Here is a 124,237-nt window from a genome sequence, read left to right on the forward strand (position 1 = left end):
CTGAAGAGAATTTATAGAAAAGATGGGGCAAGACTGTTTACAAGAGCACATAGCAACAAGGGGAAATGGTTTCAAATTCAAGGAGTGTAGGCTTAGATTACATACTGGGGGAAAAGTTCTTTACCATGAGGGTGGTGAGGCACTAGAATACGTTTCCCACGGAAGCTGTGGATGCCCCATCCCTGACGTGGTACGGACAGGTTGGATAGAGCTCTAAGCAATCTGACCTAGATGATCTTTAAGGTCCTTTCCAACCCAAACCATTCCACGATTCTGTGATTCACGCCGTGAGCACTGCTGCTCTATCTGAAACGCTGCTCGCCCACCTTCTCAAATATTTTTGGCTTCTTTTCCTGTGCGCTTTACGCCACGCGGGCAGGGTGAGGTCTCATGGGCCAGAACGCACACAGCTCGGTCTCTGAGGGGCTGCCCTGCCCAGGCCCGGCCCGGCCCCGCCGAGCCCAGCGCTGTAGCCGGGCACTGAGCGAGCGCCGCGCACAGCGCCGCTCGCAGCGGGGCCTTGTGGGTAGGGGAGGCGGCCCGCGCGCGGTCGGGGAGCGGGAGGCCGGGCCGGGCCGGGGGTGGGCGGAACGCGGAGAGAGCGGCGGGGCCGAGCCTGAGCGGCGAGGGAAAGCGAGGCCGGCATCGCCAGCGGGATCGCGGCTCCCGCCCCAGCAGCCGGCGAGCGCTGCAGAGAGAGCCGCACTCTGAGCCCGACCCCGCGGCAGCCGCTTCCCCTTAGCTCCCCGCCTCCACCCGCCCTCGGAGCGATGTCCCGGCGGAGCGGGCAGTGAGGCGGCGGCCGCCGAGGGACGCCCTGAGCAGGGAGAGGCGGGGGCACGGCGGGAAGCGCTCCGTCCCTCCCTTCCAGCTCTCTCCCCTCCCTCTCCCCGCGCCCGGGCGCAACAGCGGCCGTTTTCCCTCGCCCTTCATGCCCGGGCGGCGGCCACCGGCGGCGCTGCCCTCCGCTCCCGCCTCGCCGCCCCCGCCCTTCCCGGGCTCGCCGCCGCGCTAGGCCCGCCGGGCGGCCCCGCGCAGTGCCCTCCGCGGGCCCGGCACTAGGCGGGCCGGAGGATGAGCCAGCAGCCGGCGGGGAAGATGTCGGCGGCTCCCCTGGCGGCCGAGGCGCTGGAGCCGGCGGCGGGGATGCTCGAGGGCCGCCAGAGGAAGCTGGAGTCCATGATTCGCGACCCGCGCTCCCCGGTCAACGTGGAGAGCCTACTGGTGAGGGGCGACCGCGCCCGGGGGAAGCGCTGGGCGGGGGAACAAAGGGAGCGCTGCCCTCGCCTCAGGCGGGCGGGAGGGAACGGAAAGGAAGGAAAGGGCTCCCGCGTCCTGAAAGAGCTTTCCTGGGGGAGGACGAAGGATCCTCTCCACGCCCCCGGCCGGGCCACCGGTAGCGGGGAGGTGGCGGGAGCGGCCCTCGCCCCCAGGGCTGTGTTGAGCGAGGGGACGGGCACGGCACTGTGAGAGGAGAGCGAACGCTCCCCGATTAGGTACATCTTACTTGGGGGAAAGTGAGAAACGTCCCTGGCAAGATCTGATCCGGGGAGAGGAAAGCGCCTTGTTTTCCCTCCCAGCATCGTTCGCACCGTTGGCTTTCGCGCCTCGTAATCACAGCGTGTCCGTCCTCTCCAAAGTACCTGCCTTTGTGTGCGCTGCCGGGCACCCATCGCTCACCCCCTGTGGAACGTCCTCTGGTGAAGCTGAGGTTGCTGTGTGATGTGGAAATAATTCAGGAAAAGGGGACACGCCTAAGGGAGAAATGTAACTGGGGGGTCCAGTAGGGTCACGTTTATTTTTCATTGGGGCAAATTGATTCGTCTGTCTCCTGTTTCAGATTTTTTTTTTTTCCGTGTGAGTGTATGAAATACAATTTACTTTAGTGAGAAATCTATGCCCTCGGGAAGAAGTGTGAAAGGAGTTAGATTTCCCCATTTAAAACATCTGAACTCTACAAAGGCAGCAAAAGACAGTTTATTATCATTATTGTTATTACTATTTGTTATCATTGTCGTTATTTTCACTATTAGTATTACAACTATTAGTATTTTAACTAGTATTTTAACTGAACTTTAGCGTCTTCAAATCTTGTATTTCCAGTCTGCCCCAAGATTTCCAATGTGCCCCAGTTATGAGGAGCTGAAAAAGGGGGAATAAATCGCAGTCCTTCCAAGAGCTGCTCAAGGCACTTACACTGTGTCCTTTTTTGTGCTTTCAAATGACTCAGTTCTGTTTGGCCAAAAATACAGGAACTGACTGAACAGAATGTATGTCTGTGCTGTGTGGAGAATATAGGAATTTCCTATAACGTCTGAAAAATGTTCTTCCCGAGGCTGTAGTGCTGTGTTACTCTTCTCATAGATGTTCAGAGGCATAATGACAGCCACAGTCAGTGGAGGGGAGTGGGAACCAGTGCTACATATCTGACTGCATTCAGATAAGTTTTTGCCTAGGCCAAAGCAAAGAGAGCTGCCTCTGGGCTTCGCTCCCAACATTTTCACTTTGGTATTTTGCTAGGAAAACTTTGACCTGTGGCCAAAAAAGAACAGTTAAAAATAGTACAGTCGTTCTGAAAAATGCATCAGGTTAATACTTAACCCCAGTAGACTTTTTCACACTCTGCTTTTATACTCAACAGCGTGATTCTTTTATTCTCTCACCTCCCATGCCTTGGACATAGATTGAATACACTAAAATATATTTCTGAAGAGTAATCCTAGCTACAAAATTTAGATTGGCCTGCTTAGAACTTGATTTTTTTTGTTTGTTTGTTTTATATGCTACCAGTGTAGACTGCTTCATGTAATATATTGAGAAAGCAAACCATGGGAGAGTGTTAGCTGGATTATAAATGGATTTTTTTTATGGTAAAGGTCATCACTGTTCTCTGCACTCTGTCTGTAAGTATTGTTTAAAAAACTAGCAGCAAGTAAAATATAATGCTAATCAACCAAATTTCCTAGCTTGTGCATTCTACATATCTGTGTATGAAATAATAAACTATTTATTATTCTTATTTAGGAAATTTGCAACAGATTTCCTGTAAAAGCTTTTTCTTTTGGTCTCTGGTATTGTTGCTTTATGCAATTTGACATTAATTTTGCATTGGTGTGCTGCTAAGTAGTCTGAGTATGAAAACATCGTATTCATATTGAAAAATTTACTTGTGTACTTAACAGCTTACAATTCAGTGTAAATTATCAAAAGTGGAAATGTGTTTTCAGTTAAAAGTAGAAATACAGCAACACAAACTAAGAGTCAGGGAAAGCATCTTAAAAAGGCTAGCTGGAATGCCACTGTTTCGTCCTCCAAAAATAACATAACCAAAACTAAAAATGTGGAATGGAATTCAAAATGGAATTCATTTCCTTACAGTGTAAAAAGTCATAAACAGCTGCTATTCTGTATTTTGTGTGCATGCTTTATTTTTGGGAAGCCGTAAAAAGCAAAAAAGTAGCTGTTAATCTATAACACATGGCGTAATTTGAAAGATGTGAGAAGCTGAGGTAATAAACTGTCCTTCTCTAGATAGCAATTCCACTGTCATCAAGAGATGTTTTATTCAGTGGCTCTAAATGAAGAGACTTTCTTTGCGTACCTTCCTGACCACAGGATGGCTGACCACATCCATCTGTTAATTCAGCAGGAGAATCTATGAAGCCAAATACATTGATTGATTATGCTCCTCCCACCCCCTTTGGGGCTCAAGAAAAACTGTTAGATTTTCTAATGTGATTTTTGCTGTCTTGTGTGCCTTAACACTTGTTATGAATGCCTGTGTTGAGCATAATTATTTGTTTGATTAAAGCATATCTTCAAAAAGGACATGATGCATTCTCAATTCAGAGGCATTAAGAGATGGAGAACTTTGCATTTAGTTTGTTCTCACAGGCAGTTATGAAGGCAAAATAAAAAAATGCAAAAAACAAGCAACCAGCTGAAATATCTGGCATGGTTATTGCCATCCTTTTTCTGCTAAATAAAAAAAAATCATGGAGGACTTTCTACCCATTAGCACAGGTGAGATGCGCAGCCAGCACTTGCTGGGGTTCTTCCGGTTTTGGTCTGATACCTGTCAGCAAAGACGTGCACAAAGGGAACTGGTTATTGCAACCTCTTTGATCCGTTGGCTGAGCGCTCCTTCTCTCACTGTGTCTTGTTGAAAGCCTGTTGTTAGGTTGCCTATGCTAAAATAAATAATTTTGTCATTGTCACAGCTTTCTGTGGTATACTCTTACTCTTTTTGGGCATGTAACAGTGCATTAGTGGTTATGAAAACCTGTTTTCTGTATTATATTTAGATCATGCAGATTACTTTGTAAAGCTACCATATTCTTATTATTTGTTTTTCTGCTAGTTGTGTCATCCACTAATTTAATGAAGTGACATTTTTATGCGTACTGCATGAACACATGGATGATAGCACTTAATGGTATTTGGCCTTGAGTGATCCATAAGAAACCCTTCTATAAATACGTTCCTACCAAATAGTTCCGAGTTGACAACTAAATTTAAGGAGAGCTTAATGGTACTCAAATACATTTGGGCATTTATGATTTCACTTATGACCTCTAACTACAGTTTGAACTGAGTTATTTTTGTTAGTATTTAATACACATTATCTAGGGGTGTGTTGGCAAGTGTTACTTGCTCTGGTTCTAGAGCAGATAGGTCACTGTAGGCTGTGTAAAACTAATCCAGACCTCCGCTTCCTTGCCGTGTGTAATTGTATCACTTCAGCACATGCTGAACTGAACTTTTGAGTTGTGTGGTGGTGACGAACAGCTCTGGTAAATCTTACCATCCTCCTCCCTGCAGTGCTCTGCCTGGGCTGGAGCTGCTTGAGTGCACTTGTCCAGAGAAAGGCTCTGGTGTCTGCCCTTGGACTCACTCGTTCAGTGCAAGCCTCAGGATTTTAGCATAAAGCTTGAAGTTTGACGTTGCACTGGAGGTGTAAAACGTTGGGTATATTCTGCCTGCTCTGCTATGGTTGTGTCAGCCTTTGAAAGAAGGAGCTCTTAAAACTGTTAATTAGGCAATGCAGCACTGAAATTGTGAGCACTGTGCTGGGCTATGCTGGAATGCAAGCATGGTGGACTGAGAAATGGACAGATAATTGGCAGGAGAGTGCTCAAGTGTCTCAGAATACACATGCCTTAGAACCTGAAAAACCCAAACCCACAAACCAAAACTGAACTAATTTGCCATTTATTTCTTTGTTAAATAAAGCTGACAGGTAAACTGTGTATTTACACTAGTTTGAACATGAATAGATGTTCATCTGTGTGGATCGTTGCCATCAAGACCCTGGAATTTTACTCTTCTTGAAAAGTGGGTTGCAGATAGGCTGTGACTCTCATGCTTTCAATAAGTGCATCTGTCCATAGCGATCTCATCAATTGAGTAGATGCCAGCCTTATACCAAGAGTGCTAATTGAAGCAGATCACTAGGCTGAGCTCTGTTAATTCAGGGTCTCCAGGTCATCATGGCTGATACAATGTATCCCTTTGCAGGATTTTAGCCTTAGGAACTTTCTAAGTATTTAATATTTAATATGAAACTTGTTTCACTTTCCTGAATTTATTGCCACACATAATTTTGAATCAGCAAGAACAATCTGTTGTGTTAATTTGAGCCAGCAAGTACAGGGAAGAGATGCAAGTGTAGCAGTTAGCAAGATCTGATCTAAAATTCATTGCCCACTAAGAAAGGCCGGATGATTCTCTATTCTTGAAGAAATAATCTTTTCTTGTTTGTTACATTTCCTGTGCTGTTATTTCTCTCGTAGTTTCTAACTCTTTCTATAAATGTTCTATTTTTGAGCTGTAATTTTAGAGCATCTACTGTAGAGCTGAAAAAGATGATCTTTAAGGAAACAGAATTGTCTTTTGTTCATTGTTCCCCTTTGATGGATTTGTGGATAGCAGTATAGTTAGCTGGAAAAAGATAGTTCTATTTTTCTGAGAGTTTTACCTTTACCAGTTTTTATAGTTCTGGTTTTTTGACAGTTTTTTTTTATATTCTGTCGTATTCCACACTAGGGTTAAAGTGTTTCACTTCTGGTTTAAGAAAGCAAAAAGAACATTTTGCTCAGCTTCACTCCTTTTACTGCCACACTAAATGCATGCAGATTTCATGTGTGTGTATTCACAATACGAATTTCACTCCCAGTATTTAATCTATGTTGGTCAGATTGCAGAGTGTGTCATTAGTATCCTTTAATTTTTCCATCTTTGTAACAAGAGAAACAAAATTACACCTACACTATAAAATTAGCAGAGTTTTTTTCTGCTTTATATGTGCAGGAATAAAAATTCAGGAACTGTTCACTTTTCCAAATATTACTAGTCTCAGTTTTGCTTGGAATGTGTGCAAATGCTCATCAGAACCTGTTTTTTAAAGTACATTTTCAATTCTAACAAATGACAGAGCAGTGTCAAAGCATTTGGCTCCTTGTCTAGTAATGCAATCCATAACAAAAGCTGCCTAATTTAAAAAGAAAGAAAAGTGCTCCCTCAGTAGCCAATCTCCACAGCTATCAGTTGATGATTTCTTGCCAGTGTTTGATCTACAAAATATGACTTGAATTTTATCAGTGTTACAGAGGAGCTGATTTTGGATTTTAAAGATGAAAGTGATTGAAATTTGGTAGTAGAGTTTTACATAATGAAAGATATAAAAAAATTTGTGTATTTTTATAACCCATAAGCATGGGGAGTTTGGGGGGAAGAATGCTATATTGTGTCCAAGGATTCTTCTAAACTGTTACACTGAACAGCAGCGAATGTTTCTGGTAGCAAATTTATTTAAAATACTTTTTTCTTGGTACATCGCATTGGTTAAGAACAAGAATACTATGTTTATATTGGCAGACTCAGCTAGTAATAAACTTATTTTAATGAGCTGTTGGCAATGTAAACACAAGGTTGAATGTAGTGCTCAGTTCCCAAGCCATACCTGCCTTGTGTGAAGCTCCTGCTGCTGCAGCAGTGCAGTGTCCGAACAGCCCCGCGTGTCCAGGAGAGCGCCCGTGTGCCCGGGCATGCGCCAGCTGCCTTAGTGCAGGTGAAGCGTCACGTGCATCCTTCATTGGCAGCGTTGTATTCATTACCTGCTAATTTTAAGACTGTACGCTTAAACCGGTGACTGGGCCCCTAATGTGCAGAGGGGTTGGAATATTTGGAAGAATGTGATTCTGTACACTTTGTCCAGGTTTCACTAGGTTGGATAGTTTCAGTCTGTAACGGGTGCTTTATGTGGTATGGACTTAGCTTTTTCTCTGTGTTCATCTGCTACAGTTACAGCTATTGAGAGAGGGGCCTTTTTTCGTCTGTGAAGTATCATGAAGTTTAATTGTTGGATGGACACAGATTTCTTCATTGTCATGTGAAACATGCCTCCTGTGCAGTCTCTGCTTCATTTGTTGTAGGGTGCAGAAGGTGATAGACATGAGAAGAAAAACAATCTGGGTGCCACATACAGTGGGATTTTGATTATGCTTGTCTTCCATTAATTTTATTTCATGTAGAATGACTTACCTAAGTCAAATCTTTTGCAAAAAGTAACCAATCACATACTTTGTGTTTTCTGTGTGCCCAGATAGAGACGAATGAGTTATGATGTTAGTGTGCAGCATTGTTACTTTAATTCCATAGTCATTTCATCATTCATTTTTGTTAGGATAGTGTTGTTCAGATGGTACAGGCAGAGAATAGAAAGAATGGTGTGCAGGAGGGTCTGAACCCTAATCTGCTGTCACTTTATGGCTTCAGACAAATCTTTCTTTATTTCCAACAATATTAAATGGAGATGATGAAGTTTTATTTTTAACACGTACTGGAGAATAATTTAATATTTAGAATGGATTTACGTGATTAAAAAAGATGATCACAAGTAAGCTATGCCAAAGTGTTTAATTCTGAATATTGAGGACTCAGGTAACCAAGTGATTGCTTTATTACCTTTTGACTTTTCTAGATCATGGGTACTGATTTTATTAGTCTGTATTTAAAGTACAGAATTACAGTATCCTACATAAAGCAAGATAAAGTTTGGGTGACTCATCCAGACACAAGAATTTTCTTGTACTTTTCTTCAGGAGGAAATGAAGAGGTCACATACAAGCATGAAAGTAGGTTTGAACAACTATGAAAGAAGAAAAGTTAAGCTTTAGCAAATACTCTAACTTTTTTTAATCTCAAAACACATAATGTTGACTGTTACTGTTGCCAAATAAATAAATAACTAGAAGAAAGAATGCTGGAATTCCACACTTTCTTCCAAATGCTATTTAAAGTTTAACTAAAATCTTGATTACTATTTAAAGGCTGTAACACTTCATTGTTCTTTGTCTGTGTCACTGCTGTTATAGGTACTTGTCCAAAGTCTGTACCTTAATTGTTGATTAAATATCAAACACTGCTATCTAAACAGCATAGGTTTACTCTAGTATGGAATATATAGAGAGAAGGATCTTTGGGTGTTCCTTGGAAATTACTTTTTATTGAATGAGCTGTGAATTTGGAAATCTGCTTGTGTTTGTTGCTACTGTACAACTTGATTGACCCTCTTTATTTTTCCTTTGTTTGAAATGAAAAGTGCTGCAGTGATAAACTCACGGTAGTGTGCATGTGCATACTTTCAAAGAGATTATGCTCTAAAAACAATAGCACAGGTTTTGATTGAGGAGTATATGAACGTTTGGCTTGTCTGTGCTATGAAAATGTTCTATTTCGTACAGAAAATAATTTTAAACTGGTTTTCCTTGTGGTTTCTGAAACTCGTTTATTCTAGTATCTGTTTTCAGTTTAGTGCTGATTATGTTAAGTGCAAGATTAGGGAAACAAACCTTGTCATTTGTTGCATGTTTAGGACATAGATTTTTGTAGGTTACTTTTAGCACCATCTGCTATATACGGAAGACTATATTATGATAGACTTCTAGAATGTGCAGCTAAAGCCATTGGAAGCAAGCTGCAGTAAATAGATAAAAGATCTTATGGGGTTACTTAATATTGGTTCCACCCCTTCTTACACAATCATATAATTATGCTTGACTTCTGAATCATGAGTTTTTATGTGGAGTTTTAAACTTCTATGATAGAATAACCATGAAGTCTCTCAATTTAGGAATAGAATCATTCCTTCTAATAGTTCAGGAAAATGGAGAAGAGCAGGAAATAATACCATATTGGAAGCTGTTGGTTTAGTGAGTGATGAAAACCTTTCTAATGCCAGGGGTATGCATGCACAATCTGTTTCCTTTAGTGAACATCTCAGGACTTCCTACTCCAACAGGAAAAGTTAGCCCACTTAGGCATTAAGGCATAGTTTTTATTTCTTGGCCTGTTCAATTTAATGACCTCAATTTAATGATTAAAAACCTGGATTATAAAATACCCTCCCTCTTTTTTTTTTATATGCTTTTATATGAAAAGTGACTGAGAAGAACTACTTCAATTACTCATCTGGCAAGGAGGTAGTGACAGTTTATTATTGTATTGCAGCTGCTGCTATTAATTTAAGCCTTATTCTATGTTAAATTTTTTTCTCTGTGAGCACAAAATAGTAATTCCGTTAAACTTAAGACTTGCATCCATGCTGGTATTACAGGCTCCTGAACCGAGCTATAGATCTGATAGGGAAAGCTAAAAATAGCTGCATTTTCAAAAAAAAAAAAAAAATCCTGCTACTAAATTATGTTTGGTAAAGTCATTGTTTTTTAATCACTTTCAAGTTCATTTTTCAGTATTGGTTTAGTTACATGGAATGAGCTTCTTTTTAATTGTATTTTGAAGTTATTTTCCTTATTCCCCACTCGTCATCTTCCCAGAACTGAAGGATTTTTCTTGAATCTGCAAATGTGGCATTATTGCCAGCGAGGGTGGGAAGCAGCAGAACTCCGTTGTCAGAATTCTGCTGGTAAAACCTGAATGTAACAGCAAATGAAGCAGCATGAACCCTGTTTTGTATGCATGTAGTGTTCTGTGTCAGGAATATTTTAAGCTTAAATTAGAAGATAAATAATAAATACACCTAATATAAGCTACATCTCCTGAAAAAAATACTATGTTGGCAATTCCTTTTAATCATAGACATCCAGCTAGTTCTCTGTTTTAGAAATGATTTCTGTTAGTGTTATGAAGAAAACCTCTAAATATGGATGCCATGATGAAGAATGGTTCATCTGCGTAGAAGCCTGAAACAGTAGCACCATGAGGTGTGAATCACTTCATCTATTTTAACGGTTGGCTGCCTCTGAAGAAAGGCAATTTAAGTGTCAAAATAAACTATTTCAGTGCTCTCATTTTTTTAGAAGAAATACCAGTATTTGTTCCCACATGTGCCTTGCAGTGTTTCTTAAGTGCCAGAAGTCCCCAGTGTCCCCTCTCTACCTGGGAAAACATCTTAGGCAAATTTTGATAGATATAAAATGGAAAATGTAACTTTAAAAATTTTGTAAGGTATGACATTGTTCATTATAAAAAAGCTCCTGGATTTATTTTATATGACTCTACTGCAGGACTTGACTGAATCAGAAAATCAGAGACAGCACTGAGCCCAGCTGTAGAGTTTATTTTATGTTTTCTACATTGAATGGACTGTTTTGCTTATGCCATATTGCTGAAAGTGTGTTTGGTATAGCCTGGATAACAGTAAATATGGTAATATGGTATTCATGTTTTGAAATCACAATGTCTAAATTTATGAGGGAAGATGTGCAGTATGTCTTACAGACAGATGGGAATTAATAAAATTGCAGTATACTTGCAATCCAAATACTTTTTTATTAAATCAAAACCAAGTAAATATACACTGCAGTTATTTCTATTTATCAATGTGCTTCATCAAATGGATGCTGAATGTTACAGGGGAGAAGAATGGCTGTTTTGCCTTTTTGGAGTATGCAGGAAGCATGACTGAAGAAAATTCTTTGACATACTCTATTCCAAGGCAGAACTTTTGAGTTCCATTTTGGTTTCAAGCTTAATTTTTAGAGCATAACTATCAAAAGAGGCTGCCGTGTAATTGGACTCCTTTCTTGGCACACAGGAATTGTTCTTGGGTTTATACACAGACTAAATTTCTGAATTGTGGAACTTGTATTGTTTTTACTGCCATCATGCGTTGCTTTTTTTCTCATGTGTGAAATCTTAGCACTGTTGGGTCAGTTGTCCTCTAAAATGGAAGTGGGGGAGCAACAAATGTGCTTGAAGCTGTAATATCATAGGGTCACTGATGCTGAAAGCACATGGATCAGGAGAGAAGCATAACATTTTTTTTTTTCTTTGTGTTTGAGTGCATGTAAAAAAGTAATGAAAAAGTCATTATTGTGGTAAAATATCACTGTAGTCTATAAGTTTGTATCTAATAACAGTAACTCATACTGTGTCAGGGTTCTGCTCTGTAGCTGGTGTGGTATTGCCCTGTCTCTAGAGGGAAGTTCCTGGCCCAAGGCTGTCCAAAAGCATCGCTGTGGTCACCGCGAGGGGACTGGAGGTCTCACACAGAGGTTCAGGTGCTGCCGTTGTTTCACAGGATTCACAGGATACCCTTTGAACTCAGAATATTCTGTGAATCCTTCTGTGAATCTCTGATTGAAGTCAAAACCAGCAGAATAATCAGCAGTTTAGGCTTAATATGAATCTTGCCAGTGCTTGGGGTGAATGATGGTTTCCAAGGCCACATCTATAGCAGCAAGTGAAACAACAGCAGCACCAATTATCTCATATTGTTCCTGAGTTATTTCTGAAAATGCTGATCTTTAATGAATGTATCCCTATTTAATAACCAATTTTTTTGTATGTCTGAACTCCCTTTGACAGTGAGGTATGTGTAGCTAGTTGTATGCACATTTTCCATGTAATCAGGAATGACAAGAAACTCAAGTCAGTTAGGGACACAATTTTGTCTAGAATGGCCTGAAACGCCAGGGTCATGCTCTTAACCTACTCAATATTCAGTAAAGCTGTTAAACTGTTTTTTGTTGATGCAAGGACTTTGTATCTCCAGATTTAAATTCTCCTTTAGAAGAGGTCTAGTCGTGATCTCTGCTTGCTGTTGGGTAGTGCCATGCTGTTGTGGCTGTCCTGTTTCTGGTTAGGTCATGGTTGTGTGCTGTCCACCTGTGTATATTCATGTAGGATGTGTGCAAAAATACTCTTACAAGAGACCTATGTAAATTTTTTTCTTCCCCACAACCTTTAGCCAAGTGCACAAACTTCTTCTGACCTTAATGGTCTTGATGCACCAAGTTTTTCCTTCAAATGTAAAAAATGTGATCCCTTGAGGAAGCAGCTGGCTTCCACAAGATGGCTCTTGTGGGGATTAATCTGCTCAGGTCTTAGGCAAGTATTTTCTTGCCTTTCCATATAAGAATCACCTGGTGCCAAAGCTGAAGGAAAATTTAGGAAACATTGGGTTACTGTCTGTGGGAAAACCATTTTCCACTTATAAAACCATGAGGAATTTGAAATCTATTTTCTGTTTCGCTTTGTTTTCCCAGGTAATTTAGGATATTCACCTAGCCCTGAATTTCTTGACATATTTTTATTTAACAGTTGTGGGTTTTTTAATTCTTTGTATTCCAAAGTTATATTTGCTCAAAAAAAGGAAAGTGATCAGGGTGGAATAAACACAAGCTAAATAAACTGAAAAAAGTTCTTCTATTTTAAAATTTCTTTTTTGCTACCATTTATTCTCAGCTGATGTTTTTAGTATCAGTTTGTAAACAAATTCTGATAGAATTTTAATTTAGCTGTCTCAATGAAGGCAGTCCTGGAGGTCTTCTGTTAAATTACAAGGTGAAAAGGCAGGATTTCATTGCCTGGATATATGAAGATAATACCACTACCGTGCACAGCTATTATCAATTTGAAAGAATATTTTTTATCTGGTTCAAGTTTTACAGTGCCCAGGAGCCTTTGCTGGTAATAACTTTACCTTGAAAACGCTGTGAACTAGTCCTACCATTCTGAAGATACAAGATGCTTCATCGTCAGATGGAGACCAAACTTCCTGAGGATGTCGGTTCCTTTGTGAAGACCTTTATCAGCCATAGACAAAGATGTTAGAATGTCCATGGGGGATGAGGGAGGCCTAAAAATGCTGTAGGATGCTGTACCTGTTTCTGAATTACTTATAGAAGTAGAAAGAAATGAGATTTTGCAGGCATGAACTTAGTAAATAGGCAAGTGCCATGCTTGGGTCAGACAACTCTGGTCTGCAATGTGGATGTAAATGCAGCAGTAATTAAGACAAGCTTAAGTATTTTCAGGTAGTCTGTAGTGCTCTGAAGGACGATACAACAGAGAGGGTAACCCTTTTATTTTGGAGAAGGTGGGCACAGTAGAGGACACGTGTTTTCAGATATATGTGCAATAATCATTATCAATGGCAGCTACTTAACTTCTCTGCCTTGGGACTAGCACACTAAGAAGAGGAATGGACATGGTCTGTTCTTCTGGTGATCTTGATAATTGGAATAAGGCTTTCTGGATTATTCTTTAATAGTCTAGATTTTGATTGGTTTTTTTATAAGGTATGTATATTTGTGTATTTAAGGGCTTCAGTCATTAAGGGTAGTACCAATCAAATTTTTATGTATTTAACAAAAATACATCTGTCTCAGAGGAATTTGTAAATGAACCAATAAAATTGTAGTGTTGGATGAAGATACCAAGCAGCTTTTAATATTAGAACAAGAAATGTTCAGAAATCTGAAGAACAGAGAAGTTTTTCAATATGAGAAACAGCCTCTGTGATCTCAGAAACTTTTTAACCCATGTCTTTCTCCCTCAGTAGTTATATTAATCCATTTAAAAACAAATAGCTAACAGAAATAGTTTCACTATCAGTTAAAGCAGTAACTCCACCTGCTTCCCTGGGGCACCACCTTGGTGGTGACACAGTATTTGTGCTGGTGTGTTGTGAATTGCCTTGAGTACCTAACCTGGATTAAAACTAGCCTGGATCATTTTCTCCGTTAATCTTCGCAGATTTGCAGAACAATCACCAACTGTATTAAGTTTAACAAGGACGAGTGCTGGATTCTGTACCTGGGATGGGGCAATCCCAGTTGTGTGTATAGACTGGGGAATGAGAGGCTGGAGAGCAGTGCTGGTGAAAGGGACTTGGTGGTCCTGGTCGATGGCAAGTTGAACATCGGTCAGCAGTGCCCTGGCAGCCAGGAGGGCCAACCCTGTCCTGGGGGCATCAGGCACAGCATCGCCAGCTGGGGGGAGGGGATTGTCCCGCTCTGCTCTGCCCTGGGGCGGCCTCATGTCGAGTGCTGGGGGCAGTTTTGGGTGCCACAATATAAGAAGGATATTAAACAATAAGTGTGTCCAAAGGAAGGCCACGAGGATGGTGAAGGGTGTTGAGGGGAGGCCATATGAGGAGCTGCTGAGGTCACTTGGTCTGTTCAACCTGGAGAACAGGAGACTGAGGGGAGACCTCATTGCAGTTACAACTTCCTCATGAGGGAAAGAGGAAGGACAGACACTGCTCTTTTCACTCTCATGGCCACTGAAAGGACTTTAGGAAACAGCATGAAACTGAGTCAGGGGAGGTTTAAGTTGGTATCAGGAAGTTTTTCATCCAGAGGGTGGTTGGGCACTGGAATGGGCTCCGCAGGGAAGTGGTGGCAGCACTGGCCTGACAGCGCTCAAGAAGCATTTGAACAATGCTCTCAGGCACATGGTGGGTTTCTTAGGGTGCCCTGTGCAGGGCCCACAGTTGAACTCAGTGTCTTTCTGGATCCCTTCCAACTCAGCATATTCTCTGAGCATATGAACTATCACAATAACATAAAAAAAACTCCAAACAGGCCACAATCCTGAACCTGTCCAAAGCAAACTAAAAAACCCACAGCATATCTCCTTCCTTCAAAGAACTAGGTTCCAAGTGGATGGTGTGTTTATTGATTAAAATATGCAGCTTACTTTTTCTGAATGCAGGCCATCATCTACATGTCCTACCACAGTGTCGGTGATGAAACTTTGAAGAGAGCATGAGGCCAAGAAAACAATTTTGTGTACTGCTCTGGTAATACTGTAGCTACTTTCAGATTGCAAAGAACTTCAGTTCAGATGGAATATGCTAATATAAGCTTAGGAGAAAATAGAATTCAGATAAAAGAATGAAATAAATTCTGCTATCACATTCACGGGTAATATCACACTGTTTTACTAGTCTCTGTACAGAGAAAATTGCAGACACTGAAAAGGTTTTCTTTTCCAAAAAAACTAGTAAAAAATCAATTCCCATTAGTACTTGCCTGTGTTTGCATTTAGGTAACTTAAACGGGTTTTTTTGTGTTTTAGTCTATTGCTTCAATCTGTTCTTTTAGGGAAAAGCAGGATTCTGTGAGTAAACATATTTGTTTTAAAGATAAATACTGGCTCATATTTTCTTCTGGAAGTAGTGTAATCCATCAACATAAGAAATGCCAAAATGACTAATTTCAGTTGTTAGCTCCCAGTGATTAGCTAAAAGTTGTTCTTAGTGCCATGTTATTATTGCTCCATCTCCAATGTGTAGGTCCTGTTACACCAGCGCAAAGCACAGTGATACCACTGCAGCCTGCTTTGATACCTGACTGAACTAAATTATATAAATAGTAATTTGACCTTACATTTATGTAATGTTTTCTGATTTCATACTCTTACATCAGGGCAACATCATCAACTACATCAGTAGTGTTAGCATTGAGAAAAGGTTGTTAAAAGAAAAAGGGTTTAACTTCTAGGTTTTTGATGGAGAGATGGGTATATGTATAATAGATAAAATTATTCTGAAGGTTCCAAAGAAAATAAATGTTTAATTTTACAGTTGGTAAAAGAAAAAAAGTATTTTTAATGATAGGTACCATTTACAAATTAAGAAAATAGCTGATTATTGATGTATCATTTTCAGTACTGATTACAAAATCTTTCAGAATTACAGGACGGTTTGACTTGTAAAGGGCTTTTAAAATCATATGGTTCCAAGCCCCCTGCCAGGGGTGGGGATGTTGTCCACTAAACCAGATTGATCAAAGCCCATCCAAATTGACCTTTAACTTTTCTAGAGATGGGGCATTCGCAACCTCTCTGGACAACCAGTGTCTCAACACCCTCACTGGAAAGAATTTCTCCTTATGTCCATTATAAATCTACCATCTTTGAGTTTTAAAATGTTACCCATTGTCCTGTCACTACAGGCATTGCTAAAAGTTCTCTTAGTTTTTCAGTTATCTCCCTTTAAGTAAGTTTTTCAGTTATTCCCTTTAAGTATTAAAAGGTCGCACAGTAAGGTCTCCCTGAAGTCTCTTCTTCAGGCTGAACAAAACCAATTCTCAGTCTTTCCTCATGGGAGAAGTGCTCCATCCCTCTGACCATCTTGGTGCCCTTCCTCTGGACTTACTCCAACAGGTCCATGTCCTTCCTCTGCTGGGGACCCCAGAGCTGATGCAGCACTGCACGTGGGGTCTCACCAGAGCGGAGCAGAGGGGCAGAATTGCTTCCCTCACCTGCTGCCCTCACTGCTTTGGATGCAGCCCAGGACACATTTGGCCTTCTGGGCTGCAAAGGAACATGGCCGGGTCACGTCCAGCCTCTCATCCACCAGCGCCCCAAAGTTCTTCCGCTCTCAATTCCTTCATTCCCCAGCCTGTCTTGATAGTGGGGATTGCTCCAGCCCACATCCGTGACTTGGCACTTGGCCTTGTTGAACTTTATAAGGTTCACATGAAGCACCAGGCCAATAGTTTACTGCAGTAACTGGAATCAGTATTCTTGATTTTTTTGCCTGAAAATGTTAGAAAACTATGTCAAATACAATTTATGGAGAGAATAGCCACTTGTGGTGTCACCACAGTCAGTTTTACATTCGTTTCCTATTTGTAGCCCGATACTAAGCAATTCAGAGCTCTATTTTGGTAATGAAACAGATTGAGGGTGGTACAAAATAATATTTTTTCACCATTAGAGTGCAGGAACCATGACAGGATGAATTTCTGTAGATACTGGATCTCCTGGTTAGACATGCCAAAGGAAATTTTCTTTCAGAGAAGTGAGGGTCCCAGGGAATAGCCAGTTATTTTCATACAATTTCTTTTTTTTGACAACACTAATATGAAAAATCAAATACAGCTAATGAAAAATCTATATTGTTACACTTGTTCAGATGTTGTCAAAATGTGAATATATCATCTGTTCACAAAAAAAAAAAAATTACAAATTTCTCTGTCATAGCGGGAAGCTTCTTCAGCTGTTTGAGTTCTTTTCCCCTTGATAAACAGATTCAATAGCCTGACATGGATTTTTAAAATTATTACTTAATAAATCATGAAAGTGAAATGGATCCTAGAGGGATGGATTCCTGAAAGTCTTTTGAATGATTCTTGGGGGCAGGGGGACTGTTTTTCAGAAATATTGTTAGACTGCAGTTTTGCAAGCCCTTACATGCATGTTTAGCTTAAAACATTTTTGTAAATACAATTAAGTGGGTAGGACTACTTAGAGGCGCAGAATTAGACATAAGGTTGTTTCAGTCCACAGGGCCATGGATTGGGTGGTTGTTGCCAGGACTGTGTAATTTTTCCTTGTCATCTCCTTGATATGTAAGATACTTGTTGCACCCACTTCGTTCTAATCTCTCTACTCATCTTAGAGCAACATGGAGCCATTTCAGTTGAGGCTAACAAATGAAATCTGTTTCCTAATAAAAATATGCTCTATGTAAATGGATTCCTGACATCTGAGAGCTAATGTTGGAATGTGTGTTCTGTTAGCGTGTAGTTCTGTGAGCTTAGTCATTACTGCTTTGAAGCCAAACAGTTTACTTTATGTGAAATTTAGTAATGCATTCAGTTATTCAGTAATACATTCAACATATTTCCGTGGAATTCTGCCCCTTCTTTCTCAGGTATTTCATTGTGTTTTTGGAGTGAGTTTTGTATGCTTTATGGAGGAATAATTGGAGGAAGAGGAAAGGGCAGATGTCCCGGCTCCAGTGATGATTTTATTTTATTTTTCTCAGACTCCAGATGTTTTTTTCTGCTACTAGAATATCCAGGTGAAATTAGGAGCATAACTGGAATATTTGCAACTGTGCCACTGTGATAAAAACACAGAATTAAAATTACTGATTTATCACATCTTTAAATATGAATGGATTGAAAGAACCTTTTTATTATTTTTCTAAAAGACAACATCTGTAAAACATCAAATGTTTTCCATGGTGCTGTCAGCTTTTCTTTGAGATCAGTGATTGGAGTCTACAATATTTCTTGTTGCATATATATATATATATATATATATGAAATATATGTAATATATATATGTGTGTGTACTTGGAAGACAGTATTTCTTTACATTACTGAAAGTGAGTTTTGGCCAGGGATTTGTTTCATGTGCCTTACTTGAGTAGTTACAAAAGTGTGTTACTCTTCATTTCTGCTATGATTATCTAAGTGTTTATTTTCTGAGTTTTCAACCTTTTTGACAAACATGAATATGTTACACTGGAAATAATAATAAGTATTTTTCAATATTTTTAGTAAGGAAATATATATAGTACCTGTCTTTTCTTTCCCCTGAGTGTTTCAGTAAGTTTAATCAGGTGATATTGGGTGACAGATGTTTTCTCATGTTCAGCTTATTTTGACAAGTGTTTAGTGAAATTTACATCGATTTTATACACACTTTGCTCATCTTGGTCCAAGCTGCACTACCTTTACTAGGCTAGTCTTTGAAAAGCAGTTTTGACCCAAACTGTCAAAAAATAACCAGCTGTCATCTTTTTCTCTCCTTTTTCTCCAAATGCAGATAGATCATCTTAAAAAGAATAAATATATTTCAAAATTTTGGGATAAACGGTAGTATTTCTTAACCACTAATTTTGTAAGTGATTGTGGTAACTGCTAACCTCTTTACTATTTGTACGAGAAATTTTCTGCAGCAAACTTGAAATGTTGTTGAAAGAACACACTTCAGTGTTATGAAATGCATTTAAAAAATGAGTTTGATAGAAGTGAAGAAAATTGCAGTCTGTCTCAGACCTGTGGCACTGGCTTCCCCCAGAGCTGCTCTTTGTGTTTAGAGTTCGGGGAATTATATTCGCTTTTCCCTAAGTTGTTATGCCAGCTTCCTCAACTGTGGTAGTTGGAGACAAATCCTAGGAAAAATGTGACACCTGACTAGGAAAGGCAGCTTGTGCTGGAAAAGATAGTGAGCTTTTCTGTGGTCCTTAGATCTGTGGAATTTCATGGCTTAATTTTGGACCAGTCTCTCAAAATCTTAGGCTTCCAAACAGAGATGTTAAAACTCACCTCTGTTTTGCAAAGCTTCTTTGCTCAAGAGGAACATAATTATACACCTCAGTCTTCAGGTGAGAGATTTCAGTGGTGTGGGGACACTGTAAGGGCCAGTCAATGAACTCTGTGTTCCTCAAGGAATGCTGAGATCGATTTGCAAAGTCTAAATCTACGCCAGGAGCCAAAGGCAAATGTTTTGAGACAGCTGCTCTGGCTGTGGAGTAACACTGCAGTGTTTGGTACAGCAGGACTAGGCTCCAGAAATCTTCATGTCCATAAAATTGTATGGCAGCACTCCAGCAAGATTTAAGATAAGTGAATAAGTAAGGCTTATCTGCAGTATGGGATAGGAAGTCGAGGAGGAAAAACGTTCCAGATTTTTGCAGGGTGGTTTGTTGTTTTGGTTTTTTTTTAAGGGTAGGGAGGGAAGAGATTTTCAAGTTGACAGTACGGATACATGAAACTTGGGATAAACATTCTTTCAAACTACTTGATATAAATCCAAACAACACTTTTATGAGCGAGGTCATGACCATTGTCTTAAATAGAATGAGAAAGGAAAATTACTTGAAGAGGTGAAGTGATGTTACTGTTTCTCTGTAGAGGACAATAGTTTGTATTAATCTTTTCCCAAAATACATCCTTACTGATATATCTCTGTGTGTTTGCAGCTGAAGGGGACCCTTGCGCAGTATGTCATTGTGATTTTCTAAAAAATGACCTTCCACTTTTTCATTCTCTCTAAATTTATGGCTCTGTTTCCTAAGCAAAAAAAAGTCCTATTTGCATGTGTGAAGAGTTTTTTTAATATAATTACATAAATATTCACTGTTTTGACATTTTGACTTTTTTTTTATGTTTGGCAGAAAGTGAAAAATGAACTTACTGGATTACTCTAAAATATGTAGGGAGTGTTTTGTTCTTGAGACATCTATCTGTCCATTTGGATGTGAACCATAACTTAGTGAAATAGAAAACATTTTCTGTGGATAAACTAATTGCTGTTGATAGTATGCTTAGCATATTTTTCTTACAGAATTATGGAAGTATTATCTAGTCTTAAAGTAGACTGATTAGTATGCCAAGAAACAGTCAGTTGTAAAGATTTGATACAGCTTCTTTTCAAGTGAAGTTATATTGGTAGACTAAAAGAAGCAAGTTATTCACAGTTTTTTGTTGTTTTGTTTGTGTTTTTCCCTCTCTCTGTTTTTCAGGTTTGAATGAAATGATATTTTCTCAGGAATAATTCCCCATGCATGGGACTGATCTGCCTTGGTTTTTATATTCTTTCCGCTGCCTTTTCACTGATAATTTTACTTCTCTGACCCTGCAGTGAGCAGGTTTAAGGAGCTAAATGGCCAAAAATGAAAACAGCAGAAGACCTGTCCAGTTTAGCTCCTTAAACTGGCTTGCTCAGGGTGAGAAAGACATCACTGCTGAGGCAAAGGAGGGGTGGGGATTTTTTGTTTAGGGGATAGGGAGACTGGTTTAGACTGTCCTGGAACTTCATCCTCAGACCTTGAATAGATCATTTCTGTATGCGAACATATGCTGCTTGACTGGTTAATCTGCAGCTCTGAAAATTACTGTGGCTTGCTGTAATTTATTTACTCATTGTTAGGTGCCTGCAGCACACACAGCTTTGGAAGCAAATGTTAGTGTTAACCTGCTTTCAAAGTTTGTTTTGAGAAGAGTTGGGTGGAGTAAGTTCTTGAGACATCCATCCTGACTGCTGTGGATATCACCAAGAGCATAGGCTTGAGCTTCCAATTTCTCTGTGGTTTTTATTCAACTGTTTCTTAATAGGGTCAACAATGTAATGACTGTCTTTTGCAGTCTGGGGCAAATGAAAAGAAACAAGCTTCAAAAGGTTCTTTTACACTTGTCCTTGATACAGCATCGATATTAGAATGCCATATAATGATAATTATTTTATATAAAAATTATCAGTATTGGTCACTCTTAATGAAAAGTACAAGCTATTCAGTAATTCTGTCTCGGAACCCCTCCCAAAGAGCTATTTTTGATTGCTTTTCTTCAGTGAATTGAAACAGAGCAATTACCGACATGTCCTACAATTTCAACATTTCAACACTTGTTATTTGTGGAAGTCCTTCAGGCTTTGTTAGCAAATGTAGCAAAAGATGTAGCAAATAACTACTTCATCCTGTATTCCAAGGGTCATTCACTACCGCTAGGCTTTTTCTCATTTTACCTTTAAGACAATCCTGTTTAAATTATTTTAATTGACTATAGTATGTTTAGGCATGAGTTTCAGACTTATTAACTTTACTTTTTAAAACTGTCATTATGAAATACTTTTATACATTCTGTATAGTTAATGTTTGCAATACCTGGGACAATTTGTTTTGTGTAAGCCAGATATTTTGAGATGTTGAGACATGGAGATAGGCAATGTAGGAGGCATAGAGTGCATAGAGTTTATTTATAAATCTAGTAGGTGCATTATTGTTAATGTCATGGAAGGAATGTATTAATGCTCTCATTTACATAACCTTTCTAATGAAGGGCTTAATTGTCTGAAAATTATCTTGTTAAAGAGAAGAAATGACATCACAGAGCTAAAACTAAAAGATTGGGCAGATTTCTGTGTTAAACTATAAACTGCATTCCAAGAAATTACGTAAAATAAATACTATGAATGTAAAGCTCCAACTTCATATGGCCACCCAGGTGCTCTGTTGATGAAACCCCAGTCCTTTATGCAGTGGTGTGTGCCTCCTTAGGAGGTAGTGCCAGGCTAGATCCTCTTCTGCTCCCCAGCCAAGTTTTTGAAGTGCTGTTAAATATTATTAATTATTAATATATAAACATTTGATAATTTACTGACAGCATTTGTCAGTACATTGGGTACTTCTGTCAAATTCCACTATGCAGTTGTGCTCACTCAAAAATTCTCTTTGAAGCATATGGAAGTTAATTGTTTATAACAGAGCTACAACTTGACTGAAATTGTGTGGTAAATGTAATACTTTCACAGAAAATGCTGAGATATTATCATTTCATGTGACAGATCTACGGAAGTTCTTTCTAAATGGTTATTGATAGTAGTTATTTGAATTTCTCTGGTTTTGTGAAGTTGTTGGAGTGCCATTGTTTAGCTGTGAAGTAGAACCGGAGTATTGCTTTTTGCCATTGAGTAGACTGAAAACCAACAAACCTTCAGAGAGCAATGTAAAGAAGGCACTAAGTTCAAGGAAAAACTCCTGGTGTCCTCCCAAGGCCTGTAGGTGCATCTAGAGGAAAAATTGAACAGCTGAACTGTTGTAATCTAAAGGATTCTGAGAAGTATTATTTAAAAGCTTGACTTTGCTGGGAAAACGTCCATAATATTGAAAAGTTTGTGTTGTTTTCAATCTGAAGGTTTGAAAAGGTTTTTCACTGCGTGATCTGATGAAAAAAGCAGCAAGCATTGTTGCAGATCTCTTCACATGTAAGGAAGAAAAATATATTAATTGTATGAAAAAATGACATGGCAACCTGGACTGTATAGGTAAGATGAGTTTAAAGAGCTGCAAATGTGCTGGCTGAGTAAGACACTGCAGCTCTGAAGAAGAGATATGACTGTGGTCAAACTCTTATATTGAGAGCAGTTAATGACAAATCATGGAAATAATGCAAGATCAGTTTTTAGACCATGAAATTCTCTCTGGGAATCCAGCTGATATGGAGCTATAGCAAGGAAAGAAACCCAAAGAAGAAAAAATCAGGAGATGAGAAGAACAGAGGAGCATGGCTTTGTTAAAAATCTACTTCTGACTTTGTATTACTGGCTCAGCTAAAGCACCACTTTTTAAAAAGCCTTAAGACAGTTCTGCTGACTTCTGTAGAAACAAAATGATTCTTGACTGAAGTGCTGTATTGCAGCAGAAAGTAGTAAGGAGCTTTAGCTTTCCTCCTTATTTCTGTAGCATAAAGAGTTGGTGCAGCTTGGTTTGCAAGTGGAAGTTGTGAAATCACTTACCTCCTGCCTGCTGCTACGAATGACTTACCTCTGCCTTTACAGAGGCAGGACTTCATGTTCCTCTGAGCTGCCCAAAAAATCACAGCATAAATTTCCATTGATCTTGGTTCCTCTGTCATGCTTTAAAATGTTCATTCAGTCCATTTCTGTCCAGGCAAGGACCTAGATCTTTTAGTGGAACGTGACGTGTCAGTGGGAAGGTTGAGCAGCTGGAAGGCAGCTGTGTCATAGGACTTTTGGAGGGGTTGGTGAAGGTCTCTGAATGCTTCCTCCTTTTTGACTTGATGAGAAAACTTAAAAGGAGGGAGTTGGCTTACTAAGATCATGACTGGCTGGAAGAAAGTGCATAATTACAGCATGCCTTAGTTATGCAGTCAGTCAGAACGTGGGTTTTCATAGAGTGTCATGATTTACATTGTCACAGCTGCACTGAGTGTTGCTTTAGTTTTTTCTATTGCAAATGTCAGTTTAGCGAAGTATGGTAGCACACGTGGAGTTTTGAGTTTGCCATACGTGTTGTTTGGATAAATTTCAAATCTTAATATTGTTAAAAATTAATGCTTTTCACAGAAACATTTACATGGTAGCTCATGCAGATGGTTCTGTGTTATGTAGCACCTTAAATTTGAGGCTGATCAGGAAATTAAATAACTTCCCATCTAATCACGTACTTACTAGAGGATAGTATTTGAGCAGCTGTTCCTAGGGGTGGGCAGGTGCCCTGTCCTGCTTTCATTCAGCTACTTCCTGTGGTGAGTGAAGATTTTTAAAATGAAGCAAAGTATGATGATAATTTCTTAAACATTTTTGAAGATGAAAATGTCATACTGTAAACTTTGCACATCCAATCTTAATTGAGGTAACTGAGGGGGTTGGAATCAATATATAGCAAACGTGGTTGCAAGTGGCTTCAGAACTTGGGAGACTTTTGGAAATGTCAGCTCAGAATGATTTCTGATTACTTATTGCTAATTTTCCCACAGTAGATTTTTTCCTAGCACTTTTTTTAAATACAGAAAATCTAAAATTGTGCTAGTAAGAGGTTTCATATTTAAAATATTCCTGCTTGACAAAGGGAGTGAGTTAATATTTTCATTAGCATTCTTGTAAAATGAATATTACAACTGTAAATGTAAAATTGATCTCCAAAACAGTACATCCTGGCAAACAACCCTGATTTCTGGTAAACTTCATTTTGGTTAAGAAGGGTAATGTTTGTACAGCTAGAATAGAATTCCATGTCTGAAATAAGGATAAGGCTGTTGCTCTGAGGGCAGCATTGGCTTTCATATGTAGCTGAAGGACAGTCTCCTAGTTTTGAGAATGTGGTATTGTCTTGGGGATGTAGTTTTTTTTTCTTCCCCTTTATATTTTTGAGACAAAGAGAGGTTGCTGTGATGTAGCAGGGAAGAGCCAGCAAATACTGGTGGGGAAGCAACTCTGAAGGCTTCTTGGTGCAGGGGGGGAATTCTGGTTCTTATTCCTGAATGTGTAAAGGGACGTAAAGCTCCTGCTCTCGACCATAGCTGTAAGTGTGGAGGACAGGACCAGAGTGGCTGTGTCCTGCCCTGGCCACCATTACTGCTCTGCTCTCAGCAGTGCACTGTGGGCTGCATGGCCCTGGCTGCAGGGGACAGGGTGCCTAGTAGAGGGATGGTAAGGCAGCATTTTTGTTAAACTGATCCTATTTCCCAACAAAGCATGTTAGTTGCTTAGCTGAGTGTTGTGTTTGCAGAGTGGATGAGATACGAGCTCTGATGTTGGTATAGAGTGAAAATTCATAAGCAGGAGGAGCAAGGAATTGCATCACTAATCTGGTGTGGTTGTGCACCAGAAGTCTCTGCCTAGAAATGTGTCTGTGTTTCAAGTTACAATGGGAAGTGCAAGTAACAGTTGTTGAGATCATCCACCTTTTGATTTGCAGTACAGGGGTAAGGCTGAGCTGGACTCTGGGCATGGTCTTCACTGGCTGTTCAGAAACAGCCACAGCTATAAAATACAGCTCTGTAGTCTGCATGGGGCTCAGCCACTGCTTTGGGTATCTGCACAGGGAAGACTTCGTTGGTTTGTTGTAGAATACCTTTCTCTGGGAACTCAGGGCACTTGTGATTTTGAAATCAGGGCTGTCCTCTTGGCAGAAGACTGTACTCTTAGAGTTGGGGATTTTTCTTTCACCTGTACCCATTTTTTTTGTTGTTATTGTTTGACCTGTACCCCACTCAGCCTGTGCTGTCTGAAAGACTCCCCATTTGTCTGTGCTGTCGCATTGGAGGTGCTGGCATCCCCCACTCTTGCTTTGTAAGCCTACTGGATTGCTTTTCATAGAATCAATAAGGCTGGAAAAGACCCTTAAGATCATCAAGTCCAACCACTAACCTAACATTAAAAAAAAAATAAACTTCCATTTTCAGGTTATTTTCCCCCACGTTATTCCCATGGACATAATGTGGGGAATTCTGGAAACAATTTACAAATCATGAATCGTATTCTGTGTTGATGTACATGTACTGGTGAATGACCTGAAATTCATCTATCTTGCTGGCTCAACAAGCAACTTCAAGGCACATAGTTTTTTCACTGGTTGATATTGGGAAGGACTCAGATAAGAGGTCATCAAATCTGATTAGATTTATGATGCTTTCGGGACTTTTTTTTTTACGTGTGCATGTAGGAGTACCTGCGAAAAACCTGCTTGGTCCTTTTACCAAAGAAATTTATGAACAAAGATTGTAAAAGTCTAGAACTAGTTCTAGAATTTTAATGCCAGTTCTAGAATTCTAGCATTAGTTTGTGTTAGTAGGATTTTAGAATTTTACAGGAAAAATATTTTTTGAAATAAGTGGCTTCAGTTTCTCCAATATTATCAATCAGTGGTGTAGCTAGGGACTTAAATTGCCATTTAATGAATTTGTTTTCTTTTTAAAGGAGTTTAATACCTAATTTATCATATAGTTTAGTATTAATGGAAGTTAAAGTCAATGCAGAAACATTGGTTTATAATTGGAATTAAGCCATTCAGATTGAAAAAGCCATAATAATTTTAGCTGCTCCTTTCTTCCTTTTGCCCAAGTCCAAGTGATAATATTTAGAATTCCTTTCAAAATGTGTTTGGAATGATCTTTGGCATTTCCCTCTGTAATCCTTTTCTGTCCTTTCATCTTTTTAACTGTTGACCACCTTTCTTGTTTGCATTATGTCTGCTAAAACTCTGGTCTGTTTTTTCTGGTCATTTTACTGCTAACTTGGATTTTCAGTATCATGATTTACTGTAGAAACCTGTCTGTGGATTTTCATTCTTCCAAATCCTTCGCATGAGCAAATGTGACCTTGTTTTCGTGCCAAACTTTCATCAATATTTCATGATTAAAGTTCAGGTCTTAAATACCTTCGAATTTGATGACCGCAGTACTTAGCCTAACACTTCTTTGCTGATCCTTTGTAGAAGAAGCTTTATGTTGCTGTTATTAGGCAAATACAATCATATGTACTTTTCAAACAGGTTTCCATGACAGGTTTGCTATTCAGATGTAATAAAGTCACGTGGGATCAGACAAAATAGTAGGGATTAGCTGCACGTTAATGAATTTTCAGAAATAATTGTTGTTGTGGTAACTGTAATTCACTGTTTCTGAAAAGTACACATAAACATGGGTGATTTGAGCACATAATGAAGTTAGGTATATGCTTTCGAAGAACTGAAATTGTATTTTCAGATTAATGAGTCAGCATAAAGTATTACTGCTTCTAGGAGTTCTATTTTGGTATGTGACTGAAGTATTTCCACTAAGAGTGATGGCATTCTGAGTGAAGAGATGGATTAAATATAGAATTGCATAGTGTGTAGTATAGGGTGATATCAAATTTAGAAATAAGTATTAGAAGGTAAGCTGCATGGTGGGTCATTACACCTGTACGTGATGAAAATTAAAATGGGGATCTTCTTATCTCTCACCTGTGTACCTTCATCTTCCTGATTTGTGTACAGGAAGTTAGGAACCAGGAACTCTCTTGAAGAGTAAAAGACAGTGAAGGTGGATATTGACTTCAAAATGTGGTGGGTTTGGATGAGATTTTTTTCTTGAGAGCTTGGAAACTTGTATGTCCATCTGCAAATCACATTACTCATGGGTAAAAGGACAAGTGTGCATATGTAGAGCAAAACCTTTGATTTTACTTCATGCATAATGAACAGAAGAGTGAGTTTACAATAGCTCAGGAATATCATCTTTACTGTGAAAAGAAGTATATTTGCTCTAATTTCAGAATTTAAAAATAGTGCTTGTGTTAGTAGAGATAAGTCTTTTTTTGAATTGGATTTGAAAATTATGATTTCCTAGGTTGGAAAAATTGTGCAAGTAACACTAAATTCAGATACCAAGAATTGAGGTATCTGGGAAAAAAAAGACACTAGAGTTCTCTTAAAGATAAGTATATATAAAGTATGGCTATAACTTGAAATTATTTTCACTCTTAGCAGTAAAAGTCTAAGGAACTTCATTATGATTTTGAGTCTCTTCTAAAAGGACTACAGTTTCCTATGCCAATTTGATGTGATTCCTTTTCAGAAATGCAAACAAAAAGATCTTGTATACATAAGCACACCCAGTTGTTTGACTTGCACCTACAGCTGGAACATTGGGTAGAGGAATGTTCTGGGAGCTCGTTATGCAAGTGCCAGACCAAGTGTCCCACTTTATTTCAGAGTTACCATCTAGAGTATTACCACAACAAATGGCCTTTTTTAACTAGAATGAGGTTTAACCAGCTGTAAAATTGATAATCAGTCATGGTATTTCAGAAACTGCAGTGTGAGTGGTTTTTACATTGTCTGTGCAGTAATGAAAATCAAGTTACTAGAACATTGAATGTACCTGAAAGTAGTTTTTAAACTACCAAGAGAAATTTTATACACTGAATTATGTTTGTTTTGTTTTCACTGAGCAAGAGGTGAAGTTGCATCCAGGAAAGAGTACATAATGTAGTATTGCACAGCCACCCATTCCATGCTGGATTATCATGTCAAAGAGGAAGTGAAATAAGGTTGGGCAGTCAACCTTCGTTCTGTTTTATCTTCTAAGTTTTGAATTTTTTTTTCCTTCTAATATGTCTGTATGTGTATGCAGTTGTACTGCCACTCCCAAGATGTAAAAGTTACCTTAAAATAGATGCACTATGACTTTAAAATGTCACTAAATGGTAAATAGTTTTCTTGTTGTATCTTGCAAAGATTAGAAAAATTGTTTTATTGCACAGGGCTGATGCTAAGTCCTTTCAAATGTTTTCTGCAAGCTCATAGCCTGCTTTGTAACAGTAGCACTTGATTTGGCTGTCGCAGAGCTGGCATTTGAATCCAGCCTCTGTTTTCTCACGTTTCACAGAATTATTTAGATTGGAAAGGACCTCCAAGATCATCGGAGTCCAACCTTTGACCAATAAGCACCTCATGAACAAATTACTCCTCCAGCCCCAAATTTCAAGACTCCTCTTTCAGGTTGGGAGGATGACAGGCAAGATACAATGTACTGCTGATTTCAGAATGGTTTATCTTAGTCTCTGCTGTTGAAGCTCTTTTCTTTTTCTAGGTATACTTTTCAGTTTGGCACTTAATGTTCTCTTTTGTCCAGAGCATGTAATACTGAGGCTGAAAGAAACTTGTCTTATTTCCATGTAATTATTTGTTGGGATTAAAGCATCTTGTGTGAGCATGAAAAGACAGTTTTCCAAAGTAATAACATGAAAGTGGATCACTAGATAGAATTAGGAGTTTTTCTAGCCTACCTATGCTGTTCCCAGCAATAGTCAATAGCTCAGAAGTGCTTGGGACAGAGTGCAGAAGAACGACTCTGCCTATTCAATTCCACTCTCCCAGCCTGGGGAAGAGAGGGCAGCTCAGGGAGTCTCCGAGGTAGATGTGGTGGTTTTCAGTCTCACAGCCCTTGACAGCTTTATCTCCCTTGAATCGAATAGCCTTCAGCCCAATGTAAACTCCTTGGCAGCAGAAACATCCCGTGGCAATAAGTTCTATGATGTGAATAAAGCCTTCCTTTCTGTTTTAAGCGTCTTGCATGCTGCCTTCATTTGCCTTCCATCTTCCTATTAATGGGGATACAGCTAGCCAGGAAGTCTGAGTCACCACATATGTAGGAGGCCAGGTTCCAGTTGAATGCCTGTGATACTGTCTGATGTTGTCTCGGCTTATTTCAATTTGTGCTTATCCATCAGGCGTCTCTTATCTTAGATTTGACTGCAATGCAAAACAAAACAGAGTCATGATCTTCCACAGACAGGCCCCGGTCCATGATCGATGACACTGTGATAATACAATTCACGATGAAATATTGTTTCACAAAATATCCTGTCAGCTCTTCTAACAGCAATGTCTAGCCAAATAATCTGTGGTATTTCTGGAGATGTACATGGCACCCTGTCAGTAATTGAGCTCTGGTTGAAGCTATTTTCAGAATTGAATACAAATACCCATCATAGAATAATTTAGGATGCAAGGGACCTGTGGAGGTCTTCTGGTCCAAACTGCTGATGTACTCATAATCAGCTTCAATTAGATGACATTTTAGAATTTAATTTGGAAAATGTCTAAATGTGGAGATGCCACATTTTGGCATCCTATTCCACCCGTTTGTTTGACAGTGGTGGAGAAAATGTTTCCATATAGCCAATTTCAGTTTCCCAAATGGCAACCTGTTTCTCTTGCCTCTCGTCGTACTCATCTGCCACAGGGCTTACTGCTGATCCGTGACCAGCTTTTTGTTCACTAGGACCCTTGGATCCTTTTCCTCAAAAGCACTGTGTAGCCAGCAAGTGCCAGCTTCTCCTGGTGTGTGGTGGTATTCCATCCCACATGTGGGAGTCTGTGTGTGTCACTGAACTGCATGAGGCTTCTCTCAGCCCATTTTCCCCAGCCCTTCCAGATCCCTCTGAATAGCTGCTCTGCCCTCCAGTGTATCAGCCTCTGCCCTGGTTGTGTTATCCGTGAGGTTGCTGAAGGTACACTGTGTCCTAGCTTTTGGGTCATTAGTAAAAACAAGCAGTGTTGGTCCTAGTATCGGTCCCATTACTAGTCCCTGGGGAATGCCAGTGGTCACCAGCTGCCAAGTTGGACTTGATTCTGCTGATCACAATGATTCTTTGAGTCAGATAGTCCAGCCAGGTTTTCACCCAGCCTATTATTTGCCTACGCAACTGGCCCATACAATTACTGTAGGAAACTGTGTTGAATACCTTGCTGAAGTCTAGATAAAAACACTGCTCACTCCTTGGTCACTGAAACAGTCATCTCGTTAGAGAAGACAGGTTATGTACAATTTACTTCTGATCACTTTATTCAGTTATCTTATTCTCCATTTATTTGATAATGGTATCCAGGGGCCTGAACTTAACTGGAATTTTGGCCTGTTTTTCTGCAGGTTCTCCTTGTTGATCATGGGCAGAACACTTGCCTTTTTCCATTTAACAGGAGACTCCCCCAGTTGCTGTGACCTCTCAGAGGAGGTAGAGAGCAGCCTGGTAATGGTTTTGACTGGCCCCTTCACGCCCCTCAGATGGATGCCAGGAGGATGCCTGGGGTGGAGCTCTGTCCCAGCCCCAGTCCCAGGGGACAACAGCAAAAAAGGCATGAAGTGCCTGTCTTCTGTCCTCAGGTCTCCCGCTCCACCAAGACAGTGTGCCCCCATTTACTTTCTTTTGCTGCTGATTTATTCATAGAAGCCTTTGTTCTTGTCCTTCATACCCTTTCAGTGCTGGGACCTGAGCCTGTCATTGTGTGTGAGGGTGCACATGTATGTGTCTATATTCTGGTTTTCTAGGGACAGAAATATTAAGTACTTCCCAGTTTAAGAGAAAGATTTAATCGCAGTCATTCTGTGTCATGCTCTAAGTCATGCTCTTTTATGCATGGCATAGGATGTAGGATGTCTTACACTATCCGAAGTGACATAATATGTCTATTTTATTATGGTCTTACATGACATTTGAATATGTCACAGACACTGATAAGGTGATGTTTTTCCTGACTGAGGCAAACTGAAGTGCTTGTGTACAGACACAAGTATTTATTGCTTATGTTTGTCTCTTCAAGCTGCAATAGTGTGGAGTTTTTTCTGAGGTGTCTTAATATTATGTAATGTTTATTTTTAAATATAGTTCCTTCTGATATAACTTGCAATTGGCATTAAAAGCTTCTGCAAACTGATTCATAAAGCAGAGGATATAACAACACCCACTGAGTGGAATTTATGGTTAGATAAACAGATCAGAAATCAAGAGCTGTTATTTTCCCTGGTTTGTGGTCAACTGTGATAGGAATTTTAAATTTTGTAATGAATTCACATGCTAGCAGCTTCTAAAACAAGGTTCTGCAGTTGCCTTGATGTCTTTTAAACTTTGCATTAACTGGATTTTAGTGACTAAAGAAATAGAAGTTCTTCCATGACTAAACTAATTTATTGATGAAGTAGTTGAAAAAATCCTTCAGAAGACATTTTCTGCTCTCTTCTGTGGCTCTTTGCAACACCTCCTCTTCAATGAAAGAAGGCCAAAGATCTTGTTAAAGGCTACCCACAGCTTCGGGTGGCAGTTGTTTGCAATGTGAAGGTCCTAACTAATCCTGTAGGAGAAATAGCTAATTCGTATAGATTTGTGCCCAGAACAAACTTCTTGCTCAGAGACTTGGAAAAGCAGTAGTTACAGCAGCAGTTTGCAATAGGCATTCACTTCACCAGAGTTGCTGAAGTAGGTCTTGCAAAATCTGCAGATAGCAAGTTCCTGTAAACACTTATTTTCTACTGCTTTGCTTCATACTTTTTTACAGTAAAGAAATTCCTTATTGAAGGACTGTCTTTATCTTCACAAGAACAGAAGTTTTTGGACTCGTTGATACAAAACCTGATTTTAATGTTGCTGACCTGCCATATGCTCAGGTCAGAAGTAATTGTAGCATCGCAGAATAACTCAGCTTTGAAGATCTCCAGAGGTCATCTAGGTTCAACCCCTACTAAAAGTGGCTGCTTAATGTCTGTCCCGAGTGTGACTCTGGTCTCTTTTACACTGGACAAAAGTATTTTAGCCGGTTATGTGGCGGGACAGGGTTAGTTTTTCTCCCTATTTTGGGGGCGAGTTTTCAAACACTTTTAGTTGGGCTTGTCAGGAGAGACAAGCTCTGTTCCAGTCCTAGAGGCCAAGGCTATTGACCTCTTAAATATCTGTTTGTTACTGAAGTTGATGAGAAAACTTCAGGTTTTGATATTACGTCATCATCATGGATTTCACAAGTGATGGAACTATTACTTTAGTCAGTCCCTAGTGGAACATAATATTGAGCTCCAGAGAAAACATCCAGAAAAATTCCTGTAATGCTTAAAATCTAGAATGTTCCATTAGGAGTCCTGACAGGAATTGGAACTGAAGTCTTATTTCTGTTATTTTATATGTTTAAACATTTTAAATGTTTATGTATTTTAATATATTTATATGTAGATTTTTCCATAGTGCATCCAAATTTTGTACTGCATAGTTAGATGTGATTTTGATTACTGCAGTTTTATTCATCACTTTAACTGGAAATCTGGACTCATGGAACTATGGTGGAGTACAGCACTTGAATTTCAAGAAATATGTGGTGCAGCTGATCAGAATATGCTGCTGACATCAGATTTGAAGTTAGGCAGGAGATAACATGATCAGCAGGCCATTATTTATTTGACTAGAAGTGTTTTAAAGAGTGATTTTAAACAATTGCTGGTATTTTTAGTACAGGGAAATTTTATAATCATTTGTTCTGAATCAGTGACTACAAAAAAAAATAAGTTCTTTTATAACCTCTAATTAATCATGCTTTTAGGGGAGGAGGGTGCTAGGTTTTTGCTTGATTTTCTTTTCAAGTCATGTTATTTGCAGCTCCAGTTACTGTATTAGAGATAGTTAAAATTTTTGTTATTTACCCTAATAAACATCCTTTTTTAGTTATTAGATTGTGTACTTGCATCTTATTTTTCCATAACTATTAAATAGATTAGTAAAAATAAATAATATAATACAACCATTTGCATTACATGAAGGAATATATGGGAAATACATTTATCCAAAAACAAGTTTGCAGTGGTATTGAAGGGTGAGTGACTCTGATGGTGTAACATGCAATGGATAGTTGCTGACAGTAGCTTCACGGACTGAACTATCTGAGGTTACAAAAAAATAAATAGAGTAATTTTCATGATGGAGAAGTAGGATTCGTAGTTAATATGGAACAAGGATGACCTTGTGGTCAAAACACAATTTTAAGAATAGGCTGTACATCTCTCTCCTTCCTGAAGCACAGATGAGCCCCCTGACCTTTTATCTGTGTTCCTGATGTTACTTCTTAGTCCGGCAGCTGTAGCCTTTGGAAACCCTGTGTGGGAAAAGAGGAATGTATAAAAGGCATTTGTATGTATATGTATGTATACATATACAATGTATAAATGTTGCATTTGGATTTTCTTGAAACAGTAGGTTATTCCATTTTTTCAGGGTGGCAGAGAGACAATTCCAGGCATGGGTTTATTTTTTGTGCATTTTTAGATAGTCTTTTTGCAGTTCTAGTACTTATACTGTTCTGCTTGATTGCTTGGGCAAACTCCATCTGAGCTGGTGCATAAATGACTGTGGGAAAGTGACAGTCAAAATTACTAGCCTGTTCTTGCTCTCTTGTCAAGGAGCAAAGATTGCTAATAAAGGCCTTGGAAGTTTCCAATGAATAGGAAATGATCTCTAGTGTCATTTTAACAGGTTTGCTGTTCTCGAGTTTTGGTGCACATTAATGTTTTGAAAGCAGTGTGAATTCTAAAATCAAAAGTAGCTAAAGAACCTGCAAATGTACAGTGACTTCAGATGAAAGCAGATTATGCTGAACTAGTGAATTTTCCATGGCTACCGTGATAGTCAGCAACACATGCAAGACCAGCTTTATTTTATTAAAGCTTGAAGAGAAAATAGCAACAACGAATTTGGAGGAAAAAATGTGCATTTTTGTAATGGTTAAGTTTTGGGGGTTTTTTTTGAAGTGAGTAATGTTAAGCTGTATCTTCAGAGCTTCCGGTTTACTCCTGTTTTCAGTCCTCTTTTCTTTGGCTTAATTTACTGCCTTTGTTGTATTTCTTCCAGTAATTTGTGAAGAGATTTTAGGTAGGCTTGGAAGGAATTTTAGAGATCAGTGGTAAAGGATCCACAGCTGGATCTACTGTAATAAATATTTCTCTAGCTTGTGAATCTCTTGTGAAGGTGATTTCTCAACTTCATTGAGGAGCTGTATTATGTCAGTTTATCACTACTGCTATTTAGAACTTCTTTTCCTAATCTGCCACCTAACCTTCATGCCTAATTCAGCTAATTTTTTATGCTGTTTTAGGAAATATGAGGAATTGTCTATCATCAGCATCGCTCATAACAGCTTTTTATGTTCTGAGAGAACTTGTCCTGTTTCCTTAGGCTGACCTGTTTAAAGACTAATGTTTCTGGTCCTGACAGCCTATTTTCGCACAAATTGCTTATCATATCCCTGCTCTTGTTAACTTCCCTCCAGTTCCTTTCTGTCTTTTGCAGTCCTCTATATAGAGATTCACAAAACTGGACACAATATTCTGTCTTAGGCTGTACCAATATCAGCAAATGATCTCTGATCTTCATTTACAAAAGAGTCTTAGTTCTCTGTGAGGTCTTACACAGTGCACCTCCTGCTTGTGCATCCTAGACTGGACTTCTCGTCGGCCATAACCCCACATAATTTTCCATTATCTTCCCACTTGGTCATTATTCCAGTTTTTTATGTTCTGTGCATTTAACTTCTTTCAAAAGCACGTTAGTGAGGATTTCCCCCCTCTTTTTGTACTTGTCTTTGAGTTTCATCTGATTGGGTTTTTTTCCTTTTTTTTTGAGGTAATTTTGAATGCAGTAAAAAACCTGTGCTCAAAACTCCCAAGCTTGGTAGCATTTGCTGAATTTATTTATTTTATTTTTACTTCTTAATAGGTCTGTTTCTAAGTCTGTTGCTTTGTTGTGGCAATGAATATATTCTTTTTGACACACTTTTCCAAGAACTGATGATTACCAAACTCCTAATAATTACCTTTTGGACCTTTTCTCCATGATTTCGTATACCATATTTTTTACCTTGCCAGTGCGAATGGCGAGTCTTGCATTTTATTCTTATGTTAAGATGCTTTGCTTTATTGATTACGCCCTATAATCTGCCAGAAATCTTTTACATGGCACTGTTTTATCTTTGAGAAGAATACAAAAAACCTTAAACTCTGGATCTCACATGTTAATCTTCTAGGTCTTTACAAGATGATTAATGTCTTGTTCTAACTCCCCATCCCCAAATACTCTGATCTGTAGTTTGGAAAACCCTATGCCTTTTAATAGGAGTGCTTTGATTTACCCTTTTCAGTCCTGCTGACCTCTTCTGTTCTCCTGAGTTTTCAATGTAAATTGATTAAGACAGTCTCCTTAAATACTGTGAGTGAATTTCAGTGGGTCTTGCTGTCCTCAGCACATTTCTTCATGTATATAATGACTTTCTTTAGGATTTGTTTTCATTTTTATCCCAGAAAGTATGGAAAATTTAAACCTGTGTATTCTTGGTTTTCTGTAACTCTTAATAGATTTTTTTTGATCATTCTTAATACAAAGTATCTTCCATTATTTTCTCGTCTCTTGTAAACTACAACTCATTATACCGCTTTGCCTTCCTGATCATTACTTACATGCTTTTACTGTTCCATAGTGGTGTTCCTTAACATCCTTCTTGTTGTATCTTGAACAGTTTTGTGAATATACTTTTGTAAATATTTAGGGGAAAGCTATTTTTGGGCTGTTACCATCCTATTGTTATCATTACACTTTCACACTGTGCCTTTCAAATAGCAGGGGAAAATGTATAAAACCATTAAAATACGCATGTAGGATGCAGCACATAAGAGGACATGTCTTGAGGAGTATTGCTTGTATGATGAAGAAAAACTTGCCTCTATTCAATAGTAGACAGCATTAAAACCATTTCAGTATTTGTTTACCTTCATGTACAGAAATCAGATTGTAAGTAAAGCCTGTTGTTAAGTATTTACATACTCATTTGTGGACAGTAGCTGCTTTTAGGTTTCTAAACTGTACATAATCAATACTGTTAAGAAAAAGATCTGTTAATTAATGTAAAACTGTTAAGGAACTAGAATAGCAAGACCTCCCAACAGTAAATGTTGGCTCCATTATCATGGCCCAGATTATTCCTTCACACACTAATTACTAATGCTTAAGTAAGAGAAAAGTGAATTGCAACATATCCTAGCGATCACTGAGTAGGACGGGCTTGGGAAAAGGCTGTATTTGCCTTGGATATTACCTTTCAGTTGTTTTTTGTGTTGTATGCTGTTACTGAGCTGTTTACCTTGCATCCAAACATAGCTTTCGTGGTATGGGAAGAGGTAATCGCTCAGGAAAAGACCAGAATTATTTAAGGGTCCCATTGGCGTATGGAAGAACATAGTGGAGGTTTAATCCTGGTGAAGAGTTGTTACAGTACGGATACTGCAACACGTGTATCAAACAAGGAGGCCGTGGAAAAGAAATATATATGGACCTATTCTTGATAGCTGTTTCAGAGATGTTTATTTCTCCAGCCGCAGGGCCGGGGCTCTGCTGAGGAACTGCTCAATCACGGAACCCGAGGGTCCTTGCCCGTGCAGGGAACACAAACCAACCAATGGGGAACGAGGCTGAGCAGGGGCAGGGAAAAGCCGTGCCTCCCCACCAGGGCCCCTCTCCCAGGACTACATGGCAGGGGGGAAGGGACCCCGACAAAGAGTCATTAGATGCTCACTTCCTGTGTTCATAGATTTGGGAAGTTCTGCTTTTAAAAGCATTTAGGCCCAGTTAGAAAAGTGTAATGTGATATTACAAGACTTTTCTATCCTTACTTTTTGCTGCAGCATATTTTATTAAATTTTATTTGAGAATTTGGAAGACAGGAGTATTGTTTTGATTTTCTTGTAAGTAACGGTTTAGTGAAATTTTCATAAGATCTCATGGGTGTAGGTTGGAAGGGAACTTTCAAGGATCATCTAGTCCAAGCCCTTGTCCATGGGTAGGGACATCTTGCACTAGATCAGGCTTTTTATGTTTTCCCGTTATTGCAGGATTATGAATTGTTTTCTGAAGTAACTGAAGAACCTTTTCTGTTCAATCGTCTTACTTTTGGGCCTTGAGTTTTATTTTTTTCACACCATGAAAGTGAGGAATAAATCAAAATAGCCAAAGCTGCTTTTGACAGCCAGTGGAGTTTACATGTACATATCAATGTTAGACAGGTTCAAACAGTAACTTTAACATCAGAATCTCTTATCAGGACAGCCTGGTTTAATTTGGTGAGGGCTTCTATGGGATTCCCTGGAATTGATATTAAGCTCATTATTGAGAAGCTACTAGTATTTTTCCATCATACTGACCTTTTTGTCAGAGAAGAACATAAACATTTAGTTCCTGTATCTTGTGAACTTTTCTTGCCTGTTTTTTCCTTTGGTTCATTCAGGTTGATAAACAGTGCAAACTACTTGCAGGGAAAGCCAAGCTCCATGTTGTCCACAGAGGGTGACTCTCTCTGCTCCTCTTGTAGTAGGAGGGTATTGCAAAATTTATCAAGTTTGGTCTTTTCTCTTGGAAAACATTTTAGCATGTTTGCCATGAGGAAAAGGCTTTTGATGGAGGCAGATCTGTCTTTGCCAGTGATGCATTTGTTTGGAAGCTGCTATTTTTGGCCTGCTAGCTTCTGAGTCTTTTGTAATAGCAGAAAGAGGAAGTGAACAGTGAAATCTCTTTAATAGCATATTTCCTGGTTGAAGTGACTTATCTGTGAGGCCTAGACAGAGGAGATGTCATTTCCTGGATTGCTTCTCTTCAGTCTCAACTGTCTGTTTTACTGTGTAATCTTTTGACCCAGCTTCTTAATTGTAGTGAATTTTTCTGTTAAGTGATAGAAACTAGGTCTTTCAATGAAAATGTTAAGCTTTAAGGAAACCACTTCTGACAAAATGCTAGTGTGCAAGGCAAGTCTTTTATAAACTACATGTTGATATGAACTTGAAATCTCTTACATTAAAATTTTGTTTAAAAGCTTAAAATTTTGTCTTTGAAAGAGTATCATAATGGGGTTTGTTCACAGGGATAAAAGAAATTTTACACACTTTCTGTTCCTTGTGATGATGATACTGATCACCTGTCTGACACCAGCTGTATCTGGCTGTGTTCTAGAGTTAGGACACTTTCAAAGAGCTAAAATAGTCAGTTGTGCTGTTCTCAAATTTTCATTCATTAATAACTACTTGTGAAAATTGTTACCAGGAGTCCATGAAAAAGAGGCAGAAGAAGCTAATTAAAAATTAGCTCAAATATGCTTCTCAGTTTGTATAGCCCACAAAAAAAGCCATGGAATCAGAATGACATGGGGGAAAAAAAATGACATCTAAAATTATAATATACAGTTCAGTTTAAATTGGAACTTATGGTTGGTTTGGACCTTATAATCCAACTTTACTAAAATTTTTGTTGGGGTGATAACTTTATTCTTTCCCCTGATGTTTTGTGTAAGATAGAAGTCAAGCACACTATATATGAGTTTCTTAGTCAACCACTAAAATAACTTCACATGAAAAGCATTAAGACATCAGGTGACCTCACCTTTCTTCCCCTCCATAATAGGAAGAACAAAAATAACACCTTTCCCCTCCATAATAGGAAGAACAAAAATAACACCTTGCTGATTTTTGTTAGCACAGACTGCTTTTACATCTCCCTTAAAATGCCTACCCAGTTGTTAGTGATCATGAGAATATTTTCTCAGTAGCAGTGAAAGAAGAATGTTGGGAGTTTGGTGGTGTGTGTGGACTGCCATCTGATTGAAATTGATACTTCATTGAGCTAGGTAAATTCTAAAAGGTGACTCAGCTGTTCCCATCAGGACATTCAGCATGGTCCTTCTCTACATGTTGCAGGGTAAGGATCCATATTTCTGCTGACACACTGTGCTGCAGAATGAGATACCCTTTTTTGAAGGTGGTGTTTGCCAAATAAAAAGTAGTATAGATTCTATTACATTATTTTGCAGGAAGTAATCTCAAATTAGTACCCTTTTTTGAAGGTGGTGTTTGCCAAATAAAAAGTAGTATAGATTCTATTACATTATTTTGCAGGAAGTAATCTCAAATTAGTACTTTCTGTTGTCCAGATTATTGGGCAATACCTGTGCAATTCATGTAGTGACTAATCCATAAGTATATAACAACTTTGTTACTTTGGTTTGGTTTTATAGTATCTTCTGTAAAAATGTCATATAAATTAACAATAGGTAGTAAGTCCTCTGTCCCTCTGAAAGATGAGTAGGATGTCCTGGTGCATCATTCCTTTATCCTTAATGTCTTGCAGGAGCTGTTGTGGTCAAGGCTAAAATAATCCCTATATATACTGTTATTAAAGCAACTACTGTGCCTTCTTGACTGACTTCCCATTTATTTATTTATGCTTGTCCTATGCTGCTTTGTGTTAGGGAGTTCTAAAACTTGATGTGTAAGACCTTCATAACAGTTCAGGTTACGTAGAGTCAAGAGTAAAAGTGCAGCAGTGGAAATATTATTGGTTGTACATCACAGAATGTTAGAGGTTGGCAAGGACCTCTTGATCCCGTCTAGTCCAACACCCTGCTCATTGCAGGATCAGCCAAAGTAGGTTGCCCAGGACCATGTCCTGTTGGGTTTTGAGTATCTGCACTGGTGGAGACTCCACAACCTCTCTGGGCAATTTGTTCCAGTACTTGACCACTCTCACAGGAAAAAAAGCGTGGTGTTCAAATAGAATTTTGTGTGTTTTACCTTGTGTCCATTATCTCTTGTCCTGTCAATGAGCACTGCCTTTTCTTCAGTCCTTCCCACCAGGTACTTACAGACATTGATGAGCTCCCCTGCCCTGAGTCTTCTCCTCTCAGGCTGCAGAGTCTCAGTTCTTTGAGCCTTTCCTCCTTTGAAAAATGCGTTAGTGCATTAGTCTTACTGGCCCTTTGCTGGACTCACTCCAGTAGGTCCCTGCCTTTGGTGGTTTGGGAGCCCAGGAGTGATCACTGCACTACAAGTGTGACCTCATCAGTGCAGAGTAGAGAGGAACCTGTTGTTCACCAGGACCTTCAGGTGCTTCTTTGCAAAGCTTCTCTCCTGCTTGTCAGGCCACAGCCTATACCTGGTGCCTGGGGTTTTTCCTCTCCAGCAGCAGGACTTGGCTTTTCCCCTCCTTGAACTTTGTGAAAACTGTCTCTGTCCAGAGAAGTGTCAGTGCAGGGGTACACTGTTGGTGACTGGCTCCAACTGGACTTTGTGCCACTGATCAGTCTTCTGGGCCAAGTCTTTCAGCCAGCTTTTAATCATTTGTCTAACCTGTACTCCATCAGCATGTCTGTGACGCTTCCCAAGACACTTTCATTTGTTAGGAGGTAAAAATAAATAAATAAAATACCTTCATTTTGAAAATGGTCTTAACCATTAATTTGTTTTGTGGTGAAAAGTGACATCTCCACAGATGAGGTGGTCTTACTTTTGTATGTGCTTATTTAGGACAAAGTGGCATTCAAAATACATTTAATAATCTTAGGCCTTGCCTTTGAATCTCTCCAGATATGTTATTAAAATTACTATAATAATTTTAGTAATATTTGCAATAAATTATACCTTCCCAGATACATTAATAAAAAAATATAAAATCAGCAGGTTGTTAGCTATAGCCTCGGTTATTAAGAAGATTGAAAAGCTGTCTACTTCTGTTGGCTGCCTATTAATAAACATGATGTGGTCTCTGACTTAAATCTCTTGTCATGCCCTGTCAAGGCTCAAAAACCTGAAAAAGCAGTCTCAGGATTTTGTTCTTAGGGCAATGAATAAAGCTGCCAGTTTAGGCTGAACACTGGAGTTGCTGCAATGAATGGCGTCTCTGACTCCTCTTAGTATCTGAAACTAATTTTTAGTTTTATTTGTCCCTGTGTAACTGGAAAGGTCTCTGTGTTTGAAGAGTAATTTCTAAAGTTTTTCCAGGTTGCAGAAAGGTAGAACTGAGTTAAGTCTTGTAACAGGCATTTAAAATACTATTTTTAGTTTGGTTTTGGTGATCTCATCCCTTGCCATTTTAAGAGTCTCAATTGTTTTCTGCTGAGGCACTGATAATGGGTAGCAGAATGGCATGTAGGGTTCTGGCTTGTCTTCTGTAGAGTCACTTAGAAAAATTATTCTAGTCTTGTGAGCCTGAATTACATGGTGGATTGTCTTCTTAAGTTTAGGTCATGTCTTGCTTCCAAGGAAAATGTGTGGTTGGTTTTTGAATGTCCAGAATGAGAAGGTAGAGAGACTTTGATCAAAGCAATTATACAGATATACAAACATAAAGTCTTTGCAGGAAAGTGTAACAGAAGAAAAATGGATTGACTGAACTCGGTATCTTAAATCAATGTTTAATGAGTAAGATTACTTACTGATTAAGATTAAAACTACTACTCCAGTTTAAGTCCCAGTGCCACTAATCAGTGGTAATATAGCTGTACTGTTTATAGAACTTGGAGCCAGTCAGTGTGTGTTGGCTCCTCTGCTGGTTTATAAACATACTTGAGAGCTTGTTTGATTTGCCTACTAGGAATGTAATGCATGCTTGAATAATATATAATCAGTCTCAGTGCAGTAATTTTAAGAAAGTTGTTTATTAAGATTTGAACTCAATTAACTTTTTTTTTTTTTTTTTTCAGGATGGCTTGAATTCTTTGGTCCTTGATCTGGATTATCCAGCACTGAGGAAGAACAAGAACATTGATAATTTTTTAAATAGATGTAAGTTGCAAGTGGCCCTTAAACTATGACATTGTTGTGATATCAATCATAAAAAGTTGAGTGGTCAGAAATGCATTGCCCATGGTTATTGTACTAATTTTTATAACTCTGAGCTTCAGAAGGCTTTGGAGGACCATTTATTACAGAGAAAAATTTCATTTTAGGGAGTTGTTATATTGTGAAAATGTTGGAAAATACCAGCTGTAGATTTTTATTTTCCTAAATACCATTGGAAGAATCCTTTTATGTTATTTTCTTACCTTACGTATGTGTAGCTACATAACTTGCTAAGCATATCCTAGTTACTATTCTTCAGGAATTCATGACACTGAATGTCAACATTGTTTATATAGTCATATTTAATCTAAAAGAGAAGCCTTCTGTGGGTTTTTAAAACTGAATTGTTGTACCTTAAAATCTGTTGGTTCATTTTTGAACCTTTGCATAAATGTTTGTGATTCTCCTCAAATTAATTGTAGACAGGATCTTGGAGTTTATTAAGCATATGATTCTACATCAGAGTTAGCTGTATTTTGTGGTTTTGAAGTGTTTTCTATCCATGTATATAAGCAGAATCTTTTTTCGTATAAGAATAGAAGATTATTTGTTTTAAAATGTAGTTTGGAGTGAGTAAGCCTTCCTGGAATAACTATGCTTTGTAGTGAGCTTATTTTGAGATATATGTTTTTTCAGAACAACTTTTTGTGTTGCATATGTCGAGGTTATTGCAGATGCAGTCTTATCAGTACCTCCTTTTTAAATTCTTTACTGGTAAGAGCTGTGTGTGTCTGTCCTCTGTTTCCGTTGGACTCCTTGGAATATCCACTCACACTCCTCACTTAAATGGTGGCTAGTGTAGTAATTTGTGGTGAGTTCTTTGTTTGGAATTCAGTGCTTCTCCATGGGGTTTAGCAGAGCTGCTTAGATGGACATACAGCTTTTACAGTTGCCAGTAAAGTCTCATTTGGAGAAATCGCTTAAAATACAGTAAATAAGGAACAGCAGATTAGGATGTAGAGGCATACCTTGGGATTATTTTCAGTTTGAGTTCAAAGGAATTCAAGCAGATATTTGTGAAAGAAAGGGTCCGTAACAGCATTTCAAGTATCTCTTTTACTTGCAACTGAGCATTGTATGTGTAGAGTGAGGGGAAAGCCCTACAAAAATGACATAAACAACATCTATCAGCAACTTCTATGAGCTGTTCATACTTGCTTTTACATTACTGTTTTTGCAGTAGAACAAAATTAGAAGCCTTTCTCTGATCAGAAGACCAGTTTCTTTTGACTATTAGAAATAGCAACTGTGGGAAAACAATTTAACCTCAGGAACAGGTTGGGGTTTTGTTTGCTATTTGATTGGTTGGTTTTTGTTTGTTTGCTTGTTTGTTTTCTGCAGCCCCTGAACATTCTTGCTGTCTGTCTTCCCTTTTTTGAAGGCTGTTGCTTCTTCTCCTCCTTTACATTCTCTCTCATGGTTGTAGTAAATATTTTTAAGTATCTGATGTGACCTGGAGGCTACCAGCAATGTCAGAAACATGAAAACGTACTTTTGTTCACAATTTTATTACTGCCTTTTTATTGTTAAAACAACTGACAGTATACAGTTGAAATAGCTAGGTACTAGTTAAAAAATTTTTGAGATGTGTTACAAAAACATTCACAGTAGTTAATAAAGAGTTCAAGGGTGCTCTTCATCCTTACCTGTTGAACTTTAAAAAAAGCATGCAAGACCTGACTGTTTCAGCCAAGGTATTGTGTGACAGTGCATCTCTCTTAAGGATCATGCATGTAACTTCTCTCCTGTTTCTGTACTGACTGGGAGAGAACGAAAAATAGTGCTGCATATCTTCTGTGATTTACACTTTGGGAAAAAATAAATTGTGAAATGAGAATTTCGAAAACATTTGAGGCTGGTAATATTTTGATATTGCAAAGGAAAGAATCAGTCCTGCCACAGCAATTCATTTCAAAGTCCTTTCCACCACAGATGCTGGTATGGTTTGTTATGTATCGCACAGAAGAACTGAGCAGAATTAATGCAAAGAGTGGGGAGCAGAACTAATGCAAAGAGTTTTTTCTTTTTGTTAAAACTAGTCAGGCAAAAGAAAAGCAAAGACCAGCTTCTGATTTTCATTTCACTTCACTGATACTTAGCTAGCACAAAATGAGCCACTCAGGTACCGGAAAAAAACAAGACAACAACTGCATTCTTATTGGCATTGCCATTTTATGCAGTTTAAAATTGCTGAACCCATAGCTCAGGTCTTCTTTGAAACTGTTCTGAGGGTAGCAAGTATCAGTGGAAAGAGTGTGGCATGTGCTTGCTGAAGCCTCTTGCCACCTTGGGCTTGGAAGAAAAGTTGGGAACTGTATTGAGAATTTATGGAGCTGTAAGTTGTTGCTTTCTTAGGGTGAGGAACGGGGAGTTCTTGTCTCTTGTGATTTTTCTCAGCATCTGAAGAGCTGTCGCAAATGCCTAGCTGAGAACTACTGTCAAAAGATTCTGACAGACTCTGATGAGCAGTCTATGCCGGGGGCCTGGAGCCTGCATCCCTCCTCAAGGCTTCCTGAGGCCACCACGGAGAGGTGGCAGGGGCCTCCTGTGAGTTACACTGTGCTGCACATTGAGGCAGCTGAGGCAGAGTCACTGCGATTGTTTTAATCTATATTACATGAGTCTTTAGAAATTGTGGAGAACCCTAAATAATCATCACACTTTCAGTCAGTTTAATCACTTAATTCTTCCACAATAACACTTTGAGAAAGGAATTTTTTTTCCCACCACATTCCCAGGGGTTTGCATACACCCTACTTGCAAACTACATCAAGCCATTACTATTCAGGTTAATATTTTATTAATAGCTTATTTTAATTTAACAATGAAATAGTTTGCACTTCAGCTGAGACATTAATTTATGTTCAGCTCAACTCTCAGTTGCAAGCTGAAACTCAAATGTTTCAACTAATTTCACAAAGGCAATTTATTAATTGTCTATACTATAGCAGTTTGGTGTATTCTGTTTCTGTGACCACTTTGCAGGAGCGCCTCTTCACTTGTTTAATATGCAAGAAATTCTTTAATTGCCTGCTCTCCCTTACTATTCTGATTTCTTAACACTTTCTCTGAGGTATTGAACCAAAGTAGAGCCCGTGTTTGTTATAAGAGGCACATTAAATATCTCATATAATACAACCATTTCTTTTCAGGGATTCTGATTTAAATTGCTGTGTTTATTAGAATATTCATGGCACAGGAAAGCGTAGTGCAATATTTAATTCCCAAAACAATGAGAGGAATCTCATAGTCCTCTGAGAGCAAAAACTAATTTGCTTATTTTAGAAAAGAAGGCTGAGTTTTTCAGCATGGGCTTGGTATAACGAATCTTTCTTGGTCTTTTCCTCTTCTGTCATCTAGGCAAAGACAATAGGTTGAGTAAATTCTTCCAAGTCAATTTTTCTGCCATCTGAGATTTGCCAAGTGTTGAATCATGTCTTAGTGGCTTGTGCCTTTTTTGGTGGTCTCCCATTCAGATGCAACTTAGTCTTAAATAGTTAAAGAACACATTTAAGCAACAGTTGAAAACATTTAATAATTTTTAATCTTATCATCATGAATAAAAGGGCACAAGGAATGGATTTTGAGTAAGTCCAAACAGCAGCACAGACAGTGGTGCCATCTTGGCTCCCTAAATGGATCTATGATTTTCTGTGCATTATTCAGCATCACTCAAGAGTTGGAAACTTGTGTTGTTAAAATGATTTGCTGATATTATGTAGGTTGGCAGACTTGTAGAGTGTAGTGACAATGGGCGTATTTACAGTGGAAGGGACTTCTAGTACAGATGTGGCACCTGTGCACCAGTTTTTCTAGACTCCAGGAATAAACCCCCTGAAAAGTTCCTTTGGCCGTTTTCTTCTCCAAGCAGACACTGCTTACTTGGAAGATTTATCTGTTAAGATAATTTCTTGCAAAATTAACAGTTCTGGTTCCTTCCCTTGCATTTTGTTACGTCATTTGAAGTTGCTGAATCCTGCCCAGCCATATGGTTACCAGCAGGAATGCGTTATCCGGTGTGGTGTGAGTGCCTCCCAGGGCTGCAGCTTTGTGTGCTCTGGGCTTCCTGTCAGCAGCACTGATGAAATGTCAGAGGCTAAGAAGAATCTTAGAAATTTAGTGCACTGTAGAACTTCCACTGAGTTAAGAGCTAATTGCTCCTCTGGTTTTCTCTTGGCTTCTCTAAAGCAGCTCCCTGCCAGGTCTTTGCAGTCGCCTCAGCAGGTTGGGCTCCAGTTCCATTCTTAATGATATTGTTCTGGTAAGAGTAGGGATGGAAGAGGTATCAAATAACCAACTTTCCCAAGCAGAGTGTGTAAGACAGTGTCTTAGATGTATAAACAAGTTATATGTCAGTGTCATTAACCACATTGCCTTTTGGGTACTTAGTAGATACAAAGCAATTCAGTCCTGCCATCAGGCTTATTTTGATTATGTTAGGGATGTGTTCTCTGCAAGCCACAGGGCTGCTGCTTTCTGTTTCCCTATGTTCTGCTCTTTTCCATCTGTGCAAGAGAACATACTTCTCATGTCCCCCTTTTGTTTCTCTGAGGGAGGAAGCATTACCCTGTCTGGAGCTGTACCTTCCAGTTCCGCCTGATTCTGCAAGGTCTCCAGAAGCTTCTTCTGCACACCTTCTTCTTTGAACAGACACTATGGATGCATCCCTAATTACTTTGGTCTTTCTGTTGTGCTTTCTGTTTGGTTTTGTTCAGCTGAGGGATTGCAGCACTTCCTGGCTGTACTTCAGTTTAACTTCTGGCTGGACTTCTGCCTAGGGCAGCAACTTTTGACTTAATGTACTCCATAGCAGCACTCATTGACTGACTGTGTCTGATCTATGGGGGTAAAATTGCACTCCCTTGCGATTTTATTCCTCATATATACACTCCCCAGAACTGCTTGATACACATTCTTTTTTTTAAAGAAAATAGCCTGCATATGAACTTTTTTTTTACTTTAAAAGGCAGAAAAGTTTGGGGTTTTTTCCCTCCCCCCCATCCCCCTTTACTGTCCTAGACAGGTATTTTTTCCTTTCTCACAAGCATTTGCAACCTTCAGCCACATTCTTACTGCCAGCCGTCAGTGACTGATCCAAACACTGCCCTTTCAGAAAGTGAAACTTCATTTGTTTAAAGGTTATAGTGCCATTTTCAAATAAAAAATCAAAAGCTGTCTTTAAACACTCTTTGTATCTAGCGTTCCTAAGAAAACTTAGTAATAAATGATGGTATTGTCATGTCTTAGGACTTTCACTCAAATGTCACAATATTTCTATAAGATTCCGTTGCATCCTGGGCTGGGGAGTCCATTAATGCCTTCCTTTAAACATAACATTTTTCTTCTGCTGGGCTTTGTGCTGTGCAAATTCATGAGATGTGTGCATACACATACCAAAATTTGCAAACTCATCTGTGTAAAATCTGAAAATTTAGACCACTACTAGAACACTACTGTTGGAAAGATCTCCTGCACCCTGAATTACATCACATTATGTGATACATGAACTAAATCTTACAATCCACTATGTTGCAATTATGCTGTGGCTTCAGGGTCATAAACTTGGCTTCTTGCATCCCAGATTTTTGTTTCAGATTAGTTCCATGCACTGATTATCTGTTCCATATCTGTAAGATATTATGCCAAAATAGACAATCCATCTGTGTAACTGATACCTTCACAACACTTGCATCCCTTTGTGGTATTATTATTAACTGAGATCATTAAATTTTAGTTAAAGGAGTTAGGAGGGGTGGCCTCATTGCTCTTTAAAGAGGGGGAAAATGGAAGTGCTGAGCTCTTCTTCCTGAGATTCAGTGATGGGACATATGGGAATGGTCCAAAGCTGCACCAGGGGAGGTTCAGACTAGACATCATGAAGCATTTCTTCACTGTGAGAGTGGTCAAACACTGGAACAGGCTTCCTTGAGAGACAGTCAATGGCCAGAGCCTGTCAGTGTTTAAGAGGCATTTGGACACCACCCTTAACAACTTTTAACTGGCAGTCAGGCAGTTGGAGCAATGGTCACCGTGGGTCCCTTCCAGCTGAAAGGGCTCTGTTCTGTTCTGTTCTATTCTTCTATTCTATTCTATCTTTTAGCAAAGCAAGTAGGATTTCTCCATTCTCAGCGTGGTTGTTTCATATGTTTTTGGGTTTTTCATCACTTATTTGCACTATTTAATGCTTGAAGAGTTTCGCTGGAGCTGCAGTAACTTTGTTTAGAGTTTCTACTTTCTACAGAAGTATTCCTGTGAGTTTCTGCTCAGAAATTGAGCCGTGTAAAACTACACACTACTTTTTAATGTGTTTAAATCCCTGCTGTCTCATTTCACTTATCTGAAAACATTGAAACATCTCAGAAACATTTAAAATAAACTCATGTCACTCCTATGTCTCATGAGATGTAACACTGTATTCAAACATGTACCTGAACCTTCTCTGTGACTTGAAGTTTGCTGATGTTCTTTCTCTACTGCTGCCTGTGAATTTGTATTTATCCTCCTTGTCTAGTGCCAGGGCTTCTTATCTGCAGTTAACTTTCAAACACAGTATTCCCTTCTCAGTCTGAAAAATTAATTCACATTATTAACAAAAATAATAAAGTTGGTGTGGGTGAAGCACTGTTGCTTTCCTATGCTTTTGGTCTAGGCTTTCATGATTCAGTATAGAAACAACATCACAATTCTTTCAACTCCTTTTCCTGTTGACACACTGAATTACTTTGGTCTTACTAGTACACTAAATGTAGCAAATTTGTTTACTTTTGGAGGTTTTAATTGCCTCTGTCCTTACAACTTTACTAGCAGACCATTCCCTCATTGTTAGCATTAATTTCTCCCCTTCCCTGTCACATCCAGTCTTTTCCTCAGAAGAAACTTACAGTTGCATTTTTGTGTTCCACAGATTAAGAAGGGTCTCTGGAGGCCAGCTGGTCCAATTCTCTGCTAAAAGTCAAACCAATTTTGATGTTGTATCAGATTGTTCAGTACTTGCGCAGTTGAATTTTGAGAATTTCCAAAGATGGAGGTTTTGCAGCTCCAGTTGACAGTCTGCACCTTTCCCCAATTCTTACTATTTCTTTCCTACAAAATAGGTTTTCTTGTATCTCGTCTGTTGACTCATGTCCTTTCACTTTGTACACCTTAGAAGTAAAGCCTCACTTCAACTTCTGTTGAAGCCAACCATTTATCCATCCTGAAGAATTCCTGTTCTCTCAGCTTCTCTTGAGCACCATGTGAAGCATCTTGGTGGCCTTCCATGAAGCTAAGGAATGTTTCGGTATTTTTTGTGCACTGAGGACCCCAAAGTTAGTCATAACATTTCACATATGGTTTCCCAAATGACAAATAGAGGAGGAAATCTAGTTCCCTCAACCTACTGGCTGTGCATTTACCAACGCATACTTGCATGGTCAGTGCGAAGGCTGGCTCCTCATTCCTTTCTGCTTGGCTTGTTATCCACCAGGGATGTCAGGTCCTCTTTGTCATGGTGCCTTCTAGCTGGTGAGTGCATCCTGTTCTGTCATGTGGTGCTGTTCCATCCCAGCTACAGGACTCCTCACTTGCAATTGTTGAACTCTGAGTTTCCTCTCAGCTCATTACTCATCCTGTCTGGGTCACTTGTAGAAGCCACCCTGCCCTCCAGTGTATCAGCTTTGAACTTAAAACCAGTAGCTGTGACTCCAGCAACTTTTTCACTCACCTGGTAATTCCTCTGTGCAATCCATGTCAGCCTGGTTTGGCTACAAAGATACTTTGAGATGCTCAAAGTTGGAAGTCATGCTACAGTCAAGGAAATGTATTGCTTTCCCTTTGTCCACCAAGACAGACATCTCATCATTGGAGGAAATCAGGTTTGTCAAACAGTTTGTCCTTTTTAGATCCATTCTGGCTGTCCTTATCGTTCCATGTGCATCATGTACTTGGAAGTGGATTCCAGAAGGATTTTGTTTCATGATCATCTTGGGCAGTGTGGTCAGGCTGCTGTTCCACCCTGTAGCTTTCTTGTTGCCCTTTTAGAACATGGACATGACATTTGCCCTTTGCCAGTCATCACCTTCCCAAGTTACCATGACCTTTCAAAGCTGATAGAGAACAGCCTGGTAATGGTCTTGACTGGTTTCTTCAGCACACTTGGATGCATCCTGTGTTGTCTCATGACCTGGTGTATGCTTCACTAGTCTTTAACTCTTAACTTCTCTAGTGTGATACTGTGCTGCCCCACACTCTGCTGTTGGCTTCGAGGAGCTGGGAGGCCTCTGAGCAGGACTTGAGAGTGAAGTGAAGCAAAAAAGACATCAACTGCCTTGATCTTCTCCATGTCTCTGGTACTAGATCAACTACCTCGCTGAGAGCAGTGGGACCATATTTGCCTCATTCTTTTATTGCCAATGTATTTATAGAAGCTCTTGTTTCCCTTCATAATCCTGGCTAGTTTCAGTCCAGCTAAGCTTGGCTTTCCTAATTTCATCTTTGTCTGGTAACCCATCTCAGCTTCCATGTTCCAAACCTTTACCTTTTGTGCTTGAGTTGAGGCAGAGGTTGCCCATTTATCCAGACTGGCTCTATGCCATTCCTGCTCAATTTCTAGCTAACTAGAACAGACTTTTCTTGCGCTATGAACATGTCTTCTTTGAAGATCAACCCACTCCTCTGCCCTTCACTGCAGCTTTTCACAGGATCCTGCCGGTGAGTTTTCTAAACAAGCCATAGTCTGTTCTCCTGAAGTCCAAGGTCTGCTATTTTCCTTCTTCAGGTCTGTTTCAGCCTTAAATTCCACCATCTCACAGTTGCTTCTGCCAAGTCTGCCACAGACTTTGTCTTGCTGAGCCAGTTTCTTCTTGTTTGTGAGTAATAAATCAGAGTGCTTCCCTGATTTGGCTTGTTGCTTGTTTGGAAGAAAAGAAATGTTCCTGATGGTCAGGCATCTCCTGGATTGCTTGTAGGCTGCCAAGCTGCTCTTCGTGAATGTGTAGGAATGGTTAAGCTATTTACTAGATGTTCTTATCATTAACTCCCTTAGACCATGTCGTCTTTAATGTCATACTGGATTAACTATCTCTGATCATTTTTTTCCCCTGCATTCAGATCTGAGATCCTGTTTAATGCCTTTCTAGGGATAAAATTCCATGGTATTTGACCCTAAACAGGGATCTCACAATATACACCTCTACCCCTTTCTGAGTATAAGCATCCAGAGCTTTTCATACAATTTCATGCTCTTCCCTGGTAGTTCTTGCTCCAGCCACCTGTTTTGCTTTGTTTTGTTCTTCCTCTAAGCGTGTGCAGGGGCTTGTCATGCCTAAGATTACCTCCAGTATTATGGATTCCATTCATTGGTTCCATTATCTTTTGTCCTCATAATAAGAATAGATTTTATTTAGGAATAAATTCTATTCATAAATTCTATTCATTCACCAGGAATGCATTCATAACATGCTTCATTTACAAAATTAAAGTGTCTAGGACCTCGTGTGCTTTTCAAACTTGTCAGAGATCAGATTTTCACTGTTTTCCCTTTTACAGGTTCTCATAACTACTGATAAGACACATACTGACAGGTAGAGCTTATCTGCAGAGTGCTGAACAGAGCATTGTAGACTTAATTTTAAGCAGTGTAGAACTACACATGCGCTGAACACCAAAAAAGCACTTTGAGATGGCCAGCAGTTACATACGCATATGTAAACTTGAATCAATGTTTCGTATAGAATAGATGAGTGGATGTGCAGCCAGATCTTTGCATGATCTGCAGTTGTATGTGAAGGTTTACTGAGTTACATTCCTTGCCACTTGGCTGCTGCTGAACCCTCCAGGTGTGTAGGAGCAGGTTGCACCTTCAGTGTTTTTTGTGTACCACGTACTTCACCTCAGCATTATCAGTGGAGTGTCAGTGGATCCTGAGAGCACAGCGGGTAGCGAGGAATGATTGCAAATTCCAGATAGGCATCTCTGGCTCTCTTGAAGAGCAGAGTCTTCCCATAAGCTCATGAGTGATTATTAGAGGTGTGAAATGAGAGTCGGCAAAATGTGAAAGACATTTCAGTTGTTACAGCTAAAGGTAGAGGGTTAATGGTTTCCAAAGAATAATGAAAGAGGATATTAATAGTTACTGCAGATTTCAAGAATTACCAAAAAGACTCTAAACATTTGAATAAAATTAGCTTACTTTTACTCTAAGTGAATAGCTAAAATTCTTGTGTTAATACAAGCATTATCACAACTTCTGTTTTATTTGTTTTAGATGAGAAGATTGTGGAAAAAATCCGAGCTTTACAAATGAAAGCTGAAGACTATGACATTGTTAAGGTGATTGGAAGAGGGGCTTTTGGAGAAGTACAGTTGGTAAGAATGTAATGATTTAATGTTTAGACAGATTAACAGCATTAGCCAAAACCTTCCTCAATCTTCATGTTTTATCTTTTAAAATTCATACTTAACAAGTGTAATTTTCATTGTATTGTGAGATCGTTTCTGTACATAGTAAACAGTAAATCTGAGTTTAAAACATGATGGATAGGAAGGGAAGAACTCAGGAATCAGTTTGCTATCCTTTGATCAAAATAAAAAAGGCAGTTCATGGCAATTCTAAATCTTTTTGGCCAAAAATATCACTGTATAATAATATCTGAAACCTACAAAAGAGCAAGCAAACACTGCGACAAAAGATTTTTGTTTTGTTCTTATCATTGTGGTGCTTTGTATTGTATTTAAGTGATTTAACTCACAGGATTTGTAAAAGATTCTTTTCTTGACATCGTCCCCTCAACATTGTATGAACTATAATATCTAAAGTATGAATGGGATTACTTTTAAAATTTCTATTGCAGAGAAATTCTGTTATTAAAAAAAGGTAATCAAACTACACAAAGTAACTTGGTGTATCACACATAGTCTAATTTTCATTTAATTTTGGTTTTTCCAGGACTTCCAAGTACTACTATGTGATAAATGGCACAAAAATGTGACCGTATGTATAAGATGGATTGATATATCAGTTTTGAAATAAGCATTGGATGTAAGTGCCAGATAGAATCTAGAATGCAAACATTAGGGACAAGTTATTATGAGCTAACAGATAACTCTGCACCAGTTACCTGATTTTCTGTGTGAGCATTTTTAGAGAAAGAGAGGTGTGGAGCAAGTCAATGGAAAGGGGAGCAAGTAATTTCCTGCAATTGAGGCTTGTTGTCTTGTTACCACAAGGTAACAAAAATTACCCTTTTGCTTCTACTTGTTGACGTGGAACACGCATTTTACTGTTCTGTGGTAATTTTGCACTAGGAAGCTGGGAAAATCATATTGTCTTGTAGTGTATAACCATTTTGGGAAATAAAAAGATGTGTTGCAGTTTTGTTGAGGAATGTGGTAAAAGCTAAGCTGTGAAGGGCTTATAGGAGGTACACAGTGTGTATAATTTATAAAATTCTTGGTATTTTCCATATTAGTGTTGGTGAAATTTGTTGGAACAATAAAAAAAACCCCTGTGACTAGCCTAATATTATTTGCATGACTCATGGGTAATTTGCAAATTTAGATATGATTATTGTGGCAGATAACAACATCTAATCAGCAATTTTTATTCATCTTTGTCATTTTTTAAGACACCTTCATCCAAGTCTGGTAACATGAGAATGTAGCACCCTCTTTCCTGTTACTATCACGGTCATTTACATTTTGTTTTCATCCAGAAGAGTGAATGAAGTATGGAGTGGAGTATTTCCAAAAATCCTCATTTTCTAACAAGACTTTAAAGAATCATTATGTATCCTTATATGATTTGATGTCCCTGTTGGCAAGAAATTAAAAACAAAACCAAAAACTTCATCAGAACCTGACTTTTGTTGTGAAGGGGCTGCTGCAGGGTGTTTGTAAGAAAGCAGTCTACTCTATGTCTTTTCAATGACAGTCACATCAAATGGTTTAAAGTCTTCTGTTAGATATTTGTATCTTTCCATTAATCCACATGTAGCAGTGAATAGAGACATTCCTTGTGCACTTGCATGTGAAGTCAGTGAAAAATCAAGTTGTAAGGAGCAGAGTTCCTCATCCATTTGTTGAGGGGGTGGGAGATGAAAAAGAGTTCTGTCCCAATAACAGAAGTCATGTGCCATTTTTAGATGTCACACTCACATACTTGCTGGAAGCATCCAGGAGGATTATATTTTTGATGTGCTTCAAAAATGAAAATACATTGTCTTCATATGTGTATTTCTTAAGAACAGAAGGGGTTTTCTAAATTATTTTATATTTTCTTTTTAACATTTCATTTCAAATAGAAGTTCCTGATTTGTTCTGGAAACTCTTTTTCTTAACTGACCATGTCATGCACAATTGAAATTTTTAAGAAGAGATGATTTTTTTGTAGTATACATATTGCATTTGGACACTTTGAGGGATCTGAAGACAAACTTCATTTTTCATTTGCCTGACCATTCAAATGTAATGACAAAATGCCTAGTAACCTGGTCATACAATGATGGGGTTTGGGTTTCATTGTTGTCATGGGTTTGGTTTTTTTTTTTTTTTTTGAATAAGCACTTCAAAAAAAGCAAGAATTCTTGGTATTGTAAGGGAACTTCTATGTGTTCATATAGAGCTCTTCTGTACTTCATATCAATTTAAAAGAACGCTTTTTCTGAAATGTAAAAATACAAGTAGAAATCATCATGTTATGCAGTCTTACAGCTGAAAAGCAGTGGGCTAGTAAATACAACTGCAGATCTGAACTAATATTAGCTGGTGATGTGGACATACATACCTCGATTTTTTGCCTCACAAGGTATGGTACAAGTTTAAACTATTGAGCTAAGCTATATCTATTTCTACTCCATTCAAAATGTTAACACCACTGTTGCAGATGATGGATTTGCAGTAATGAAAATATTTTGCAACACTTTCTGTTATCAAAATAGAAATTTGCTTCAGTGGGGATTAAATACAGAAAGAACCATAAATAACCTGTGATTAAGTACGTGAGTTAAATTAATGACTGTTGTGTTATCAGTATGTGTTGTTATGCATAGGTATTGTAGCGCAAATATTTATTATATGCTTGTAATGGTTATATTAGTATGCTCATTTCTTGGCTTGTAATCTACATTTGCAGCATAAAATAGTCAGCTATGACCTCCTTCATTTAATTTTGTTTTCCCTGAGTCTTCTGCTGCAGTATAGCATTTTCTTGTTAAAGAAGTGGTGTGAAGCAATCAGCTTTCCAGATCCTGTCAAGAAAGTGAAACTCATTCTCTACTGTTGCCTTACAGCTAGTTTTTTTTTCTAAAAAGGTTTGATTTTTCCTCTTCCTCTCCCCTCCAAAAAATTTAAAAAATAGTCCAGTAAAGAGAGATCAGATGACTCTGGTCTGAGCATCTGACTTCGGTGGAGAAACAATTTCCTTATAAATCCAGAAGTATTAAACTCTACACTTGAGCTCTGGTTTTGCTGGGTCTGTTATGATGGGAAAAGCTAAGAAAACAATTGCCAGCTGCCAGATCACTTCTTCTCTTATGCAGTGCTGTGAATAAATGTGTTGGTGTCTAGGGCAGACAGAAAAATTGAATTATGATGCTTAATATGTTACTTCTGGTTTATGCAGAAATAGTAATTTATGAAAAGCACATCCTGAGTACCTCTTGTTTGTTTTCACTTGTGGAAAAATCCTCTTGATTTGAAATTGAAACTTATCCATAGTTCCTTCTCCCAGGTTGTCTTGGTTTGAAAGACAGGTGTCTGCCAAGGAAGGCAGGAGTGTCCCTTGAAATGAAAAACAAAATGCAACCCCCTTCCCTCCGAATTATTATAATTTTGAAATTAAGGGGCTTTTAGGCAAAGATATGAGGAATAAGAATAACAGTTCTTTACTGTTATATATCTATATGTGTATAACAAGGCAAACAAACAACAATAACTACGGCAGTAACAGCAAACAGAACCACAAACCCAGTCGCAGCCTTCTCGGCTGTCAGGCCCTTTCCCCTCGGGTGCAGTTCCGCTCGCAGCCGGCAGGGGCGCTGGCGGCTCCCGGTGAGCAGGGCAGGTGCGATGGTTCCCCCGCGGCTGCAGGGGGCGCTCCGGAGCGAGCTCGGGGAGCACGCGGCACCGGTGCCCTGGGATCCCGGGAAGGGATGGGACAAAGGAGCTTCACAAACCCCTGGGCAGCTGATCCCGGTGTCCGGCCGGACTCTCAGGAACAGCAGGCTGGAACGGCAGGGACGAGCACAAATCCCGGGTGGCAGACGAGATGTATCGAACTGCAGAGCTGCAGCGGGAACCCCGGAGGTCTGGGCAGGCAGGGCGTGCGGGGCTACAGAGTAGCGAGGGGCAGGGCGGCCGCAGCCTGGCTCCCAGCGGGGCAGGGCAAGGCGGGCTTGGGAATCCCGGGGTTTCTCTGGTAGAAGGCAGGAAGCTGAAAAAAGAAAACCCAGAAACCTTCAGTGTTGACGAATTCCTTCCAGCCTCTCTCTCCGTCCGAACGCCGGGAACTAACAGCCCACAAGCCCAGGTGAAAGAGAGTACTACAGTTGGACCCCTCCCTCTGTGGCCAGGTCTTTTGTTTTTCTAAAGCACCCAGTAATTTGTCCCCCTGGCAACGTGTATGGGGAAAATTCTTTAAGAGAAAAAGAAAACAAAAGGAGAACTCCTAAAACCCCAACACAGGTCTAACCACGAAGGACTATAACGTTGCAGTGACACAGCAGACTGACCTGGTCATGTACTGGAAGACAAAACTAAAGCAGAGTTAACGCTTTCTTGTGTTTGGGTACTACAGGATGGTCTGGGTGACAGTCTTTACTGTCTGATTTCATAGTGTAGCAAACCAGTGGTTGTCATGGCCTGCCTAAACAGATGCTGGTTTATTTTTCTTCATTAAGTGCTTTGTTTATTAGGTTTAGTTCCCCACCCACTGCTGATGTACAGTTCTGTAGTAAAGCAGATAAAGCAGTTACGTTTTATTACCTGAAAATTTGTCAGGCCATGAGCTTTGATACCCTATCTGTAGTCATTTCTTATGGCTTTATTAAGTATTTTAGGGTACCTGTAATTACTTAAAGTCTTAGAGTTTGTTTCAAAACTCCATTCTAGGATATTAATTTTTTTTCTGAATCATAAAAGAGACAATACCATTACCAACACTACGTACTCAATCTGATAACTTCAAATGGATGTGTTATTTTCTGTGCCTACTGATTGTCTTCCCATGTGAATGCTGTGGAAATTATGCATGCCTTTTGTGTGTACTTGTTTATTGAAAGTATTAGATTGTTGAAGCAGAGGGAAATTATTTTTTCTAAATGCATTTTCGTGAGTTAAACGAGGCCATGTTACTCAGTGTAATGGTATGAAGGGATTTTCCTACCTATTTTGAGAGTTACTCTGGTGAGCTGCAGTTTAAATTTGGCAGTTCATTTTAACAGTTGGAAGAAATTGAAACATCATGACAGTTTAATACATGAATAATCTGCTGTATGAGCCAATATCTGTATGTACAAATATAGCTCTGGGTAAAGAGCACAGTGACTAGCAGCTAAAAAGGCCGACTCCAGGGGCCATGGTGCTTATAGAAGGAGGACTGTCAGCGGTAGGTCTGCTCACCTGCAAGGTGTGCCAAATCACACTCACTCTCTGGATGTGCCAGTATATTTGTTATTGCTTTGCTTCTGGGATTTTTGTACAGAGAAAGAACATACCTTGAAATTTTCTCAAGAAATCATTTAGCCAATAACCTATTGGCACTATTTCAAGAGGTGCACAGACTGTGATTTTGTGCCCCCCACTCCTCTTTACTTTGCCTGTCCTGTACATGAGCTTCCTTCAGGCTGTGCTGACTTCCAAGAATTTTTTTCCCCAAGTAGTGGGAGACAGTGGTTCTTTTAAATGAAGGCAGCTACTCTAACTGCACCTAGGCAAGAGTGCACAGTGACTTTAGGAATTGTAAACTACTAAATACACTGCAAAGCTTCAATGAGAACTTTCACAGAAAATGCATCTTCAATTAAACAGTAGCTTTTTGAGGTTTCTGGTCTTTGTGATTCTTCTGGTTTTGGGCAGGATTACAAAAGCTCTGCTTAGAGGAGTATAGTTTGTGGTGTACCACCAAGTCTTTGTAAATAATCCCACGTGGGATTTTTAAGTGAGAAGAAGTTAGTTTTCAAAATACTTCTTTAGGACACCTTCACTAGCTGACTAATTAACGTCCTAAAACATGCTTATAGAGTTGTTAGTGCGCATAGATACCATGTTTCTGTTCTGGTGTTATGTTGGAGGTTTTTTGATCTAACTGTAAAGAAGGTTGTTTGTTAGTGTTAAACTATGCAAGATACTAATAATAAAACCTTTGCACCTATATCTTGAAGGCAAAAAGCCCCAGTTTCAAGAACAGCAAGTCCTTAAATAATCCTGTTTCTGTTCATGTTCTTGCTCTTTCCAAGGTTATCCCTTCCACCTGATGCTTCTTCTATTCCTTCAGCAATATTAATTTTTGCAGCTCCTCAGGAGCAGGAGACTGATGCTCCCAGATCTGTAGACCAAACAGGTGCCTCTCTGAAGCTTTGCACTGCAGATGTCATGAAACTGCATCTACAGCTGTTCAGAAAAGCCTATTAAACATTCTTTCAAGTAACATAATTAAAATCAGATACTGTGCAAAACTAAGTAGTTAGGAGATCTGCTTTATTTACTAGATGTGAGGGGTTTTAAATGCACCAGAAAATCATAACTTCAAGTTTCTGGTGCATTTCACAATTTTCACAAATCAATTTCACAAACTAGTCCACTGAATTTTTAATTTTAACAGGAAAAAATATGCAGAAACTTAAGGTCCTGATGACTCAGACTTCTTACAGCTGAACACTTCTCACCTTGATTTCTTTAAGAAACACTCAAGAATGTTAAAAACCTGTTCCTTTAATAGTTTTTCATAAAATAAGATGTCTCATGATTAATTAGCTGAGTAATGACTTCAGTGTGCAATTTAAGGATTTGGTTTTGTGTCTGCATTCAGATGAAGTTTTCAAAAACATTTTCATATTTTGTAATAAAAGCTTTAATTCCAGTTTTCCAACAAGATTTATTGTATTAATTTTGCACAATTTAAAGTGAATTTAAGAACTTTTTAGGAAAATAAATAGGAGCAATTGTTTTGGTGTAAAATAAAAATTGACAGAGGCTGAAGCAGACCTCTTGCCCAGTTTCTAACGTGAATTAATTCAATGGCTAGACAGTGTTCAGAATAAGAAAATAAAAGCAGAGTTAGACTTTATTTCCTGCTATGGTGGGGTTTTTTGAGCAGCTGTTAGGCTTTTCTTTTTAGGTTTGGAAGTTCTCAAATCCTTACTGTGTAGAAAACAGAGCGTATGAGGACCTGGAGGCATTGCATCCCAGAAAGCAGTTTGCACGTAGCAGAAACATACTGTGCTGGTACTCAGGTTTTTAACAAGGGGTTTTAAAAAGGTTGCTTCTCTTCTTTCTCAACCAACAGGTTCGCCATAAAATGACACAGAAGGTTTATGCAATGAAGCTACTTAGTAAATTTGAAATGATCAAGAGATCAGATTCAGCCTTTTTCTGGGAAGAAAGAGATATCATGGCCTTCGCCAACAGCCCGTGGGTGGTTCAGGTAAGGAAGATGTGTAAAAGTAAAATAATAATAATAGCAAGAACAGCAATAGTAATGATGCTGATGCCATAAGTACTTCCCAGGTTTGAGGTGGTTTTGAATTTTCACTGAAACTTAAATCAAGAATTAGGTTCAGATTTTTACTTCTAAAAAATACATTTTTACAGCAATTTCACTAAGTTTTGTGTATTTGGCTATGTTAGAAAGTAGATTAATTTACATTTTAGTCACTGCAAATGCATCATAAAACAGAACTAAGCAGAATTTTGTAATACTTACATAATTGTTTGGAATAATAGGGAAGTTATCTTTCCACTACGAAAAATTCTGTATAAGAATGTAGAAACAAATGTGACTGGTATTTCCAGTCTTTTGTCATAATACAGTCAGTTGATCACAGGCAATTGGTATGAAGAGTCCTTTAAATAGTCACTGTCTTTTCAGCTGCAGTTTGAAATATGGATGAGTGTGCAGCCCTGGTCTGCGAGACAGCAGGCTGTAGCAGTGGTTTCCTTGAAACCATCTTCTCTTAGTGGTCAGTTACAGACCAGCACTCGGAATATCCAAGTAATGGAGAGTAGACTTCTTCAGATGGTCTTGAACACCGTCACTCGTAGCTGTCTCATGACGTGTGTCATCAAGATGCTGTAATGTGAATTATGCCTTTGGGAACAATCAGTACTGATTATTGCCATTTGTTGTAACTGGTAAATTGCACTAGTCAACAAAAGGAGTAGTGAAAGCGTGTGTTTGGAGAAATTGTTAGTCCTTAATTTTGTTAAATAATTAATTTAAATGCTCTCATATATATTGCCATGCTTCTGTATATTTAATAAGACTGGCTTTAGGTGTTCCATATATTTTTCATAACAATTTACCTCAGGTAAACAAAGATTTTTATTTAGATGTTTTGCTCTTTGAGCATGTTCTTTGCTCTTGCCTATATTTAGCAGAAATACTTAAACAAATAGATAATTTTTTTATTTAGTTCTTTGTTCTAGTAACAGTAATTGTCAGGAACTATTTTTCACATGCAGTTGAAAGTAACGAGAAATGCATGACGTGGATTTTCAAAGGAAACTGTCACAAGCAGGATATAAATGTGTGTCTGTATTTGTAAATAGCAGATGAACTAAAGTGTAGTTGCAATTGTGCCTTCTATGATTACGTGTATTAGTGTGATATATTTAGGTGATGTTGTCTAGAGGGGTAGGACACTGAGCTGGTTTGAAGAAAATGTAGGTCCTGTTCTGATCTAGAAACTGGGACAGATAACAGTGCTTCTCTGTGTCTAGTTTTCAATGTGAAAAACATGAAACAAGAGCCCTAGATAGTTTTAAATTTTTTTTAATGAAATCCCTTGAGGGCAGTAACAAAAGTGCTGTATAAAGACATAGTGCTGTTATTTATTATTATGTTATATTAATATCTCTATGTGTGAGGATATAGAGATTATTTTGAATCTTCACTTAGATTTTAATGACCCAATGCATTATTGTACTCTATATTGTATATATTATCCATTTGTGCAAACACAGTGCAATATATATGTATTAAAATATATATTTCTAATCTAGGTCTTCTGTCACAAGTTACACAGTTCATTTTAATCTGAATGTCAAATATCCATAATAACATACCCACCTTTCATGGTTCCTCATCCTCCACAGTCTACCTGATTCTGACTTCGTCCTTACCACGCATCCTATTTTTCAATTGCCTTTTAATTTTGTGTGTGTAATTTAAAGATGTGAATGATTTTCATTTTTAAGGTAAGGCAGTATTCCCTGAGAAATAAGGTGAGACTTTCAGAGACTTTCACACCAGTCACTGAACAGTTGATAGTAATGTTTTTTGCTGGACTGAGCTGTTTTCAGACCTGGTGATGACAGAGTGGAGTCTCTAAAACTTCAGCACTCTAGGTCTGAAATACATTTTAAAGAGACTGAACTGAACTTTCACTATCATGCCAGTAGGAAACATACTGACTGCAACTTAGACCAGACCAGTATTTTATTGTTAAGTACAGTATCTTTGAATTGTGTTATAGCTGTCTTCAGGAACATTTTGTTTTTATTTCTTATTTCAATATGTGTTGATTTAGGACAAAGTCAGCAGTGCAGTGACTTTTCAAACATGTACCGAGATAAGGAATTTATAATATAGAATATTTAGAAACAGTTTAAGATGCTGCTCACTGTTCGGCTATTTTCAGATCAGAACATGATGCTCCCTTTTGCAGATTTGATACTTTGCGTTTTGACTCATTGATACTTCTTAATACCAAGAAACATGGAGATTATAGATAGATAGATAGATAGATAGATGCCTATAGTATTAAAATAATGAGGAAATATTTTTCACTTTCTCAAAAATTATGAGGGGGTTTTGAAGTTCAGTAAATTTCAAGGTACTGTCATAATTTAGAGAAAAATGTATATTCGATGCATATTAAAAATAATCTTGAAAACATATTCTCAGGTCTAATGAAACTTCAAGATAAAGGGCTTTATTCTTTTCCCTAGGTGTCTGAAAAGTAATTGCATTTTTTTCCTTTCCTTTTTTTAACGTTGCAGCTATTTTGTGCCTTTCAAGATGACAAGTATTTGTACATGGTAATGGAATACATGCCAGGTGGAGATCTTGTAAACCTTATGAGCAATTACGATGTGCCTGAGAAATGGGCCAAGTTCTACACAGCTGAAGTTGTTCTTGCTCTTGATGCAATTCACTCCATGGGCTTGATACACAGAGATGTGAAGCCTGACAATATGCTTTTAGATAAACATGGGCATCTGAAGCTGGCAGATTTTGGCACTTGCATGAAAATGGATGAAGTAAGTATGCAACTAAATGATTTACCATCTATAAAACTGTAATTCTAAATTACATCTAAATTTAAGGTTATTGTCCTATGAAGTATAATACCCAAAGGAACACTCATCAAATTATCTACTTGGTTATAAAGTTGTTTGTTGCTTCCTACTTTTAAATATAAGAGTATTTTAAGTAGTGTAACTTTTTCTGTTATAAACTGTTCTCTCACACGGAAGAAGGACATAAACTTACTCTTCGCTGTTTTTGAAAGCATGTGTATTTATGAATTTCTGAGGTACATTTTTTTTGCCAAATGTCTTAAAAGCTTGCAAGATAACTCTTAGTTTCAACTTTAATAACCTTGGAACAGTTCATAAGGTGACATTTTTTTGTAAATGAAATTATTTTATAGGCAAGATACATTCCGTGTGATTTATTCCTGTATCTAATTGTTCTCATAGCATCCTCTAGTGGTCATTCAAATGAGGTCACAGTACGGCAGCAGTGGTATGTGATATATTGATCACAATCTGTTAGTTACTTGTCAAGATGCCAAGATGTCAATTTAAATGATGTAATTGTCCAGATTTTACCATGTACAGCCAAATACAGTTTTCTAATGAGACTGCATAGGAATATTTTTAACAGGATATTATCAAAAAAACTTGAAAATAAAACTACCTTTTGTAGTTCGCAGTCTTAGAATCTTGCCTAACACACGGTGTTATGCTGTAATTTACAGAATATGAAAAATCCTAACATATTCTAAAAGAATTGTATATGAATGTGTGTTATGATTTACCTGGTCTTTGAAAGTGTTCTGTAGTAGTGTTGGCTAGAGTGATCCTTTTAAGCTTATTTGCTTTTATGCTTTGGGTTTTTTTCTGTATTGTTTAGGCAGTGCTTGATATAATTTCTGCAATCTACTTAATTTGCATTTGCATCATTAAGTTAATGTCTCTTCAGCAGTATCTAGAAGTACTGTGTCTGGTTAGGGTGGGGTTTTTTTCACATGATGATATATTAACTTCATCATTGTCCAACTGCAGCTGTTTATTGAAGTTCAGTCTGTTTAGTTCTGTTGATGTTGTAGTTGTTACTCTAAAGGCAAAGATAATATTTACCTCAATTTTGTTGATTTACTTGCCTATATTTTGGAGGACAGCATTTACTCTAATTGAAAAGAACCAAAGTAGTACATGGTTTCTTAATTTAGTCAAAAATATTAATATTTGTTTTGAGTTTGTAGATCATAATGTCTTAAGGGAATCTGTTGTTCAGTGGAAGTGACAACAAAAAAGCATCAAAAAGCTCATAATAAAAATCCTCTGTGCTGTTTTAGGGACCCCAGAAATGGTGGACCTACGCCTTTTACTTTTTTCTTCTTCACTTCTATTGTTAAAAGAATGGAATATTAAAATGTGGATGATGATACTATAAATGTGAGAAATGCATCCGAGTTTCTCGTAAAAAGTTACAGTGAGCTCCGCTTTAGACTGGGCATCATCAGCAGACCAGTGATCTCCCAGAGAAGTTAATTTTTTAAAAGATTACATTTTAAGTTCTTTGTATTTCTCAGATTCAGTGGAATGGCAAACATTTTTTCTACAGGAAGCTTTAGAAGTTGAGAGGTTCTGGATTGTCTCCAAATCTCATGCTACTTCTTAGAAAACATGAACACATCCCAGCTGTGTAAACATAATATTGGTGTTGGCAGACTGATTTGTAGAAAATATATGCTTACCCAATACAGATTTATTTTTCTGGATTTGGATCTCTTTTAGCAGTTGTGAGCATTAGCATCTTCCTTATGCTGTTGAGACCCCAGGAAAATTTGTTGAGAGATTTTTCTGACCTTTGCTGTGGAATTGTGTTCAGTGTTTGCTTAAGTCAGCCAGGCCAGAACAGACACTTGCAGCAGAGTTTCTCCTTATAATTTTGTGGAAAAAGTTGCTAAGTGTTTTAGAAATCTTTTCCAGCATAAAAGGAACTGTTCTGTTTATGTAACTCAGTTGTAATAACTGGGGGTTTGCGGTGTTGTTTTTCATTGTTTGGTTGTTTTTTTTAAATTAGTTGTCTTTTTAAAAATCTACAACAAAGTGAGTATTTCTATTGTTGAATAAAGAATGGAGTTAGAGTCAAAAATTTAGTAGGAATTGTGGTTCCCTTTTTTTGCTATTTAGGTATGATAAGGTAGACCAGGGCAGGGCTCACCAGGCTCTGTCTAATCCTCAGGTGTTGTGTAAGAAACTAGACAGCTGCTGGCTTTGGTAGGCGTCGTAGGGCCAGGAGCTCCCAGGTTGCCATGCATAGCACTGTCCTGTGCTAACTGAGCTTTCAGCAGAGCACAGATTCAGAGTATATCTGTTGAAAAATATATGACCAAAAGAAGGGATGTTTGCCACTTGGGATTATTGCCTCAGCCCAGGCAGTTCAGCTGAAAGAAGCAGTGTGTTCTTCTTTATGGAACCCAGCTTCTTTCTCATTGAAGCTTGTGCAGTGAAGAGGACTCTGCTGGATCCTTCCTGCCTCAGTCCCTTGTCTGCAGGACAGTGCACAAGCTGCCTGCAGCATTAACACCTGATACGTGCAATCCTCTCATGTTTCCACACAAACACCCTCCAGCTCTGGAAGGAACTTCCTGAGGGAGAGCCTGATTGTCAGCCTTGGTTCAAGACAGCAAGTCCTTCAGGTCTGATGGAGATCTTCCTGAAGATGAAACCTGAATTGCTTAGTCTTCAGCAATATAATAATGTTGAATGATGCCGGGAAACAGCAGTCTCACCACCAAGTTGTCAGGAGCAGCAAGAACATTGCTGTGTCTCCTGGACAGCCTATTTTTTTAAACTGTGCACTGTACATCTCTCACATAGCTGCAGGAGATGAGTTCCAAGGTCCACCATGATCTTTTGAGGTGATGAGAAAAGTTTCAGGTAAAACATTGGCCTGAGACTCCTGACATGATAACTGTTAGAGTAAGTGTGCTACTCAGGCATAAATAGAGGCTTGGTGTTTGAAACACAGGAGTAACACATCGCCCAGAGAATACAGCGCCATTTAAGTCTCTTCAGAATGCAGGGACTGCCAAGGTGTTATGTACTGGACAGAGGGCTTGTCCCTGTTTACTCAGCTTTGATGCCAGAGATCACAGAAGTGAGTCTGACTGTGGTATTTAAGGTGCCCAGTACTTAAAAATACGTACAGAACAACACCCAAGTTCTTGGAAAGAAGAAATGTGTAAATGAGTGGAACAGAAATCTGGGAATTTTATATTGAGGTGATAATGGTCCAGCCTCCCCAGGGATATGGTAGAATCCCCATTGCTGGAGGTTTTGTGATGCACTCGGACAGGGTGCTAGATAATCTTATATAAGCTCCTTTTCCTATGACAGTTTGGGACAGATGATCTTTCAAGTTCTCTTCCAAGCCAGGCTGTTCTGTAAATGCATTTCTAGGTAAATTCCTGAGACAGAAGGTAGAGAGTGGTATGGGGAATAAGTACAACCAGCTCCACGTGCTTCAGAGAGCTATGGTCCATTGCAACTGGTGTTAGCATGCAAGGCCTTTTTTTACTGTGGAAATATTTTTTGTTTTACTGTTCAATTCTTTGGCATCTTCTCTGAAAACTTAAGGTGTTATTACATGGAGTTCTCTAGCATCCGTAACATTGTTGAAAAGACTTTCCTTTTGCTTCATACTAGCCATCAGACTTGGGTAGGTCTGGCTGGTTTTTGGCACAGCCTTTTGTTTGTTTAAGACTTCAGAAAATATCAACCTGTGTAACATATTAAAAAGTATTCTTGCTTTGGTGTGTTAATTGTAGAGGGATGGGAAATGGGGTGTTACTAAATGCTTAGGTGTCAAGGTGGTGAGGCTGTGACTGAAGCTGCAGACTTCAGAGAACTCTTTCAGAACTGTTTGGGTGACTTTGTTTTTAAAGAATCTCATTAGCCAGGGAGGGATTCAGGTGGCTTCAACCCGACTTGACTGAGCAAAAACTCAGACTTTCCCTTGTTGTAATTTTGTGTTTGGATAGGGAAGAGATAGACACATACCAGTGTTGGAGACCTCGTTAAGTTGCCTCAGTCCTACTGGATGAGCAGAATCACATAACCCTAGAGCAATTCCTCCTGTGCTCAAAGTAAAGAGAGGCTTAGGCTTCAGAGAAGACATGTAGGTTAGTGCCCACAGTGCTGTGACAAGCTGGACATTCAGACAGTGGTCCCTGCCATGTGCTAGAACAGTTTCAAATGCTGTCAGCTTTAGATTTCTGTAGTCTTTGAGCTTTAGTTTATTTTGCAGTGTTAAAGTGTGTTTGCCTGTATTTTTCTTTTCCCAGTGAATGCATTAGATCTTCTGGAAAGAGTTAACTTCATTTTCTTATCCCAGTATGAACAAGCTATGTGCTATCTCATCCAGTATAGAATGCAAAAGTTTACCTGCTCTTCATTCTGGAACTGAGCAGTTAAAATTTCTTTAGGTTTCAATTTTAGCATGGAATCATAGAAGATAATAGGCATTTGCCAGGAGTGCTTGAACTATTCCATAGGTCTCTACGGTATTTGGTCATCCCTTTAGTTTTTGCCTGCTGGTTCATGACTTTCTGGATTCTGTTTTAGTACAGAAATAAAAGTTTTTCACAGTTCATATTGTGTATGAGAAAGAATATTGTAATGTGGTGTCTAAGTTTTGCATATCAGTACAATTCCCGAAAAGGAATGTTTCTCTTATTTTCTTTAAATATATATTTTGACCTTAGTTGTTGCTACTAATATTCTGTATTAATATTCAGAATTAATACATATTGCCATTCATGCTGATGGCAAAATGCATGAAGAACCTTTGTAAGATGACTTAGATAAAATTTCAGATTGAGAAACAGAATAAAAGATGAGTGTCTTTTTGGACTTCTCTAACTTCATCCAGGATTTCATTTCATTCATCCATCTGATCTCTCAGGAGTGAATTCAGTGAATTTGATTAAAGGAAACAAGACTTATAACTCTGAACCAGAATGCTGGCAGATCTGATTGATGCTTCTGCGCCACTTAACCCGTACATTTTTAGTTTCTCAGTGTGAAGCAGAGGATGAGGAATCATTCCATTGATACAACTGTGGTAATATGTTAATAAAAAAAAAATTAAAAAAAAAAAAAGCTTTGCTGTTCCTTAAAAATATCTTCTCCTTTTATTCTTCTTCCTAGCTTTAAACAAAAAACAAGCTGTGTCTATAAAAATTTACCTATAACTTGATTTATTGCCTGAATAAATTGTTATGTATCTGCTTTGTAGGGCCTAGAATTCATAACTTGTCAAAATTATTCCAAAGTTTGTCCCTGAATTCAATCAGAAAAGGAGCAGTCTGGTATGGTGCGTAGCTTCATACTGAAACCAATGGTAAAAATAAAATTGTTGAATTTTGGGAAGATGAAGTTAAGAGAAATCATTATGGAGTAGGCAGGGGTAAGCACATCACCAAGAAATGTCATTTCAATCCACATTGCTTCTTGAATAAAAAAATAGTCTTTAAAACACACTCCTCAAACCAAGTATTTTAGGCTATATTTTTTATGCTTTTCTGTCCTACTAACAGAGGAATTGGTTAAAGAGGTGCTCAGAAGCCCCTCGAACTGAGCTGTTTGTATTGTTACTGTTGCACAGACAGGAATGGTGCGCTGCGACACAGCCGTGGGGACCCCCGACTACATCTCGCCCGAAGTCCTGAAATCGCAGGGGGGTGATGGTTATTATGGACGGGAATGTGACTGGTGGTCTGTAGGGGTTTTCCTTTTTGAGATGTTAGTTGGTAAGTAGTGATTTCTTCTGCTAATGAGATTATCATTGAGTCTTTCCTGTGCCTTTAGCTGTACCTTGCTGCATGGAGGCTGCTCCTACCTCCCTAACAGCTTCTTTTGGCTGATGCTGCAGCTTAATTCCCGTTCTCTTTGCTCTCTGTCACTCTTGCGCTGTGACAGCTGTTTGCGTGCTTGCTCAGTGATTAGTTCCCTGACTCAGTTCAGCTTAAAACTAATTCTTAGAATAGTTTTAACTAGGGTCAGCTACCTCACCATGTTTGTGCCACCTCAGGCAGGACTGAGTTTGCAGGGGCACAAGAGATGAGAAAGGAATGGAAAGGGCAGGGCTGTCCTTTTCTCCTTTTCCACAGCACATCAGTGTCTTCTATTAGGTCAAGATGAGGAAGTATGGCTTGATTCTTTCTTCTGTGCTTGAGTCAGGATTTTCTAGTAGAATACACTGGACTGCTATGGCATCAAACATACAATATAATCTGTTAAGGAGATGAGTCATCTGCATCTTAAAATACAGTGAGGATCAGTATGATAGTCTGGTAGCAAAACACTCATTATGGAAGGATGGAATTGAGCATACAGTTATTAAAAATCCAAATCAGCATTTTCTGGGAATATTGCAGATTTGATGTTTCTGGTATCCTGAGCCAGGAAAGACACTTGAACATACGATGCTATTACTATTTCCAACTCTTTCAGAATTACAGCATTTTGACTTTACGAATGTGTGGTTTATAGTTAATAGTCTCTCATGAACAATTTTAGCAGTAAATAAAATTATTCAGTTCTTAAAATATTGGGCATAGCTGTCTGGAATGTTTTCTCACCATTTCAGAGCCTCTTTTTTCCCCCCCTTGTATTTAGGAGGAAAATATTGCTTAATTTCTCCATATCCCACACACTGGGAGAAAGTATCTATTTTTGTCTGTGGTTATGTATCAGATTCTGGCTATGGTCTTCTAAAACTTTGCACTTCAAATAAAGCACAGAAACTGTTTTGTTATTCTGGTTTTGATAAGCTGCAGAACTAATGAAAATGGTAATTTTATTATGAAATGAAAATTTTATTGTGTGCTTAACTAAAAGGTTAAATGTTGGTCACATGATGAATCCTAACATTGGTTCAGTGACTTAAGATAGTTTTGAGGTGTGGCCAAAATCAGAGCTTCCAAGACAGAAGACCATTGAGAATAGGAAGGTTGGGAAAGAGGGAGGCAGCAGCAGTATCAGTGATCCCCACCTGCAATGCACTGGTATGGCAACCTAATGAATTTACTAAAAGTCTAGAAGTGGTGTGTACCAATTTCTTATTTTGCTATAAAATGACAGGAAGAGACAAAAGTTACGATTGTCGTATTTATATTCTTTTGAAAGCAGAAAAGTTGTTGTCCGTTGGTCTGTTTGTACATTTTTTCATGTTCGTGGCTTTTGAAATGCTCAGTTCCTTGTTGGAAAGCTGCAGCCTGCCATGCCAGATGATTCCTGCCTGCACACAGCACACCACAACAGAGGAAAGAGCCTAGCTCATGTGACTGATTGTTCACCTTCTCTATTAAACCTATGGATTAGCTGGGAGATAGGATTTCTGTAAAAGTTGCAGCTTCTTGGTTACACACCCAAACCATTTGTATGTTGAGAATGTTGCCCATTAATTTGACTGTCAGTTGCCTTGTCGCAGCCTATTCTTTTCACTTGCCCCAGTTTTACCTTTCTTAAGTCGAGTTCCTTTGGAAATATCTTTAACTACAGCCTCAGCTGGAAACCTCTTGATGAAAAAGGTCTATGATTTTAAAAGCCACCTGCCATGTTTATATGGGCACTCAAGCTGATGTAATTTGTCAGTCAACAAGATTTATTAATATGGGTTTAACAGTGTGGTAACACACTGGGAAGGCTCCTGCTCAGAGCTGACATCCCTTAGGGAGGATGCCTCTCAAATGGTCTTTAGAGAGCTTTGGTGGATTCCTTCCCACAAATGTGCATTAGCAAGTCTTTAATGAGTTTTGGTCCATTTTAGCATTGGAGTATTTAAGGATTGATTCATATGGGTGTCAGCCATTATGTAAATTAGAAAATATATTGAGAGTCTTAAGGCAGAACAAAACATGTATATCACCATAAAAAATTCTGGTAGTGATAGGCAGGATGGGAAATGGTGTAGTTTGTAACACAGATGTTTTAGGGAAGGAATATTTGTAGTAGTATACATTATTTTATACCCTGCATGTCCAATTTTTTTCTTTTTCTTAATAAAAGACTCTTCTAGGTAAACTGCTTGTAGACTTTTCATTATATCTTTTGTCTTATTCAACTCACATAACTTAAACATGATGTAAAATCACAGCCAGTTTACTATTTTATTTTCAGGTGATACTCCTTTTTATGCAGACTCGCTAGTAGGAACATACAGTAAAATTATGGATCATAAGAACTCATTGCATTTCCCAGATGATGTGGAAATCTCTAAGCATGCAAAGAACCTTATCTGTGCCTTTTTAACTGATAGGTAAGTGCATATGTTGTTCTGGCACTGTTTTTTATTTTGGATGGTATTGGCTGTATTTATTTTGGATGGTATATTGTGAAAATTAATTCCTTCTACTACTTCTCCTGATCTCTGTTCAGATCTCTTCTGCCAAACCTCCCATTCTCTAGTTTTTCTTTGAGGTGTTTTTTTCCAGGTATTGTATTTTATTTCTATGAGCACTTCAGACAGCTCTTGTTAACAACACAGTTTGTGCTGGACAAATCCTTCCAATTGCAGTAACAAACGTGTAAGGCTGAAAGTAATTCGCAACTTCCAGGGCAGTGACAAAATTGTTTTGCTCAATGTCTATGTGGGTGTTACATAAAAAAACTGGAAGCAAAAACTTTTCTGAAAGTAAGCATGTTCTTACTGAATTTGTTTAAGGTTTCTTAGAGTGTTAGAAATTTTTTTTTCATTTGCTTTGTTGCATTAATTGGTAAATACAGCTAACAAACCTGCAAGGTTATTGTTATCCTAGAAGTTTCCCTTTATGGGACTAAGTCACTAACTGAAATTAAGCTGTGGAAGCTTGTTTTTGACCTGAACACTTACATTTTGTTTAGTTTCAGAAAGCAGAGAGAATCTTTGATTTCACTGATTTAAAAGACCAACAGTGTAGGTCCACAGTTAACTCTGGAATGATGATGACTTCTTATGCTTTCCTGTCATCATCTGAACTCGGCTGGAGCAGGGCATCTGGCCACTATAGAAGGAGGAATTGGGAAAACAAAATGCATTATAATGGGTTTTGCATTCAGAGAGAGATTGTTTGCTGTACTGAGCAAGACTGTGGTTGGTCAGGAAGGATGTGCTTTATTTAACAGTATTTTTCACCGTTAGTAGCTGAAGGGTAGAGAGAAAGTATGATTAGAATTTAATAGTGTAAATGTGGTAAGGTGGACTTCCACTACGTGTGTCCCTCTTCCTGTTTATATTTAACACAGGGCTTGAGCAATTTATTTGAAACAGATGCTGCGTGATCGCTGCTGAAGCACTTGAAGAAGGACTAAGCATCGACCCTGTGATTTATTGCTTCTTTTCCATGCATTGTTTTTATGTCCTTTTCTTGTACGTAGTTTCAAGAGAGACTCCTCTGTTCAAACGAAAAGTTTCTTGTTGCACTTAAGATTTACTTCGTGGCAAATATCAGCAAGAGACGTGTCAGGGTTAGTTGTGGGGCAGAGGATGGAATTCTTAGAATATTTATTTTAGTCCAGCTTTGAATAACTGTTCTGTGCAGCAAGTTAGACCTTCCTTCACTTGCGTCTTACGATCTGTCATGTGGTTTGGCTCACACGAAAGTTCTGCAGTATCATTTCCCCCAAGGGTGTTGAGTTTTTGTTTGTGTTTTTAGTTTTTTTTTTAGTTTTTGCCTCAGTGCTCTCTTTCTTGCTTTACTCCCCACGTGGCAGACTCCAGATTCTGGATATTTTAGCAGTTACAGGGAGAGCGCATGCTAAGAATCAGTACATTTTATATAAGAAACTACAGATCAGTGGTTGGTGGGTTTTAAATTTTGGTTTTGTTTGACCATTAATGTGGTTAACACAGACAATCTTTACTGAAAGTTTCATTGCTGCTTATGGACAAGTCAGAATTTAAATTTAAAAAAAACCAAGAAAAAGCTGTTTTTCCTAATGTGACTTTGGATTAATTGCTGTTTAGGGATGTGCGACTTGGGCGAAATGGGGTAGAAGAAATAAAGCATCACCCTTTCTTCAGAAGTGATCAGTGGAACTGGGACAACATTCGAGAGAGTAAGTAAATTAGGTTAAAAGTTCTATTTTATTCAGTATTTGCAACAGTAGAAATGAAAAAAAGAACTTTCAGCTGTATAAATTAAGTATTTTCTATCTATCAAGAATCTTGTTCAAATATTCATATTTATCACTTGTATTATAAAACCTCATACGAGTAAGGGTTAGTAAATACACATTTTTCCTACTGGAATTATCTCACCTTTATCATGTTTTTAACGTAGACCTTTCCATTTTCAACAATAGAATTGGGTGTTTCAGAATTTTAACTAAAAGGAATGCATGTTAGGTTTTGTTTCTCTGGTCTTTTGTTCTTTTGAAGTGGGTTTTTTTGTTTTGTTTCATTTTTCTTTTAATCTACAGGTAGTTAAGGCAGTAGTTTGACAGTGGTCTTGTCAGTTTTATTGCTTTTCATGTAAGGTATTGAAAACGTGATAGCTTTAGGTAAAAAAGGAAAGTATGTCAGTTCAGCTCTTAAGTTTGTCATAACTTCTAAAGTTATATATTTACTAAGATTTTTTAAAATGATGGTTGTATTTAAAGTTCTATTCTCAAGTGTGATTACCTGAGCAAATATGTCTTGCATAATGGATGGTCTATGCATTAGGCAACTAATACAAAAATAGATTGGTCTAGAAAAAATTGTTCACAGTAGTATTTCCAGATCTGCTGTCTGGTTAATATATATTTTACTCCAAGTTATTTAAGGACAACTTAAAATTACAGTCTTTTAACACTAGAGAGATACCAGTATATAGCAAGTATATAGCAAGACTGAATCTTGGAGTGAAATGCATCTTTTTTCCCCTTTTTTATAGCTGCTGCTCCCGTTGTTCCTGAGCTTAGCAGTGATATAGATAGCAGTAACTTTGATGACATTGAGGACGACAAGGGAGACGTGGAAACCTTTCCAATCCCCAAAGCCTTCGTGGGAAACCAGCTGCCTTTCATAGGATTTACCTACTACAGAGACAATTTGTATGCGATAACTTTGAGATGCATTTTTAAAAACATACCTGCACATTTCTCTTCTATTCTTTCAGTTTTTTCACTCAAAATACATAATTTATTCCTTACATTCTATTAATTTATATCCAGTTGTGAAGATACAAAATGCAAACTTTGAGTAAAATAATTAATTACTATTTCAGTTATTTCGATAACTCTGATTAAACAGTGTATTTTTATATGCACAAAATCATACAATATCTTAAAAAATCAATTAAGGTTAAAATTCTGATAGATTCATAATTTTTTTTCTAAAATGGTTTTTATTAGTTACTTTAGAAGTTTATACAGCACAATAACTTTCTAGAATTCATTTTGAATAATTAAATAATTATATTAATTAAAAAATTACAAGCAGCTGTAGTTTTATAAACATTCTGTTAAGAAAAGATTAAAATCAGAAAGATGCACTAACACCAAAATAAAACAAGCTCCATTCTGAGAGCAGCATAGGACAAATTGAGACTTGAGAGAATTGATTAAAATGGCAAAGTTGCCAGAGTTGTTTAAAACTTGAGTAAGAGCTGGAGGGATTTGTTTTTGTTTTTGACAGGTTGCTAAGTGACTCCTCTCAGTCTTGCAGAGAAAATGAATCTGTGCAATCTAGTAAAAATGAGGTTAGTGCCTTTTTTCCTTAGTATTAATGGTATGATTAACTAATTCTGTGAAGTCTGTTAAGAAAAGACGAAGTATAAAATAAGTTTTTAAGCGGTTTTGTCAGGGGCTTTTTGTCTTTTTAATGATCCTCAATAAAAATGATATTTTCTATTTACAGGACAGCAAAGAGGTAAGTATAGTATCTGAATTATGAAAGGAATAAAAAAATTCCTACATAATTTTATGTGGATGTGAAGTATCTTAAATGTTCACCAAATTGTTAGCAGTAAACCAGTTGTATTTTGAAGCAGATGTACTCAGTGTTAAGGTGCTACAGTATGAAGGTAAATGAATACTGATTTTTCTCAAATTCTTTTTGCAACCAGAATTTCTTTGGAAAGCCAATGTGTGAGACTCTGTTTGCTACAGACAGCATTACTCTTGGGAAGGTCCCACACTTACATTAATGATTCATGACTGATTTATTCAGAATTTGAAAAAGTAAATTGTCACCTTCAGGGATAAAGGAATGTTTAACTCATACTCCAGTTGGAGCATATGAAGCATGTTTATCCAGCTTTTGAAGATTGACAAATGAATTTAAATTTGCATTATAGGAAAGCTATGGTTTTTTCATATACTTACTTCATTATGTTGCTTAAACATTTGTATTATTCAAGTGTAGATAGTATATTGTTAACATTTCTTAAAACTTACAATTCCTTTTCAAAGTTTAAAAAATATGTAAAGGAAATGCATTATGTATTGATCAGATAAATTTAAATGCAAATGTTTATTAGAGTCCACTTCCTTTCTGTCATTGATGAATAGATGAATGGTTTTAGACTTCACCTTTTAAAGAGAAATGGTACTGCTGTTTAAAATACATATGGTCACATTCATGATGTTTGCTTTATGTTGTGATAGTAAATGCAGATGGTAAAATCTTGCATTTCACTTCTGACATCTTATTTAGTTTGTATTTTCTCAAGCAATGAATCTCTGGTTTTGATGTCCTTTTCAGTGTCCCTGTTCTGGAAATTTTCTAATTTTAACAATTATAAAGCATTTTACAAAACTACATTTTTAATTTCGTGTTTGAGGGTAGAGGAAGAGGAGGAAGGGAGGAAAATAAATGCATTTGAAAGCCTGAAGTCATGAGATGAATAAAAAATTTATTATTTATAATTTATTTAATGAATATTTGGGTCCTGGACTCACAAATTTTTAAAAAAATATTTTAGTAAGCAAAACAAAGCATTTCCAAACCTGAAAAGTGTTCATTAGCTTCCAAGGTGTAAGATGAAGAAATTCTTCTTTATGTGAGGTCACTGAACATGTTTAGTCATATTACCTGAATGTTGTCCAATTTGGTCATGTACACCCCTTTTTTATTTTTTCATTTCATTTAGAAAATGCTATCCAAAAACATCTGCTGCAGTGGAAAGTCTCTGGCTGCAGAGCACAGCAAAGGGCCGGTAACAATGTTTTTTGCCCATATAAATTTATTGACTCACAATCTGTGGCACATAATTGTGTTCAATTCAACTCATCATGCAACAAATTTTGTTGCTATAAATCCATATACTTAAAATCATCAGAATTAATACCTTGTAAAGATGTAACCTTCTAGTGATGGTTTTAAAATAATATACTGGAAGATGGAATTAATTTTCCTTGCTTTCCCTTGTTTTGTTATTTAATTGAATTACATTTGTTTTCTGTGAAAACATTTTTATATGTGGGCCATGCTTTTTTGATATTTTACACAGTTTCAGAAAAAACTAAGCAAGCTAGAAGAACAGCTCAGTAATGAATTGCAAGCCAAAGATGAACTAGAACAGAAGTACAGGTGAGAATGTTTCAACATGTTTGGTATGTTTATAAAGAAGTTTTATTAGACCTTTTGGTTTTGAATACTTATAAAAGCCTTTTAATCCACTTCGGGGATTCCCAACCCTGCAAGCAGACCTCACTCACTGTAAGTTGCTGGCTTAGTTCTTGCTACTCCTGTGACTACTGGGGTGGTTTTACTGGGTTTGTTGAGGTTTTTTTTGCTTTAACTCCCTATAAGAATTCTCACTGTTATTTTAGTGATTTCTCCAGTCCTTGAGGTTTCATGCTATTGCTGAAAATAGAATATCTTGCATAAAGTTAATGAGACAAAAGTACCTTACATAAAATGAGTGAGACGCATCCAAATATTCTAATTTCTATATTATCAGCAGGGTTTAAAGTTACTTTTCAAATTTGTTCAGGTCTACAAGTGTTCGTTTAGAGAAGATAGCAAAAGAGCTCGATGAAGAGGTAAGGCCATAGATTTCTTACTGGAATTAGAACTTTAAACACTTGTGCATGGCTTTTTTCTTTCGATAACAGCAAATTGCTTTTGAGGAGCTGTATATTTTGTAGAAAATAACACCAGTTGATTCCTTGGTATTCGTAAGCATGACCTTGTTGTCACTGCTAAAATATTTTCATTATGATTTCTGTACTGTAACTGCACATTTCTTTCCAGAACTTGTTTTTACCATATTCCTAAGTTGGCAGACAGCATGATACAAATATCCCATATAGATTTTAAAAATTGGAGGTGTGAGAGCAGTGTTTCCAGAGGAGGAAGGCCATGCTTTGCATTGTTTGGTATTAGTAAAAGGACCCTATTTCTTGCCCAGCTTTGCACTTTACTGCTTCTACAAATTTGGATGTGGCTGTGTACCACTTAATGTATTGCTCATGCAGGTGTATGTCAAGACCTTACCATACATGTATGTTTCTGTGCTCCCAGAGTGACTGCTTAGGCAGGTCTACCAGGTTTGTCAAATCCAGATGATCAAACAGTATTTAAATTGCAAAGCTCCTAGCCATAGACATCCTGGACTGGATTTGACCACGTGTTCTGATACATTGTGTTTGCAGCAGGCAGATAGACTGGCTTCCTCCATTACAGACTACACTGAGTGCATGAGCTGTGTTTTACCGTGTAAGAATACCACTCGTGTGTGTGTAATTAGTGGTGTATTTTTTTAAATGCATCCAGATAACTTCAAGGAAGAATGTAGAGTCTGCAGTCAGGCAGTTAGAGAGAGAGAAGGCTCTTCTTCAGCATAAGAATACAGAATACCAGAGAAAAGCAGAACATGAAGCAGATAAGAAACGCAATTTGGAAAATGAGGGTATGTTCAACCATGCTTGAAGGTTCCATTTTGATGTGGGTTTTTAATACTTAAAATAAATGAATTATAGTTCCAGTTGAAGCGTTTTCATGACAGTGGTTAACAATGTTGAATTGTTTTTGTTGCAGTTAATAGTTTGAAAGATCAACTTGAAGATTTAAAAAAGAGGAATCAGAACTCTCAAATATCCAATGAAAAAATCAATCAACTACAAAGACAAGTATGCCAACTTTATATTTTTTTCTTTTAAAATAATCACTGTTTGAAGTACTGATTTTGGTAACAGTGGAGGGATTTGAAATGTGTAATTGCATTTTAAAAGCTGTTCTTTCTCAACAGGTTTTGGTGTTCAAAAGTAATCTTAAAATATACTCCTTCATATTTCTTTAATCCATAAAACCTAGTATTCTGTAGTAGAAATAGTGGGTTTTATATTGTAATTGTTTCTGAAATATGTTTTAATCAATCTTAGTTGGATGAAGCCAATTCCTTGCTGCGGTCAGAGTCTGATACTGCAGCCAGGTTAAGGAAGAACCAGACAGAAAGCACAAAGCAAATCCAGCAGCTGGAAATTAATAATAGAGAACTACAAGATAAGAACTGCCTGCTAGAGAATGCAAAACTCAAACTGGAGAAGGAGTATCTCAATCTTCAGTCAGCTCTAGAATCAGAAAGGAGAGATCGAAGTCATGGATCAGAGATTATCAGTGATTTACAAGGTATTCCTGCAAATCTTTTGAAATTAAGATTGCTTCTTGTTTCTGGTTTGGGTGGTGTCATTTGAGTTTCAGACTGTGACTAGATAAATGTGCTGTTTTATAAAATGTTACGAAATTGTGAAGAGCATTTAAGAGAAAATGTGTGATAACATCTGTAAAACATTATTGATAACTTTTAAAATCACCCCAAAGGAGAAGTTCTTAATAGTCAGAATTAGAAGCTGTTGCATTTCAAAAATGTTATCTCTAAATAGCTAAAGTACAGTCTTGTTTTCACACACTGGCCAGCCTCACTGATGTTTTGGTAACTTTTAGGTCGAATATCTAGCCTTGAAGAAGAAGTGAAAAATGGAAAGAGTGCTTTAGCCAAACTGGAAATGGAGAAGAGACAATTGCAGGAAAAGCTCACAGATTTAGAAAAGGTAACAGCAGTGTTAAATGAACATTGGTATTAGATTCTTACGAAATTTTTGAATTTGTGCTTTTATTACTTGAGACATTGAGACCAAACCTATACAAAAAGTAAACCTTATTTTCTGCTTTTTTTGGTTTTTTTTCAATTTGAGAAGTGGGGGGAAAAAAGACCTAATTTCCCACAAAATCATGATACATTATATTTCTAAAGTACATAAGTACCTAATAATGTACTCTGGTGTGTAGCTTAACAGCACAGTAGCAACATTTCATTTCATGTGTGGAGTTCTTTAGACTCTCATTATTGCCAAAAATAAAAGAGCCTCTGCTAATAGGATTTTTTAAACAAATTTGTTACTGAAACAAAAGTCTTGAAAAATTTCTTCAATAAACTTAATCTTTGAGCTGCTCTTATTACATAATGTTGGTTGTTAAGGCAGTAATTCTGTAATTGTTTGTAATTGGGGATGTCACCGTACATTTTTAGAGTGCTTTGGCATTCACAAAAAAACAGTTGTAGAAATGAGTTGTCAGTTAGTTTGTTAGCCTGAACACTTTCTTCTACTCTGTGGATCCTTCCAAGAAGCATGTTGCTGTTGTTCAAAATTCTGCCACTAACCTGATATATTTAATATTTTATTTCAAGTTTATTTTTTCTTTAACAGGAAAAGAGCAACATGGAAATAGATATGACATATAAATTTAAAGTTATGCAGCAGAACCTTGAACAAGAAGAAGCTGAACATAAAGCCACAAAAGCACGATTAGCAGACAAAAACAAGATCTATGAGTCTATAGAGGAAGCAAAATCTGAAGCCATGAAAGGTATGTATTTGACATCACAGTTGGACTTAGGCGTGAATTACACGAAGTAGATAATAAAATCTTTCACTGTGCATATTCTGGTACATCTCATGACAACTGAAATACCATGAAGAGAGGGATAATCACCAAAAAATTCCAGAAGATGGCTCTTACTTTTGAATTAAATGGCTTATGTTTATTGCAGCTAATTAAAAAGCTACCTACAGATCCTGTCCATCCAATTGCAGAGCATTCATAAAAATTTTGAGCGTGCAGGTCTTGTTAAATGATTCAGTAGTAATGGTTAAAAATGTAGTAATGGGCAAAAATGATTCAGTAGTAATGGCTGAGTGACTTGGCATATCAGGTTTCCAAACAGCTTCAGCTTTTTGATTTTATAATATCACAGAACACAGTAGATTTAAATGTTTTATTTTTAAAATTCCACCCTTTTTGTTCATCTCAGAGGTGTTGCAGATAAACTGGAAGTTATCTAGAAACTCAAAAGTAGGAAATAGCTCTGTCAGAAATGCTTGCAAAATCATCCTCTGTGTGTGTGTTTACTGTGAAAATTTTAATTAATCACTTTCAAGTAGTCTTTCTTTTCAGTTTTAAAAGGAGAAACATCTGGCTTATTGTTAGTACAGAGCAGACATCCTCTTCCCTTCGGCCTCCAAAATCTGCCGTTTTACACTTCACTGATGCCTTATATCTTTTACTTCACAGAAATGGAGAAGAAACTTTTGGAAGAGAGAGCTTTAAAGCAGAAAGTAGAAAATCGGTTGTTGGAAGCTGAAAAGCAGCGCTCCATGTTGGACTGTGATCTCAAACAATCGCAACAGAAAATAAATGAGCTCCTTCGGCAAAAGGATATACTAAGTGAAGATGTAAGGAACATTGACAGAAGGAGTCTTAAGTCAAATCTTGTTTTCAATGTCCTAATATTTTTCCTGTTATGGTACTTAGAAATATTTGTGAATGAAAATGGCAACAAAGTTTTCCTTCTCTGTCTCTGGAACTTTAAAAAATCTACTTCATGGAATGTGGTGCCATTTTCCTGAAATATTTCAGCATTATTCATCTTAAAAGGTTTTTCTTCTGTAGTAAGGTAAATGCTGTGAGATTGACGTGGAAAAACTAGGTAATTTAATGTGGGCTACTGCCTTTATTCAGGAAGCAGCTTTGATTTACCAAAAGATGTAAAGGAAGTCAATTAGAGACTGTTTAAATCTTGCTTTCCTGTGTAGATCTGTAAAATTCACAGGTGTCTGTTTCTTTTTCAGGTAAAAAACTTGACATTAAAAATAGAACAAGAAACACAAAAGCGCTGTCTCACTCAAAATGACCTCAAGATGCAAACGCAGCAGGTCAACACCTTGAAAATGTCAGAGAAGCAGTTAAAACAGGAGAATAACCACCTTCAGGAAATCAAATTAAGCCTGGAAAAACAAAACAATGAACTCCGCAAGTATGCAAGCTGCTCTATATGCTTTACTCATGTTACTGATTTTTGAAATATTTTTGGAACAAAAGTTGGGAGCAAAATTAATTTTAAAAAATTGCTGCAAAGAATATGCTGTTCTACAGTGCAAAACTTAATTGTTTGAAACAATTTACAGTGACTCTAACTGAGACTTGCCCTAGCGATTCAGCAATGTATAGGTTTGTATTAAAAGATGTTTGTTATCCTGAAAATCTTAAAACACACAGCTTAAATATGAGTCTGAAGACTTTAGAGAAACACTTAATTAACTGAAGGTCTAGGTACTTTTTTTTAATGATGTAGGACCTCAGTGAAGAGGAAAGTTACTGGAATTTTTAGACTAGGAGAGCTTATCAGAGTTGGAAATTAATACTACTGCAGAGCTACAAAGCATAACCATTGGAAATATCTAGTACTACTATCTAGATCTTTAAACACATCTGTAGGACCTTCTGATAGAAGTGTCAGCAGTTCTTCAAGGTCTTAAAAGTAGTATTTGCACCTGATAGTAAATAAGGAAATAAATAATTTTTTTTTTTTACATAAAGTGCTTTCATGTGAATGAAAAGATGAGATTTCCACACATATCAGATGAATCTCAGTCCTAGTGCCTTTATGACTTCTAATGTTTTATCTCCCTGTGCTTTGTCTTTTCTGTCAGCAAGATGCACTTAGTCATGTAGAAGGTGGCCATAATGTGGAACACTGGCAGAAGTCTTTTCTGCTACATTTCTGTTGTTATGGAATTGACTGTTGTTTTAATAACAAATGAATTCAAGAAAATACGTGTGTCAAGGAATACAGTCATTCACAGACTGTGCTCTAGCAAACGACAGACCCAAAACAACCAGTCTGATCAGTGACATTTTACATGGAAATAAGATTCTGTTGTAATCTGGCTGATTACTTTATCAGTGTCTCTTACGGGTTAAACTTCATGACACTGTTGTAGTTGGTGTGTTAACAGTATTATTAGTGCAGTATTCTCAGCTGTCCAAGTGAAAAAGAGAGCTGGTACCCAGAGGAAGCTTCAGATTTAATAGCTGATGTTACTTAGGACAGGAAATCATTGGAGATCTCAAGAGTATGAATGCTTTTTTGTTTACTGCTTTAGAATATCTTCATATCTCTTAAGCATGTTCTTCCTTTCCAGGGAACGTCAAGATGCAGATGGGCAAATGAAAGAGCTTCAAGACCAGCTCGAAGCCGAACAATATTTCTCAGTATGTTTTATGCTGCTTTATTTTTATATCAATCTGATAACTGAGTACAGTGTTGGATTTTCTTCTTCCCCCTCAGCCATCAGATGTTTCACATCTCTAACCCAAACCTACTTGTTTCTCGTGCCTCTCTTCAGTGTTGTCTGCAGCCTTGGTCTTGATTACTGAGCAGTTTGAAAGAGCTCATGTTGAGAAATGTCCCAGCTTTGTGGGGAGTTCAGAGGGAGGGAGTCAAGCAGCTCATTTTTCCACAGTGTGAATAATTTTCTGCTGGTTTCAGGCCTTTTGCATTCAGCATCTCTTCCATGCTGTATGGTAGAGAAGAGTTGTATTCTCACGTAGTGTGACAAAACACGTGCACTTACGGCTCAGAAGGAAATTTTGCATTACAACCGAACTTGGTAGTGATCTGTTGGGAGTTTTTGATTCATTGTGGTAAGGTGCACCAGAATATAATAGGTATTGTACTTAAAAATCATCACTGGTATGTGGAGGTTAATTTTAATTAACAGTGCACAGCCAGTCGCACTGCAGGAGATGCCAAAAGGCTTGTTTCAGTATTAACAGAAAATTAAGATTTTCTTATAGATATAGGTCAGTGAGGAAAAGGCCTCGCTAAAGTTTTATAGATGAAAACATTATGCACATTAAAGGAGAGAAAGGGAGAATTGAGGTCAGTTGACTGCTGTAGATGGGCCAGAGACAATCTGTCTTGAAATCCCTGCAGTAAGTACACTTTGAGTTGTTTGTCACTTGACCTGTAGTCAGCCATTTGAGTGGACAGAGCAATATAATGTTTCTTCCATTTTCTTCAGAGTTCTAGATTTGTATTAATTCGATGAAATTTTGAACTTCAAATTATTTTCTAATTGGTTTTTCCCTTATTCCTCTATTTCTTTTTGTTCTTTAACTGTCATGTTGGTTTCGTGGATTTGTATTATTAGAATCTAAACTCCACATGCCTAATTACATCAGACAACGATTTAAAATAGTAGAGAAAAATAAATTAATTCTTTTCCCTGCTTCTGATACTTCTGATTTTGTACGAAATAGTGATTTATGTCATTTAGAGTATCTTTAGAATATACAAACATAAAAAATGTGTATCGTACATCTACCTATTCACAAATATATGAGTTAAAAAAGGAACAACAACAAAGTAAAATAACCAAAACACATTTGTGAATGATGATGACATTTAGATAAGTTTAGAGAAGGCATTGCACACTTACACTCCTAGTAAGTGTGATTAAGGAACTGCATACCATGTCAACTTGTATAATTCTTATGGACCTTCAAGAATATAGAAATCACGTAATTTTCTTTCCAACTTTAAATTCTAGACTCTGTATAAGACGCAAGTTCGAGAACTTAAAGAAGAATGTGAGGAAAAGACCAAAATTTGTAAAGAAATGCAGCAAAAGATACAAGAGTTACAGGATGAGAGGTAGGTTTTGCTAGTTGGACTACTAATACATAAAAGATCAGGATTGCTTTTTGTAGTCTTCTTTCCCCTGCCTTCCTAACCTACCCATTTTAAAGTTAAAAGTATATGTCAATAATTTGCAGAGATTCCTTGGCTGCTCAGCTAGAGATTACTTTGACAAAAGCAGATTCAGAACAACTTGCCCGTTCCATTGCTGAAGAACAGTACTCTGATTTGGAAAAAGAAAAGATTATGAAAGAGCTGGAGATTAAAGAGATGATGGCGAGGCATAAACAGGAACTTACTGAGAAAGATGCCACCATAGCCTCGGTGAGTTACATGATGTTTTGGTAGAGGTTGGAGAGCTTGAGCTATCCATTGCTATTTAGCAGCTTTAGAGATATACAAGTATATGTAACATTTTAAAAATATTTATTTCTTATGATTGAAATTCAAAAACCTCTTACCATGTTTCTTCCATGCATTTCTCTGACCATTCTTTCTTCTGTGCCCCTACCCCTCTTACAGCAAGTGCTCTTATCCTTATCTTGGTTCCACTCTGCAGCATTTCCTTCTGTCCTGTAATGCTTCATATGCCAAATGAGTTTTGTTACGTGGGAACATGTAACATGTCCTTTTTTTTTTTCTAGTTGGAGGAAGCAAATAGGACACTAACTAGTGATGTGGCTAACCTTGCTAATGAGAAAGAAGAGCTAAACAATAAACTGAAGGAAGCACAAGAACGTATGTATTGTCAGAACCAAATGTGATTTAAATTGAAACCAGGTTTGTTCTTCAGTAGTACTGTATTCTTTTGTAATGAGTTTTCATAGATTTTTTTTTTTAATTACCTTGCTGCAGAAATTACAAAGCTAAAAGAAGAAGAAGCAAATGTAGGAAATATTAAAGCACAATTCGAGAAACAGTTGTTGAATGAAAGAACATTAAAAACCCAGGTAAGCAAATAAATTTAAATGAATGTAGAGATAGTGTTCATGAATCAAATAATTTTTAATTAAAAACTTTCCATAGTAAACTGTTGATATGTACTAGTAATGCTTTATTTGTTTCTGCTCTGAAAGAAAATATATTGGTTTTTTTCTTTCTTCTACTAAGTAGACTTTCAGTGTAGTGAAACTGGATCCTTATGATTTGTAATAGAGGGACTGCTAATCCAGATGTATTCTGTGGATACAAAAATGCTGTTAGCAAGGAATTTTCCTGCTGCTTTCTAAGCCCATGGGATACTTTTCTCTCACACAAGGAGATTAGCAGAAGTTCTATAAACTATGAACACCTGCAACCTTGTAGAACTATGTTTATGGTACAGTAGAAAAATATTTTGACAATGGATGTTTTAGGATTTTAGCCAATCCACTCAGGGGGTGGCTGATCCTTGTCCAATTAGACTATGAAGAAACAGTCTATAAAAGAGTTTGTAAAATAATTAAATAAGTCAATCTTGCTCCACAATTCCTGCCTGTTGGATTTCTCTCCTCCTCCCTACGGCTGCAGGATACGGTAATACTTACTGCCTTAATAGTATTCCATCAGCAAAAGTCTTCATTTCTGTCAAATGATTTGATATGTTACTGGTTTCAGTCTTGATTTATATTCCTCTATAAGTTCTAGAAAGAGGTACATTTCTGATTTTAATCCAGATTGTTTTTTAGAACAAGTGGCATTTTAATACAAAGATACATTTTAGGTCTAGGTAGTGAAAATGGAAGAGTTTATTTAAATGAGTGAAAGTGCTCACACAGCTAATGCTTGCTTCAAGTAAAAATGGCATCATTACCTTCTTTTGTATTTTGTGTAATACATTGAATTAAAACAACCTTGTGGTACTGGATGGCAGAGGTCTTAGTTTATAGTTAAGAGTGCCTACTTATAGACAGGAGAGAAGACTATTTCTTCACAGCATAATTCTTTGCATTTATTAGTGTGGTTTTTGTCACCTTTTTCTTTCCCATGGGAAGGCTGTGAATAAATTGGCTGAAATCATGAATCGGAAGGGTCCAGTCAAACGTGGAGCTGACACTGATGTACGGCGGAAGGAAAAGGAAAATAGGAAGCTGCATATGGAACTGAAGTCTGAACGAGAAAAGTTAACCCAGATGATGATCAAATATCAGAAGGAAATAAATGAAATGCAGGCAGTAAGATCCTTTTTCAAATAAAAAAATTGCAGTATTGTCTGTAAAATCATAGTCTTGATACAGACTTTAAGGTAGCGTATCCATTCTCTATTCCTGAATTTCCCCAACCAGAAGAAGTACACAGAATATATATTGAGATTGGCTACAAATTCTGCATAATTTTCTACTTATATTTTCTCCAAGTAACCAAATATTGTGATAGGAAATCTTGCCATTTATCCCTGCAGCAAATAGCTGAAGAGAGTCAGATACGGATTGAACTGCAGATGACTCTGGACAGCAAAGACAGTGACATTGAACAGCTTCGTTCCCAGCTGCAGTCACTGCACATTGGGCTGGACAACAGTAGCATAGGCAGTGGACCTGGAGAGGCTGAGGCAGATGATGGATTCCCTGGTATGTTAACTTTATTAATATTTCTGCATTAACTGGGTTTATACTAGTATTGATGATCTGATGATTCTGTGACTTTTCATCTATTTCTACTGTCTTACCAATCCTTTGATAGCTATCACTTGTCCCCCTGCTAACTAAATCTGTCTGTTGTAATACTTCACCTTACATTTATTTAAAGATTTTTTTTAAAATTCTATTGTGCTCCATTAGAACTAAGTATGTTCACTTTATTTTGGTGGTTACTTTGCAATTACTGTGGGTATGTGATGAAATGTAAAACTAATACTCTCTTCTTAGAGATTCTATTTTGACTGCTTTTCTACTTTTCCTCCTTTATGCTTTGTGTTTAGTCCATATCACTCAATCCCATATGGAATCCATGTCCTTTACCTATCAGCACTCTTCTACCTCTGTCAGTATTGCCACTAAGCCTTCCAGTTCTCGCATGCTTCTTGATTCCGATTCTGACTCAGAGGAAGAACCTTTGTCTTGTTCCCACAGCCCTACAGAAGTTGATAGCACAGGTGACATCCCTGAGAACTGTTTGGTTTTGTTCTTATTGTGTCCTTTTCTCTGTTTCAAAACTAACATTATTAATACATAATTAGAGAAACAAACCAAATCTGGCAGCTAACATGCTGCAGTGGCAGTAGACATTGCCATCAAAAACATGAGAAAGTTCGCATGAACAAGTAACTGATCTGGTTTCTCTAAATGTTTGCAAATGCTTGCTGACAGTTATAAACCCACTATTTTTAATGAAGCATTGAGTAAATGAGCCTTATGGCCTGTTTTCAAGGTAGCTTCTACACAGTATCTGCAGCTCTCTGTATGACCCTAAGGTACTGGATACCAAAAATTCAAATCTTTGTGTTTAAGTGAAACATCTAACTTCTCACATCTAAATATACATTATTTTTTGGTAGAAGTTCAGTCTCCTGAGTATTACATTTTTTGCCTTAAAAGTATATTATGAGTGATAACGCCCTGGTAAAACAGAGTTGTTTTCCTAATTCTATATTCATATTATATGACTACACATACACCCTTTTAACACGGCTTCTGTTTAGTGTTAATGTTTGAGGTGGGTTTTTTAGTTGCATTCAAATTTCTGTATTTCATTTGAGTTTCCTTTAAAGTGTGAATACCTTGCCACTGAAGGTAGAACCTCTTTTGGGATTTTGACATTACTTCATCAAACTAGAGTAAAGATTAAGGCATTTCTTCTATTTTCCTCAGTCTCTGGTTTTTGCTTTGAAGCTTCTAATAAAAGAAAAGCTATGTACATATATGTTTTTTCCTTGTTAGCTGCTGTTGTGGTATGTGCATGCATTTGCTTTGTTCTAAAGTACAAATCATAGCTAAGCTGGGACTTTTGCTGACATAATTACAAAAGATTTGAGGTAGGATGATGTCTTCTGTTATTATTTCCCTCTTAGTGTTTATAAGCATATATTGTGAGAAATTTGGAATATTCTGCCCTTTTTCTGATCTGTTAGTATTGAATGGACACCAGAAGTGAAGTATAATCAGAAAGGTCTCATTTTGTCCAATTTCATGCAATAGTATTGGATTACAGAGAAAAATAGGAAAAACATAATATTTTAGGAAATAGGAGAAACATGCATATTTTTTTGCCCTACATGTGCTTCCTGGATATGGGGTAGAACATATTTTTGCATCAGCATTACGCTTGCTACACTTTCTATGAGGTGTGTAGTTGAAAGAAACAATATAAGGTGGCAAGTATGAGGCAAAACACGTTACTGAACTGCTTCATGTACTTGATATGTGTATTAAAATAGGTCATCAGCAGCACTGCTGGTAGGGCAATAAACATTGAGGACAGTGTGTATCTGTGTATCTTGGTTTAAGTCTCTCTAGACGCAAAAAGAATTCTATGAATATCTAGTAATTTTTTGTTACACTATGTTAAACATGGGCAGGAACCTGCAAATGCTCTCTGATGAGAAGGAAAATAGTTTTTGTAATTTTGGAATATGTTTCTGCTCGTTCCATGGTTTTGTGTTTGTTAATGCTTAACACTTCAGTATTTTTGACTTGGAGGTTCCTCAGCAGTAGTAGAGGTTATCTGCTAGGGTAGGAAACTCACTAGAAAAATATTATTTCAATTGAGTAGTTCCTCTTAATAAAGCATAGGGGGAAGAAATGCTTGTGTTAAGTGCAGCTATAAATATAGGGTCAAAGGGTATGTGATCCTGTGTATTACCAAGCACTGGGAAAGCGTGATCCTGTTGAGCTTCTGGTGACTACTGAAATGTGTATGTCAAGCAACAGCTGAGCTCTTAATACCCTTGATAAATCAAATCTGACAAATGTGCCACTGTAATATAAAATACTGCAAGTGTATGAAAGGGCTGTTGAACTTGGGCAAGGCATAAGGATTAGCCAAAAATTACTTATTTTTGGATTAGAAAGCCTAGGTGATACAGGCAGAATTAGGAAAAGAAAAATTTACAGACCAAAAAGTATGAATTAGAATACTAAACTGACTTTTTCCCCAGCATATAGGGTATATAGGTTATTTGTGGTGGTTATTTGCCTTTTTATTTGGTCTCGGATCAGATGTTGTGTGGTCTGTGCTAATATCTTTAGGTGCTGTTGTAAAAGGTAAATGTCGATAGACATAAGGCTTTTAAGACTTGAAAAAGTTACTAAAGGGAATGTGTGTGCTATAATTGCAAGTTTGTTCTTCCCCTTCCTCCTCGTGCCTACTACTTTTTTTTGATTGCATTGCTGGTTATTGGCTGTATTCAGGGGCACATTATTTAATGTATTCCTGAACATTTACCGTGATAAACTTCGCAAGACCCTGTACTGTTAAATAGTTCATCCTCTTATGTTTGCTCTCTTGCTTTATTATTGATCTTCAATAACTTTTAAAATGCACAGTAATCTCAAAAATAATGTTTTGTCTGTTCTTTAATACATACCTCTTTTTCAGAATCAAGATTGGAAGGCTGGCTATCAATGCCCGTTAGAAATAACACCAAAAAATTTGGATGGGTTAAAAAGGTAAGAAAACCAGATTTATGATCTTGTTTCATGGATAGTCTCAATTTTAAACTTACTGTAGGTTTCCAACACTTCAGTTTTTCTTTGATACGTGTTCTCTCATTACCTAAATGGATAAAATATGTTAGCTGGTATAGCTACATCTAGAAGAGCAGCTTAAGACAATTGCAATAGTTCAAAACACCTCTTTGTTTAGCCAGAGGTGAGAACACTCATTCATGATCTTCAAATGTTTATACATGCCATAAGTATTTCCAGCAGCATTACATAGCTGGAATTAGGCAGAGTGTGGAAACAGGTGCTCTTGACAATTTCTTTATTTAGGAGATAAGACTAAAAACTACTCCTCCTGCCTTGTGCAACCTTCATTTGTTTACCGCTTCTCAGTAGCCTCTTTGATGAGTCTTTGTCCAAAATGTAACATACACATTTTCATACCAGTTTCCTTACTGCTGAGTCATACAGTTAATTCTAGGCAAAATTCTGGAAGTAGGACATCTTCTAGGTAATTAGCTTCTTAATGAACACTGCTAGCTATTCTGGTAAGTATAATAGTGATCTTTTTAAGTATGATCCCTATTAGTTGTGACCTGCACACATGAAATAGGCAGAGGATGACAGTTACTCTCTCTACCAGTCCAAGTGAAAATTAAATCAGTAAAATAGAAAGGAAGAGCTTATATCCTACTTTCATCCAGACTTTCATTTTTGTTTCTTCATAGATATTTAAATACATTTAAATATCAGTTAATCTGATAACATAACTTGATTTATCAGGTAATCAGAACTTCATTTGTTACGCAATGAATTCCTTGGCATGGACTTAGTACTACTGTTGTCCATTTAGGTACCATTTAATCGAATTGTAGAAAGATATTGCTGCAACATATGTGATAGATAATTGCTGTGATATATTTGACATCTGTGATGAGCTGGATTAAAACATATTTTATCCTTTTGTCTCCTAACAGTATGTAATTGTAAGCAGCAAGAAGATCCTGTTCTATGACAGCGAACAAGATAAAGAACAATCTAATCCCCATATGGTATTGGATATAGAGTAAGTGTTGCCATGTGCGATTCCATCTTCCGATTTGTAGGTGAACTCTGTTGGAAAGACCTGTGACCAAAGGCCTTTTGAGGTCCAGTCTGGGAGCACAACATCACATGGGACATGACTTTTTCTAATCTGAACTGTAGAGCTGGACCCTTGGGTACCCCCTGTGGTGAAGAGTTGGGTTTGCTGTTGGCACTGGTGCAGGAGGAGCAGTGTGGTGCTCAGACTGATCCGGGGAGCTGCACTGAGCCCTGATGTAACCGAACGGCTCCCACTAGCTCAGCTAGACCTTCCTCATATACACTTGGGAGCAAAGCACGTAAAGAAAACTGTAGCAGAGCAGCTATAATTTTCAATGTTTGTATATTTTCTCTTACAACATGGCCTTAGAGGTGGGTTGTATAGTTAATTTATTTTCTTAATAAATGCAGAATGTGGCTATTCAGAGGTTGGAGCATGGGGACAGGATTGTGTTAGAAAGCTGCTAGCATCCATTAAAGTCACATGATCATGACTTTTCAGTGCTTTCGCAAATATTGCTGGATGCTTGTGACTTCTTTTTATTTAGGGTTTTTGTGAGTTAATGTGAAGGGTTGAAAGATAGGACTTTACCAAGTGATTAGAAATCTGTACAAATTTGACAAATTTTTAATGCCTCTTAAGTTTTAATGTGGTATGTTGTATCCTAACTTAATCTGTCAAATTTATCATTTTGGTAACATTAATTTTTGTCCTTATTGAAACAATTTCCTATAGCAAACTCTTCCATGTCCGACCAGTTACACAGACTGATGTGTACAGAGCGGATTCCAAGGAAATTCCTAGGATATTCCAGGTATTCATCAATAAACCAATGTTTCTGGTGTGACAGACACAGTATTTCAGACATTGTCAAAAATACTGTCTAATGAAATATTTACTAAAAAATAATTGAAAAATAGATTCTAGTGTAATTCTTCAATCTTTGTACTTAGATAATGACTCTGAATTTATATTTGCCATCTAGGAGTACTTGAGATTATTTTGTTTTCATTCTAGATCCTATATGCTAATGAAGGAGAGAGCAAAAAGGAACAGGAATTTCCTGTGGAGCCCATGGGAGAGAAGTCAAATTACATTTGTCACAAAGGACATGAGTTTATACCTACTCTTTACCACTTCCCAACCAATTGTGAAGCTTGTATGAAGCCACTGTGGCACATGTTTAAACCTCCTCCTGCTCTGGAATGTCGCCGCTGCCATATCAAATGTCACAAAGATCACATGGATAAAAAAGAAGAGATTATAGCACCTTGCAAAGGTAAATAGCAAGTATTTGAATATGCAGATAGTGCTGGAGTCACAAGGCATTCTAAGAGATCAGAGGATTCTAGTAGTGGTCTGACACCAACTAAACCATAAAGGTTGATTTGTCTTTTATTAGTACATGGCCATCAGCCCCTTTCTGAGGGTGTCTCCATGAGGGTTGCTCTCTGCTGTGAGTTCATGGCACGTGGCTGTGGTATGCACATGTGTTGTCATCCTCATGCAGTAGAGCATGGTGATTTTAAGGTACTCACACTGTGTGTTGTGCTCTTTGCTATGGGAAACAACAGTGCTACGGAAGGGGTTACATATGGTGAAGGTTGCTCCTTGTGAGTCAACGTTACAGAATTTCTTGGTCTCGGTCACACCTCTTTGTGTTACCCATTTTTTTCCATGTGAATGTGTATCTTCCACAGTACTAAGTTGTTACTCTCTAAATACAAGGAGGAGGCACTGTCAGCAGCCAGGAAACCTACTGGTTCATTTTGCTTTTGACTCCTCTGCTGATTTCTCTATGCTGACTATGAGAGTATGGTAATCTGACAGCAAATTTTTGATGTGGGGCCATGTTTAGAATAGTAACAATATTCATTTTTATTTTTTAATTCTTATTACAGTGTACTATGATATTTCTACGGCAAAGAATCTACTACTGTTAGCTAATTCTACGGAAGAACAGCAAAAATGGGTGAGCCGACTGGTGAAAAAAATACCCAAGAAGCCTCCAGCACCAGACCCCTTTGCTCGATCGTCTCCCAGAACTTCCATGAAGGTACAGCCAAACCAGTCTATCAGACGACCAAGTCGACAGCTTCCTCCAAACAAACCAAGGTGACATAAGAGCTGCTATTTCATCTATTGTGTTTAATGTTTTACTACAATTTGTTTCAATTCCTTATTCAGTGTAGAAGGACTCATGCTAATGTCTCATGATTCCTAAAGGGTAGTCTTATCAGATTCTTCTGATTTGGTAAAAAAGGTCCATACAAAAATGATTAATTTACTACTGGATCATTTTTAAGGAGCAGAATCCTATACTGTGCTGTGGAAGTGATAGCATTCTGCAGGTAGCATTGATACAACTGCACAGTGCAGAGTTTCTGGGTTTTTTCCAGTTTGCTTTTTTCATCACCTGCAGTGCTAGCTTCTATCTGCTTCTATCAGTTCCCAGTACTGGCAGCCTGTGAAAAGGTTGGTCTGACTTATTTTGTTCATTGCAGTATTGTAGTTTAGCAAAGGCTTAACATTTTTCCCCAGAGAGGTAAGCCTAGGATTGCTGTCCTTGTTTCTGTGACCAAAATAGCACCAGTATCTCAGCTGGCTGGGTGAGCTCTGGACTGGGTGAGTGGCCAGAGTTAGTGGGGAATGCAGGGAAGCACACTCTTGCTGTGATGCTGCTGTTACCACAAAACATACTTATGCTATGAAGAGTAAGATCTTAAACACATGCTGGTATTTTAGTGGGTGGAAATGCACAGTGAAAGAACTTAAAATAATTTAGTTTCACTTCCTTCCTAACCTTCATACAGTCTAATTTTTTGTGATTTAATTTACATATTTAAAAGAGAATCAGACCTCATAATACGGATTTTAAATTAATAGATTTTTTTTTTTTATTATAATCATGAAGGAAAAAAGGGGACCAATTTTTAGGGACCAATTATTGAAGAGTTTCTTTGTGCAAAACTAACCAAAATATCAGTGATAGGATTGAAGCGTGAATTGAGAAAACATTCATGACAACTTGGGGGACCAGTAGATTACTTTTCTTCTGCATAGTGTTTAAAGTCTAACTTAGTAGTGTTACTCTGTTTCTTGCTGTTAACATATAAAGTTATATTATAAATTCTGATTCTTTCTCAATAGCTATTCTTAGGTGTTCTGAAAATAATTCTCCTTCCAACACCCTTTTTTCAATCTTCACAAACTTTTGTACAAAATGCTTTTGCAGCACAGTATTTGCCATTCTATATGGGTGGAAAAAGGAGGAGGATGAATATTTTTGTGTGTAAAGCATTTAATTTTTCAGTTTAAGTTTTTAAGTTAGCCTTGCAAAGGTACCTAACAGATGAAAAGTATAGTTCCATGAGGTCATGTCACCTATCACCCTACTAACGCAGGTCTGTCAAACCAGTGGAAATTTGTAAGGACTTGAACACCTTTAATTAGAAACCACATACTCATAAATTACTGTAATTGCTATGGCAAATTTATATCTCAGTGTTGCTTCTGTGAGGCTTTTCTGCAAGGGCTTACCATATGGAATAATTAATTTTCCCTTATGAACTTCATTAAGAATGAAGATGTAGTTGCCAGTTCAATCTAGGGACTGAGTAGCTGGGGACAAGCAGTGGGCCCTGGCAGCCAGGCAGGCTCTCGGACTGCACCAAGAGGAGCACAGCTGGATGATTGAGGGAAGACATTATCCCCCTCTGTTTACTCCAGAGTCTGCAGCATGACACTGCCTCCATGTTTAAACTCCTGGATTCCAGTCAGACAGCAAGACATTGGGGAAGGACCAAACAGAGTCCAGCAGGATGGTCAGAGCAGATGCCTGAGGGAGCTGGGCTTGTTCAGCCCAGATGATAGACATCTCCAAGGGCTCCCAGAGCAGCCTGGCACAGCCTATGGGGAGGGTATCCACGAGACAGAGCCAGGCTTGTCAGTGCTACATGGTGGGAGGGTGAGAAACAAGGGGCTCCCTTGAACCAGGAGACACTCCAGCTGGGTAGAAGGAAAAGCCAATGCAGAGAGGGAAGCCAGTGAGGCTGGACGGGTTCCATCCCTGGGGGCTCTTAACACCTGACAGGGCAAGACCTTGAGCATCCTGGGCTGGCATTGCAGCTGACCCTGCTTTGAGCAGGAGGTTGGGCTAGAAACCTCCTGAGGTCCCTTCCAAGCTGCATGGTCCTAAAAATGCTGTTCCTGCTAGGAATTTCACACAATGATTATTTCTTCAAGGTTTTCATGGCTGTTGTTCTTAGTGAGGATTTAAGAAAGGGCAGACCAGTTTTTCATACAGACCATATAATTTCTGTTTAGCCATTCAGTTGGATCATGCGAAAAGGATAATTCCAAATTGAAAAAAAGCCAACTTTAATGTATTTTACTTCCTAATAAATTGTTTAAGTGTTGTAGCCATAGTTCATGTAACAAATGAACATTGAGCCTTTTCAGGGCTATATCACATTTAAAGGTTTAAATAGTTTGAAGCCTGAAAATCCAAATTTCCCTGAAACCCATTTTGTTTAAACCATGTGATTAACTGTGTTAAACAATGTAACATGTTTATATTGATGTGTTAGGGTAAGGTTTCAATGCCTGCATCTTATGCTCAGCATATAACCCTGATTAGGATGCTTTCATCTCACTGGAGAGATGACTGGGCTGGGTTTCATTTGTTGTAGCTAAAGCAGTTGAAAAGTTAGTACTTAAGATATTTGTCTAAAATTCTTCAATTACAACAGAAAGAGATGAGTGCTTCTAGACAATGATTCACCCCATCCCAAAAGAAATGCCTCAGATAAGTAAAATGACTCATTTGCTTGACAGGGTTTGCCTCTCTTGCCTTCTTTGTTCTGTAGTGACCATACAAGGAGCACAGACAGGGAGGCCTGAACAACAAGACAATATATCCTCTTTTTTGGCATTGCCTAACTTTAAATAATGAGCTACAGAATAGCTGTATAGTGTAATCACCCTGTATTTGGGATGTAGTAAAATCCTGCTGTATTTGTTTTTACATTCAGATGAAGCTATCATATTCAATGTTCTTTTCAGCACTCAAAATTACTTGATTTTATTGGAAAAATTGTTAGCTTTTCATTATTGTCTGGAAGGGGATAGCAGGAGAGCATAAAACCACATCAGTCAGCAAGAACAGCAACAAAACAGAAAGCAGATGATTTTATAAAATGTACATGTTGGTCTTTCCTACTGAAATTTTAGGGGGAAAAAAATCAATATGGTAAGTGTTCTATTTTGAATTGAATGATTTTTGAGATGAATTTGCAATGAATGCAATATTCTTAGCTTACATGAACACTAACTGAACCTTCATACTTGTGATAGGCAAAGGAACAAACACCCTACCTCAAACAGTCTTTCAGTTAAAAAGGTTTAGTGGTAGTAAAAGGAATTTTGAAGTCTTTTATAGAAGTGTGACACTCATAAAACATCAAACCCTCCTGTTGCAGATTACTTGATCTGGCATTTAAGGACTGGGATTGGTCATTTGATGATGTTGATGATATTGATGGTGATGATGATGATGACGATGTTTTTGATTTCTGAAGAAGTATAAGGGGTAAATCTACATAGAGAGGAATGGATTTGTTTGCCTTTGAATACAGCATGCTATGTTGGATTTTGTTTCTCAAAGCAGAGAAAATATGAGATCTCATTTTAATATTTTAAACAGAAAAATGAGATTCTGTTCATGATATTGAACTTTTTGGAGGAGTCATTTTCATTAAAACAAAGTTTTTGCCTTTGTCAGTGTTTTTATTTTTCTAATTTTAGATTTTTTTTCAAAATTCATGTCTGCCTGCCTGAAAAAAAACCCACAACTGCTGTTGTCAGTTGTTGCTCATCTCTAATGCTAATACTGCTAACCTCAGCAGAGAATATTTGAAGGAGAAAAGAGAGATAGTAGCAGTTGGATGTTTAGCTGAAATAGACTTGGCATTTACAAACACTTTTGATTTTTAAGCTTTTAATATAAACTGACTGGTCTATGGCTAGCAGACATGAAATCACTGGAGTTCTGCAGTTTGCTTTTCTACTTGTGTTCTGAAGTGAATTTGACTTGGCTTTCCTTTGCAGTGCTGTGCTTTCTTGGTACCTAACCACGCATTTAGAACTATGTAAACAAACGGGCTATGCAGCTTTTGTGATGGGGTTTCCTTGGCTGCTTTAGAAAGATCTGGCCGTTGCAGTGATCTGATTTGTCCCATGGCTTAATTCTGGATGTACTGCAAATAGTGTTACTTATTTTATAGACCTCAGTATCTGATCATTTCACACGTTGATGCAATCTTATGTTTACACAGAAAAGACCCTCTAAATGTTAAATGCCTAAGAATTGTTTTAAACAGCATGTGAGATGTGTCTCAGCTGTACAACAGCAGCACTGGGGCTGCTCCTCAGGTGTGTCCTTAGGGAACTGAGGAACCAGCTCCTGCAGAAGTTAAACAGCTTAGTGTCCACAGTAATGAGCATTGCGTTAATTAAATACACTGCATCTTTGTGTATTAAAAGCTTATAGATCATTAATCCTTTAGAAGCAACTATTAAACTGTGCATATTGTACTTTACCCTCATGTACTGCAAGGGGGTTTAAGTGATTTGGGATTATAATGTGTAAGGATGTGCTATACTGAAGTAATGATGCTGTTGGGTGCAGAGGAAAGGTGTTTCTCCCAAGTACGATGATGAGCCCGTCTCAAATGAAGACTTTGAAGAAGTATATTTTTGTCAAATTTACATTTGTTGCATTTACTGACCAAACTTCCTGCTTCTTTTTCAGCTAACTGCTTTCCGTGAATGCAGACACAGTCAAGGTGATAATTTTCTTCCCATTACAGCAAGACTGAAACATATCCCAAAATATATTAAAAATATATATTTTCCTGACAGATTGTGCTATATATCAGAGGTTTACATTTTTGCTGCAATATAAATTACTAATCTCTGAGGGTTTTCCTGTATTCTCCCAAGTGACTGATCAATTGAGGAATGGTTGGTAATTAGTAAAAGGATATGTTAGGTAACCTTTTAAACTCCGTTCCACAAAGGCTTTCTTGGCAAGACACATACACTACATTTCATAAAAGGATCGAGAGGAATGAGTATTGAAATGGAAGAAACTGACTTTTCAGCTTTTGTAAAGATGCCACCAGCACGTCTGCAAGTAGAAGTGGAGGAAGATCCACCATAGTGATATAGACTGCATCTGTAAGAAGTGACCATTATACTGTGTATATATATTGTACTGTAATACTGCAAGAGGGTTTTAAAAATCTTTCCACTTTATTTTTTTATGCTTATTAATCAGATACCGTTACTTATTGCAGTTGCAACTATGCACTTGTATAAAGCCATAATGTTGAAGTTCATATCATTCATACTCATCTATCAGAAGCTGCATGTCAGTGTTCAGCAGCTAGTATAGGTTTGAAGTATATACTAGTTTCAGCTACATCATCATGGGCAGTCCTGTTGTACCTGTCTAATTGCCTTAATTTAAACTTTTTTCAAGTTTTTTTTGCCCATTCTTTCTATTTAAGGAAAAAGAAAGTTTACCAGCTCTTAGGATGCAATTTTGCTTTGTGGCAGAAAAAATAGTGCACTATTTTTACACCTAGTAAGTATATCAGTGTCAGCCTATTTTGAATGTATATGACTGGTTTTAAGGGTGGAGAAGTGTTGGTTACAGAAACAATGAGAGCATGGGATTTACCAGACCATTTGCTTGTACGTGTAACTGCTCATTCAGCCCTTTTTACAAACCTCAATACTAGTTATTGACTTATATTAACCCTCATTAAGTGCTATGAAACTTCATTTTGCCTTGTTTTTGCATACTCTCCTAGATGTGTTTTTTTGTTTTGTGTTTTTTTTTTTTTTAATTTCTGGAAAATAAAAGGATCTGTGACTATTTTTACATTTCACAACACAATATCTGAGGACTGTCACAAACTTTAAGAAAAGTAAAACATACTGTAGATGTATTTTAAAGTTTTAATATGGTTCTCTAGCACATAGCTGTAGGCATAGATAAATATTTCAGTAGTGTGTTTTGAGAACTGTTAGCTGGGAAGAAAGGGCCTCAGAGGCACTTAATCTGACTCTTTTTTTTAACTTGGAGTTGTACAAAAAATATAATTTATGTGGGCTCATTCATGATGTGTTCCTAATTATCCCAGAAAATGCATGTTTTATACAACTACAGTATGCGTTGTTAAACATATTGACAGTAAAAAATGTAGTCTCCTATTTGGTCTCTTTATATATATATAAATATATATATATATTTAGAATATATATATATATAAAATATTGTGTGGGAGTGCAGTAATTTAAAATATGATCTAACACTTCAATGAAGGAGGACATTTCACTTTAAATTTTTGTTTGTTTGTTTTTGTTTTTAAAAGAGTGTTGAAATGTTTGGAAGGATAGGACCATGTTTTATTTAACACTATCATGAAAAGTGGACTTGGAAACACTGAAATACTGAAAATTAATAAATATATTTACATTTTGTAACCTTTACTACAGTTCAGCTTAACAAAGCAAGAATGTATTCAGTCTCCTGTTTATGCACTCACAAAGTAAAATGTTGTTTGTGAGTTCTTAAATTCAAAACTAAAACTTCCATATAATCTCTGTTAGGTATTATAACCCAGAGCACAGCAACAGTGGTTTTTCCCTGCTTGTTTTGATTTACAGAAGTACGGTATATTTTTAGATAATGCAGATTTGCATAGAGTACAACATTAAAAATGTATACAGTAAAACTGTTTCCATTCACTGAATGCATAAATATTTTATATATATATATATATATAAAAAAATGTTACATTGTGGGAAGTTCTATCCTTTTCTGAGTTGGAGAATATTATATATATATATTTTTAAATAAACTATTTGAGTAAGGTAAAATAGTTCCTGAACTTGAGAAGCTGGTAATTAATTGAAATATTTAAATACAGAGATAGCTACTGCAGCAGATATGGGAAAGGCAAGGGCTGCTCCAAAGGCAGCCGAGCAAAGCTTGTGTGTGGAGGAAGTGCAGACTCCACGGGAGCTGTTTGGCAGCGCCTCCGCTGCCGGGGCTGGATCCTTTGCACTTTCTCTCCCTGGCTTGCCCTCATTTACTGTGAATCTGTGGGGCCCTGCTAAGCCTGACATTTAAGGAAATGTACTATATTACAGTATTTGCTAGCCACAGTTTATAAATTCTATGCTTGTACAAATGTTCATTAGCTGTACATGCAGCAGGCTCCACTGAGATGGTGTCATGGAGAAATACAGGCTAAGGGGGAGCACTGGGGGTCCTGTGCTCTGACCTCTACCTCAGAGCAGAGCCAACTTAGTACAGGTTCCTCAAGGCCCGTGGTCTGAGGTGCACGAACCTCACTTTGTACCCAGGACACAAAAGGCAGAGCTGCTCTTCTGTTCTTCTCCCTTATCCTGCTGTGAAATGCAAACAACTCTTTAATGCTAGTTCCTGGAGATTGTGTTGTTTCCTTATTGTCCAGTGGTGACCTTTCAACATTTTTGAGAGGAGAGCATATTCATGAACGAATGAATATTTTTCTTGAAAGCCACTGATATTTTAACACTTTCTTTTTGTTACAGGGTTGTCCCAAGCAAACAGGACATTTTTATGGCCTGAATTACTTATCTATAGAAAATTCTCTCATTGCAACTCTTTTTGTCTCACAAGAATAAACAAGTAGCATAGCCAAGCTGCAGATTAATCTTCTGGAAAAATCAGGGGTCAAACTTGGAGCCAGAAGCTCAAGGCACTTGTAGGGAAGTTGCTTCTTAGTCCCCAGTCCAAGAGCTCACCAGCACAGGACAGGCAGACCGCATCAGAGTTACCTTGTCAGGTGTCAGAAAGACCTTTCTGCAATGAGATTTCCACTTCTGTCCTAGTTGTGTGCTGCAATTCCCTACCTCTTGTGGTTCCTGCCAAAGTGCAGCCCCTCCCAGCACTGTCAGCAATCCAGCACCAGTCTGCTTCTAACTAGAGGAAGGCTCTGGTGGTTCATGTGCTTCTGAGCACAGCTGATGCTGTAACCAAAAACATGACATAGAATCACAGTACGATGTAGGACTTGAGAACATGCAAAAGGCTCAAGGATCTTGGCAGTGACAGGGGCCAAATTTAAAACATGACTGAAATTCCACTGCAAGTGTCTAAAGCTCCTACTGCCTCGTGAAAATACTGAACCTCCTAGATTTTGCAGGCCATCAGTGGGTCTCTGAAGGCACCAAGGCCAGGAAAGCTGGCACTGAAATTATATGCTTTTTCTCTTTAGTTTCTTTTTAGTTTCTCATGTCAAGTGATCATTAGAAATTTGAGCATTTCTGTTTGTAATCTTACAATGTATTAGTTTCCCATCTAGTTTTGAGAGAATCATCCTTGGAGAGGATTATCTATTTTGGTCTCAAGTGCCTTTACCTGTCCTGTGCTTGTGAGGTTGTATTTGGGATGCTGCTGTGTAAAGGGGGAACTTACATGAAAGCAAACTTCTTACCTGGATTGCTCCTAAAAACCCTTAATCACCTCCTTATTCTATTCTTGAGGCAGAAGAACGTAACAGTACAAGGTCCAGTTCAGTGAACTGGAGTATTTCAGTCTCCTCCACATTCCTGGAGGTTTGCCTTGACATTCATGTTAAAATAATCATAAATTTATTTTTTCATGTAATCATAGAATATATCAAGTTGGAAGAGACCTATAAGGAACATCGAGTCCAACTTCCCTGCTCTGTACATAAGTACCTAAAACTAAACCATATGGCTAAAAGCATCATGCAGACACTCCATGACCTCTGACAGGCTTGGTGCCTTTTCAGTGCATTACAGTTTTTTACGAACGATCATCTCTGCACATAGTGCACTTTAAATTGAAAACATTATGTCTTATTTTTTAAGATGATCTTCTGAATCATTTAGGGTTCTATAAAAATCCCCAGGATCATAGGGTTTGCCTGCTGCTTTGAAGCATCCCTCATGAGGGTGGGAAGGAGTCTTCTGGATCTTCATAAAAGATGTTGGTGGAGTGGTTCAGAAACTACAATTTGTGTTCTTTGTTGGAGTTGCCAAAAAAGTGGACAGGTGTATATACTCAGACATTCTCATCTGAGAAGTAAGTCTACTGACTTGAGATGTATGTGGCAGAGAACAACACTCAAAACACATCCAGCCTAGTTCCCTCAGAAACTACTGCAATGAATGGAAAAGCTGTAACTGTAAAAACATAGCTCCAAGAAGTGAGGACGTAGAGAAAACAATTTATTGGCACAGGGATGCTAATTACCAGGTCTTATTCATGCAAATTGGGGTTTGGAATCTTTGCCACTTTGTAGGCATGAAGCATTGTTCTCTAAAGGTAAGAAAGCCACATTACTACTTGATATTGCAAGGGTGAAGCCTTGGATTTGACTGCAGCTGTGTCGTGGTTTGATGCTGGTTACGTGCCAGGCACCCACAAAAAAACCATCTACTTATTTTCCTCTGCTAGCTGAGCAGAGGAGGGGGAATTTAAAACTTCATGAGTTAAGGATTATTGAAAAAAAAAAAAACCACTTTATGAAAAATTAGGTTCAAAACTTAAATAGTATAAAGAAGATTTATTAGTAACAGAATTAAAAGTAAAAAGGGTAATGAGAACTAAAGCGAACTTTCAGACCACCTTTCTTTCCCCGTCCCTCCCTCTTTCCACCGTCCGCGCAAGGAAACAAAGCATGGGGGTTTTGGTCAGTATTTCACTTCTTAAAAATCTTTCCTCACCATGCTTAAGGAAAGGAGTTTCTTCTGCTGTGCTGTGGGATCCTTCCCATGGGATATAGTTCTCTGCAAACTTTTCTAGTGTGGTTTTAACTTCCACAAGCAGCAGTCCTGCCTGAACCTGCTGCAACGTGAGTCCCTCCCATGGGCCAAGCAGTCTTCCCACAACTGCCTAGCGTGGGCTATTTTAGTTCATGGGGTTTAGTCTTTTAAGGATGAGCTGTTCTAGCTGGGAAGCGAAGGCTCTCTAACAGCAAGGGTCATCTCTCTCTGTCCAAGTTCCTCAGCTTTTCAGTGTCCACACACTCCAGTGCGAGTAGTCTTCTTCACAGGCTGTGCATGGGTATCTGCATCCCCCCATGCACCTCATGAATTACAGGCAAACAGTTTGTTGTATTATAGTCCTCGCCACGGCTTGCAGGAGAATCTCAGCTCCGGTGCTTGGAGCACCTCCTCCCTCTCCTTTTTTTCACTGACCTTGGTGCCGCCATGTTGATTTTCCTCATGTGTCCTCACTTTTCTTTTTTTTCTGACTTGGAAGAAAGTTGGTGTCTGTAAGTTGCAGTTGAGAGGTTGATCTCGTCGGGGCTCCACATTGGGGAATTGCTCACCATGTCTCTCGCTGCTGGCCACGTGGTCCCTGCCGGCACCACATGGCCAGCCCCGGCCGCGTGGTCCTCATGGGCACTGCATGGGTGGCTCTGGCCTCGGGAGGGCCCCGGCTGCGTGGTCCCGGCCTCGGGAGGGCTCTGGCCACATGGCCCCACTGGGATGGGCACCAGCAGCCGCCTCACCACCCCTCAGGAGAAGGAAAAAAAATAGCTTCCCATGCTTCTTCCTTTCTTAAATATGTCATCACAGAGGCATTACTAGTCTAATTGGGCTAGTAACCCGCCCATCGTCAGAGCCTTCAGCGATTGGCTCTGTGCCGAACATAGAAGTTTCAAGCAGCTTCTCTCCTGTCCCCACAAAAAACCAGGCTGTGTTAAACCAACACAAGCTGCTTTTGCTCCAATAATCTTGTAGAAGCTGCAGGATTAAAGTGATTTTTCAAAATGAAAGTCAACGAAATGAAAGGTAACGAAATTTCAGGTAACGAGTGTATGTAGTCCTGAAACCTTAAAGAAATCTGGAAAGACACATTGCCACCCTGAAAAGAAAGGGCAGAGAGTGCAGTAATTTCATGTCCCTGCAGCCCCTACCTGGTTGTTGGAGGAGCTGCATAGAAATGCTTTCACAGCCAAAACAGGTGCATGGGATGCTTGAGTTCTACCACCCCATATTGAGGTCTAGGCTTTCAGTGTTCAGAGATGTGACTCTGCTTCTATGCATAGTCTTATATTGTCCTTATAGGCCTTATAGGTCATCCAGTTCTTGTCATTTGTCATTACTGTTTGGGGTGGTTTTTTGCCCAGGACACTCTTGCACCACTTGGTAAGCATGGCTATACAGCGATAAGTACATCAGGCTTGTGATACCACTGCCAGTCCTCTTTTCCTTTGGATCACCAACTGCTTAGACTTGAGGCACTGAATTGCCTCAGATATGTGCTACTTTTTATTAGCAAGTGGTCTGGTAGAAACTTTTTTGGAGTTACCTGAGGTATTAAATCCCACATTATTTTTAAGACTGAAGGAGCTGGGCACCCCACCATCTGAGCCCTGTTTCATATCTGCTCGCCCTGCATTGTCTTTGACCTCAGAAGTTCCATTTTCCAGTAGGCTCTTGGAGCAGGTCTTGCAGCTGGGTGCAGGTCTGGCTGCAGCTTCAGGACTTGCATCTGCTTGGTGGATCCCATGGTCTCACATGTCTGCATGATGTTTTCCAGCATATTACAACCCCTGCTTCCTGGGGGCCACTGCAATTCGGTAGGATCTGCGTAGCCTTCAGTCCACTCTGGAGCCGTGGGAGGGAGGCTCCCCTGCATGCTCTGTATGCTGTTCTGAGCTACAGCAATGGGAGTTATATTACTGGAAGGTGGGCATTTGTGGAAACTTAAAAAAACCAACAAAGCTAAGAGAGAAAAATACCCTCAAGCTCAGAGGGTCCATGAGGACTGTAAGTTGTGCTGACAGTGCATTTCATGGAAAAAAAATCTCACAAGATAAGTGACACTCTTGAAAGTCAGACCAGTCTGTATACAGGAATCTCTATACAATCAGCTGTTTGAAGGTGAAAGAATGTCTTCACAGTAATTAAGTGTTTAAAATATGCTTTACAGAAGCTCAATTTGTGCTTCGTTAGAGTCATGATCTACATGTCAGAGACAACACTGAGGCACAGGGTGTGTGTTCTTCCATTCACGATTTTCATATAGTATGAGTCTTGGTACTGCTGGCCAAAGCTGCCACATTGCAAAGCAGAAATCTTGTACATCCCAGAGCAGGCATATGCACAGATGACTTGCAGTTATAATAAGGTGGTAAGTAGAACTGATTTTCAGCATGGAGCCAATGTTACTACTCAGTTTGAATCAGAATCATCATTAGCTAACTTACCTTGTCACATTTTAGGCTGGTGCAGGTTGCATCATTTACCAGGATACTTGACAGATGTGATACCACATCTGATAATGTGCAGAATTAGCTGTTTAGGCTTCTGACAATTTAAGACAGTTCTAAGATTGTTTAGGCTTCTGACAATTTAAGACAGTTCTAAGATTAAATAATGAAACAAAACAGGGTATGAACAAAATTGTGGCAATTATTTAAACTGTCCTTCAGGTATCCCCAGTTAAATTTCATCAAAACTATCATGTAAAAAGTCTCTTATTTTACCCCAGCCCAAAGATTGGATTTTTTTGCAATACAGAGGTGGTTGCCCCAAACCACTTCCAATGTAGAATGGAATAGCTGACACCTTTAACTTGAAAATGTCTGTATGTCCTTCTTGCCATTAGGCAGGAAACACCTCAGGTCATATCACCTCAGGTCTGTGAGGCTGGCAAGGTCTTGCAATTGGCTCCATCACAAGTGATAATCTGTCAGATTCTTACGGTGATGTTCACTGTGGTTCCGAGGCACCTGTTTGACCTCAACAGCTGTCATTGTTGAGAATTCTGAAGTGTCCTGGAGAACTCTGGCTCAAAATCAAGCAAATTAAATTCAGTACAAACCAAGAACTGTATAACATCCTATTTTAAGATCTTTTTTTTCAGCTTTCTCACCTTCCAAACTGAGACGTCCTTAGACCATTATTAGTGATGAAGGCAACATTTCATGTTCTGCTTCATACATAAATATGAATGTCAAATATGGAAGAATTTGGAAGAGAGTGGAACAAACCAGGCTGAAGAAAATTTGAAGGGAAGTAATTACTATTTATCATCAGGGAAAATACAGGGCTGGGAAACTACCTCATTTCAGTTATCTCCACATCTGTGGAGCTTTTCATTTCTAATAGTTCCTCATGTGGACTCAGCTGTTATTCCCTTTTTTTATTTTCCCCCTATTACATATGTCACTAAATGGATAAGGATTGTTTGGTGGAGGAAGAGTAATTTTACCTCATTTAAAGAACTGAATGAAGGCATTCTATAAGATTGGGACCAGATAGTTGTGAATTACTTTGTCCAGAGTCAAACTACACTAAAATCCATCTCTGGATCTGCAGCAGTTGGGGGGTGTCGCTGCCTCCCCACCACTCCTTTGTCTCCTGTTTCAGTAGATCAGATGAGCAGAGCCAGGATTGGGAGCAGCCACGTGTACAGTGTAAGGCAGCGACAGAAGCTCCTGAGCAGGCCAAGCAATAGCATCCCTTGCTGGATTGGAGCAGCACAAGGAAAGACATCTGTGTCCACTTCACACAGAATGCCCAGTGTTAGGGAGGCCCATAGAGTGGGGACAGGATGGTTTTGCATTTGTGTTTAGTGTTCTGTTCACTGAGGACAGTCTAGAAAAAATAAACTATATGTATCTTCTACTGTCCACATCCTCACTGTCAGACCTGCAGCCTGCTGTCTCTGGACTCACATCCTCATTCTTTCGATAGTAAATCTCACGGTAAATGTTTTTCTCTCAAGCTGAAGTGAGCTTGTAGCTTACCTCTTGCCAAATCCAGTCACAGTTCATCATCTCCACTGCTGGAGTATTTGGGGTTATTCAGTGGACTGTACTGGAATTCAGATCTTGTCTTTTCACCGGCAAGGAAACTCAAAGTTTCTGAAAGCCCCGACAGGACCCACACTTTGTCAGCCAGGGCAGGACAGGCTGTGTTACCTCATGAGCGTGTTGTGAACTGGTGCCATTAGACACCGAGTGTGTAATTCCACACTTGTACAGCATCTGTGAATGGAGTTGTATTACTTCCAGCCCTGTGGGTAAGAGTTGCTTACCGGCTTACACCCACTGCCATAAATCCAAGATGCCTTCTCTGCCTGCTTTTGCCCAGCTGCAGCATTATGCAGCAAACACCCTCCTTGTGTCTGCCCCCCTACTGGTGAATGACAAGTTTAACAAGATTTATCCTGCCTATGTATTTGTCTAAAGCTGTTGCCTTTAATCCAGCCACTGAGAAGATTATTCTTTACCTACTGGAAAGCACAGGGTCTGCGCTTTCGTGGGGCTTGCCTGGAACTTGAGTGTGCATCTGTTTATGAAAGTGAAAGAAGTTACTCTCTGATCGGGGAAAAAGTGTGTAAAACTATTTACTGCTGCTTTCTGATTTGTTCCATATCTCTTGCAGATTGAATGAGAACTCATGGTCCAGCTTTCCAAGTCCACAAAATTACTTTACCTTAAGCTCATGAATTACCCAGCTTTGTTTGTTTTCCTCAATCTTTTTTTCCCCCTAGGTTTCTAAGGTGATTTATTCAAAATATGTTAAGTAACCTATTAAGAACTGTTCTTAAATGCATTTTCAGTATTTTATGATAAAAAAACAATTTGAGGTGCTGATTCTCAAACCAGAAATGGAGCAGCTTCACTTTGCTACAGCATCACTCAGGAGTATGAAAGATGTCAATGACAGAAGAGGTTTGGACTCCATACAAATCTTTCTCTATCAAGAAAAAGCTTTAGTTAAAAAGCAAGTGTGGCTTTTTTCATTTTAAGATGCTGAAGCTCTTTAGCATTTGGCAGGTCAATATTCAACCTATGCTTCAAGTGTTAAGGTGAAAGCTGCCCATTTATGGCCTGTAATGAATATTTAAGTTTCTCTCCATATATGGAAACAGAATAAAAACTCAAATGCAATGAAAATTAACTGTAAGAATGACACTATCAATCTTGAAGAATAGTATTTATTAATATCACCTGGAAAATGTATCACATGCCACCTGCCACTATTTAGACCACTTGAGATACTTTACATAGCTTTAGTAAAATCAGAATGTTTACAATTAATCTTTCAACCAACATAGAAAGATTTATCCATTTTATTGGAGCAGTAAAAAATGCTCATCTTTGACTTGTTCTCAATAATGTGGGATACTTGAAATCAGTGCCCACAGACAACATCTCTTCCCAGCCCTTCCCACTAAAATTTAGAGTGCACGAAGCAGCTGTTTTCTGATGGTGAAGGCCCCACTCCAGTTGCTGCGTGTTCCCTGCCAGAAACATCTCCTTTTGCAGATCTCTTTGCTCCACAGCCGTCACACAATTTAGAATGTTTCAAAGAAAACCTGCTTCAAATGTAGTCAATGCAGTCCTCCCATAGTTTTCAAGGGTGTTGGGTTCAAGGGTGCCTTGGTTTTTAAATGCTAATCAACAGAATACTGTAAGAACTCTTTTGAAATGTATCTTTTAATTTTGGAGAATGTAATGAGAAATTAAGGCAAGCTATATGATTACTAATGTAACTTTTGGCTGTGAAGGCAGTACCTCCAAAACCAAAATCCCCTGTTAATAGTTGTCAAGAGTATCCTTTCCCCTTTTTTAGTGTAAGTACTACAAATGGATCAGAATTTCTGAAGTAAAAGTTTAAGTGAAATCTATGTTCTTCAACACACTTAGCACTGACAGGTTAAAAATTCATGAACCACAGAACAGTATCACCAAAACCTGACAGCCATGGGAGATGAGTCTGCTGAGATGCATCAAGGTGCACATGTCACTGTCAGTATGGATGGTGTCTGGGAACTCTGGGTATTGTTCCAGGAACTTTTGCTTGAACAACATTTTTAACTGTTGGTCACAGTTTCATTAATTCCCATACATTCTAGTCCCTGCTGTTCCCAAAACAGTATGTTCAGTGAATGAGAGCTCAGGTTGAAAAAGAAGAATTCATAGTTGAGTTTTTGCTCTTATCTGATAAAAAACTGGGTATACTGAAGAAAGTGACTATGGGTATCCTGTATCAGCTGTATAAATTGTACTATTTAAGTGTTGCATGTAAGTGCTACAATCCCAACTGGACTTGTGACTTAGTAAAAGACATTTAGAACCTTATTCTGGATTGGGCGTTGATTCAGATTTTCTTCATCCTAAAATACAGACAGTTATGTTGAACTGAGTTGCTTGCAAGAAGACGACAAACATCTGTTGTGGTTTTTCAGTCTTGCAGCAGAAGGATGAGTCAGTATGTTGGTGAAAAATTGATCATGTATAATTGAAGAAAATTGCTTCTATGTAACCAGAAAGTACTGAAGTGATACCAGAATATATATACATCTAATTATGAAATACCTTGTAGTAAAACAATCCAGAGAAAATGTGGCATCAGTGAAACTTGTCTGAAATGACCAATAAAAATATGCTGCTTAAATTAAGTATCTTATCAGAATTATTTCTAAGAGAAAGTAAGCATGAATGTACTATACTGCAAGCCTGTAAGTCCTGTAAATAGCAAATAAGTATGCTAAAGAGTAAATATTAGAGAAAGCTTCCTCAATCTTTGAGGAATTCTTAAATTCTTTAAGCTTAAGTGTATTTTATTTCATGGTAATGATATGTGTGCTGATGAGTGTCTTCTAATCAGTCTTTTTAGTCTTGCTGTACTGCAGGATTGTGGCTGTGACCCAAATATTGAGAATGAGCATGATTATGAAACGGATGAGAACTAAAAGGGAAAAAAAATATTGTAAGCATAAATAAAAAAAATCAACTGCTGTTACAACACTGGTTTGTAAACTTGCTGGTATACAGACAGGCTGGTTCACATTCTGAAACTCTTTTCAGCCAATTAGTTTCAATTACCATATTCAGGAACCCACACATTCTGAGCATGAATCCAAGAGGAAAGAGCAGTTAGCACTTGATCACTTTCAGCGATTGCTCAAATTTATACACTGCAGTACCTTTAATTCTTTTGTAACCAGAATAGTACAAGCATGACTAGCCTCGTATAAATTTATATTTACACCAAAAGTTAAATTCAGAGTCACAGCTCACATGTCTTTTATAGCTGCACGTGTTGTTTATAATAAAGGAACTACTCTCTACTGCCATCTCTTAAGTTTAGACTTTGAGAAGACAGGAAATACTTGTATCTGTTAGATTTTAGTGACAGAAAATCTGACAACTTACAAAAAAGCAGTTTTTCAGTACCTGGGTTAACTCAGCTTCTTTAAAAACCATAACAGCATAGTACCTCTGCCTGTGAGAAGGTATTTGAAGTGCAGGTATGTCTCATGTCCATTTGGTACGTGGCATGTTCACAGAAATGTACACAAAACTTTGTTTCAGAATTATGTGATATCTGACAGTTTCATAGGTGTGGATGTGTTCAGTGTTGCAACTGGAAACATTTTCCATTAGAGCAGCACAGCATCAATGTCTGCTGCTGGCCCTTCCATCTTCCAGAGTGGATGGTGCTGTATTTTAAACAGCAGCTTTACCCAGCGCCAGCTTTGCTTTCCTGGTGTTTCCTCCCTCCCCACAGGGACCTCTCCCTCCCCCTCACTGTAATGTGCAGTTGTGGGTGACGTGGGCTCAGTACCTGATCCTGACTAAATCCCTGCCTGTGCATTTTGCCAAATTTTTGGTGACCCAGTTAACTGCACAACCCCACGAACTCCTTACTTTGGCAAAGGAAAAGCAGCAAGCACTGGGGTGGAAATGTAGGCCTGAAATGGGACTTCCTTTTCCAGTGAAAGAGACATTTGAAATGCTTGTAAAGCTACAGCTTTACTGGGCTGCTTAAAAAGTACAAAATCCATTCAAATGATGCTTCTGATGAAATAGCAGTTTTGAACAAGAACAAGGAACCACCAGATAAAGTACAAAGGGATTTTGTTACTGTTCTTGCATCTACCAAGTCTTGATTTTGAACTATGTATTGAAAAATCTGTGACACTTCCTAGCTCTTGCAGTTTTCTCAGGATGGTAAGAAGCTGTTAAATAAATCTGCCTTATAATTTGCTGCAAATTATATATTTTAAGTCAGGTTTTTTGAGTTTCTTATCAGCCTACCATTTCATTTTTAGCCTGCCATAAACTTTCTGAATGTTGGACCTAAAACTATTCACATACTAAGCTGAACTTTAGTTTTCTAGAAGAATTCTTTCATTTACAAAGTTGTCAATAAGAAACAGAAATACTTATTATTTGAAAATCTCATTCAATTACTACAGATTTTTAAAGTAGCATTTTACTACATTTATTTATTAAAATAGTAAATATTTTAATGATTTATTCTGCTATTTTTAGAATTAATTTTGTAGTGCTTTTGCCTTTTGAGAAAAAGAAAAAAAAAGACTTTTGGACCAGTTGTACCATGTGACAAGCGTAAGCAGTTTTTTGGTTTTATTTTTTTTCTTGATGTCTTTGCCTGATTTGTAATCCTGTTTAACTCCTGCCCTCACCATGCTAACCTACCACATTCATGGTTTGTTCTTCTGAGACCTTCTAGCTGTTTTACAAAACAACTAAAAACTACTGTGACAACTGTTCCCTTGGAAAGGCCGAGAATTCCACACTTCACTCACCTGCGAGATCATTCGTAGTCATTACAGTTGTAATAATCCTTGCTGTAAATTGAATGAATTCTGATTAGTGGAACACATTTGTACTTTAAAAAAAATTATGAAATACCTATTTTTCAACAGAGGATATTCTTGCATGAAAATATACACTGCACACATTCCCACTTTTAGTGCATCCACTCTTTACCACTCTCTAGCTTCAGAGATCAAGCTCTCAAACTGACCAACAATGTATTAAGGGTCTTTTTTAATGAGAAAATCACAGATACAATTAGAATTTTTATATCTATCACGCTAGATTGGATGTGGTCAGTTTACTGCTTTTCTTTCTGTTCAGCCCCTCCTTCAGTACTACACCCACAGATGAGATAGCATGACTTAACCATTGTGAATGTTACATGTGCCTTCAGGCTTTGCAAATACATGGAATTCAGCTTCCCCTCTCACCATGAACCTAAATGTTAATTATTTCACACTTGTAGCAGACTAAAAGCACTTACAAAGTTTGCTGCCATTACTCAGAAAACATACCATATTGACTTTTTTTCATGTAGAAATAGATCCAGCATCACTGTGTTTTATAGTGAGAATATTTTAAGCAAGTTTTGTGAAGATGAGAAAGGCACTTCTGACAAACAGCTGTAGAACTGTTCATGCAGACCACTGGGGAATTGCCACAGGAACTCCACAAATGACTGTTCATAAATTCTCTGTCAATAAATCTAATTACAAGTAGCCATATTTAAAGGTATTTAGCATTAAGTGTGTATTTATTTGTAGACAGCTTTTCAAAAGTAGCATTGTCTGATTGTATACCTGAAATTTTAGCACCTTTTCATGCTGGATCATTAGTAACTTCATTAAATCATAGAACATGGAAATCTTTTCCTCATAAAGACAGCCTTTCATTTATTTCTACTCAGCTTCCCTTGGCCATATTCACACTTCAAGTCATTGTTTTTTATCATTGGTGTCAAAGATAAAACTTGTTTTCAAGAGACTGTGGTATCTGAGTCCCAGGAGTTGGCACTGAGGGAAACTAAGGCAAGATCTTTACCTACTATGATTGAGTAAAGACCTAAGAAAAGAGGCATTAGGAGAACTCAGTACTTCACACCAAGTTGTCTGTAGCTTACTTGCACAGGTGTATGCAGACATGCCCCAGGTCAGGGCGCTCGCTTGTCCAGAGTCTTTGGTCTGCCAGAGATGCTGCAGCTGAACAAGCTTACTGGCTGCACTGACAAATGTGCACAGATTCTGAAAAGCAGGTTAAAAAGAGAGAGAATCTCTACCTCTGCCACTGTATTATCTGAATAGGAGCAGCTTTTTCATTTAGAATTAAAAAGAATCAACACTTTTCCAGTATTTGGCAACTCAAGTGCTTCGGCTTAGTAAGAACAGTGAAGCAAAAACTGGAAGTTGCCAGAAACGAGGGACTCATTTATGAGGTACTGCCCAGCAAGAAGGTCAAAGAGCACAGTTGCTACTGTTGTTGGCAAATGCTTGATAGAGGCAAATACAACAAGAAGCAAAGAAACAAAAAAGCTTCTCAACCTGCTCCATAAAAATGTTTATAGCAGTCAGCTAAAATGAGACTGACCTAGTCTAAACAGCAAGTTGATTCAGACCATCTGTTACCATTATGTCTGGCAAACCAAACCATAATGGAATGAGAACGCTGACAAGAATGTGTGGAAAATTAGTCCAGTTGGAGGGAAAAAATTGTAACAGGAATGCACTATTCACTCTGTCACCCTTTTAAAGGGGATTTTGCAAAGGCAGCAGGTAGAGAGGACTCCAAACACGCCTTTGTGCCATGCCTGGATTTCTGCTGCAAGTAAGGATCAGCGTAAGGCTTAGAAGTTTTTTTCCCCATTTGTATCATCTTTGGCACTAGCAGATCCAGTTCATCTCAACTGCATTTTTACTCCCTCCTGCTAAGAAAAGACCATCTTTAACCTATGTAGGCACTATCAAATTATACTTTTCTTGCAAAATTGTATGACTAAAGGAGAAAAAATAAATACTTCACAATCCCTGTTTCAAATGCTTTGACTCATGCTTTATTCTCTTCCTCTTGTGTTAAAGGTTTATTGGTTGGGGTTATGACATTAGGACTAAAGTGGTAATAGAATTTCAACATTTTAAGTATTTGCTAGTTTTAATTAAGACACCACCAAGTAACAACTTGTCTCAGAACATACCTTTCCCCCCTCCCCCCCTGAGTCTCTCTTTCCAGTGTTGTTCTCCAGCTACTCACAGAAGAACCACCTGTATCTGAGAACTGGTTGGTTATTCTGAAAGCTAACCTAAATGATGAATTCTTCCAAGGACATATATATGTATATGAGAGAGTCCACTAATATGGACTTCCAGAAAAAAAAAAAATTTCGTATGAAGATCTAATTTCAAATAATCATGCAGCACTTACCATGGCCAGGTCTATTATCCACTTGTGCAGTGTTAGCATGTACCAGCCCACCCAAAATCTTATATTACGTTAAGTTTCATAGCACTGAAAATTATAGGATACAAAGTTCTCAAAACTGCCTGAGGAGTAAGATTTTTTTAAACATCTGGAAAAAATCTTATTGGAACTTTTTAACAGACTATACAATCCAGATAAAACATATTAAGAACTCGTTGAAACATTAAGTGTTCTATTTTGCACACTGTCTTTGGTCAAATAGTGTCTGGAGTTTCTCAAAACCTGCTCCAAAGCAAAGACTTGAGATTTAAACCCAAGTCCTATTAAAAAAAACACCAAACACTGCTATCTTCATTGTAGTAAGTACAACCTGCATGGGTAGGAATCAAAGAAAAAAAATCTGTCGTTTCTACTCTGCATCCCTGTAGAAAAGATGTAAAATTAGGAATTGAGTTTACTCTTTATCAGTTGGGAGCCTTCTAAAGCAGAGCAACATATAAAGCTTACTTCCTGTAGAGATTTTACTGTGATCCCAGAAATCAGCACATGAATGTGGAATACATGTTGAGGGGTGCCTGAGAATGATTTTCAGTAGTCGCACACAAGAAATGATGACATAGCTGCTATGCAAAGAACTACCAAACAAGCCACATAAACCAAACCTCCCAGATTTCAAAGGATACACAACTGCATAGAACAAAGCTCGTTTTGCTTTTCCACTGAAATGCATAATGCAGAAAAGGAGAATGACATCTGCAATAAACAAAAGATGGCTCGTCACATTAGGGACTGAAGGGACCCAAACACAATCCTAGACAGTTCCACTGGGCACGAGGTCAGTGGAAACTCCTTTACAGCTTTTGTCTCTCAAATGTGACTGATGACCAAAATGCAAGCTCCAAAACGAAGCTTTTCTCAGAGTCTGGAGTGTTTAATATGTTTCTCTCCCATGTCGAGGCACCGGATAAAGGATGAGTTTACACTGCAATTCTGTGTAATAATTAGGTCCTTCTCCTCTACCTGACTAGCTCTTTTAATGAAATTTATAAGAATTCAGTTTTATGTGAGATGTTCATTCCCTCTTCCCCCCAACTCCAGCGTCACTGCAGTGGAGCACTGTACCTACATGCAGAGCCTTGGAGTGCTGAATGAGCCCCATTTCGTTTCCAAAACAGGGCTTGCAAAAATTACCTTGTGCAATGATGATGGGATACTCCAGGTACGTCTCCAGGGGGTAACCATAATAGATCTGGTACCTCAGAAACACAAGGAAGCTGAACAGAGAGATACAAAACAATGTGACTGCACAGAGGGACACAAAAACGCCTTCACAACTTTTATACTGTTTTGGTGGTGCCGAAAGGCTCCATGTAAGTGTAGCCCTTGCTGTCAAACTGATCAAACAACTGATCAAACACAGAGCAAGCCTGATCATTCTGTGTTCTACTTCTGTTACCCTCAGATAGAAGAGAGCTGCCCACACTTCGTGTCGAGGTCTGTATGTCACAGTCTGTAAGGCATAATTTTATTAATTATAACTGATGTGAAAGAAATAAAGGCTTCCAGACCTAGGAGATACCTTCTCTCTGCAAGAGCCTTGGCACCTCTAGGATAACTCTGATTTCTTTATTTATGTCTGTAGTTCAATTTATACATTAAGCAAGTTTTACAGGGGTAGAAAATGTCTTCCAAGCTGTCTAGACTATACTGCTATGAGATTGCCCCGTGTAGCTCTACTGGTCAGACTGAGAGTCTGTTTCCAAGTACACCAAACAATGGCAATTTTCCTTCGTGACATTCCACAATATAGTACCTAAAAGGAATTGAACTTTTATTATGTTTTCTGTACTTCCAACCCCCCTGCAAGTCCATGGGGGTAGATAGAAAATTCAAAGCTGTATAGAAAACAGAAAAGACTCTTAGGGCAGTTTTACATAAGAAAAAAATTATGGTTTCTGGTGTAGAAAAATGGCAAAAGGAACTGCCTGCCTTGTAAGAAACTGGCTTTTACAGTATTCAGAATTTAAATATCTGAATTTCCTAGAAGTGCTATTTGATATAGAGTCAAATTAGACTCCTGGCCATCAGCACCATGTTTCTGTGTCACTCCTCTCCTGGTCATCCATGTTGATTTCACAGAACCAGGCCAGCTTGTACTGTTAGTCACACTGCTCACACTGCTCCCTGCAACTGGATTCAAAGTCTTTAAAGGTAGAAGGATAAATAGTCTACTAAATATACAAACAGTCACAATAAATGTTTCAAAGTAGATCAGAACCTGCAGTGGTGTGGGCACCGTGGTTCTCACACAGGTGCTGAGGAGACATTTCCAGTTTCTCCAATGCTCATCTCGAACATTACTTACAAAGCCTTTTTAATGCATACCAATGCACACGAATGATAAAGTGCTGCCACCGCTTTTTGTCTGGGGCTGTGGGCTCAGTTTTCTCTGCTGGAACTCCAATTTGCTTAATTTACTCTGAGGTGTGTTAAGGGTAAACAGCAACAACAGGGGTTCAGTGCTGTAGGGAGAGGCGGGCGGGGAGCGGCCGCAGCGGAGGCTGAGGGGATTCTGCACAGGTCCACTGGAGAGGTGTCTGTACACCTGAGCTGCGGCCCTGCCAGGACACACGGCACAGGCACCTTCAGAAACACCACGCCGGTTTTGTGAGGGGATTTTTCTGAATAAAACCCCCTTTCCTAGCTTGGTGCAGGGAGCTGGCAGCCATCCGGCTGGATGTTCTGCCCACCTCCATCCCTCACTTCGGACAACGCAGGGCTCTTCAAGGTATTTTCTCTCACTTGTACTTACGCCTGACCGTGCACACACGGAGTTTATTTATTTCTCGTTTCAAACAATCCTCTTTAAGCAAGATTTAATAAGCCTAGCCCATTTAAGCTTATTACAGGCTCACAAGTCCTTGGAGTTTGACACGGCTTGTAATTTTCTTAAGGAATTATTTAAGTCTTACTGATTCGGCGAGGGAAGCCTGTCTGACGAGTACAACTACCTGCACAACAGGGCACACGAGCCACGGAATGACCTAAACACGCGGCTTACACCCTCTGCAGCTGCTATATCCACCGACATGGGTGGCCCGGGATTGTTTCGGGCAAGTTAAAAAAGCCGAGTTTCCCTTTAAACGGCAACGCGGAATTACTAAAACAGGAAGTTCCTGCCCGAAAGGCTCTGTGGGTTCAGCTGGCGGGGCTGGTCCTGAGCTCCAGGGTGGGCGATGTGACACCGAGGGAGCGGGGTCTGCTCGCCGCCCTTCAGCTTACCCTGACGCCTGACCTGAGCCGCGGACGAAGGAATTAATCCCTGGCTGCCGCAGCAGCCCCAGAGTCCCGCACCCCCGGCCGAGGGGACCCGCGGCTACAGCGGCCGGTCCCGCCGCAGTCCCCGTGTGCCCCCGCCGCCTTACCCGGCCAGCTCCAGGAGGAGGCTGCCCACGCTGAGTCCCCACGCCGAGCCCGCCTGCAACACCGCCACCAGCTGCGGCAGCTTGATCACGGCACAGACGGCCCAGGTTGTCAAGTTCACCAGGTCCAGCAGCCCCGGCGCCATCCCGCTGCGGCGGCCCGGGACGGGAAACCCACGGAGCGGCGGGCGGGGTGTGGGGGAGCCCGCCCGGAACGGTGGCGCCGGCGCCGGGGCGGCCCTCACGGAGCGCTCGGGGCACCCGCACTGCCCGGGGCACGGGGAGGGGAGGGCCGGGCCCGGCGGGGCATCCGCGGCCCCGTCGGGAGGGGAAGTGCCACGGTCACCTCTGGCCCGTGGGACCGAATACCGCGGTGACCGGGGGGACACTCGGGCCGGCTCCGGGCCGCTGGTTGAGGCCCCTCCGCATGTGACTCCCTCGGTGACCGGTCCGAGAAACGCTCTGATCCGGGTTCAGAGTGTTGGTCCTGGAATGATTCTGTTAGCCTAAACATCCCCAGAGCATGGATGATGTGATGCTCTGCCGGCCATGGGCCGTGTTCACCCCGGAGCAGTGCAGGTCAGCTCCGGCTTTGGAGCTGCAGGCTGGAGCTCAGTTTTCTCCCCCAAAGTGGAGTCCCGAGTGCTCCAGCGCCCCTCGTTTTCAGGCCACTCTCTCTGGATGGCTGTGGAACGAATTCCTGCAGCAGGGATCGCACGGGTCTGACAGCAGCACTTTATTTTTACAGGAAAAATGTGCAGCAAAATTAAAAGTTGCTAAATGCTGGGTTTGTCAGATGATAGCGAAGTTGGCTGAAATAAACTTTCTAACACAATTTGAAGTCTTAGAAAGCAGACATTCTTTATTTGTGCAGGACACAGTGGATCTTTATTTATTCTGTGTGTGGAGCGAGACTTTACAACAGGGTTTTTATTCATTAAAACTATACATATTCATTAAAACGTGTTTCTTATTTAATATATAAATCTCATTTTTCTAGAACTAATTTGCATGCATCCACCTCTTACTGGAAGTTTATGGTGCTGGAGGTTTATTAAGAGGGGTCTCTGGTGGTTGTGTTCACGGAATGCTTCGATATTAAAAGTGACTTTTCCTTGAGCTTTTCTTTGTGTATGCACTGTTGTTTCTTGTTATATGATTTCCTAAAAAATCACTGTAGGCCTCCTTATCCATTGGTTCCAGTTACATTTATCATCCTGTGTGCATACCTTTACATTCTTTTATCTTTTTTTTGCCAGTTAGTCTTTCAGCAATTTCAGGGGAGCTGAAAATTTTTATTCTTTAGGTTATTTATCACAGGTTATTGGAGATGGAGCAGCTTCTCCAGAGCATACACCTACCCACCATACACAGTTATACACAAAAATAGTAAAGCTTTTGTACTTCTCAGCTTGTCAGAACTAAATAAAGGTTATCCAAGGAGTACACATTTGTACTGATTACACATGGACAGAATCTTGACTCTTTTGTGCCTACATACGGCCAGGACTGCTCAGACTATCAAATCCACACCATTAATTCAGAGTTTTACCTAGAACATAATTGCTTTAACATGAGAGGTCATTCGCAGGCATAGCATTTCTTCTTTTTCATTTTAATTTTAACAACAGTTGTATTTCACTATGACCAATAGTTCTTAAAATGGCTTAAAACAGGTATATTACATTAATTCCACAAACCCTTAGTGGTATTTTAAAACAGCATTACTAATTCTTAATTTGTAAATCGTGTTGGCCTTTGTGTAATTCAGTCATAAAATGAAGCAGGTATATAGAAATACATAAAATCCCCAAACTCAGAAATAAATAGCCCCCCAATACAAAATTCTAATGTAGAAACTTTGTTTCTGTTAATACAATTCAAAATAATCAAGATTTTCGAAGACCATAAGCTAAAAGAAACAAAGAAAAATTGAGTTCACTTTAAATAATAACTGTTCCAAGATTTTCTTGATAAACTGAGTTCTTGACATTGTGGGAGCATTATGTACTTGAAAATGAGTTGAAAAATTATACAAGATGAAGTTACCTCGTTTAAAGTTAGGTCTGAGGTGTAGATGTGTCTGTCATTTCAGATAATCTGAGAATAATAGAGAAATACCTACGGTCGAAGTTGCATATCTGCACTACTGTGTGGATGCTGATCCAAAAGACCTATAAAATTGTCAGCATTGTGTACTGCCTTCTACCTTTCTAGAGTAATCAAGAAGCTGAGCTGACTTCAAACTATTGAGCATGTCTGTGACCCCATTTTATTCAACTGATTTTATATTTAAGATGACATTAAGTATTTAGCTTTAGTCAGCATTTTACCTTTTTAAAGAATACATCTTGCTTTGCATTGCAAGCAGTCAGATAAACAGAATGATTCACCATCCTTCCCCTGCCCTGTCTGCGTAATGGTCCCGCGCTGCATCTGTTCACTGCCCACGTGAGCCGCAGCTTAGGGAAGGAACAGACGTCAGTACTGGGCAGCCTTGTCCAAGGTTATGACAAAAAAATTTAATCTGTGAGCAATATAAGAAATTCTTCCTAGTCTAAATGTTTAGAGTATTTAGTTCTACGTCAAATTTCAGATTTGGTAAGTTGCAGCAGAATGCAGAACCACTTCAAATTACAGTTACGGAATGAATTCATAGCATTCGAGTCTCCAGTGCAGATTGACAGTTCTGCAGCAGATGGGCAGTGGTTTAGCACTGGTGCACCTCAAACGGGAATGCACATGTTGATTCCTATTGAAAATAACACAGAGAAGGAAAATAATCTTCCTGTAGTAACCAAGGACAAAAAGCCAAACCAGATTTTTTCCCCATAATGATGCTGGCTTATCACAGTTGAGTTTTTGAACAGAATAATGCCTTAAATTTTGTGGGTTTGCAAGGAATGCAGAGAGTGCTCTTTTGCTGGTTATTTCCACAGCCTGCCATGCTAACAGGGAATAGTTAATTTTATAGAAAATTTTTGGTTTAAGCTCTAGGTTAAAATAAAGGAGATTCCACAGCTGAGGAACCTGTGTGGATGGGGACAATCCCTGGGAGATGTGTGGAGGAAGGCTGCGGGTGGACAGAGTTGGCCAAGGACAACAGGTTGCAGGAGGCTCGGTTGTTTGCCCAGGGAGTGTGAACACGGTGTGTCAACACATAGAGCCTGGGAAAGAAACCAGAGGAATTGGACATACCAGCACAGTTGCAGCACTGTGACCTCTTTGGGATCACAGGGACAGTATGGCACAGCACATTATGAGTGGGAGGATTCAAGCTTTTTTGGAAAAGCAGACAGGGAAATGAGTGGAAGTTGTGTTCTACACAAAAGTTTCTCTTTGCCTGGAGCTTTCCCATGCTTGTTGGAATAAGCACTGAGCCAGCTGAGAGCTGAGGGGTCAAAACTGGTGGGGAGACTGGCATGGGGAACACTTGGAAGCACCTGCTGTAAATTGTCTGATGAGGAAGAGGAAGCAGATGAAGCTTTAAAAAACAAGAAGGAACTCAAAATTGTAGGCACAGGCTGCTTTGGAATACAAAATTGCTCTGCTATCCGGAGGAGCACCCAGTGGGGTAAAAGCAGCCCAACCAATTTTTGTGGGGCATCAAGAACATTCTTTTTTGATGCAGATGCTGGATTTGTTACTCAAAAACAAAAAAGGGAGGTAGAAAAAATAGGCAATGTGCAGGTAAAGGGCAGCCTTGGCATCAGTGTCTCCAGGACCTTGGAATTAAGACCCCAAGAGAAGTAAGGAAGACAAATAGTGGAATAAAGATTCTGGGCTTCAGAAGAACAGAATTTGTCTAGTTCAGGAATTGGTTTGTCAGGACGTCTCAGGAACGTGCCATGGGGGCAATGGAGACTACGAGTGTGCATTGAAACTCGAAGAGAACATGCTCACAGGACAAAAACTGTCTCGTCTGGTGAGTTGGAACTCAAGCAGGCGGAGGAACCGCTTGGCTGATCCAGCAGTGCTTCTCTGAACTCAAACACCAAAAAGGGAGGGCTGGGAAGATGGAAACAGGTATGAGCTACTGAGGCATGAGGGAATGGAGTTGAACACTGAACACTGGAACAGTGGCCCAGAGAGGCTCTGGCATCTCTATGGAGATTTTCACAACTGAGCAGGACAAGGTCCTGAGCAACCTGGCGTAATGTCAGCGTTGGCCTTGCTTTGAGCAGGGGCTTGGTCTAGAGGCCTCCAGAGGTCCCTTTGGGCCACTTGGCTGTGATTTCATGTACTTTAGTCCTTAGGCAAGCTGCGTATTTGAGGCCCCATTCTGCCACTAGAGACATCAAGATAAAGACAAGGTAAAAATGATCAAGACTTTAAAACAAAATTAAAGAAGGATGGCTATGATTTTAGGTGCTCTTTGCATTTGGTTGTCTTTGCTGAACACCTGTAGTGCCCAAGGACTGTGAGCTTTACTGATGAGTAGTAGACTGATGCAAAGTTGTCACAAAAACTCACCATGAGGAGGAGGTTATCTCTATACTGAGGCTCCTTGGTGGCATAGTGACACTGCTTTAACTCTTATTTGAAGATCCTTCTCTTACTAAAGAAGTCCAACGGATCCCTGTGTGCTTCGTGTTTGAGTTTGCGTTGTACAAATGTGCACGACATGAGTATAAAAGAAACAGTGGAGGTTGCATGTAGTTTGTTGGTTCTCTCTGCAGTATGTTGTATATATTTGTGGCAACTGAAAACATGACCTTATTTATATGAGGTTTACTTGATGTTAGTCTGAACAGAAGCATAACAAATTGAATGAAAGTACTGTAAGCAAAAAACACCCCAAACCCTCTTGACTCAGTGTTTTGTCTGTGAAATGTTTTTTTGAGTTAACAGAAGGCCTTAAGGGCATTCTGGGTAATGGCATATTATCTAAAATAATATTGCTATCTAAAAAGTAGTACTGAAAGAGCCTAGAATGCCAAACACAGATTTTTAAAACCTAACCCAAAAGCCTAACAAAGCTGAGGATCTGTGAGGAGCATAAGAGAAGGAAAATATACTAACTAGTATCCCTTTTAGAAAATCTACGTCAAGCTTTTAGCTCAGAGAGGAGGTTGAGCTGCAGCTTTTGGAACTGGTGTTGTTCTAGATCCATACTTACATCTGACTTACCCAAATAAGAGGCTCCAGCAAGAGTTGAGAGTGCGAGTACATGAGGGCAGCAGCCCTTGCTAAGGTCATGGTGTATGATGCCTCCTGCACTCTTGCTAAATGTCTTAAGAGTCTCCCAGAGTGTGCAAATGGATCTGCCAGCACTGAGGAGCAACCACAGTTACAATCATGCTTATTCCAGCACAGAAGATGGTCATCTCACCAGGTCTGAAGCACGACTGGGTGCAGGTTTCACTCTGGCTTTTAGAGGGTTTTTTATGTATCCCAGTGGCAACACAGTGCTAGCAATGTGCCAGCATTCTGTTAAGTTTCGTGGTAGAGAGCTGATGTAAACACTGTATTTTCAGTCCATTTGGCTTTAAAGAAACATAATGGTGTAACAGCTAAGTAGGCATTATGATAGCTGCAGGTGGTTCTAGGCTACATCTGTGGTTTGTTCCTCTTTCTCAGCAACACCTGCAGACATAAGAGTTACTGCATGAATAAATTTGTTAATTCACAGATCATATAAAATATGTTGAGTGATGATGTTTGGTTATTAGTAACTGGGCAAAGCGAACCCACAGTTTAAAGTGAACCCAAATGACATTATTTTTATATTTATTGTGCCAGTATATTTGCACATTACTTCTTAATGCCAGCTGAGACTTTCCTCTGGTCATACTCTGGGTTAAGAGACATTTAATAGAAATTTGCAGTGGTTTTGCTCCATCAGCCTGGCATAAAGGCCTTGTGCTGACGTGAAGCTGTAACCCCAGATACTTGGAAATTCCATTTCTAAGGGCTGGCACTTTTGTAGATACGTAAGTTAATATGGCTTCTCAGAGAAGCTCTGGAAAGGTCACAAGCTGAAGTCAATCTGTGGGATCTATGCCCTGTGACAGAAGAGGGCTGTGGACAGGGCTGTGCCAGCACCTCTTCAGCATTCAGCAGAATTCCTGAGTCACTTGGAAACCCATCTGTGTTTCAAGGAATTTATTGATGCAAACATGAAGTTTTTTGAAGAAGGAAAATATACCTGACATGGATTCAGAGTAGCAAGTAGAGTTTTTAAGAGAGGCATCCTGCTTTAGGAAAGATTTAGTGGTTTCTATCTGTGCAGCATTTAGGAAATGGAACTTGAGGCCCTGCCAGATTATTTTTGGTTTCTAAAACCAACAAACCAAAATATACCCCACTTCAGAAAACTGTTGTCTGATTTAAGAGGAACTTTAGTTCAGAAATTTCTTTCTTTGTAGGAGCTGAGCAACATGAATGGGGAAAATTCCTTTAACAGAAAAAAAACCCCAAGAGAGCTCCTAAAACCCCAACAGATATGCACATAATACATGCAAACAGATGATGCCCTGACTGGCAGTATTGCCCATCTAATGTTCATACATAATCATCCTCGCCATTCCCAGTTCTAGGAATCTTACTGTTCACGTTTAGTAATTTTCACAGCATAATGAGACCTCTTTGCAGGAAAACCTGTTTAGTTATTTTGTTTACTTTAGAGTAATCTAAAGGTCAAAAAACAGTTTTAAATAGAGTTTCTAAGAAACACAACTGGATTTACAGTCATCACTGATCTTATTAAACAAAACTTTATACTTAAGGTACCATGTGGGAAGTATATACAAAGGCTGTTCTAAATGCACAAGGAACACAGATTTATATGAACTTATGTTATGTCTTTAAAAAAATATGTATTTCACACTTTTTAAATTTAAATGGAACTAAAAATGAGAACACACAAAATCTGGATGCACTGGAAACACCTGTTCACCAAGGTACAATTAACATTAACTATACTCGAAAATATTGAAGAGAAAGCAATATATATAACTAAAGGAAGAATTCAATCAATGTAGCCACCCACTTGTGCTCTTTAACTGAAAGAAATACAGAAAATGAATTCTCTAAGCATGTATAATCCCTTGTTTGAAATCTGGCAACAAAAGGGGAAAAAGCTTATAAAACTGAAGCCTAAGTGATATACCATAAGAATGCTTTACAAGTAACTTACCACACAGTTTAATATTTACACAATCTCTTTGATAAATGGAATTTCCACTGATTATTTACTGATTTCACTACTGTTATAATCTCATGCAATCTTTATAAGACACTCTGCTTATATAAATAAGGATTAGTTGGCAAAGTTAATTATTGTAAAAGAAAAATGACTGCTAAACTTGGGATGAAATTGGAGTCTAGAGATTGTCTCTTTGCTGCCTTCTACTTGCAGGTGCTGAGGCAGTTTTGATTAGGGCCCTGGATATTCCCGGAAGGTCTTTTCTGGAGGTTGCTGTACATGGTAG

General features: G+C 38.5%; 2 protein-coding genes across 4 annotated transcripts; one reads left to right on the forward strand and one right to left on the reverse strand.

The window, feature by feature from the left end:
- The first annotated feature begins 600 nt into the window (after positions 1–600).
- Positions 601–109,144, forward strand: ROCK2 (Rho associated coiled-coil containing protein kinase 2). Of its 3 annotated transcripts, none has more exons than XM_048298886.1 (33): positions 601–1,224; positions 42,104–42,185; positions 52,486–52,586; positions 59,722–59,859; positions 62,436–62,696; positions 68,338–68,482; positions 70,854–70,992; positions 72,679–72,770; positions 73,589–73,748; positions 74,332–74,395; positions 75,788–75,853; positions 76,148–76,227; positions 76,634–76,682; positions 77,416–77,551; positions 77,680–77,771; positions 78,024–78,270; positions 78,586–78,692; positions 79,350–79,509; positions 80,215–80,375; positions 80,772–80,956; positions 82,125–82,194; positions 83,535–83,638; positions 83,761–83,947; positions 84,268–84,361; positions 84,479–84,573; positions 85,597–85,776; positions 86,004–86,172; positions 89,138–89,208; positions 90,180–90,268; positions 91,022–91,100; positions 91,304–91,565; positions 92,188–92,401; positions 95,767–97,091. In XM_048298886.1, the coding sequence occupies exons 1-33, from the start codon at positions 1,075–1,077 to the stop codon at positions 95,861–95,863; spliced, it is 4,326 nt and encodes a 1,441-aa protein (XP_048154843.1). In that variant the 5' UTR covers positions 601–1,074; the 3' UTR covers positions 95,864–97,091. The 3 variants fall into 3 exon arrangements, with proteins under 3 accessions (XP_048154843.1, XP_048154840.1, XP_048154841.1); XM_048298883.1 differs by lacking the exon at positions 95,767–97,091 and adding an exon at positions 97,098–108,796 and having other exon boundaries at positions 602–1,224; XM_048298884.1 differs by lacking the exons at positions 75,788–75,853; positions 95,767–97,091 and adding an exon at positions 97,098–109,144 and having other exon boundaries at positions 603–1,224.
- Positions 107,318–117,503, reverse strand: SLC66A3 (solute carrier family 66 member 3). Its single transcript, XM_048298887.1, has 7 exons — positions 116,808–117,503; positions 114,574–114,656; positions 114,066–114,135; positions 113,386–113,443; positions 112,091–112,211; positions 110,958–110,999; positions 107,318–109,090 (listed from the first exon to the last, which is right to left on the reverse strand). The coding sequence occupies exons 1-7, from the start codon at positions 116,948–116,950 to the stop codon at positions 109,002–109,004; spliced, it is 606 nt and encodes a 201-aa protein (XP_048154844.1). The 5' UTR covers positions 116,951–117,503; the 3' UTR covers positions 107,318–109,001.
- Between the last annotated feature and the right edge of the window lie 6,734 nt (positions 117,504–124,237).

The sequence above is a fragment of the Corvus hawaiiensis genome, chromosome 3 (genome assembly GCF_020740725.1).
Source record: "Corvus hawaiiensis isolate bCorHaw1 chromosome 3, bCorHaw1.pri.cur, whole genome shotgun sequence".
Taxonomy (NCBI): Eukaryota; Metazoa; Chordata; class Aves; order Passeriformes; family Corvidae; genus Corvus; species Corvus hawaiiensis.

Bases quoted from the DNA above. Each gene is read 5' to 3' on its own strand.
- ROCK2 (XM_048298886.1), top strand. From the start codon at position 1,075: ATGAGCCAGCAGCCGGCGGGGAAGATGTCGGCGGCTCCCCTGGCGGCC. The intron at 83,948-84,267 runs GTGAGTTACATG...TTTTTTTTCTAG, and splicing joins AAGATGCCACCATAGCCTCG to TTGGAGGAAGCAAATAGGAC. The intron at 91,101-91,303 runs GTATTCATCAAT...TTTTCATTCTAG, and splicing joins AAATTCCTAGGATATTCCAG to ATCCTATATGCTAATGAAGG.
- SLC66A3 (XM_048298887.1), bottom strand. From the start codon at position 116,950: ATGGCGCCGGGGCTGCTGGACCTGGTGAACTTGACAACCTGGGCCGTC. The intron at 114,657-116,807 runs GTAAGGCGGCGG...CTCTCTGTTCAG, and splicing joins CTCCTCCTGGAGCTGGCCGG to CTTCCTTGTGTTTCTGAGGT. The intron at 109,091-110,957 runs GTGAGTGAAGTG...TTTCCCTTTTAG, and splicing joins GACTACGAATGATCTCGCAG to TTCTCATCCGTTTCATAATC.